The sequence below is a fragment of the Cupressus sempervirens genome, chromosome 10 (assembly GCF_028749045.1).
Source record: "Cupressus sempervirens isolate cs-2001-9-10 chromosome 10, ASM2874904v1, whole genome shotgun sequence".
Lineage (NCBI taxonomy): Eukaryota > Viridiplantae > Streptophyta > Pinopsida > Cupressales > Cupressaceae > Cupressus > Cupressus sempervirens.
In genome coordinates this window covers 230,953,722-231,097,900 of record NC_143127.1, presented here as the reverse complement: position 1 = coordinate 231,097,900, position 144,179 = coordinate 230,953,722, and the positions used below count along the sequence as shown (strand labels likewise).

Here is a 144,179-nt window from a genome sequence, read left to right as displayed (position 1 = left end):
TGATTTTGGATCATTGCTATTAGGATAATTATATTGGTGAAATCTGCGATTTTGATTAGTGATATTTCAGTACTTTCTAGTTGTTTGTTTAAGAATTGATGTGTGGTTTATGGTTGTATGAGATTTATTCTTTTGTTAAGCTTAGGGTAGGTTATATGTATGTCATATTGGGAAGTGGCTTGCAATGGAGGTCGGAGCCCTAAGTGGTTGCTTGGGTAACCCATTGTAGTTTATTTTAATAAGTGATAACATTTCATTAAATGGGTTTAAAATAAATTAATAAGATATATATGCCACATTAAGTCACTAGGGGTCAGAGTCCTAAGGGACTACCAAGGTAACCTTAGAGTTGACTTGTTAGTATGCCTTTTCTATATGAAAGGATATTGATGCCACATAGAGACACTAGGGGGTCAGAGTCTAGAGAGGCTTCTAGGGTAACCTTAAAGCTGACTCATGTGATGACACTTGCCCACTTACATAGTAGGTTTCCTATGTGTCTTGTTGCCTTTGGGATTAGATGATACTTGTGTCTTGGTACCCTTTGAGATAGTTTGATTTCAAGTGATTTTCCTTAAACCTAGATGTTGGTTATGAATTTTGTTTTGATATCTATATGAGACTTGAGTTTATCTCCTTAGCATAGTGGTAGTGGGCCATTTAAGTTCCATGAGGTTAGGTGGTAGTGCATTTTTCTTATACCATTGAGATCTAACAGTTGGATGTCATTGTTGGATGTTATTGTGCAATTGATCCTTTCCTTTTGATCTTGTATTTTTGTTGGATGGTTATTCTCTATTGTATTTTACTTGACTATCAAAGATCTTATGAGATGATGTGTTTATTAATGATGTATATTCTTTGAGCTTATCATATCCTGTGACTTGTACAGTGCATGATTAAGCATTTCTAATTATTGCCAAGTGGCATCTTATGTAATTATATATTTATTTAAATGGATTCATAGTTGTGATTATTCCATGATGTGGATTTTGGCGATGGGTTAGATAAATTATAAATTACACTTAAATGTGATTCAACATCATGGGACCCTTAAGAGATGTAATATGTTTATGTGTTGCTTATGTTTGTGTGTATGTTATTGCTTCCACTATATTATATCTGTTGCTATTAAGTTATTATCTTTCAAAAATAAGTTTGGCAAACTTAGTGAAACTTTAGATTAATTTCTTTTGGGTTCCTTGGTAGGGCGTTACAATAATTAACTTTAAATATCATAAGATGTTAAGATAGATATTACATAAGGCATAAACTATAGATGATTACTAAATGAGAAACATCAAAACCCAAGATATAAAAAGATATTTGCCATGCAAAAGACACATGATCCTACATGTAAAAAGCTCTTCATAACCAAAGATAATAATAAAATGTACCATAAAATAATACAATCTAAAGAGAAATAAGTGAAATGATAAAGAAGAAGCATGTTATATCTGTAATAAAAGATAACATGAAGAAAGAAGATAAGATGTCCTTCTAAGAGAGATCCTTATGATATGCATAATACAAAGATAAAGTTGCACATAAAAATGTAACACGACCATAACACGACCAATCAATGTAAGCATATTAAAAGAATAGACATCAAAAAAGGACCAAAAGACTAAGGGATAACATAAGAGGTTATATAAATACCAATTATGCACTTTTCAAGAAAGGATATCTAAATATAAAGTAGCCAAAATAGATCCCTAGAAAGGATAATCCTTTCTCCCGAGTGAAGGTGAACAAGGGGGAAAACCTATTGTACTACTCATAAACATATTATGCAAAATAATGGGGAGTGGTGACAATAGGGATTAGAAATGCTAAGTATTTTTATGAAGAAGAGAGTAAATATCTTGCCTATAAGAAAGTTTACCATTTTCAATTTTGTCTTGAATATAGACAATTAGTTCTATACAATCACAAAGAGAATGTTCATTAGTGTTGCAAAAAGGACATTTAAATGTAGCAACAACATTCAGAATTGATTGTTGATATTGTAAGATAGGAGCTTGTAAAAGGTGACAATAAACACATAAGGCCAAAGCTTCCCTAGTGTTAGTAGAAGAAAAATGTGGAATTGGAAGAACGTGTAAAGGAGATTGGTGTGGAGGAGAAGAAGAAGGATCATTATAAGGAGATAGACAACCAAAATATTAGGATTAACCTCAGACGAAAATAGCAGTTACATGCAAATATAACCAATATCAGAAAATAGTAAATCTCATAGAATAGAACACAATACACCAAGATTTAACATTGTTCACCCAATCTACAGGCTATGTCCACCAATAGCAAGTCTAATATTATTATTATCAAGTGATTACAATCCACAATCCCTTACAACTTAATGTTGTAGAAGAAGCTACAATATCACCATTACATTATGAAATCCCTAACCCTAAGTCTTTTTACACAATCTTTTGCCGCTTATAAAATTAGGGTTAGAATAAGTCATCTAATAGGAAAAATAGTGACTAACATTTTTTACAATATAAGGGCATTTTTAGCTTGGGGAGTGCTACCCCCAAAAAACCCCTCGACCCTACCTTGTACTACGATAGGGAGCACATCCAAACCCCCATAGAAATAATATGGGGAGAAAACCACACTGAATAAACCTCTGAGTCTAATTAGGGTCCACAACAACAATCTCCCACTTGGGGACTGGTCAAACTCCACAACAATAACCTCCCACTTGGAGACTAATCATAGCACTACTAAACCTATAGCTCCCATTGGAATATCAAACCAACCTCAATTCTATTGTACTTTTATTTTGTTCAATCTAGAAGACCAATAGAAGCTAAAGAGAAGTTCAGTTTCTCCCTTATTACTATGATGGTGAACATATCTATTGGATTATCATATGTATGTATCTTGTCTAGCTTTAACTGTCCATCATCTAGAACTAATTGAATGAAATGGAACTACAACTATATTTGTTTTGTCTTTGAATACAGAGTTGAATTCTTCACAAGATGAATAGCACTCTGACTATCTATAAACAAATAATTATCTTTTTGAGGGTGTCCCAATTCTTCCAATAAGAATTGAAGCCATATCATCTCCTTGTCTACATCTATATTAGAAACATACTCTACCTCTATAGTGGATAAAGTATTAACCTTCTCTAATCGAGAAACCTAGCTCATGGCTACCCCACCAATAGTAAATACATAACATGTAGTACTTTGTCTGGTATCAATATCCCCTACAAAATTTGAGTCAACATAGCCTTGTAAATCAGTAGTGGAGCCCCCAAAATGTAGACACTTACTAGATGTTCCTCTCAAATATCTAAGAATCCATTTAACTGCATTCCAATGCTCAATTCCCAGATGCCTCATATACCTACTAACAACTCCCACTACATGTGTAATATCTGGCCTTTATACATACCATAGCACACATCAAGCTTCTTACAATAGAAGCATAAGGTATCTTGGACATCTTATCCTCATCTTCTTGTGTCTTTGGACACATCTCCTTATTCAACTTCAAATGACTAGGTAAAGGTGTGCTGATAGCTTTAGCATTCTCCATAGAGAAACATTGAAACACCTTTGTGATATAATCAACCTGAGATAATGCCAATTTCTTGCTCATCCTATCTTTGCAATTATTCATACCAAGGATTTTTTTTTATGCCCCCAAATCCTTCATAGCAAATGCATGTGCTAACAGGCATTTTAGCCCCTTAATGTGATCCATGTTAGACCTAGCTACAAGCATATTGTCAACATATAAATATAAAATAATGTAGCTATCATCATCCAACCTTTTAAAATAAATCCAATTATTTGAATGGCACTTATTGTATCCATGCTCATGCATAAATTTGTCAAATTTTAGATACCATTTTTGAGGTTCTTGCTTCAAGCCATATAAACTAATCTTCAATCTACACACTAAGTTCTCCTTACCTTTGACCTCAAATCCTTGTGGCTATGCCATATATCTCTTCATCCAAATCACCATGGAGGAAGGTTGTTTTGACATCAAGCTGCTCCAAATACAAATCTTCAATAGCCACAATACTTAAAACAGTGTGAATAGAAGTGATTTTAACAACAGGAGAAAATATCTCATCAAAATCAATGCCCTTTTTCTATGCAAATCCTTTTACAGCTAAGGTGGCTTTAAATCATTTCTGACTTCAATCCTCTTCTTTCAACCTATAAACCCATTTGTTCTATAAATCCCTTTTACGTATAGGCAACTTACATAAATCCCATGTCTTATTTTTCAGCAAAGAGTCCATTTCTTCTTTCATTACAGACTTCCACTAAATCTGTGTATCCACTTACACAACTTCGTCATAATATTCAAGTTCACTAGCATCAGTAAGTAAAATAGAATACAAAGAGGGAGAAAATATTTTTGGAAGTCTACTTAACCTTGTTGACCATCTAACAGTCACTGGTGTGTGTGTTATTTTTTGTTGCAATTGTTGTAGATCATGAGGAATTGTTGGAACATCATCTTTTGGAGTATCATCCAATGCTACATAATCATCTTCTTTCTTCTCATGTTGCTACAACAGACCTTTGTACAACACTTTCTCATTGAATATGACATCCCTGCTTCTTACAATTTTATGATTCTCAAAATCCCAAAGCCTATTGCATGGATATTTTGCAACCAAAAATTTTGGATAAAAATCCAATCACAAAATAGGATGACCAGCCACAACGTGTGAGACAGAGTCTCTCCTACCTTAAAGGGAAGTTTCCCCCTTCTCACCGTTCCTTAGATCAACTCAAGATAAGCAAGAAGTCAAATTTTTTTATAAAATGGGTGTTACCAATATTCTTTCTTCTTATCTTTCAAGAGAGAATCCACTTACTCGTAAAGCAAGTAATGGGTAGGGTGAATCTCTAACTACACTTATATCAAGAGATGGAAACTATGATACTGCTAAACCTTCACTAACTCAAAGGCTAGCTAAAAATGTACCAATTTGGCTCCAATTCTAGTCGTATTTCTATATGGAAAAGTTTTAAAATTTGGGCAAAAAAACTCCTAAAAGTAAAAATAACTTAACTATTTTACAAATTTAAGAAAGAAGTTTAATCTACAAATAAAGCTTCTAGCTATATATTTCCACAACTACTCCTAGTCAAAGCTTTGCCTCTAATTGCTTCTTAAATCACTATGCTCTTTTATTGAACACATAATAATAACATGAATCAAGACAATAGGCACAAATTATAATAAAATCTTCTAATTTTCTCTATTAAAATTGCTTCCAATCAAAGATTTGAATCTAATTGCTTATTTTATTCACTTTTCTCCCAAATTTGTACTATACAATCAAAGTTATGCTTACACAAATGTGGTAGAGCTTTCTTGCATATAACAAAATATGATTTTTACAATGAGGGGGAACTCCTTTATATAGGCATGGGAGTTGAGAAAAAGGTAGAGGAAAAAATGGGAGCAACTCAACCAACTTTGACCTAGTCTAACTAGAAGAGAAAAAATAGGATTACATGCAAATGCACGTGCAACTTGCATTACATCTTTTACATACACATTGTAATACATTCTCTCCAACTAAAAATATGAAATAAAAACAAAAATACCAATCTTAAAGATTGTTTCTTAGTGCCTTGAATTTGACGATGATGTCACACACTATGGGAAGATTAGCAATTTTCATGGTCTTCGATGTGGCCTCTACTCTCACTGCAGTTACATATGTTGATTGTATAACTTTAGAATTTGTTGCCAAAGAATCCAACAAATGTTTTGTCAAGGATTTATAAAAGAAAAACTTGTTCATTATGTGTGAACCAAAGTCTTCAGAATCTACATCAACATTGATCCTAGTTGTATATTCTGAATTTACTCTTTGTACAGCAATGAGATTATCGGATTCATCAATAACATGGCAGCCCATCTAATCCAAATCACAAACAATACTTGCTTCAACTATTTGAAAATCTCCAAAGGCCAACTACAACTTTGTGATCAGCTTCCTCAATGTTTCCTCTTTGCAACCAATAACTCCTTGGAATCTAAAGAACATTTCACATGATGGAAGAATGTCACATGAGACCAAGGCATCTAGATCAAATTTTACCATTTCATCCCAATCATTAAGGATTTCTTTCAAATCATTTACTTCTTGATTCAAAGAAGATCAAGTTTCCCTCCATTTCATTCATCTCTTTTACACACCTAAGAACTAGAAATGTCTTTATTGTGGCTCGAACTCCTTCAAAAATGTTTTCATGTATCCAAGACTTGGTAGCTTCAATCATCTTTCTTTCCTTAGATGTTTGAGACATAACGACAACATTTTGAGAAGATTGTTGCTAAATGACCTCATTCAGAGGAGAGACCTCCTATTTCAGCTAGTTTTTATTTTCTCATAGCTCATGATTATTCTTTGATACATTAGCCAATGCATCTTGATCATCTTGTAAACACCTCAAATGTGATTTTTTTTCTGATTTCAACCTTAGTAAACTTGTAATTAGAACAAGTAAGTTCCTCAAAAAGTTTATCCACCAAGGGCTCAATAACTTCAATAAATTTGGTTTTATCTGAATCAACCAAAATTCTTGAAATAATCTTGTCTTTCAAATATTTGGATTTGTTTTTCTTAATAGGGAGAATGTCCAGAGGAACAACCACATTTCTCCTCTTCATTGTTAGTTTTCTCAAACATGCAGACAGGCTAAAACCTTCATCCATAGAAGTAGATATAGTGGAGACCATTGGCATTGATCCTAATTATATTTCTGTTGTAACAAAATAGTATTCAGCCTACAAAGCTGAAGGCATAGGAACATGCTAAGAAGACTCTATCATGAAAAGCTCAAATCTTGTCAAAGATGTATCAAGTTGGAAAATTTGACCACTTGCAAGAGTTGGAAAATCCTTAAACACATTTTCTAAATGCTCATATTATTCATTTGCAGGGATGCGAGGAGCAACAAAAGAAATAGGAAGAGCCATTGTGTTGAATTCCAAGACTAGAATGGAAGGAGTGAAAATAGTAGAGAAGGAATCCACATCATCATCAACTTCATGCAGAAAAGGCTCTTCATGTATAGAAGATGCACAAGATTGTGTAGGCTTTGGAGGAGATATAATCATAATTTCCCCTTCATCTGAATCTTCTTTATTAGATTATGTCTTTAGCTCTTCTTCTAATTCTTCCTTTGATTCTTGAATTGGTTCAAATATTTAAGATAATTTAGCTCATTTTCCACCCTTCAATTTGAATTTGAGGGAACCCTTAGCATTAGAAGATGAGGTGCCATCTTTCCCTATGATTTCCAGTTGTGACTTCCTGTCAGGAGGACCAAAACTTCCACGATTCGAGCCCATCTTAGGATTTACTCTTTTAAAGCCTTTACTTTTCAAATATTTGTTGATGTTTACCAAGATAGATTGAAATTTGTCCATGGTAGACATACCTTCCTTTTGTTGCCATTAGATAGGAAAAGGGCACTTCTTATCAAAACTAGCCTAATAAAATTTTGGATTAAGGATGTTGCCATCATCTTCAAGTTGGAAATCTGAAGAGATCTTCAACATGTTAAGATCAATTATCTATTGCAAGGTTAATCTACAATAATCAATCTTCATGATGTCAAGCTCTATCCTCGTATCAATCCAGATGTCCTCGATGTGATGAACATGATTGTAGGCTCTTTTCATTTGAGAATTCATCTCTTGATAATCAAAGTCAAATCTAGCTTTGAACTTCTTCAAGATGATCAACTACAACTTTGCTTCCATGTTCTTTTCTTTAGGTACAAAAATTGTTGAATAGTTTCCAAAAGCTAAAGGTTTAGCTGAGGTGATGCCAAAACTAGGCCTATGCATAGCACGTTGATCACTCTGCATGTCCTTAAGTTGTCTAGCTAGCTCCATCAAAATAATTTGATTTGTAGCATACCTAGGTAAGGTATATGGCTCACCTTTGAAATATCCAACTCTTAAGTATGTGAAAGTTGGAAACTAAATAAAAATGCAACCGTATTGGTTCACCTTCTCCCATGTTACATCAGATACTCTTCTAATAGATAAATGTTTATTGAGAAAACACCAAAAATTCCCAAAGAAGGCATCTTGGACTCTTCTGTAATAGAATTTACTTTTTTCCAAAGTGATTTGGTTATAGTAGTCCCAAATAGGAACTTGAAGATGATCTCTCTTGATTGAAAGACTAGAGAAATATCCCATGACGGTAGCAATGTAAACAAGGTAAGAGTTCATGTAAAAAGGTACTAAAGTTCCCACATTGAGTATCTATTGGCAAAGTGCAGTACTGATGAGCTCTCCCTAAAAGATGTGTTCTTTATTCTTCATGATTTGAAACATAAACTTATACATCCATGGCTCAAAATCAATAGAATCTTTAAGGCCACAAATTATGCTGAGAAGAATGATGAGATCTTTATATTCTTGTTTAAAGTTAGACTAATGAATGATCTTTGGCCATCTGGAGAATTTATTTCTTTTATTTTCTAACCAGTAAAGGTTGACATGCTTCTGATAATCATGCTTTTTCCCATTCTAGCATGCAAAAGATGATTCTTTGGTCAAATCTACACATTCTACTTTATGTGGAATGTTGAAGATTTGTTCAATGACATCAAGATCAAGGCTAATGATAATCTTGTCACTAGTGTTTTTGATAGTTTTCATCTTTGTAGTAAAATGTCGCACACATCCAAGAATGAAGTCAGGTTCTATAGCTACCATTGGAAATGTAAACTCCAAGTGAATGTTGCATCTCTTGATATGCTTCATTTCATGACCAACTGGAGTTTCAACTCTCTAAAGAAAATCAGCCATGTTCACATGACTAATCTTCATGTCCATAACGTTATCCAGGATAGATATGACTAATGAAGGAGCTGCATGAGCCAATTCTTTATCGTATCAATATTTCATTTTGCCTTTGGATTTTGATGGTGAGGACATTTCTTGCGCTTGTATTGCAACACAAAAATCCCAAAACATAAATACATCATCTAATGGAATCCCCATACAAGTTGATTTGTGATCAACAAAGATCTAGAAAAAAAAATGGAGACTTGGTAGATTCAACAAAATGATCTCAAAGAAATTATATGCATATGCAATGGATGAAAATGAAATGAATGGAATATGGAATGAATTTTTATGAAGTCTTAAGAATGGAAGGTGGAATGAAATAGAATAAAATGAGAATGCATGAAAGTGGAACACATGTGAATGTTTGCGAATGAAGATTGCTAATTTTCAAACGTGACTTTGGTTTTTCAAGGCATTATTGCATGAAAAGTAAATACATGTAAGTGCAACATGTATTGGGAGATGAAAGGTGAGATGAGATGCAAATGTAGATGGAGGATGAACTTCACATGTAAGCATAGATGAAAGATGATTTGGAAATTGAGGAAAGAAGTAATAATATGTATTTTCTCATGGAGGTGCAAATACATATGCAGGGATGGAAATGGAATATGGAAGAGGAATAATGAGTTTTATAGTCACTTTTGGTGAAAAAGGGAAGCCAAAGTACATGGAAGATGAGAATGACATCCTTTAAAATTTTCAAAAAATGACTTTTAATCAAAATCAGCCCTTTTGAATGCAATTACATGTAAGGTATTTCATGTGATTGTGTTATGCAAATGGATGCGAAAAGTGAGATGAGTGAAAATAGAAACAAAAAATGAGCTTACATGCATGTGTTGATGGCGAATGAGATGGAAAATATGTAATCACATTTGTCAAAAGATAGGTGAGGTGTTGTGACATGGAAATGGAATGTGGAACATGATGATGCTTTCACATGAAGTGAAGCAAAAACAAGTTCTTAGGAAAGAACTTCTTGTCACACCCTAAACTGTGCATGGAAAAACACAACCACAAATTTTTATTTTTAGTTTTATTTTTTTGAAAGGTGAACTAAAGAAAAGCATATATAGACCTACACTATGTTTGGAATATTTCATCGAACCATGGAGTATTTGAGGTATAACATTTCATGTATTCTTGAGAATGTTAAAATGATACAATTTTGGTCATTGGGGTAGAGATAATTAATTTTAGTTTACATGGAGGAATTTGTTTCCATATGAATTTTTGGACTTCAAATTCCAAGGAAAGGCAATAAGCTTCCCTAATACTCATTGAATAACTAAGGTATAGCATAAGAGTTAGATGATGATATCCTTTCTCATTCTATGTCCTATCCTAGTAATGGTACATTGTGCATAAAGATGTCAAGTATGGTCTTAGTTCAAGAACCTAACAAATCAAGGGTGTGCAGATATACCTATTTGTTCTAAATATTATAATTCGTTACTCAATATATATACATTTTCCTTTGCATCTTACAAAGTGATCTTAATTTATTCCATTTTATTTCGTCATTATACTAAGTATTAGTAATATATATATATATATATATATATATATATATATATATATATATATATATATATATATATATATATATATATATATATATATATATATATATAAGTTGAGGTGTATAATTTTAATGAATTCTTGCATAATGCCTTCTCATGTGACTCTAACTTATCAGCCTAACCATATACCATTATTTGACTATGGCAATGTATGAATATGTTTGTTAATTATATTAATTTTAAGTTCCACAAAACTGATGCAGGAGCATCCAGAGGTATAAGGGCAATCATGTGTCAGCCAAAAAAAATATACTTAGACTTAGTTTTTGTTTCATGTGTTTTCATTTTTGGATACCCATTTGGGTCAAATAAAGGTTTCAACTCTCACAGTTCCACTATCAGTGTTCATGTAAATCCTAAAAAAATAGGAGTATGTAATTCAGCCATCATTTTGGTGAACTAGGAGGTGTAAATTGGCTAGATGAATGTAATTTTAATTTAGAGCATTCCAGAAAAATAATCAGGTCAAAAGGCCCCACGGTTTGAAAGTTATTGCAATTTTTTGGGTTGTGGAGACCTCCTAAGAATGCTTCAAAGTCAAGTTAGGGAAATTAAATGACCTTGAAAAGGGCCAAAAAAAGGGGGATGAGTGAAGCTGTCCATTGGGCTATAGAGTGCTTCAAGATCTTTTCAAAAATGTAAACGGTTCATCAATCAAAGCTACGGTTCAAAAGTTATGCCTCTCGAAAGTTCGGTTACCGTTTCTAGATTCTTCTAAATTTGCGTTGACTTCTAATGCAGCTTTCAGAACCTTCTATTTGGTTGGTGGATGCCTACTAGCACTTTCTAGAATGTACTCCTAGTCCTTAACCCTTCGGGGTCTATTTAAGGAGATTTTTGGCATTGTAAAAGGCAGTTCGGAGTGGAGATTGAGAGGAGGTACTGAAAGGAGAAATTATCTCCACATTTATGCTATTGTAAGCCCTTAGGGCATGTTTTGAAGTTTATTTTCTTGTACTGTTTGTACTAGCTTACTTTCTCAGTTAATATAATTTCCCCTTTTTTGTTGTGTCCATTCTATGTGGGTTGTGTCCCCATCAAGTGGTATCAGAGTTGGTTTTCCTGAGTGTGTAGACAGAGCGCCGACTCTGAGGCAGTTTGCACTAGGACTGTGTGGTTGTGGGTTCGAGTTAGAAGATGCCTCCATGAAGAGAGTGTGGTAGAAGGGCCAGAGCTATTAATCCTAAGGAGGTCAGAGACCTCCAAAGGCAGGTACAGGCATTGCAAGAGGAGCTTCGTAGAGGAGCAAATGTTGCCGCAGGTGACGATAGTGAAGATGACAATGAAGAAGAAGAAATGGGACCAAAAGGGGAATTTGACGGGGAAGTTCTGAATCATGCAGAGGAAAGGCTTTTAAGGGCCATTACTAAGTTTGGGAAAAGACCTACGATTGAAGTGGGTGTATTTTCAGGAAATCTGAAACCAGATCAGTTGATCGATTGGATCAATGAACTAGAAGAATACTTTGAGTATGAGGATATCAGGGACCCAGATAGGGTTAAGTTTTCAAAGGCCAAACTGAAAGGCCATGCCAAAATCTAGTGGCAAGAGGTTCAATTGGAAAGAAATAGAAGAGGAAAGGAGAAGATCACAAGATTGGATCGCATGGTGGACAAATTGAAGAAGCAATTCATTCCTGTGGACTACGAGCTTGATTTCTTTAAGAAGATACATGGGATAAAGCAAGCAGGAAGATCAATCCAAGAATATACAGAGGAATTTTACCGACTCTTGATTAGAGTGGGGCATGTAGAAGCAAATAAGGAGAAGGTTTCTCATTATATCAGTGGGTTGTGACATAGCATCCAGGAGGAATTAAGTCTGGTAAGAATGACCAGCGTTGAAGAGGCATACCAATTTTCCCTACGAGTTGAAGAGAAGTGAATAAAAGGTTTGAAGGAAGAAAAATAGGGCATGGTCAAGGAGGAAGGGGAAGCGGTAGATCATCTAGAGGCCGCAATGAAACCCAAAAGAAAAATGAAGATGTGGGTACTAGCAAGAACCAGAGGAATGAGGGTTTCAACCGCTCCCATGATCAATACTTTGGAAATCAGAGAGGAAGAGGTAGAGGACATGGACAAGGAAGAGGAGGCTTCCATGGTACCTATTTCTATTGCAATGAAGAAGGTCATCATGCCTTTGAATGCTCTCAATGAAAAGGAAGGACAGATAGGAGAGCTGAGGGCCAAGCTAGGGTTGTTCATGTGGATGAGGATGCACAATCATCACATTCAAAGGATGCAGAAAGAATAGAGACCTTGGTAAATGAAAGAGTCCTACTAAGTGGTGAGATTGAACTAGGACAACGGAGGAGTTTGTTCCGTACTAGATGCAAGTGTGAGGATAAATATTTTGATGCGATCATTGATGGTGGTAGCACTGATAACTTGGTATCAGAAGAGATGGTCTCTAAGCTGAAGCTCAAGAGGGAGAAACATCCCTAGCCCTATCAGATTGCTTGGGTAAAAGATGATCATAAGGTCTTGGTAAGTGAACAAAGTTTAGTGAAATTCAAATTTGGGAGTTACCATGATGAAGTTCTTTGTGATGTTATTCTGATGGATGTTTTCCATCTATTGTTCGGTAGACCATGGTAGTTTGATAGACATGTAGTAAATGATGGACATGCAAACACATACTCTCTGACAAAGGATGGAGTTCGCCACAAATTGAAGCCCATGAAAAAGGAAGGTGAAAAGGTATGTAGTAGTGCTAGGATTTGTCTTGTTGATGGAAGGATGTTTTTAGATGGCATGAAACATCAACATATGTGCTATGCTTTGATTCCTAGGAAAGATAAAGAAGGTAGTAGTGAAATACCACTTGAAGTTTCAGATTTACTTGGTGAGTTTGGAGATATTATCTCTGATAATGTTCCAGATGGATTGCCACCAATAAGGCAAATCAGTCATCAGATAGATTTAATCCCAGGAGCTATTTTGCCTAACAAGGCTACTCACAGGATGACTCTTACTGAAATAGAGGAGCTAAATAGACAGGTTCAGGAGCTGTTGAGGAAGGGCTTGATTCGGGAGAGCCTAAGTCCATGTCCAGTACCTGTAGTACTCGTACCAAAGAAGGATGGAGAGTGGAGGATGTGTATAGATTCTCGAGCTATAAATAGGATAACCATCAAGTACTGATTTCCTTTACCAAGGATGGATGATCTTATGGACTGCTTGAGTGGAGCTTAGTACTTCACAAAGATAGATCTCAAGAGTGGCTATCATCAGATACGGATTCGAGAAGAAGTGATGTAGGAGCATCTAGAGGTATAAGGGCAATCCTGTGTCACCCAAAAAAATATACTTAGACTTAGTTTTTGTTTCATGTGTTTTCATTTTTGGATACCCATTTGGGTCAAATAAAGGGTCCAACTCTCACAGTTCCACTATCAGTGTTCGTGTAAATCCCAAAAAAATAGGAGTATGTAATTTAGCCATCATTTTGGTGAACTAGGAGGTGTAAATTGGCTAGATGAATGTAATTGTAATTTAGAGCATTCCAAAAAAAGAATTAGGTCAAAAGGCCCCACGGTTTGAAAGTTATTGCAATTTTTTGGGTTGTGGAGACCTCCTAAGAATGCTTCAAAGTCAGGTTAGGGGCATTAAATGACCTTGAAAAGGGCTAAAAAATGGGGGACGAGCACAGATGGTCCATTGGGCTATAGCGCGCTTTGAGAGCTTTTCGAAAATGTAAACGGTTCATCAATCAAAGCTACGGTTCAAAAGTTATGCTTCCCGAAAGTTTGATTACCGTTTCTAGATTCTTCTAGATTTGCATCGACTTCTAACGTAGCCTCTGGAACCTTCTATTTGGTTGGTGGATGCCTACTAGCACTTTCTAGAATGTACTCCTAGTCCTTAACCCTCCAAGGTCTATTTAAGGAGATTTCTGGCATTGTAAAAGGCAGTTCGGAGTGGTGTTTGACAGGAGGTACTAAAAGGAGAAATTATCTCCAGATTTATGCTATTGTAAGCCCTTAGGGCATGTTTTGAAGTTTATTTTCTCTGTACTGTTTGTACTAGCTTATTTTCTTAGTTAATATAATTTCCCATTTTCTATTGTGTCCATTCTGTTCTTGGGTTGTGTCCCCATCAAGTGGTATCAGAGTTGGTTTTCCTGAGTGTGTAGACAGAGCGCCGACTCTGAGGCAGTTTGCACAAAGACTCTGTGGTTGTGGGTTTGAGTTAGAAGATGCCTCCATGAAGAGAGCATGGTGGAAGGGCTAGAGCTATTAATCTTGAGGAGGTTAGAGCCCTCAAAAGGCAGGTACAGGCATTGCAAGAGGAGCTCCGTAGAGGAGCAAATGTAGCCGTAGGTGACGACAGTGAGGATGATAATGAAGAAGAAGAAATGGGACCAGAAGGGGAATTTGATAGGGAAGTTCTAAATCATGCAGAGGAAAGGCTTTTTAGCACCATTATTAAGTTTGGGAAAAGACCTACAATTGAAGTAGGTGTATTTTTAGGAAATCTAAAACCAGATGAGTTGATCAATTGGATCAATGAACTGGAAGAATACTTTGAGTATGAGGATATCAAGGACCTAGATAGGGTTAAGTTTGCAAAGGCCAAACTGAAAGGCCATGCCAAAATCTGGTGGCAAGAGGTTCAATTGGAAAGAAACAGAAGAGGAAAGGAGAAGATCACAAGATTGGATCGCATGGTGGAAAAATTGAATAAGCAGTTCATTCTTGTGGACTACGAGCTTGATTTGTTTAAGAAGATGCATGGGTTAAAGCAAGCAAGAAGATCAGTCCAACAATATACAGAGGAATTTTACCGACTCTTGATTAGTGTGGGGCATGTAGAAGCAAATAAGGAGAAGGTTGCTTATTATATCAGTGGGTTGCAGCCTAGCATCCAGGAGGAATTAAGTCTAGTAAGAATGACCAGTATTGAAGAGGCATATCAGTTTACCCTACGAGTTGAAGAGAAGTTGAATAAAAGGTTTGAAGGAAGACAAAGAGGGTGTGGTCAAGGAGGAAGGGGAAGCGGTAGGTCATCTGGAGGCCACAATGAAACCCAAAAAAAAAATGAAGATGAGGGTACTAGCAGGAATCAGAGGAATGAGGGTTTCAATCGCTCACATGACCAAGACTTTGGAAATCAGAGAGGAAGAGGTAGAGAACGTGGACAAGGAAGAGGAGGCTTTTGGGGTACCTATTTCCATTGCAATGAAGAAGGTCATCGTGCCTTTGTATGCCCTCAATGATAAGGAAGGATAGATAGGAGAGCTGAGGGCCAAGCTAGGGTTGCTCATGTGGATGAGGATGCACAATCATCACATTCAGAGGATGCAAAAAGAGGAGAGACCTTGGTAAATGAAAGAGTCCTACTAAGTGGTGAGATTGAACCAGGACAATGGAGGAGTTTGTTCTGTACCAGATGCAAGTGTGAGGATAAATGTTGTGACGTGATCATTGATGGTGGTAGCACTGATAACTTGGTATCAGAAGAGATGGTCTCTAAGCTAAAGCTCAAGAGGGAGAAACATTCCCAGTCCTATCGGATTGCTTGGGTAAAAGATGATCATAAGGTCCTGGTAAGTGAACAATGTTTAGTGAAATTCAAAACTGGGTGTTACCATGATGAAGTTCTCTGTGATGTTATTTTCATGGATGTTTGCCATCTATTGTTGGGTAGACCATGGCAATTTGATAGACATGCAGTACATGATGGACATGCAAACACATACTCTTTGACAAAGGATGGAGTTCACAACAAATTGAAGCCCATGAAAAAGGAAGGTGAAAAGGTATGTAGCAGTGCTAGGATTTGTCTTGTTGATGAAAGGAAGTTTATAGATGGCATGAAATATCAGCATATGTGCTATGCTTTGATTCCTAGGAAAGATAAAGAAGGTAGTAGTGAAATATCACTTGAAGTTTCAGATTTACAAGGTGAGTTTGGAGATATTATCTTTGATAATGTTTCAGATGGATTGCCACCAGTAAACCAAATTAGTCATCAAATAGATTTAATCCCAGGAGCTAGTTTGTCTAACAAGGCTGCTCACAGGATGACTCCTACTGAAATAAAGGAGCTAAACAGATAGGTTCAGGAGCTATTGAGGAAGGGCTTGATTCGAGAGAGCCTGAGTCCATGTGCAGTACCTTTAGTACTCACACAAAAGAAAGATGAAGATTGGAGGATGTGTACACATTCTTGAGCTATAATAGGATAACCATCAAGTACAAGTTTCCTTTGCTAAGGATGGATGATCTTGCGGACTGCTTGAGTGGAGCTCAGTACTTCACAAAGATAGATCTGAAGAGTGGTTATCACCAGATATGGATTTGAGAAGGAGATGAGTGGAAAATAGCCTTCAAGACCAAGAAGGGTCTTTATGAGTGGTTATTCATGCCCTTTGGATTGACAAACGCCCCAAGCACCTTCATGCGGCTCATGAATGAGGTACTTAAGAAGTTCTTGGGAAAATTTGTTATTGTTTATTTGGATGATATTTTAATTTTCAGCAAGACTTTGGAAGAACATTTATTTCATATTCGTAGTGTCCTTGAAAGGCTAAGGGAAGAAAAAATGTTAATTAATCTGAAGAAGTGTATCTTTGCAAAAAGGGAGTTAGTCTATTTGAGGTTTGTTATATCACCTAAAGGTCTCAAAATGGATCCAGAGAAGGTAAAAGCCATCTTGGAATGGCCTACTCCAAGGTCTGCTACTGAGGTAAGATCATTTCATGGTCTGGTTAGTTTTTATAGGAATTTTATTAAGAATTTCAGTGGCATATGTGCACCCCTAACTAATACAATAAGAGGGGATAGAAAAGAGTTCAAATGGACTGCAGCAACTGCAAGAAGTTTTGAATTGCTGAAGAAGAAGGTGATAGAACAGCCTGTGTTGGCACTTCCAAATTTCAGGAAAGTGTTCCAGGTGGATTGTGATGCTAGTGGCAGCACTATTGGGGCTGTATTAAGCCAAGAAGGTAAGCCTATTGCATATTTTAGTGAAAAATTGAATTATGCAAAGAAGAAGTATTATGTTTATGATCAAGAGTTCTATGCAATAGTTCAGGCCTTAAAGAAATGGAGGCATTATTTATTGCCAAAGGAATTTGTTTTGTATACTGATCATCAGGCATTAAAGTACCTAAATAGCCAAGGTAAATTGAATCAGAGGCATATGAAGTGGGTAGAGTTCTTGCAGAGCTATACATTTTTGTTGAAGCATAGAAGTGGAAAATCTAACAGGGTTGCAGATGCACTAAGTAGGAGATAGTTAATGCAGGTTGAAGTAGTTGGGTTTGATGAACTCAAGAATTTGTACCCTAAGGATCTTGATTTTGCTGAAGCATGGAAAGCTTGTAAAGAACCTGTTGTTGTAGATAGAACCAAGTGGTTAGACTATTTTATTCAGGATGGCATGTTGTTCAAGGGTAGTCAATTGTGCATTCCAAGGAGTTCCCTGAGGGAAAATTTGATTAAGGAGAAACACAGTGGAGGGATGGCAGGACATTTTGGTCGAGAGAAGACCATTGCCATTCTTAGAGAACATTATTTTTGGCCTCAAATTTCACAGGATGTGACAAAGTTTGTACAGAGTTGCCAGGTTTGTCAAGTTGCCAAGGGGTTTAGTCACAATACTGGCCTATATCAACCATTGCCTATTCCATCAAGGCCATGGGAGGACATAAGTATGGATTTTCTTCTTGGATTGCCAAGGACACAAAGGGGTAATGACTCAGTATTCGTGGTGGTTGATAGGTTCTCCAAAATGGCACATTTCATTTCATGTCACAAAACTCATGATGCTGTCCATATTGCAGACTTGTTTTTCAAAGAGGTGGTAAGACTACATGGTCTTCCAAGGAGTATAGTTTTTGATAGAGATACTAAATTTGTGGGGTATTTCTGGAGGACATTGTGAAAGAAGTTGAGAACAAACCTAAAATTCAGTTCCACTCATCACTCGCAGACTGACAGCCAAACAAAAGTGGTAAATAGAAGTCTAGGCAATTTGCTGAGATGTTTAGTTGGGGATAAGCCCAAGGGATGGGATTTGATTCTACCACAAGCAGATTTTTCTTACAATAACTCTTTAAATAGGAGTACTGGAAAATCACCATTCCAAATTGTATATGGGAATAGCCCAAGGACTGCACCAGAATTGAGGAAGATAGAACAAGGGGAGAGGACAAGTGTTGAAGCTAAGGAATTTTCTGAACATATCAAGCGTCTACATGAGGAGGTTCAAGCACACATTACCAAGATGAATCAAGAGTATAAAGCTAGGGCTGATCAAAGGAGAAGGCATAAGGAATTCCAAGTAGGGGATCTAGTCATAGTGCACTTACGAAAAGAAAGATTTCCAGCCGGTACTTACAACAAGCTGAAAATGAAGAAATTTGGCCCCTGCAAAATTTTGAAGAAACATGACTCAGGAAATGCATATGAGGTGGAGCTGCCAGATGGTATTCACATTTCTCCCATTTTCAACATTGTAGATTTAACAGAGTATCATGGTGATGGTGCAGATGAGGAGTTGGTGTTAGAGCCATGTCCAATTCCTGCTTCTAAGAAGGAGGAGATAGAAGACATTCTAGATCATCGTGTGGGTAGGAGTACCAGAAATAGGTAGTATGAAGAGTATTTGGTCAAATGGAAAGGATGATCGATTGAGGACTCAACTTGGATTTCAGCAGCTGAGGTTTCCCATTTGGGATTTCCTCTACCATTCATAAAGTGATAGGGCCAATTTTTCAATCTACCCTAGGTGTCTGATGCAGGAGCATCCAGAGGTATAAGGGCAATCCTATGTCACCCAAAAAAATATACTTAGACTTAGTTTCTGTTTCATGTGTTTTCATTTTTGGATACCCATTTGGGTCAAATAAAGGTTCCAACTCTCACAGTTCCACTATCAGTGTTCGTGTAAATCTAAAAAAAAGTAGGAGTATGTAATTGAGCCATCATTTTGGTGAACTAGGAGGTTTAAATTGGCTAGATGAATGTAATTGTAATTTAGAGCATTCTAGAAAAAGAATCAGGTCAAAAGGCCCCACCGTTTGAAAGTTATTGCAATTTTTTGGGTTGTGGAGACCTCCTAAGAATGCTACAAAGTCAGGTTAGGGGCATTAAATGACCTTGAAAAGGGCCAAAAAATGGGTGATGAGCGAAGCTGGTCCATAGGGCTATAGAGCACTTCGAGAGCTTTTCAAAAATGTAAACGGTTCGTCAATCGGAGCTACGGTTCAAAAGTTATGCCTCTCGGAAGTTCGATTACTGTTTTTGGATTCTTCTAGATTTGCGTCGACTTCTAACGCAACTTCTGGAACCTTCTATTTGGTCCGTGGATGCCTACTAGCACTTTCTAGAATGTACTCCTAGTCCTTAACCCTCCAAGGTCTATTTAAGGAGATTTCTGGCATTGTAAAAGGCAGTTTAGAGTGGAGTTTGAGAGGAGGTACTAAAAGGAGAAATTATCTCCAGATTTATGCTATTCTAAGCCCTTAGGGCATGTTTTGAAGTTTATTTTCTCTGTATTGTTTGTACTAGCTTATTTTCTCAGTTAATATAATTTCCCCTTTTCTGTTGTGTCCATTTTGTTCTTTGGTTGTGTCCCCATCAAGGAGATGAGTGGAAAACAACCTTCAAGACCAAGGAGGGTCTTTATGAGTGGTTAGTCATGCCCTTTGGATTGAGGAATACCCCAAGCACCTTTATGCGGCTCATGAATGAGGTACTTAAGAAGTTCTTGGGAAAATTTGTTATTGTCTATTTGGATGATATTTTAATTTTCAGCAAGACTTTGGATGAACATTTACTGCATATTCGTAGTGTCCTTAAAAGGCTAAGGGAAGAGAAAATGTTAATTAATCCAAAGAAGTGTATCTTTGCAAAAAGGGAGTTAGTCTATTTGGGGTTTGTTATATCACTTGAAGGTCTCAAAATGGATCCAAAGAAGGTAAAAGCCATCTTGGAATGGCCTACTCCAAGGTTTGCTACTGAGGTAAGATCATTTCATGGTCTGGTTAGTTTGTACAGGAAGTTTATTAAGAATTTTAGTGGCATATGTGCACCCCTAACTGATACAATAAGAGGGGATAGAAAAGAGTTCAAATGGATTGCAGCAGCTGTGAGAAGTTTTGAATTGCTGAAGAAGAAGGTGATAGAACAGCCTGTGTTGGCACTTCTAGATTTTAGAAAGGTTTTCCAGGTGGATTGTGATGCCAGTGGCAGTGCTATTGGGGCTGTATTAAGCCAAGAAGGTAAGCCTATTGCATATTTTAGTGAAAAATTAAATGATGCAAAGAAGAAGTATTTTGTTTATGATCAAGAGTTCTATGCAATAGTTCAGGCCTTAAAGAAATGGAGGCATTATTTATTGCCAAAGGAATTTGTTTTGTATACTGATCATCAGGCATTACAGTACCTAAATAGCCAAGGTAAATTGAATCAGAGGTATATGAAGTGGGTAGAGTTCTTGCAGAGTTATACATTTGTGTTGAAGCATAGAAGTGGAAAATCTAACAGGGTTGCAGATGCACTAAGTAGGAGATAGTTGTTGCTTACAGTAATGCAGGTTGAAGTAGTTGGGTTTGATGAACTCAAGAATTTGTACCCCGAGGATCCTGATTTTGCTGAACCATGGAAAGCTTGTAAAGAACCTGTTGTTGTAGATAGAACCAAGTGGTTAGACTATTTGATTCAGGATGGCATGTTGTTCAAGGGTAGTCAATTGTGCATTCCAAGGAGTTCCATGACGGAAAATTAGATTAAGGAGAAACACAGTGGAGGGATGGCAGGACATTTTGGTCAAGATAAGACCATTGCCATTCTTAGAGAACATTATTTTTGGCCTCAAATTTCACAGGATGTGAAGAAGTTTGTATAGAGTTGCCAGGTTGGTCAAGTTACCAAGGGGTTTAGTCACAATACTAGCCTATATCAGCCATTGCATGTTCCATCAAGGCCATGGGAGGACATAAGTATGGATTTTGTTCTTGGATTGCCAAGGACACAAAGGGGTAATGACTTAGTATTCATGGTGGTTGATAGGTTCTCCAAAATGGCACATTTCATTCCATGCCACAAAACTCATGATGTTGTCCATATTGCAAACTTGTTTTTCAAAGAGGTGGTAAGACTACATGGTCTTCCAAGGAGTATAGTTTTTGACAGAGATACTAAATTTGTGGGGTATTTCTGGAGGACATTGTGGAAGAAGTTGAGAACAGACCTAAAATTCAGTTCCACGCATCACCCGCAGACTGACGGCCAAACAGAAGTGGTAAATAAAAGTCTGGGCAATTTGTTGAGATGTTTAGTTGGGGAAAAGCCCAAGGGATGGGATTTTATTCTACCACAAATAGAGTTTGCTTACAATAACTCTATTAATAGGAGTACTGGAAAATCACCATTCCAAATTGTATATGAAATAGCCCAAGGACTGCACCAAAATTGAGGAAGATAGAACAAGGGGAGAGGACAAGTGTTGAAGCTAAGGAATTTGCTGAACATATCAAGCCTCTACATGAGGAGGTTCAAGAACACATTACCAAGATGAATCAAGAGTATAAAGCTAGGGCTGATCAAAGGAGAAGACATAAGGAATTTCAAGTAGGGGATCTAGTCATAGTGCACTTATGAAAAGAAAGATTTCCAGCCGATACTTACAACAAGCTGAAATTGAAGAAATTTGGCCCTTGCAAAATTTTGTAGAAACATGACTCAGGAAATGCATATGAAGTGGAGCTGCCAGATGGTATTCACATTTCTCCCATTTTCAACATTACAGATTTAATAGAGTATCATGATGATGGTGCATATGAGGAGCTGGTGCTAGAGCCATGTCCCATTCCTACTTCTAAGAAGGAGGAGATAGAAGACATTCTAGATCATCCTGTGGGAAGGAGTACCAGAAACAGGCAGTATGAAGAGTATTTGGTCAAATGGAAAGGACGACCGATCGAGGACTCAACTTGGATTTTAGCAGCTAAGGTTTCCCATTTGGGGTTTCCTCTACCATTCATAAAGTGATAGGGTCAGTTTTCAATCTACCCTAGGTGTCTGATGCAGGAGCATCCAAAGGTATAAGGGCAATCCTATGTCACCCAAAAAAAATATACTTAGACTTAGTTTCTGTTTCATGTGTTTTCATTTTTGGATACCCATTTGGGTCAAATAAAGGTTCCAACTCTCACAATTCCACTATCAGTGTTCGTGTAAATCCCAAAAAAATAGGAGTATGTAATTGATCCATCATTTTGGTGAACTAGGAGGTGTAAATTGGCTAGATGAATGTAATTGTAATTTAGAGCATTCCAGAAAAAGAATCAGGTCAAAAGGCCCCACAGTTTGAAAGTTATTTCTATTTTTCGGGTTGTGGAGACCTCTTAAGAATGCTTCAAATTCAAGTTTGGGGCATTAAATGACCTTGAAAATGGCCAAAAAATGGGGGACGAGTGAAGCTGATCCATATGGCTATAGAGAGCTTCGAGAGCTTTTCAAAAATGTAAACGGTTCGTCAATCGGAGCTACGGTTTAAAAGTTATGCCTCCCGAAAGTTCGGTTACCATTTCTGGATTCTTCTAGATTTGCGTCGACTTCTAACGTAACTTTTGGAACCTTCTATTTGGTCTATGGATTCCTACTAGCACTTTCTAGAATGTACTCCTAGTCCTTAACCCTCTGGGGTCTATTTAAGGAGATTTTTGGCATTGTAAAAGGCAGTTCAGAGTGGAGTTTGAGAGGAGGTACTGAAAGGAGAAATTATCTCCGCATTTATGCTATTGTAAGCCCTTAGGGAATGTTTTGAAGTTTATTTTCCTGTACTGTTTGTACTAGCTTATTTTCTCAATTAATATAATTTCCCCTTTTCTGTTGTGTCCATTCTGTGTGGGTTGTGTCCCCATCAAAAACTCTTATCATCAGTTATCAACCATTTAGTGATGCTTAACATCAAAGTTGGATTACTTCCAATACAATGATAATTTCGTTAAGTTTATTTAATAACTACAAATCATACCCTTATAAATTAGTGAAATTAAGTAAATAAAAGATTATAAGGTCTAAACAAATATTACAAATCTAATAACTAATATATTTAAATTCTTATCTATCTCTACACTATTCCACCATATTACCTTACCTCTCTTTATGACTAAGATAAAATAGAAAAATAAAACCATCATAAATAATTATAAGATTGCAACTTAAGTCATACTTTGTTGCTTATGTCCCATGATACTTAAGCCTTCTTCCTATTACTTTTCTTTAACATGTTAATTAATCATGTCTAAAACCCAATTCCATAATAAATTTTCACTTAATAAATTGACATTTATCTTAGCATTCTATTTCTCTGTGTCATGATTCCTATATCTACCTACCATCCTTTCTGGTCCTTATATTTATTCCTAATAAAATGATTTCCCAATTGCATATGACCTCCATTCTACCTACTAGCCACATTACTAACTCAAGATATTAACTAATACCAACTTTTAATTATTTCCTAATCACTAATCACAATAACACTAATTTAAACTAATACATCCCAAACCCCTAAATACTACATGTCACTCTTACTTTACTAACTTAACCATTACCCAACCACAAAAAAAAAAAATTTAAACTAAATACTAGACTATCTACCCTTTTTCCTAACACCCTTCCCCTTAATCACCTAACTTTTATCCTTTTTCAAAATGTGGCTTTCCTAGGCTCATGTGACTTTAATGAGGGGGCATATTATTTGTTCTCTAACTCCCTTTTTGAGCATTTCTTCCTAGATATCAAAGGGGGGTCTTTTTGCATTGGTAGGAGGAAGGGATGTTGACTTGTCCCACCTCCTTTTTCACCTTTTTCAAGGCTCTTTCCACCTTTCCCAAGGCCATTCAAATTTCCTTGAGTGATGGGGCATGTTCCCACGTGTGAGGGGAGAGAGGAAAGGGGTGGAAATCACGGCAACGTCTATACAGTCACGAAAATGCACTTCCTTACGAAGGAGAGGACTTGGAATTTTTTTTTAAAAGTTTGAAAAAGCAATGTAAAGGAAGTGCATTTTCGTGGCTGTATAGCCACGGGCGGAAATCACATATCATCCCTTTCTCTAAGGTAACTATGTATGCATAAAACTTTGCAAGTTTACGTTATGGAGTTAGTCCTGTTATGTTTTTTTTTTTTTTGGTTATATTCAAAGCACTCTCCTCCCAAGGTATGGGTCAGCTCAATAGTGAGCTAGTGAAGATTTTATTATTATTAAAATTTTATTATGGCATCTATACCATTACTTAGGCGTGGTCTAACATAACTTTTATTTTAGTTTCTCCCTCCATGTTGAGTATATGTTGATGGGACAAGGAGTATAATAGATTTTTTTGACATATTTATACATATTATATTTTGTATAGGGTGGGGTTAAGCAATATTGACTCTATGGGAACCTGGATAATTATATGCTATGATTTATTTTACCTAGGTAACCCTACTTTATTTTTTTTTCTTTCAATGAGCTCCAAGGAATATTCTTTTGAATATTATATTGGACTATAATACAGTTTGAGTTCATTTTATTTCTCCATACATAAGACAAAAAGTTGAGCATACTTCTACAACTTGCATTTATTATGGAAGTGCATACTATGTTATTTAATTGGCCACCTAATATTTTGTCCCAACTAGGATATTGTTAGACTTTACCATTGTCTACACATTTCCATGTTGAATTTTTGAATCATTTTTTTATTTTATTTTTAAAATTCCTTGATGGTAATAAATCTAACCTTATAATCCGGTGGATGATATGTCTCGGTTTGCGATTAACAAAGCTCTAGGTGAGGGAGTATTTGACTACAAATATACATGGAGAACAAATAGTGATATTATATGGTCGTTTATTGGTTGCCTAGTAAGAGCCAAAGTGCAAGCGGATGACATTGTAAGACTTTGTCCTGGCCTATTTGTCCCTACCTAGAGGAAGGGATTAGAACAAGTGGTATATAGTATAGACAACAAATTTTGGATTGCCTTTCCTGAAAAATACATGAATCTTCCTTTGGGCCATCCGAATTTAGTCATCACTCCTTGTCGCCAATCTCTGGTCATTCGAGAGAAAATAGCATTCTATCGTGAATGGCCTATAATGGGGGCCAGCCTCCATTTTCTTTTTCATTGGTAGGGAATCATAGCTAAAGATAATGTGGTATGGCTCACCAATTATCTTGGCCTCCTCAATGCCTACATTTAGCCAGGGTTGACATTTGATAATCTAGATGATCTCAATTTTTGTACCCCAAATGTAGAAAAGACGAGCATAGGGAAATTTGACTTTGAATTCCCTCCCAATTACCAAGTGGAGTGGTACAATGATAGCACAGATGTAATCATGGTCTACTGGAAGGAAGCCAAAGGTCCAACTTGAATTTGATAGTCTATTCGGGTCAAATTTAGTATCTTAGGGTTTCATGGTTTATACATGTATAGCAGTTTTGTTAGTATGCTTAATGATCCTCTAGTTTAGGCTCTTAGCTTGAGATATATGTATAATCTCTGTAAAGCTCTATTTTAAATCTCCAAGACTTATCCTTTTGATAATGTGAACAATTCAAAATATACTTATAATATATGGCAACCGACTATGATCTATTCAATTTATGGTATCCACTGGATAAAGCTTTTTTTTGAGGGTTTGTTGCTCTAATGTTCCTAATTAGGGTTGCTTGTTGTAGATAGTTCCTCTAGGGATGTGACCAGGCTTGGCTTTTAAGTATTTTTGGTTTTGTTTTATCTCTTAATATGGGATGTTATTTTGATTTGATCTGTAGAATTTGTTCTGATATGGCTATTGCATATGATCAATATATGTGATTTCCTTCAATATGTTGAAACCCTAAGACTTTAAGAAATATAGAAATTATTTTTTATGAATACTTGGTTTATTTATTGATAGGTTAATTTATCCCTGTTTGAGGATTTGGATGTTAGCATGGGGCTGGTTAAGCATTGATAATACCAATGGGGAGGATTTTACAATCTTCTGGAGGGTAGTTTAGTTTTTTTCTCTCAAGTATTATCTCAGCTTAATCAAATTCATTTATGGTTTTCTCTCTTTAGGAAACCGTCAGGTTTTTTAGATATTGACTTAGAAGGTATCATTAAGGTTTGGAAATGTTTGGAATGGATCTGCTTAATCGGATTGGTTATTTCTTTAGCTTGAAGGCTATTAATTATAGTTAATCCTACTAATCTGAGATCTTTTCTTATTTCCTATTTTATTCAATGTCTGCCCAATTTTATTCATATTGGTTGCATTCGATTCAGATGCATGGTGCATGGTATTATGTTAGGCCAACTTAGCTTTCTAGTATCTCTGGATTTTACTGTGTATCTACAAGATATTGATTCTTGGTGTGCCTTTCTAATTAGGATTGTATATGATCGGCATGGCTTTGCTAATTTTAATAATTCATGGGTTTGGTTTGGCTCCATGGCGTGGGCCTCTTATCTCAGTGCCATCTGTGAGCCTTTCCTCTGTGTTTATGTTATTGCAAAGTGTCAATCAATCCTTTCCTTATTAATAACTTCAACTGCATATTGGTTTTAGTGGTATTACTCATTAAGAAATATAGATTACTTTTTATTGACAGCTTCCATTGATCCTCTAAAGTAATTTCAAATCTGGATTACTCTATTCTAATAACATCTAGCTTTGTTAATATAAATTTGATATTATCTAGCTTTGTTAATAGAAACTTGATAGTATCTAGATTGATATTATCTAGATTGAAATTCTTATTAGTTAGAAATTAGTAAGTAAGAATAATTCCTTTTAATGTTCCTATCATTTATTATATGGTAGAGTAGGGTGTATATAATAGTATTTTTGTTCTTATTCTTTTCTTCTTAAAGTTATCTTGGTTTTCTTTCATCTCTAAGCAATTGTCATGGCTCCAATTAATTATTCACATGGAAACTAGTCAAGGATGCCATCAATCATTCTAATCCCTCAGATGGATAATCTTCTTTTTGTTTCTATGTTATCTAGCCTTTTTAAATGATCAGCTAGTTGGCAGTCTCTTCTATCTGACAAATTCTTCTCTCAGAAGGCTAAATTATCAAATTTTGGCCTGATATCATATGGTAGCAGTTTCAGATAATCAAATGAAAAGGTAATAATAAGGGGTATTCCCCTTTATTGACTGTATTTAAGTGGATAGAATATAGGTCATCAATTCACTAGGGTATGCCCCTTTTAAAATTGTAATAATATAGGGCATTTGTCCCGGGCAAGACTGGAGGTTTTCTTCTTCGTTCTTTCCTACCAGTGCCCGTTTGAATGGAGTAAGCTATTGTAACTTATCATTTTAATTAATAAAAATTATCATGGACTTGGTCGTTTACTGATGAAACAAAAAAAAAAATTTAAAATAAATCTAACCTTATAATTCCATTGAACAAGGTAATGAACTACTTGATTCATTATTCCTATTACCATTGGAACTTAAATGTGATTGCTCACAGAATTCATGCAAATGAAAGTTCTTTGTGTAAATCATTTTGAGATGCATCTTCTTGTATTGATTTATAAATCTAAAAATGAGTAAGATCCTATACTTGAATATTAATTCTGAATACTAATCAAAAATTTCATATGTAAGGAACTCTCTTATGTATTCAACCATAACTATCTTTCATTACATCTCATCTAATACATGGAATGAAATCTTACAACACAAATACATATGGTAGTATCTAAAATTTCCTTAGTTTAATTCATAGAACCATTCTTCACACATATAGGTCCTTGCAATACCAAGGACAACAATAGACATTTGCCTTTACAAATACAATACATCTAGAACATGAAGAGGATTTCATGATTTCAACCACATGGTATCAAGACATAATGCTTTTGCTTAGCATAACCAGGGTCCATCCTAGCTTCTTCTTGGATCCAAAAGCACAAAACCTACAACACAATACAAAACTTGGAACCATGGAGGCTCACCTCCCATCCTAGGTTTCTATGAAGCCACCCACCAAGCAGAGGAAACAAGATTCAAACCGGGTTTCATTCCAATCTTACAAATGCATAAACCACCACATTACAATAATTGAACAATCCCATCCCAAGGGTATTTCACAATAGTTCACCAATGGAACCTTAAACATAGGGTGAAGGTGTGCTTTCAATTAGGAGACTTTCCATATCATACTATATCTACAATAGACAATTTTCATGCCCTTCGGGGCATTCACAAATCAATAAATTCCATGCCCTTTCAAGGCTTTCATAAAAATCCTCCAAACATAATACCATCAACTATAGCATCCTTGAAATCCATACTCCATAAACTTCCTTTCTACACCATCATTTCCCTTATCACCCGCAAGCAAGATATGAATGAATATGGTATACAATGGAGCCCGTACTCTAAGGTTCTCAACTATATTTCAAGCCCAACTAAGCCCTTCACCTTGAACTTATCTTCCTTTCCCAAAGGGTGAGTGAAGCCTTCAAACCCATAACAACACTTGACATTCAAATCAAAACAAAAAGATCAAGAAATAAAGCCAAGAAAATTTACATGAACACAATACACATTCACACCATCTCAACACAATAACAAAATCTACAATACCAAGATTCACTATACAATGCATGATCCCACAACAATTACTCCATGCTTGCAGATTCATTATGCAATGCTAAAAGAAAGAGCATTGTCATGGTTTGAACACCAACCTTGGTCCAAGCTAAAGGCAATGATAGTTTTTGTAGAGCTCCCTTAGTCTTCCTGCAAAACCCTAATTGTATCTAAACTTAGAGAGTGGATGAAAACTCCACTAGTTTGCCCAAGACTTGTTAAAAAGCCTTCCCACTAACTTTTTTTTAGCAAAAACACCAAGCCACTTCCTCTTACAAACTTGTCTCCATCTAAGTTTTCTATATTTGACTTAGTGGAAACATGGGAGAGAACACATGTGAAAACTCCAAACTCAAATCGATGGAAGAATGCATGGGTAAAGGGGCCCCCTAGGCTGTCTAGTCACTATCATGGTCAAAATTAGGTCCCTAACAAGTTATACTATCATATGGGCAACTCATTTTCACATAAAAGACACTTTGGGACCACCTAATGACCCCTCAAAATCCTAGCCAAGTCCAAACTCGAATTTCCTTTAATTGTGACCCATCCTACCCCTTGTCATGTGAGTTTACTTATTCATTAATAAGGTAATTAGTTTTATGGTAAAATGCCACCATGACCAAAACCCTAAATGACATGTCAATTACACACAAAGTCCATAAGTGTTAAGTGACACATAAAAGTGCATTCCACATCACCATGACATGTCCATAATGCATCTTTATGATTAAACATTTCCAAATACAAGAAAACTTACATTTACAAAATAAAATACATCACAACGAGGCCTTTGAATCTTCCAAAGATTCCCCTTGGTTAAATTGTGTTCACATAGGTTTGCATCTTGTTTCCCCCAAAACCATGGTTCCACTTCCTACACATTAAACTCGAGCATCAGTAATTCAAGGAGGTCATATAAAATATATATCATAAATGCATATAATTTCAAATGTTACATAACCCGTATTAACATAATTCAATTAAGTTTTCTATCCTACTCATTCAAAATGTTAGAATGTCAAAATCTGCATCTCAAATTAACATTTATCTGCATATCACAAATCATCATGACCAATTAACATTTATCTACATATCATAAATTATCATAATCAAATTAACATTTCGCATCACATCATAATCTAATTCTATCATATCATAAAGTTGCATCCATATGTGTTCGACCATCTCATTCACAATATTAGGTTCTATTGCATAACAAAATATATCTTTTAACACTAACATTATAATTTGACCTTTATTGCCTTAGTTCCAAAAAAATTCAAATCCTCTGAACTTTCTTGACTTTAGACTATTATGTAATACTATTTATAAGATCTTTGCCAAGGTTTTAGTGAATAGATTAAAGCCTTTCTTGGAAAGAATCATTGGAAGTCCTCAAAAGGGATTTGTGCCAGGAAGATAGATATTGGATGCAGCTATAACCACCCATGAGGTTATCCATTCAATGGAAAAGAATAGGCAACATGGGATGGCATTCGAATTGGACATTTCTAAAGCGTATGATAAGGTCAATTGGGACTTCCTTCATGATGTGCTAGAAAGAATAATATTTAGTAATAGGATCATTAACCTAATCATGATGATGGTGGGCTTAGTACAGTATTTTTTTCTACTAAATGGTTCCCCCTAGGGTAACTTGAATGCAAAGAAAGGCTTAAGACAGGGTGACCCACTTTCTCCTTATCTTTTTGTTATGATAGTTGAAGTTTTAGGAAGGTCTTTCTTTAAATTAGTTAATACGAGCTATATTAAAGGTGTTAAACTAGCTGCTAATTTTGTAACTTAGGTTATACAATAGTTTATGGATGATACCTTCCTATTTGGGGAATCTTCACTTATGGAGGCAGAAGCTTGGAAGATGATTTTACACAATTATGAATAAATCTCAGGGAAGTGGGTGAATTACCATAAGAGTAAGATTTATTTCTTTAACACTAAAGCCTTGCTTCAAAGAAGGATTAGAAAAATCTTAGATTGCCAATCTGCTTGCTTCTCGGACACTTATCTAGGTCTTCCCCTTACTACTAAGGAAGTAACTAATGAATTCTGGAACACAATTGTGGAGAGAATTCAGAGGAAGCTTATAGGTTGGAAAGGGAAGATATTAAGTAATGCTGGAAAATTACAACTATTCACTACTGCTCTTCAAGGAATCCCTATCTACTTCTTATCCATTTTCAAAATCAACCAAAACATGGCAGAGAAAATTGAGAGAATTCAAAGGAATTTCCTTTGGTTAGGGACAGAGGAGAAAAATATTGAGTCTAGTCAACTGGGAGGAGGTGTGTAAACCAAAATTTTAGGGGGGGTTAGGGGCTAGAAGGCTGAAGGATCTTAATAAAGCTCTCCTCACAAAAATTGGCTGGAGATTGGCAGAAGGAAACACGAGATGGGAAAATATCATGAAGGCTAAATATTTGTCTAATACCTCCTTTAGGTGGAACCTATATAATAATGACCTCCCTGGAGGTTCAAAGATTTGGTAGAATATTGTTAGGAATAGAGGTTTGCTGAGAGAACGATTGAGGTGGATTGTGGGGAATGGCTTCAATATCATATTTTGGGAAGCCAGGTGGATGGATGGGAAATCGTTGGCCTTGAGTAAATATAGTGGTTTAATGGAACTTCTCAAAGAGGATATAGGGGGGAAATTTGAGGACTATATTGATCAGGGGAGGAGGTGGAAGAAGCTTCATAAGGAGGGCTACTCACATGAGGATGTTGTTCTCTTAAAGGAACTAGAAGAATTGATAAAAGAACAGAGACTCCCCTTACTGCCTCAGGAGGATATTATGGCTTGGGACTTAACCCTAAATGGGAACTTCACTATAAAATCTGCATATACTTTCATGTTCAATAAGGATCCTAGCCCAATTCTATGGCGTAAGGTATGGATTACTAACCTTATTCCTAAAATCAATTTCTTTTTGGTGGATGGCACAGCATGGAAAAATTTTAACACTTGACACTTTGAAAAAAGTGGGTTCTATATAACAAATTGTTGTTGTCTGTGTAAGGAAAAGGGAGAAAGTATTTCCCACCTTTTCATAGAATTTTAGTTTGCTTTAGGGATCTGGACTAAGGTTTGGGAAAGATTTGGTGTGGCTTGGGTTATGAAGGATAACTTGGACCAGTTTGTGGAGTGCTGGGATTGCCCCTATAACCACCCAAGATTAGTTTTTTTATGGAATATTATTCCATCATATGTTTGCTGGCACATATGGAAAGAAAGAAATAACAGGATATTTAGGGAGGAAAGTAAGATAGTGGAAGTGGTTTTTGGAATAATGAATAAATTGTTAAAGGAAAATTTAAGAGTGGCTAAATGTAAAGTGCCAAAGGAGGAGCCAGGTAGACTTGAAGGCCTAGTGGCTGAAAATTGGGGTTGTCAAGAGGATTTCTTCCTTTTTGATAACTTAGCTAGGAGGAGGAGACAACAGACAAAATGGAGACCTCCCATCATAACACAGTATAAACTAAACTTTGATGGTGCTGCAAAAGGAGGATTTGGAGTGGTTGGAGGTGTGTTACGGGACAAGAATGGTGATGTGTTTTTGGTTTATGCAGGTAAGGTGGGGAACTGTAGCAATAATGTGGCGGAGGCTATGGCATTATTATGGGGTCTTCAACTCTCTAGGGAAAGACAAATTATGGAGTTAACAATAGAAGGGGACTCCAAATTAGTGATTGATTTGGTTAAGGGGGATGCTAGATCGGGATGGAAGATTAGAAATATCATCTTGGATATTAAACAAATCTTGAATAAAATGAAAATGGCCCACCTACACCACATCTACAAGGAGGGAAATCAAGTGGCAAATGTGGTGGCTGCCATGGGGTTTAATGCAATGGAAATCACGTGTTGGGAGAATTTAGTTGATCTCAACGAAGATTTAAGGGTGTTGATATCCAAGGAAAATGTGAGAAAAATTCAAGATGAAGTCTATAAACTTTAAAAGTAAGGCCAAATTTGGCAAGACGGTGATTTTAGTTGCTAAATTAAACTATTGCATTTTGGAAGTAAAGGGCAGACGTGGCTATACAAATGATAAGTGGAGTGATTACAAATTAAGAAAAATGTCTTTTCATAATTATGGAAACCCATAGCGAGTTTCAAATTGCTCTCCAAAGGGAAGTATGAAAGATATTATTAATTAGGGTGTCAGAAATTGTCGAGGTGAGAAAAATATGATTTTTCACATCCATGAATCCCATAATAACTCGGTATGGGATTTTGGAGCTCATCAAACATGGGTTTGTACTTTTTATTTTCATCTTTTCAAAAGAGTTAAGGAGAGTAGTCATAGAAAGATTGAAGCCAAAAAAGTTCAAATGCGTATTTATAAAGAAGGGGAGTCAAAAATTGGAGAAATCGAAATGGGGGGGGGGACTTGAATCGGTTGGAGCCAACAAAAATATAGAACTTTAAGAACAGAATGGCTACCTAGTTTTTACTGAAGGATGGGGGTTTTTTTCCCTACATGATGTCGATGGTTGGATATGATGAGAATTGCGTGCACCAGTTTGTGAATAGCTAGAAAGATAGGAAGGCTACCATCAATGGTATCACCTTCCAAGTCATAGAGGAAGTAATCACCATGGTGACTGGCCTCTCCATGAAGGGAAAAAAAAGGAGTAAAGTTACCAAAATTACTGACGAGGCCAGCAAGAATAGCTTCTTCATGGAGGATGAGGAGCCGATTCGTTATAGAGGAGGGTTTAAAAGAGATAAGTTACCTACTCCCTGGGATGATGTGTGTCTGGTCCTTATGAGGTATCTAACACTGGAGAGTAGGTTTGGTGTATGCTATTACTACAATTTTCCTCTGTTGAATCATTTCAAAAATAGGGACTTCATTCTATTCCTTTTTTTCTTCTGCACTCTCTTGAAGACATGGTTGTTGATGTTAGGGAAAAAAAGAGTAAAGGTTTAAATTTTACCATAATTCATCAAGGCTTAATTTTTTGCCTTTATCAATTTCACCTCGCCTTGTGTCCCCCCAGAGAGGTGGTTGTGGAAAACCCACGCCATGGTTAGAACTCCCCCCTGAGCTCAAGTACGGGGACGAAAATGCACACCCCCAGGCCATCCCCTAGTAAGGAAACTACGAAAAAGAAAAAATCTGACATAGCCTTAGAAAAAAAGGGAAACAAGAAGATTAAAATTGAAAAATTAGTGGAGGTTGTTGGAGAGGATTCAGGGGAGGATAATGAGGCTAAACCTAGAAGGAGGTCTAGTAGGCTTGCCCAATCCTAGGCTAGGTGCAAACAGAAGTCCCTTAGATACCCAGTGGTGGAGGTTGAAGAAGATAGATCTGGCAACAACAGTGATAGAAGGGAGGAGGAAGATATTTTCAACTCCAAGAAGGATGATGGTAATGAGGAGGGGGAGAAAACTTTTACCTCTGGGAACAAGTCGGTGGATGATACTCAAACCCAAGCGTCTAATGGAAAAGTGGGGAAAATTGAGACCACCCATGTGTCTGCCAGCTTCTCCCTCAAACCTATTACCTTTTGTAAAGAGAATAGCAAGAGGAATAATTCCCCCATAACCATTTCATCCCCTATTAAGGATAATTTGAAGGTTTCCTCTAACCCACGAGTTTTGCAGGATAAATCACAGGTGCAAGAAATGGAGGTTGCTGCAAAGGGAGACGCAAGGCCTAAAGATAGGATTGAGGTGATGGACGAGTGATACATGCACTTGGAAAGAAGGGTCAAAGATTTGGAGGACAGGTTCTTCACCTTCTCCAAATTTGGCCTTAAAGTTACCCATGTTGCGGCAACAACCCTTCCATTGCTGGCACAGGAAAAGGAGGACATGAGCTTGGACATGGAGGACCATAAGTTGCTCTTCAAGTTTCTTGCTAATGACTGGTCCCAGATCCTACTACATGCAAAGGGGAAGGGGAAAAAGGAAAACTAAGTTTTTTTATGTTCTTATCAGTTACTGGGATCTTTAGATCCAAAGACTTTTAATACTTTACTGGCAATATTGGTTTTGATTGTTATCAGTTGTAATTAAGACTTGGGTTGGCTTGGGTACCTTTTTGGACAATGTGGAAATTTAGTAGTTAGTTTGTCTCCTTTTTGGTTTCAACTTAGTTGCTGGTCTTTGTTCGTGGTTGTAGACTTGGACCTTTGCTTAGTTTTTTTTTTGGCTGCTGGTGTTTCTGGCTGGTAATGTGCTGGTTACCAGCTTTTTGATTGTATTTGGGCCAACCCCCTTGCTTTTTGTCGCTTTCAATTTCAAAAACACTATAATTTGACATTTCAAGCATTTCTACAAATTTAATTTCTATTAAAGCAATTGAAATAATTTAGAACATGAAATGAAATTATTAATTATATCAATTAGGTCCTAATGTGTGGATCATCAAAATGTAGATATTAAAATGGCATAACCTTATAGTCTGAAAAGTGCATCAAAACATTAAATTAGAAGTATCATAATACAAATATGTCATCTATACTATGGCGGTGGCCTCACACTTGTGACTTCTTCAAAGTGGAGAAAACCGGCAAGCAAACACAAAAATACAAAGAAAAGTGTACCTTTGGAAAGTGACTCAAACATGCCAAGATGCAAAACACTTCAACACTCAAATTTGAAATTGGGACTTGGGAAAGAACCAAAAATATGAAAATAAACAAAATCTTCATTTTTAAAGGAAAAATGCACTTTTCATAGCATAGATTTCAACAAGTGGCAATCATCAAGAAATTACATGCATAAAATCAGCAAGATAAGCACAAATTAAATAGCAAGAAAGAAAGAGTCCACTTACTATTGAAGTATAGCATTAGTTGAAGTGATATACTCATTACATTGAGTATTTGTATTCATGATTTATATGAACATTGTTTTATGTCTCATATTACTGATAAGAATATATATATATATATATATATATATATATATATATATGTATGTATGTATGTATGTATGTATGTATGTATGTATGTATGTATGTGCGTATGTGTGTATGTGTGTATGTCTATGACTTACATAAGCTACGGGACATGACTTTGTTGTAGCCTTTGTTGGATTTATTTTATTTAAGCTACCTCATTGATGATAAATTGTCCTTAAGATAAGTATCTTATATATAATATATATAAGATATATATGTAATATAATATGTATTATATATTATGCATTATATATTATTATATAATAATATGATAATATAATATAATATTACATATATGGTTAATATCTTAATATTATGTGTGTGTGTGTGTGTGTTTTAAAGATCAGTTATACATATAGTTATTTATAAACTAAATGGTGATTAACTATAGAGACATGTCTCTTCATGTCTCTTGAAGATATATGTCTCCTCCTCTCATATATATATATAAGATCCAAATCTGCAATTTGAAAATCATCAATTACAATGGCAATGAAAATACATTTGCAAAAATGGTCTTAGTTACTTTAACATGGTATCAAAGCCATATTGCAAATGTAAGAAAGAATAATAAATAGATGGAGTACATAATCATATGTACCATTTTTCAGTACCATTTCATACACCAAGGATTCATTTCCAGCAGAAGAAGGGAGACAACCAATATTCCACAATCAAATTGTTGCAATCTAGTGTCTTGGTTGACAAGAAACCCTTTAGCCTGGATCTAGACATTTGAAAGATTGCAAGACATCAATGGTCGAAAACTTTAGGGAGAGACTTCCTTCGATAAGTGGTGGTCATAGACCATGATGACAATAGGTTGTCATCGGATAGATTTGCTCGCATTATTATTTGAAACCATGATGGAAACGATATATCTAATCTAAGAATGGGTTAGTCACCAAAGGAGTAATTCATTTCCATACATGCTTCAACCAACATCACATCCTCCATGTAGTGACAAAATAATTATAATCTATATACAGGAAACATCATTATCCACATCGGGTGTATATTGGCAGTTTGAAGCAAATAAGACAAGACATTCATAATCACTTTTCATATCGTAAGAAAATTTGGAGGTGCACATACCACATCCATTGTGAAAATCCAAAGTCATTGCATCAACATCAATCAAAGATAATGAATCAATAATGGTCCATGTAAAAGGAGATCAAACGTCTAGGAGTTACCTACTGGCAAAAATAAGAATCGATGTAGGGCATATGTTTGAGATCGATGGAGTGCAACATCATTTAGTGGCTATACATGATGATTTTCAATTCAATGGTGGCTCCAAGGCATAAATCTTTATAATTGAATTTGCTGAGTTATTGTGTTGTATGAGCCCGTGTTAAAATTTGGAATCAAGTGTGCTAGTCTATCTTCACAATGACACACTAGCTAATTATGATGGTTTATCATCTGATCCATATGGAGTCATCTATTGGGCGCTAAACTTCTTCATCGTAAATTGTAATAGATTGTATATTTGATAATATTTGTGCCTTGGTCAAAGGATTGGGGTTTTGAAAGGGGATATAGTCACACAATACAAAGGTCACAAACCCATTATTATTTTACAACATAATGAACCATGTTCAAATATTAAAGCTCAGGTCAAAACAAACATGTAGCAAGAACACTCTTCTGACGTATCACACTCTTCCAGCTAGACACTTTCTTCTGAATACCATCATTAACGTTGGATATCAAAAGAAGGGCATATTGAATTGATGGCATCCACGACAAATGGAAAGGCTAAAGGTTTGTGTTTTCCCAATATCGCCCACAATGCTATCAAGATTGCCTTATAAGAACACATGAAGGGAAAACTTGACACATACAAATTGAGAAATATAGTAAAAAATCAATAAGGTAAACATAGATAAATGAATGGCATCTGTCCAATGTGACATCCACATAATAGAGCTCTTCAAGAAGACATGGCAAGTAAGGAGCGATAACCTTTCTACATTCACCCTAAGTCAAACGATATATGTTGAAGGCATGGTAATGAAACAAGAGATTTACCTACATCAGATTATCATTGATGCCCCACAATGCCAAATAGGACAAGGTGTTATTCGAGTATGGAGACAAGATTGAAGATAAACATTGAGACATAAGGGATAACCCTTCAAATGAAGATAAAGGGAATTATGTGGATGAGGCCAGAAGTCTAAGTACTCGCACTCAGTGGAAAAGGTACAAGCATCAAACACAAACCCGATGAAGAAAAAGGGAAAAGGTATGATGTTCTAGTAAATGAAATAATTATGAAATATATATAGATATATTGATATAATTAATTTTATAGTTGGATTATAAACTCATATTAAATCCTAATACTAGAGATATTGATTAAGTAGAAGAGCATTAAGAGGTAAGTACCTTATGAAATTATTTTATTTATTTCTTAGTTGATAGAGTATTATGTTATTCTTACAAAATGAAGATTTGTAATATTATATATTTAATTATATAAATGCAAGCATATAAAATATTGTGAAATCAATAATATATTGATGTTGTTATGGTTATCAAATTTTTTTATAAGGATTATTATAATTTCTTATAATGGAAAGATCGATCCAAGTATAACTTGGTGCCATCTTGAATATAACCCAAGATAAGTTACATATGTCTAGAATAATATTAGGAAAAAAAAAATTCCTGACTTGCCACAGATGAAGGAATTTTATTAGTTATTTGATGCATATGAGATAAACATTTATTATTATTGAGTATTACATTTTTCTACTCATTATTTGTATTTATATACATAAGAGCTATTTTACCTTAATTTTTTCCTCTAAGAATGTTCTTGCAGGAAAAGGTATGGTTTTGTCAACCATCAATGCTCTCGATCATATTTATTTAGAGGGAGTAAACCATGTTGTGATAGAATCTTTAATGATCGATAAATTGTAATAGTTAAGAGGACTATAATTCATGCAACAATGTGATCTTAATGGGTCTATCCCTTATGTACATCATATGAAAGTGGTGATTTAAATTGAACCATCTACGATAAATGATAAATGATACTTGACATATAAGTTGTAGAGTCATTCAAATGGCACAATCATACTCATCAAGATATTGGCATATAATGGATGAGTTTGTGTTCACTTCTACTATTAAGCTTAATGAATTATTTGGAGCTTAAATAAATGGAAAGAGCAAGTGAAAATTTTACATTGTGGGGGGAATAATAGGCAATGTTTCATTCCCACTTGAACCATCTTTAGAAAAGGAGATATTCCATGACCCTCATGGGCAGATAAGTACTTGTATCTTTTACATTTATCTATTCATTTATTTGTAATTCTATGCATACTATAAGGGTCATTTACTTTAATCTTTCCTTTATGTTTGAGGATATTCTTATAGAAAAATAAGATTGGTACTTCATATTGTGCAAACTAAATCTAATGATAGTAATTCCAAAGACCCTAATGATTAAGATAGATAAAGTGAGGCTCTTGAAGAAAACATCTTTAATGATTAAGATTATGAGATTCTTCTACATTAAGAGGGAGTATGAAAATTCTTCAAAGGCAATGTTGAAGCTTAGAAGATTGGTGCTCAAAGGGAGTCTAAAAATACATGTAGGTGACTGCATGATGTTGATGGGACTACTCTTATGTATATTATGAGGGAGTGATGAGTTTGACAGGCATCCTTGGATAAAGAGAGTTTCTAAGAAAGTAACAAGAGGACCTGACTTCCTAGGATCGATGTTTAGAGGGAGAAATTTTTGAGATGCAATCCTTTGTGTATGATATCTTCTCTATGAAGAGAAGTTCTAAGAGAAATTCCTTATAATGTGCTCTCCTCTATGAGAGAAATATAAGGTGAAAACCCTTTTTACCACCCTATGACTAGGTTCATGGTAGTTACTATTTCACATATGATATGTAATGAAAGGTGACGGTCTTTCATTAACATATATAAATAGAAGGTAACCATTATAAGATGACAATCTTGTAAATGGTAAACCTGTTATCATGGTTCTTTGGGCCAGATTTTGTCGAACACCATGATAACAAACAAACAAAAGGTAATTGTTTGTAAGGTGACAATCTTGCAAATGATAGGCCCGTTATCATGGACATCTCTAGATATTGCTTTGGGCAATTAGAGATCATAGATAACAAACTTATTTGTTACCATGGACATCTCTAGATATTGTTTCAGACAATTAGAGATCATGAGTAACAAATTTTTATGTTATTACTATGGACATCTCTAGATATTGCTTCGGGTATTTAGAGATTGTACATAACATATTCATTATGATTACTCTATATATTGTTTTGGACAATTAGAGATCATGATGTATATTATGATAGTGTTCATAATATTACGATTGTAGTTATTTGCTAAGTCACTATTTCAGAGTGTTAAAGTCAAATAATATGTTGTGTTTGGATATCCTTGATTCTAATGTCTCATAAAATATTTTTGTTACTTCTCCCTTGCTAAGAGGGAGTGTTGAAGTATAGCATCAGTCAAAGTAATATACTCATTACATAGAGTATTTGTATTCATGTTTTATATAAACATTATTTTATGTCTCATATTACTAATAAGAATATATATGTATGTCTATGACTTACATAAGCTACGGGACATGACTTTGTTATAGCCTTTGTTGGTTTGATTTTATTTAAGCTACCTCATTGATGATAAATTGTCCTTAAAAAAAGTATCTTATATATATAATATATATTATATATGTAATATAATATATATTATGCATTTTATATATATATATATATATATATATATATATATATATATATATATATATATTATGCATTATATATTATAATATAATAATATTATATTATATTACATATATGGTTAATATATTAATATTATATATATGTTAAATATGAGTTATACATATATTTATTTATAAACTAAATGGTGATTAACTATAGAGACATGTCTCCTCCTCTCATATTTATATAAGATCAAAATCTGCATTTGAAAATTATCAATTACAATGGCAATGAAAATACATTTGCAGAAATGATCTTAGTTACTTTAACACTTACATGAAGATTAAGTGTCAAAAATGAAGGAGAAAGATGCTCAATTGTTTGAGAAATTCTCCAAAAATGTTTGAATCTTTCAACCTTTTAAAAATTTGAATGGGAAAGGGTAGCAAACAAGGAAAAATTGTTGAAAGATGTCAAAATGTGCCCTAAGATTGCTCCAAAATCCAACATTTTCAAGATGCATGTGCTTGGGACATTATTAACAAAAAACATTTTTCACCACAGTGCAGGAGCAAATCAATTTGGTGTTTAAACCTTAAATCATGCACCAAGATGCCATATAAACACCAAATAAAGCCAAATCGATTTGGATTGGAGAAAAAATATAGATCAAAAATAGAGTTATTTGTTGATTTCTTCAAAAACGTGCCCTAGATTGGAGCTTTCAAAAATGTGTTTTAGCTTGTTCAATCCTTTTTGAAAGAAAGAAAACTCATTGCCCATAAAAACACTTCAAATGGAAAAGATTTCATGTAAATCCATCAAGAAAATCTCCACTTATGATCAAAATTGGGTTCTTGGAAGGCAAAAACATATAGTTCTTCAAAATCAAACTTTTTGGAGATCAAAGCACATATTAAAACATGCCTTAGTATAAAATCAGACCTTTTGGAGTCAAAAGCATGTTTTAAAATGTGCATACAAGCAAAATTGCACTTTTTGGTGGAGGAAGCATGTTTAAGTTACATCTCACATTTTGGATGTAAAGACTTGAAAACTTAAGTTTTGATGCAGTGGCAACAAAAAGATCCACTTATGATAGCCTTTTGATGCAATGACATCAAAAAGGTCCACCAAAATGAACTTTTTTATGCACTGAAATATAAAATGTCCACTTTTCATAGATTTTACATGTAATTGCATATAAAATGTCCACTTTGGATAACTTAAAGTCATTTAATTCACTTAAATTTATAAAGATGTTACTAAATGGGTCATAAACAATATCTATCTATCATATTTAAAAATATAACATATAAACATTATTTAAAAAGTAACATTTAAATAAGCGTTTGATTTAAAAATCAAAAATTAAAACTAGAACTATATAGTTATATAGTTACTTTAAGTGAAAAATTACAAAGTAACTCAACTTAAAATTATAACATAAAGTGCGCTATAGTCACTTTAAGTTAAAAATTTAAAGTTAAAGTAACTTAGAAACATAACAAAAAGTGAATATAAGCAATATTTATCAAAAGTTAAAGTTAAATTAAAAATATAACATCATATTTTTAATTTGTGTTGTTGCACCAAAAAGGTCCACTTTTGAGGCACTAAAATGAGCATATCTCTTGACTGACAACTCTAATTGAGCTCTAGGTTAGACCGAATCGAAAGGAAAAGTGAAATGCGTGACATGAACAAAACCAAAAGACTAAATATCAACAAAAGCAAACTCAAAAGAAAAGAAAAGAAAGGATGATGAAGGCTTCAAAAATCAAGCAAAGGCTCAACAAAAAGCAAAACAAAAAAGACTTGACGAAAGCCTTTGGTAAAAAAATTTGATATATGAATTGAAATAGATTGATCAATCAACATTAAGCAATTGAATATCTAATTCAAGCTTAGAGAAACGAGAAACTAGCTTCCAAAAGTTTCATGTTGTTACCAACATTTTGTGGTGACAAAATGCAAGACAACAAAGCCTATAACCAAATTCATCAATGCCATATCAAACAAATACACATTTCTTTGACTTAGCTTCCATCTTGGTTCTATTTTTAGAATCTATCAAGTACTTCACAATCAAAGGTTTTAAGAAAAGAATAACTCACCTTCTTACCAATCCATGCTTCCTTTGAAATACCACAACCCAAAGGAGTAGAGGGATCTCTATTAATCAAATATACAGCAGTATGGACAGCCTCTACCCACATGTTTAAGGGCAACCCAACATGTAACTTCATGCTTCTTGCACACTCCATTATAGTCATGTTCATGTGTTCATCCACTCCATTTTCCTGTGGAGTCCTTGGAATAGTTTTCTATCTAGGAATACCATTAGTGGAGCAATAATCTTCAAATTCATGATTGTAATACTCACCACCATTATCAAATGTGAGACATTTTAATTTCTTCCATTTTCAACCAAGCATTCCATTTCTTAAAAGTTTGAAATACATCAAATTTATGTCTAAGGAAATAAATCCACACTTTTCTAGTTGTATCATCAATAAATCTAACATAATAATGAGAGCCACCAAGGGAAGATACTTGAGCTAGTCCCCATACATCTGTATGCACAAGCTCTAATCTCTCACTTTTATTTTTGTTCCTAGTCTTCACAAAACTCACTCTCTTTTGTTTTATATGCACACAACTTTCATAGGAATCCATATTAACACATTTCAGACCTGGTAAAACTTGTTTGGAATGAATTCATACCTTTCTCACTCATGTGCCCAAGTCTGTTGTGTCATAACGCTATATTAGAATCCACAGCAATTGTTTGTTCTCCCTACTCAATTGCAGCAACTATTCCTAAACATTAATTTTTCTCTTAAATAATTTGAGCAGAAGGAATAGTATGACCTGTACAAAGATATAAGGTGCCTATTTTCACACATTTTGCTACTAAAAGGGAACCTTTTGAAACCTTCCAATTTTTATCATTAAAAGTAACTACACAACCCTCATCATTGAGTTGCCCTACTGAAATTAAATTTCTAATTAGCCTTGGAACATGTCTTACCTCATGTAGTAGCCAATCATTCTCATTCTACAACTTAATCTTAACTTTTCCATTTCCAACAATCTGACAGGGTTCATTATCCTCGAAATAAACAAGCCCAAAATCCCCTTGGACGTAATCAATAAAATAACCTCTATGAGGTGTAGTATGAAATGAAGCACTAAAATCTAAAACCCATGAATCATCAACACTTTTTAAAGATAGAAGTAAAGCATCATCTTTGGATTTAGTACTTACTACGTTTGCCTCCTTGTTCCCTTTTGGTTTATCTCCTTCATTGTTCTTTTGAGTCCAACAATATTTCTTCTTGTACCCTAGTTTACCACAATACCAACAATATCTTGGTCTTCTATATTGATATCTCTTCCCCTTTGACTTTCCTCTTGATTTTCCATGATTTTCTGAATTATTTCCTCTCTCAGCCATTCTACCTCTACTTTGTGCGTTCAAAACACTTATTGATGTAAATCCACCTGAGATTTTCCTACAAGTTTCCTCACTCAGAATAACACCAATCACATCATTAAATTTTAGGGTATTATATCTAGAAGCAAAATTACTCATAGTCATTACCAAGCCATTCAAGCTTTCAGGAAAAGAGCACAAAATCAAGAGAGCCCTAATTTCTTCATCAAAATTAATACCCATAGAAGATAACTGACTAGCAACAGTATTAAACTCATTTAAATGATCTACAACAGATCCACCTTCTATCATTTTCATATTAAATAAACACTTCATGAGAAATACCGTATTTGAAACAGAGGGCTTTTCATACAGTTTCGCTAGAGTTTGCATCAACTCTTCTGTTGTCTTTGCTTTTGTAATATTAAATGTCATTGATGGTGCGAAGCATAATCGAATGCTTCTAATTGTTTTTCTATCTAAAATCTCTCAGTCCTCATTTGTCATAGTTCCATGTTTCTTGAATTTTTCTTCCAATGGCTTCCATAAATCTTTCTAATAAAGATAGTCCTCCATTTGCATCTTCCATAACTAAAAGTTATGCCCATTAAACTTCCCCACTTTTAGCTCACCCTTATCTTCCATTGCTCCCACTTAACCGTAAGACTCCCACTCAACCGTGAGATCGTCCTATAGAAGATTGCTATAAAAAAATGGCAACGGTCTTGCCAAAAAAAATGATGACAGTCTAAGCTATAAAAAATGACGACCAACCTACCTCTGATACCACTTGTTAGGATTAACCTCAGATAGAAATAACAGTTACATGCAAATATAACCAATTTCATAAAATAATAGATCACACAGAAGAGAACACAAGACACCCAATTTTAACATTGTTCATCCAATCCTTGGGCTATGTCCACCAACAACCAGTCCAATATTATTATTATCTAATGGTTACAATCCACAATCCCTTACAGCTCAATATCACCACAAGAAGCTAAAATATCACCATTACATTATGAAATCCCTAACCCTAAGCCTTTTTATAAAAACTTTTGCCACTTACAAAATTAGGGCTAGAATAAGTCATCCAATTGGAAACATAGTGGCCAAAACCTTTTATAATATAAGGGCATTTTTTGCCCTAGGACCCCGTAGGGGCGCTACCCCCAAACCCATGTAGAAATAATATCGAGAGAAAATTGTGCCGAATAAACCTCCAAGTATGATTAGGCTTCACATCACAACACAAGACCTCGTTTATGGTGTTGTGTAGGAGGGTTAACAGGATTCTTAATACCATGTTTATTAATACCAAGACCTAAACCCTTATAACCTTGTCAAGTGAAAATGTTGTATCCCATAGTATAACTACAACTAAGGGTAGAAGGAGAGAATATGGTTTCATAAGAGTTTGAACGAATGTAGTGTAAGGAGCAACAATAGGAGAGGTAGTATGAATAGAAAGTTGAAAGGTAGGGGGAGGTGACAAAGGAAGATGGGTCATTTAAGAATTGAAAAATATCGGGGGCATGAACCATAACTTGAAGTTACTAAAATGTAGAGGGGGTTTGATCATTAGGAAGACTAAGCATAGGATTAGATGGATAACTAACTAAACCTCTAATGCCATCTAAAAGATAAATGAGAAAGCCACATGAAAGTCTAATGAGTCTTAAAATATGCCATATTTGGAAACCTTGTGTTAGTTAACCATAAAAGAACATATCCAAGAAAAGCATCTAAACACATGGATAATATAAAGTGATATAAATGAAGGGTTTTTCTTGTTTAGTGGATGAGGGTTTGCCTTGGTAAAGCCCTATATTAAGTAATCCACCTTGAATTGAAATATAATTGATGAAGGAAATGTTCCTGTGTAGTAGGATTGAATACAATCAAGTAAAAGATACATTAACCCCCATAGATGCACTTGCATTCAATATGTGATCAAGTATGTAAGTGTAACAACCTTTACTTGAAGAAACCATAAAGAAATTAATTAAAGAAGTCAAAACCTTATGTATGGAAATGTATGTGGCATGTCATGATGAATAATAGAAGAGCTTGGATGGATTGGAAAGATAGACCTTCTTCGTAAAGCCAAACTCCACTACCACCTTGAAGGAGGATGTTTGATGCAAAAAGGAGGTGCCAACACTTGAATGCTTGAAGATGCTTGCTTCAAGAGCAATGCATTGATTGATTGCTCGCTTGTGGATGTTTTGTAAAGATGAGATGCTGATATGAAGCCCCAAAGCCTCCTTTTATACTATTTTTTTAACGGGGAAAAAAAATGTGGCTATAATTTCTACCCCTAGTTCACCTTTCATGTTTTATTGATGAATTCTTTTAGGCCAACTTTATAGCTATGTTTTTCAATTAGTGTTATTTTGTTACCTAATTTGATTGGACGTTATTTCATACTCAGTTGATATATGTGATGAGCTACTTGATACCCGATTATTTTATGTTTTCATAATTATTCTTTCGATGATGATGCTTAAAGTAAATTTAGTTATTTCATGATGATAGTTAGATGGATGATTATATGTAGTTTCTATGTATACTTACCCCATACGTGCATGTGTATGGTGTACATGTATGTTTTATTCTATGTTTGACATTTATGATGTGGTCAAGGAAGGGTGTCATAATCACCTGCTAGTTGGGATCTACATGATGTACCAGTCCCCACCGTTGTCTATTTAGTTTAGATTTATATGTATATGTACATGGTTGGCTTTTATGCAAATTGTAGGTACCGAGCATCGACTTCCCTGAATTGCCAGGATGATTGTGCCCTATCGTAGTATCTCAATGGTAAAGAGGGGAGATAGCTCTTGAGTCCAAATTCTAACCCTAAGCCAATTGTCCTAGAAAGTAGGACAAGTATCTGAAATTATTTACCCTTCCAAATTCGTCAAGTGATGTGAATTTGAGATTTTGGCACCTAAGTTTGATTTAGTACTTTGTCTTTAAAATGGGTTTTCTTGTTCAGATATGTGGGTCTGTTGTGATTTTCAGTAATAATTAAATCAAATTAAGAGAATATTAAATTATTTAATTTAATAAAAATTCTATAAAGAAAATTCAATTTTTAATTTAATTGATTAATTAAGAAATTAATTAATTAAAAGAATAAAATTTAAAAGATTTTATTAAAGTTCTAATTTTGACATAATTATATTAATTTAATTTAATAATAATTTTTTTAGGAGTTTCCTTTTAATAATAAACTCTAAAATATTATTATTAGTTAAATTAATAAATATATTATTAAAGACATCTTGTGATTTAATAAAAGAAAAATAATAAATTTAATAAAGTTTATTTTAATTAAAATGTAAAAAGTTCGTAAATGAAATTAAAATAAAATAAAATAATAAAGAAATTGGTTTGCGTGATTATAAAACCAAAACCCTAAAGGGAGAAAGCTCTTTATTAAGAAATTAGAGCTCATTTCTTCACACACATGTTTGGAGGAGTGAATGTCGAGAAAGAACATTTTTGAGAAGACATGAATTCTTGCGAGCTCCAAGCATTCATCTGGTTAGCATCAAATCGAGGTAGGAACTTGTTGAGTTTTTGCACAATAGGAGATTTCATTGTCTTCTCCATGTTTGTATGGATCTATTTTTCATAATTAATTCGGGTTGAAACCCTTGTTGTCAAAATTATTGCTCTTCGTTATTGAAAAATATATGTAAATTAAATCAATTTGAAACCCTTGTTTTGAGTAACTCATTTGGGAAAATGGGATGGATTTAAAAAATTATAATTCGAGTAGGGTTTGGAAAAGAAAATCAGAATTTTATATAAAGAATTTGATTGGTTGTACGTAATTTAATTTCATTTGTGTGTGTGTGTGTGTGTGTGTGTGTGTGTGTGTGTGTGTGTGTGTGTGTGTGTGTGTCTGTGTGTGTGTATATATATATATATATATATATATATATATATATATATATATATATGTATGTATGTATGTATGTATGTATGTATGTATGTATGTATGTACACACACACACACACACACACACACACACACACACACACACACACATATATATATATATAATTGCCACAACAATGAACAATTACTATAATAATTATATTATCATATAAAATGGTGATTTAATTTTGGAGAGCTTTGTATTTATTTGTTTTTAATTAAAAACAAATTTAAAATATATATTAATAATGGTTTGAAGGGGGCAGGGGCAAAGGCCACCAAATCCCCACCCACCCTATGGTTATGATTGTAGACTGCACGATAACCAGTTGTTGTTGTAATAATAGGTATTGTCGTAAGGCAATACGTTGTTGTTGTAGCAATGGCACTACCGTGACTTTACTTAGCTAGTCGGCAATCCTTAACCGCATGTTAAAATTTGCAATTTGGTTTTTTTAATTATATTAAATTTTAATAAATAAATTTTATAATATAATTTATTTTAATATTTATAATAACCAATATTACTAATAATAATATTAATAAGTAATTATTATATTATGAAATTTAATATTTATTATTATTAATAATTTAATAAAAATATATTATTTTATTAATAAGTTAATATTTATATTAAAATTAATAATTTATAATTATTATTAAATTATGATAATAATATTTAATTACATGAATTGTTTAATACTAGTATGTAATTGAATCTATTATTAATTACTTTATTATTAACATGTTTACTAGTATGTAATTGCAATTCAATTGGGGAAATCAATTATTTTTAATAAACTCAGGTTTTATTTAGATGGTTCAATTTTTTATGAAAATGATTTCTAGGACTAAGGAAATTTGGAATAATTGTGAACTCAAAAACCTTAGTAATTATGACACTTTGGAAATGGAAAATTAAAACCATGTTTGCTAATCAAACCTTTATGATTTTAAAACCAAATGAACTATGAAAACACTAGTTAAATTTCTTGATGAGATGTATGTTGTATTTTATGTTAGTGTTTGGGTTTGACTTAGCATGTTGACCAATCAGGATGTTTACCAAAGGCTTGGGGGATTTCAATATATGATGATGTTATATGAGAGGTCATGGTTTATGTTTTGATTTTTGAGATATGGATCAATGTTTATTATTTGGACACATTATGTTATACCTGACCATTGTGATATATTCATGTATTTCTATGATGAGTTGTGATCAGTTGTTTGTTAGTGCTTTTCAGTTGCTTGTATAAAATTGAGGTGAATGGTGTGATTTCTTAGTGTAACCTTTGAGTTTCGATCAATTATCTTTTGATGCTTTCCAATTGCTTGCATAGGATTGAGGTGAATATTGTGATTTATCAATAGGTGCTTTCCAGTTGCTTGCATAGGACTAAGGTGAATAATGTCATTTATTTTTAGGTGCTTTCCAGTTGCTCGTATAGGACTAAAGTGAAAACTATAATTTTATGAGTTGTACTTTTCATGAACTTAGGGTAGATAAACTATGTGTATGTTGGGAAGTGGCTTGCAATGGAGGTTGGAGTCCTAAAGAGGTTGCCTACATAACCCATTGTAAGTTGTTTTAATAAATGATAACATTTCAATAAATGGGTTTAAAATGTATTAATAAGAGTTAGTGTTTTTCTTTGCCCATGTCTCGAGTGCTAGTATAGGCTAGGATGGGAGTAGAGAGGATGTTTGGTTATAACCTTGCTTCGTTAGTATGTCTTGTCTATACAAAAGAATATCGATGCCACATAGAGACACTAGGAGGTTGGAATCCAAAGAGGTTGTCAGGGTAACCTTAGATCTGGCTCATGTGATGACACTTGCCCACTTGCATAGTAGATTTCCTACATGTCTTTGTTGCCTCTGGGTTTATATGTTACTTGTGTCTTGGTACCGTTGAGATCGATTGCTATCAGGTTTTCCTTGACTTAGATGTTGTTTATGACTTTTGGATTAATATACGTATGGGACTTGAGATTATCTCCTCACCGCGGTGGGAGTGGGCCATTTAGGTTCCACGAGATTGGATGGTAGTGTTTCTTATATCATTGAGATCTGACAGCTGGATGTCGTTGCTAGATGTACTTCTCCAGTTGTTCCTTTCATTTTGATCTTATGTTTCTGTTGGATGGTTATATTATGTTGTATTGTACTTGATTATCTGGAGATCTTTTGAGTTGATGTATTTATTTATGATGTATATTCTTTGATATTTTCATACCCTGTGACTTGTACAACAGATGATTATGCATTCTGGTTATGCCATGTGGCATCCTATGTAATTGTATATTATTTAATTAGTTTTGTACTTGTGGTTAATCTATGGTGTGGATTTTGTTATGTATCAAATTTGATCTTAATAAAACTTATATTTGTGATTCAACGTCATAGAACCCTTAAGAGATGTAATCTATATTGAATTGTTTGTATGTATGTGAATTATTGATTCCGCTATGTTGTCTCTTGTTATTATAATCTTTAAAAAAAATGTTTGGAAAACTTGGTGAAACTTTAGGTTAATTTATTTTGGGCTCCCTAGCAGGGCATTACAGTAGCTGACCAAGCAACAAAATAAATCAATTGGAAAACTCAAGGCCTTTCAAGCCTTGAACCTTGCAATCACTGAGGACAAGGTCAACATGGTCGATCTTGACTTGGACCAAGTCGATCTGGGTCAACCTTGAGCCAAAGGAGGAAAAAGGATGCCTTTGAAAGCCCCAAAAATATGTGCAGATGAAAGTGGAAAATACCAAGCCTACTAGGAGCTGTGATTGAAAAGGTGGAAAAGCAACAAGAAGACCATATTGAAAAGCAACTAATGATAAAGAAGTGTGACATGGAAGAAAGAAGGAGAAAAGAGGCAGAAACCACATTAAGGAGGGCTAAAATGTCTCAAAATAAAGTGTGTCCATTTTAAGATGGTACATTTTATATACCTTGAGGTTTATCAACAATCATCTTATCAACATCAACCATTATTTCTATAGTTTAAATCTTGGTATTTGTTGGTGTAAATAAGTATTTACTATTTACATTTTATTTAAGTTTATTTAGATTAATGAATTTTCATATTAGTTGTCATGTAGACACCTAGGAGTTTGCATATTCATATGAGTTGTCAAGTAGACAACACAGTAGTTTGCACTCCAATTGAGCAAATGTGGTCTACTACATCTCTTTATGAGATACACCTTTGTATTCTTATCATCTCATTATTTCACGTACATTTATGCACAATGGAAGACAATCTACTCTTGGTGGACATGTTCTTACTTGTTATGCTTATCTCTTGTATAACTCATAGACATATCAATTGCCTTTATATACAAGGCACTTCTATGATGTATCCATCCAATTATTTGATTAATCCATTCTCGTTTGATCATGTGCTATCTCTTGAGCTTCTAGATCTTGGCATTTCATTCTTCCCTTAGTCAAATTCTTATATGGTATGAAAACTTGAGGAAAATTCTTACATGGTATCAAAGCTATAGAAAATTCTTACATGGTATTAAAGCCAAAGGATCGTTCATTACATAGCCATTGAAGAGAAGAAAAAAAATTTAGATCAAGGTTGGAGCTTGTTGGTACAAATCAGATGTTGGCATCATATTCATAAGGTCCAAAAACCCTAAATTAGCTCATGTTTCATCCAAATCAGACATTTGAGGTGAAGTCTAGAGTTATTTGATTTTTGGAGGTGTGACGGCGACGATTCAAAAAAAATTGCAAAGGTGATTTTCAAACATTGATATCTCCCTCATCCAGAATCTCCTTTGTTCGAGCAATTTTTTTGTTTTCGAGTAGAATTTTGCAACCTACACATTGGGGTACGTTGTTTGTGATCTTTGTTGCTAAATTTTTCTAGAAATTGCAAATCCTAATTTTTACAAATTTGGAGGCTTCATTGGGGCTCATACAAACACATTTTCAAGTGTTACTTTTCTTGAAAGTGCATGATTTATTATCTACTTTTTGGATCTTGTGTCAGTATGGAGTAATATTACATGGACATATTACTTTCAACATTTGGTCATTTTTTGGCCTATTTTAGCACTTGTAATTGATTACATCTTTTAGAGATCTTGTGTACAAATTTTATCGAATCTTTTATTGCTTCATATTTGTTGTTGTAATAATCATAATCAGAAGTCCACTTTGGCCAAATTGAGCAAGTGGAAATTTTATTGGCACCACATATAAAATTCCAAAATCATATATATAGGGGGGTTTTCTTTTATTCATTGCATATTGGGGGGTACATTGATTGATACATCATGGATGGGGATGATTTAATTACCTTGACAACACAAAGCTATAAGCAATGTAGTAAATTAGTTCTCACTTATCTTAGTGAATATAATGCATTGCCATATGTTAAAGGACTTTCATACAATGATGACACTATTAAATCATTTGTCCAGCAAATTATCTACATATGGATATGGAGGTTATGGTTTCACTTGATGACATGAAGTCAATTGATCCTTACGATATTTGGATCTATCTTTGGGAGATTTATGGACATCCACATGTTCCTCCATTCCCAAAATATATTTTACCTCCAATTGTAGCTCCTTCCTCTCCAATTGAGATCACTACATCTACTGTTGTTTTTTATGATGCTTGTATTCATGTAGCCATGGATTTGGGTGATTTATTGCAATAGGATATTCATTCTCTTCCAAACTTAGTTCTATGGGATGACTACTTGATGGACATTTCCAGTTTGTTTGCGGAGTCCTACCTTGCAGATTTGGAAGATATTATTGACAACATTCATCTTCTCTTTGGTGAACATGATCCTCCTTCAATTGTTTCAAGGGAGCACTCTGACCCTCATGATTCTCCACTTGATCTTTTGACATGATTGCCATTGGAGATTGTCTACATGAATCTCAAACTTCATTTGAGAGTCATATTGTGTGGTTGATCATACTCATGTGCTAGAGATTCCTAATTAGTTTTCTGAGACATCATACCTTTTTAGGGTTCTTCGTACTAATTTGGGAGGATTCCTTGGTACACCTATGACACCATTTCTTCCTAATGGGAGGAACATCTTTCAGTTTTCATGGTGAAACTTATACTTTGATCCAAGAGCATCTTTTATGGGTGTACATTCTACATTGAGGGGGCGGGGGGGGTTTCTTTGCTTCTCTTCCTTCTTCTTTTGATGAGACATATTATTCTTTGGAGTTTGAACCAAATTATTTAATGGTGTAGTTACCATTGGTTCCTTGTTTATCACCTTCTACTGTTGCTCTTGATCTTGATTGTTTTGTGGCATCTTCATTATTCAAGGACATGGTGACACATCTTTAGACTTCAGAGACAATATACTTGATATAGATTCCCCTTCCATCTTCCTGTCCACAATGGGAAGCCTTCTTGCATTTGTATTTGGTGTATCTTCTTCCTAAGGGGAGAAATGTAATTTGTAGACATTGGATTATCTTTTGTCTTCAAGTACTTTCCATACATGCAAGATATCACTCACTATAGGGGGACTTTCATTTCTCCTTATTTCCTTCTTATGAAGTGATTCTCTATTGCATATGCATGATGTATGTCATAATAGAGGGGTCTTGATTACTCCATCCATACATGCATCTAGCTTTATTTTTCTTCTCTTTTCTTCATGTGGTTTTCCCTCTCTCTCCTTTATGAGAGATTGTATTGCATATCTTTTGTATTTGCATTTTGTACATGCATACCTAACATGGCCTAGTAGTCAAGACACATTTTGCATTATTATCTAGCTTTTGTGAGCTTAAGTGCATTCCGCTAAGTTGCACTTGAGGGGGGTTGTTGGTGTAAATAAGTATTTACTATTTACACTTAAGTTTACTTAGATTAATGCATTTTCATAATTAGTTGTCATGTAGATACCTAGGAGTTTGCATATTCATATGAGTTGTCATGTAGACAACACAATAGTTTGCACTCCAATTCAGCACATGTGGTCTACTACATCTCTTTATAAGATACACCTTTGTATCCTTATTCTCTCATTATTGCACGTACGTTTATGCACAATGGAGAATAATCCACTCTTGGTGCACGTGCTTAGTTGTTATGCTTATATCTTGTATGACTCCTACACATATCAGTTGTCTTTATATACAAGGCACTTCTATGATGTATTTATCCAATTATCTGATTAATCCATTCTCATTTGATCATATCTTGTCTCTCTTGTGCTATCTCTTGAGCATTTAGATCTCGGTTTCATTCTTGCCTTAGTCAAATTCTTACACGGTACAAAAGATTGAGGTAGATTCTTACATGGTATCAGAGCTATACCAAATTCTTACAATATCAAATCTTACAGCTAAAGATTTTATGAATAACTACATTGTCTTCAACCTTCTCTCCAAGGCTCTGGAGAGAGTTCACAACTTCATCTACCCTTAAAAAGTAAGTTGCAGCATTTATTTGTTTCCTTCGTTCTCAAACTTTCAAATTGTATCCTATCAATTTGAAGTTTGACATTCTTCACTTTTCATCTTCTTCATAAGCATTCTTGAACTTATCCCACATAACTTGAGCAATGTCATAGTGCATGATTTTTACAAGTTCATATTCTAACAATCAACACAATATAGCATTCATGTCCTAAGAATTTCTCCCAAAAGCTCTTTTTCCACTAGCATCGGTTGGAAGGGAAGACACAATTGAACTACAATTTACTATGCTCATCCAAATATCAAAACCAAGAGATATCAAACAGGTCTAAATATGTACACTCCAAAATACATAATTTGAGCCATCAAACAAAGGAGCTCTATCAACTGCGAGACCTTCAAGAGCATTCATCTTGTGTGCTAACAGGACCAACCTCCAAGCTTTCAAGTTTTATTAGAAGGTAATTGCTTTGATACCAATTGAACAGCTCATTCAAAATACTCTTTGAGGGGGTAATCAATATTTTAGATTTTTAAACTTTTAGAAGCATAGAACATTACAAAGCTTAAGAGAGTATTTAAAGAGATGAACACAATTTTCTCATCGAAAACCCTTTCAAGTAAAATACCACAACACATCAAAATATTCAAATAATAGTGAGCATCAACACAAATTACAAAAAGAGCATCAACTCTCATAAAGCATCTACCCTCTTTGAAGCACCAACTCATAAAATTGAAGCACTAATTCAAGTTTGAGCACAAACACAAAAATGCACAACTTAATGCAACTCTTCAAAATAAACACAAAAATTTCCACCAGTGTCGTGCATCTCCTTTAATCCCCTTTTTCTTGAAAACACATGCACAATATAAGCTCATCCACCAGTATCAATTCTGCAAGATACCAAAAACTCATACCCATCCTTATTTCACTCCTAGCAATCTAGCAATACATACTATTACTAAGTCGCTTCCTATAGATCATTTTCACACACACAACAATATCAATTTCCATAACTTTTCATCCAATCTACAACATAATATGATCGAAGAAAAGGACGACCAACTAGTTTTAGGAATATTGTACTTAGCATTGTTGAATGCACGACTCCATCAATTTTCAACACTCAATCACTCCCTAAGCAATTACTGCCCAACAACGAGTTATGACCAATTTCTTCAAAAAAAGATTCTACGTGTTCTTAATGCTATTTAAACACCCTTAAAACGATCAAGTCTAGACAGTTATAAAAAAAGGTCTAACACAAATGTTCACCTCACCATTTGTTATTGGTTGTTAAGAGTACACCTTTTAAAAAATCATTTCTTTCATCGCCCAGCTAATGAATGTTGACGCATTGATCCATTCCTTTTATCTCACACACTATCATATAATTCCACTTGAAGTAACACACGACAAAAGAAATAAACGTAAAGTTAATTCTGGGAGACACATTACATTAATCCTAAGTTCATATAGATATTTAAAGCCATCCCCACTCGTGTGCTTAAATTTTTTAACTTTAGGCCTCAAAAAAATCTGAAAGTTACCACATAATTATTAAACTATGAAGCCATCCATGATTTCTCATCACACCAAATATATATTTGTTTGATTCCTTAAAAACACACCTCTATTTTTTTTCATAAATACAAAAAAGAAGGGTTGTTTAATAGTTAGAGATTTTTCGACCATGTGTTTTTATTCATCACACACCTAGAATGAATATTTTGAATATGAGTGATGGCTGCATATATTCAACTAGTCGCCACACACCTGCACCCAAGCTTCAACCCATATGGTCAATGAATCAAATGTCCAAACATTATGATTATTTTATCAATATTGAAGTATTAGGCTTTACCTTCTCATTGTGTAAATAAGATTGTTCATCTTAAAAGTTACCTTTCAAAATACAATTAGTGACTTGGCATAATAATCTAATATAGCAAACAAGTAGACGCTTAACAACTTGTGTAGACACTCACCCTACTCAAACAGACACACATGCATCTTCTCAAGTAGGTAACCAAGCAATTTGATTTGCTCAACCAACTAAACAAGTAACAGATGCAAGTAAGGAGCTCCAGCAGCTCAATCAAGCAAGTAGACAGCTCAACCAAGAAGATAAACAACTCAATTAGAACATAATGCATAATCAATTTGAATAGCTCAATCAAAACTTGGACATCAATGACATGAATTTCAACAATAACATCATACCAACACCAAACAGAATTGGACAAAATATCAACAAAATATTTTATTTGTATAGAAAACAACTAATGGTATCAACCAATCATGTTACATGAAAATTGATCGATACACCTCCAAACAATAGGTCATTTTCAAGAGTTTCTAGTTATTCCATGGGAATATAAGAAACCTTTGTGGATTCACTTCACTTTGGATCTTCTACTAGTAATAAATTCAGTACCTGCATATAGATAGACTCAACTCCTACATACTTTTTAAGTATTATGCATCCCCGATTTTAGTTTTTACAAGATTAATGCCTCCCACTAATATGTCATTATGCATAATGCATTTTTAGGAATTAAATGTCCATCAGACAATTAATTAGTTTAATTGATTTGTTTTCAACTTCTCATAGATGACTTAAATAAAACTTTCACACTGCAAGTAGGAGATACGTCTCCATCCTTTGGAGATGCATCTTCGAGACTTTACGCATACCCACAGACCCCATAATTCAGTGGAGCCTTTATCTTGATGTCTCCCACCATACCCTAGTCCTATGCCAAGTTTTATGGCAACTCCCATGTGTCTCTGGGTGAAAAATACATGTTAAAAACAAATTTTAAAAAGTAACATCATTTTTCATTGTCGGAAGCCCACTTGTTGCCATTCAAAGCCCTAGTTGACTAGTATTGCTTTTGCAGCTCAATGTTATGATATTTCTTGGAAATTATTAAATTACGATTAAAAAATATTGTCATCTCCAAGTACTCCCATCTATTTTTGAAACCCTAACAATCTTGTTTAACTCTTGGTAGGAGTGAAGGAGATAACCCAAGGCATCCAGGGAGAACTGAAATAGTGGAAGGCAGTCAATCAAGCTCCCAATCGAGCCAAGAAGGGTATAAGCCTAGGTGAAACAACAATGGGGCCTGTCAATAAGGTTGAACCCGATGATCACCATAGAGGAGCAGTACACTAAGTAAGAATATTTGTTGCAGCCCTTTGAAGAGTCATCGAAGCCTTGTAACCACTAAATAAATCAAACCAGATCAAAGATGGTCTTCAACCTGAACGAATGAGAATCGAACTCGACCAAAATGATATTGTGGGGAGTGGATCTACGCCATTTGAGAATGTGTCTTAGTATGAGGATTTGGACTCTCTAACAGGGTCCAATCAGACTTGAAGAGAGAGGGCCCCCAAACAATGGAGCCATAGAGAACAATCGGCCTAACCAAAGAGTCCAAGAAGGACATCTTAGTCAAGGTGTCTTGGAAGTGGTGTCTAAAGCATCGGCACTCAAGCATAGCAAGTTCCTGTGGTTGCATGCCGGATCTTAGCTAAACCAAGGCCTATAAAACTTGATCCCCAAGTAAATATAAGAAGAGGTGATCTCAATCTCTTGCCTATGAAAAATAAAAGTGAAGGTGAGAGGTCTTCAAACCATAGTTGGAAAACTCGCCAAATGCAAAAACTCGCCAAACCCCCCAAAAGTTTAATCGGGAAAAACTCGGCGATTTAAAAAAAAACTCGGGAAAAACTCGGGAACCTAAAAAACCGCTGAAATTTAATTAAAAATACATTTATTTTGCAAAATTTAATGAGAAGATGCATCTAATAAGTTAATTAAAGACAATACAAAAGAAAGAAACAAAGTTTAGATATATATAAATGCATAATGCGTACAAAATTGCATTCTCATGCAGAATGCTCATGGTAGGAAGCAAAATAGTAAATTACTAAATAGTTTCAATCTGTCAAACTAGAAGTAAATACTAAAAGTCTAAATACATCAATATAATGTCAATCACATCTTCCTCTTTCCACTTGCACTAACAGGAAAGCGAGGGGGTCTAGTCCTAGAAGAAGTGCCCCACACTGGGATAGGGCGTGAGCTGCGTGACTGTGAACTCTGTAGCTGTGCCCCCTCGCTCGACGTCCCTACTGATTGGCTCGGCATCCTAGAAGAGGATGCATCTCCTCCTAATGGTAATGCCTGATCCTCGCCTGAATCATCATCATCCTCGTCCTCATCCTCAATGTCATCCATAGTGAACTGAAAATCACTGTCAGCCTCCCCCTCCATGGCCTGCCTCTCCAAATCAGCGATCTCATCTGGTGTAAACAATGGACTTGGCTCCTGTGCTGTCCAATCATAATAAGGATCTATCTCATCTAGATCAAGCAGACCAGGTAGTTCTAAGAGCTGTGACTTTTTTATGTGCAACTTAAGATTATAGTGCACATAAACAAGGTCATTAAGCCGTTTTTGAGTCATTCTGTTTCTTTTCTTTGTATGCATGGACTCAAATAAGCTCCAATTGCACTCACAATGGGATGAGCTACAAGGTTGGGATAGGACTCTGAGAGCAAATTTCCTTAAATTGGGGGTATTGCCACCCCAACTTGCCCACCAAGCATCTGCAAAACAAAATTTAAAAAGTTATAAAGCAATAAAAAACAAAATCAGAAGCACAACTTATCAATTAGCAAAAGTTTTAAAGTTTGACGCTTTACTTGGTGCTTGAGTAGATCTTGCTCTCTTTGCTAGCATAGAAGAGAACAAAGGACCCCTTGATTCCACATAGATTTGTTGTTCGGTCACAATAAGGTCTCTCTCCTCTTCACTTGATATCATTCTTTCAATGCATTTAGAGAGACCTTCCATGACCTCTCCATTAGGATCTGAGTAGGAATCATCAGCCCTAAAACAAATAGAAAATGATATCAAGTCTTACTACACAACCTTAAAAAGTAAAGTAAAATAAAGACTTATTAAAATCCCAACTTCAAGGACAATCAATTATCATAGTACCTGAATTTGGGATTGAGGAAGTAGCCTGCTGCATGAATAGGTTGGTGGAGCATATTGTTCCACCTCCTATCAATTATTTCCCAAATGGGGTCAAATCTGAGACTGTCCCCGTGATAGTAACTTCTAACAGCCTCTTTCGTTCTATCCATGGCCTCATAAAGACCTCCCATTAGGGATTGCTGCCCATCACATGTGTGCAAGACTAGAACCAGGGGCAGAGACATCTACATTTGAAATTTGAAAAATACAAATTAGTTAATAACATAGTAAGTTATGAATTGAAAATGAAACTTGAATAAACTAAAAATATAATGAAGTTACCTTCACAATCTCCTTAGCCTTTGCAAAAAAGCTATCATCAAAGACTATTCGTGCCAAAGCTTCTCCTTCGGGCTTCTTTGAGTAAGGTGAAGCAACCCAATCAGCACACACAATTATTTGCTTCAAAGCCAATATGTGGTCAAGAATGCTTTGCAACGTCAAGAAGACCGTTGCAAACCTTGTCATAGCAGGTCTCATCAAATCTTTGCCTTTAGTGGCTTTTCTCATCAAACTGAGAACCCATGGGTGATTATAGATATATTTTGTGACTCGCCTAGCATCTTCCACAACTGGACTCACTCAATCAAGTTTTCCTATGTCCTCCAAAAGAAGGTCAAGGACATGTGCTGCACAAGGTGACCAAAAAAGTGTGGGATGCCTCTCTTGGAGGATTCTACCTAAAAGATTAGCAAAAAATCAATAATCAGTAACAAACTTTCCATATTTAGTATTTACAAATTACATCAAATCTAAATTGAATAATACCATAGCATTACATTCATGATTCATATTGATTCAAATATAAAAAATTAAATCTACCTGCTGCCACATATGCTGTTGCATTATTTGTGATTATTTGCACCACATTCTCTATTCCCACCTCCATGATAACATTCTCCAACATTAAAGCCAATGTGGCTGCATTTTTCACTTTGTTGGAGGCATCGACAGATTTCCAAAACACCACATCATCTTTGCAAGCAATCAAGAAGTTAATAATGGTTCTACTTCTTCCATCTGTCCACCCATCAGATAAAATGGTGCAGCCATACTTCTTCCACTCTTTGTTTTGGTCTTTTATCAACAATCTTGCTCTACCAACCGCTTTGTCAAGCAACCTACAAAATTTAAGTGTAATATTAAATAAAGTGTAAGTGTTAGTAAAAAATTAGGAAATAAGTTATAACAATTAAGATTTAAAATATAACAATGAACTAAAGTGAATCTCAATTATTTACAATTACTAAATAGTAAAATACTAACCTTCCACTCATATCCTTGGGATTAGGCGACTTGTACCCTTTGCCTGATATTGTCATTGCATTCACCATATTGACCCAATAGGGACTATCAGCGGCATTCATTGAGATATTGTTGAAAAATCAAAAATCAGTTGCTGCAATATCAGTTTGCTCATGCACCTCCTTAAACCATGCAGTGCCCTCTAATGATGGTTGTGCTCTAGGTGTGTTCCTGGGCACATAATAACCACCTATCCCTGATGGGGATCTGGATGGTGATGATGAAGAAGTAGGAGATGTAGAAGAAGTGGAACCGGTAAAAGAGAAATTTTGTTTGCGGAGCCATGAAGAGATCCTGGTATGTTCTCAAGTGCTTCTTCTTCCTCTTGCATATCAAAAAGAGCTCCTTCAGATTCAGCTATGGCTGCCCTCATAGCTATTTTTGCCCTCTCCCTATTCAATTTTTTCTCTTCAGCAGCTGCAAGTAGGGCATGGATGAATCTTTTTTCTTCATCAGTTACCTTGAGACAAGGATTTGAGTCATGTTTCTTTATGCCTGCAAGGTGGTATTTGAGGCGGTTTATGCCTCCAGAAATAATTCTCTCACAGGGAATGCATATCACCTTCCCAATATCATTTGGATTTGGAGCTTCATAGGCATACCGTCATGCCTTATCTCTTGCATTTTTAGGCCGAGTGCCTATATATCCAGATGGGCATGGTGTTTGTGGCCACTTTTCTTGTGGGTTTGTCATTTTTTTAATGGTTGACCGCTGCCCTACACATAAATATATAGAGAAATGAATAAACAAAGTTAGAACTTAGAAGCTAGGGTTTCAAATGATTCAAACTTCAAACTTGAACCATATCCTTAGCAAACAACAAACTTCAACCATATCCTTAGAAGCTAGGGTTTCAAATGATTCAAAATGATTTTAAATGATTTGAAAACATTTACAAAAAACAACAAAAACAAAAGAACATTTGTTATAAAACTATAAAAAGTTTTCAAACTATGATAAGATGAACATACCTGGAAAGAAATTTGTCTTCTAAAATCGGTTAGAATCCTCTACAATCCACTCAAATCCACCTTGAATCACTTGCAATCAGCCAAGAATGCCTCCAAACCTTCTTCTCTTCACTCCTCAAGGTTCTAAACAATGCAAATACAAGAAAGAATGAGAAAAAACACACTCACTGCCGCTTAAATCCGTCACAGGCTGCGTTCACCAGTAAATCGCGAGTTTTTCCTAAAAACTCGCTGAGTTTTTCCTAAAAACTCGCTGAGTTTTTGCCGACTACTCGCCGATTACTCGGTGAGTTTTTACCAGATTGCCGAGTTTTTAAATCGGCGAGTTAACTGGTTAAAAACTCGCCGAGCTAGGAAACTCGGCGAGTTTTAAAAACTCGCCGAGTACTCGGCGAGTTTTCCATCTATGCTTCAAACAATTGAAGACCATCACTCAAGTCTTGCCCAAGTTCACAATTAACTGTTTGGCAGCACAAAAGGAGGCCAAACCATTAAGGGTCTATTGAACCCCTTAGGGGAAGAAGTCAAAGAACCACGTATCAACAAAGAGCAAGATGGATATCAGGACCTGGTGTGAGTAGCAGTTGTCCCTAGGAGGTAGGATGTCCTGAAGGAAGGAGTCCAAGTCATCAAAGTAAATACCAAAGAGAGTGGAGGAGAGAAGACAACCCTACTTCACCCCGGTGGTGTTGTAAATAGGACTCGAGAAACCCCGTCGAGTCCTATATCTGCCAACCACACAGTCATAAAGCTTCATGATAGCCATCAAAAGCGTCTCTAAAAGCTCAAAGTCTCTTAGTCTCTAGAAGAGAGTTGTCTAAGGGATAGAGTCAAAGGCTTTGTGAAACATCAATAGACCTTCATCAAGCAATGTCAAGCCTCCTTGATGATAGCCCTCAAAGTCAAAATATAGTCTGTGGTCTAGAAATCCACACAATCAACCTCCCTGGGAACAATAGTGTTCAATAATGTGGCATAGAGTTTGGCAAAAGTATGCCCAATCATGATAGTCATGTAATTGTTGGGGTTTGAAACCGACCCAGTCTTATGAATCAGATGGATGATGTGTCAAGACCAAGAGTTTAGAAAGCCAGTACAAACAACCATGTTACAGAGCATCATGAGAAAGAAGCCTAAAAGCGTGAAACCAAGTCTTAAGTGCTTTACCTCAAACCCTTCCTCATCCACACATCTGCTACTAATCATATATTTGACAACCCCACTGAGGTTAGAGAAGGTGAAGAGGTGGCAATTGGGAGGGGGGTAAGCTGGAGCTGGGGTTGGTCATGGATCTCATAGAGTGGTTGTATGGGAGGTAAGAGTGCTAGGATCTAGAGTGGAAGGGAGTGGATTGCGAGAGAAAAGGGTACGCCAGAAGCGTTGTGGGGACCAAAGAAGAGAGGCACAAAGAGACCTACACTACATAAAACAAAACACCACTTCTTATGGCAAAGAAGGTGGCAATAGTCGAGTTTCAGTTAGGTGAGCATGGGGGAGGAGCAAGACAAGGTCGAACGGATCGAGTGATGAAAGAACTTACATTCTTTGTCGAACCACTGATTGAGGGGACAAGTATTGTTGTGCTTACAATGATGGGAAAGGGGGGACGTGCGGCAAGGGATGGAGAGGAGGGTAGACTCCCACATCACAAAAAAAAGCGAGATAAATATAGAAGGTGAATCCACGAGATCAAAAAAAAAGTCAAGGGGGAGTGGTCATGTAAGGTGGTGGAGGAAGAGGTCATAGTTGCTCTCAACAAAACAAGACGTGTAGGTGGCAAAGGATGAGGGGATCCCCCCCAAAGGTGGAAGGGGGCGTGAGCAAGGAGAAGGTGCAGAAGGCTAAGAGGTGAGAGGTGGTGTAACACTGAAGAGTGAAGGTAAGGAGGGCATGGTTGACAAGGGGAAGGCAAAAGATAGTGAAGTGGTTAATGGAGGGCATAGAAAAGGCACAAGCGAGAGCATAATCAATGAAGCTTGCGCCAACACAATGGGACGTGTAGGTAGAATGTCCTGAGCTTGGATAGCAAGGAAGCTCGTTCAGATCACCAAGTCAGAGGACTTACATAACTAAAGAAGATGGTGGCCATATCTAGTAAATATACCCTGATTGTCTACAAAGATCCGTTGTAAGCCCATAGTTTCAGGATGCATCTCCACAAAGCAAGCAAAGTCATATCCAAGATCATGGAGGGGAGTTTGATGGTTTCTAGTCCATCCAATAAAATCACCCAGGATGAGAACATCACCCATGGCAGAGATCTTGGCAATGAGCTCATGAAGATCCTCAAAGGGATCCCCACCTTCAAGTTGTGAACAACATAGTAGAAGGATGGCAATGAATAAAAAACCATGATGATGTCTTTGAACAATGGTGTCCAACTGATACACATCCACATGAACCAGGCGGAGGAGTCGGAATGAGCAATGCAAGTCATGCTGAAAAGATAATCTCTAACCAAACATGCGACCCCACCAGATCATCTAACCTCATCCCAAAAAGAAGACAACCATCAATAGCCAAAAACACCAAGAAGAGGATAGCCAGGGCTCTCATGAGTCTCAGTAACAAAGAGAATGTTGATGGGAGCAAGGGCAGCCTAAAAAAGACAAGGGAAGGACCATAAGGAAGCATTGTTTGTCATTCCACTAGTGGACAAGAAAGGAATCACTGTAACGCACCTCACTATCCCCTGCCATTGAAAACGTCATTTGGCCTTAGCGGCTGGTCTAGCCTCCCAACCAGGAGGAGAGGAACCTCTAATAACAGCCCTAACGACCCACTTCCCCTCCTGCCTGGCATCGAACACAAGACCCCATACTCGCTTTAGCTTCACAACCTGTGATTTAGTGAGATCCTCATTCATGTAGATCTTCGAGGGAATGGGCTAAAGCTTTCTCCTAGCTCTAAGGACAGAAAGTCTATCTAAGAGGTTAAGGAAGTGAAGAAAAGGGGTGAAGTCGTATCTAATCCAAGCCATGCCTAGACAAATATCAAGGAACTTAAGATCGAGCTGAACTCTAAAGAACGCATATGCCATGTCAAGCAAATCTGAGGTGCCAATTGGTGGGAGACCACGAACTTTAAAGTTATGTTTGTGCGCTCTCTAGGTTTGTTCTTCCACAAGCTTGGGTGAAACAATGGCTTCTATGTTGACCGATGGAGGAGAAGAAAAAGTTGAAGGGTCATTCCCATTGCCATTGCAGATTGTAGCCCAGGATGTCAATGAAGATTCCATTTCAGACTTGAAGGAATTTTGTTTGTTGTCTAAAATTTGTTTCCTCTCTTTAACTCGTTCGATTTCAAAAACTTGCTCCACATGTGAATCAAGTTGTTTACATCTTGTAACCTATGCAATTCTTGTTTTAAGTTTTGCATTCTTCGCCTCTACGTCATCCATCTTCCTCTTGAGGATTAAGTTATTTATTTTCAACAAGTAAATACTGCAACAGCATAGCATCCAACAGCAGTTTCCTTTGGTAAGTTTGCAGAATAGGGAGGGGTCCTCCAAAGTGGAAACATCAGCGTCCAAGTTGGGAACAACATCAAGCTTGGCAGCATCATTGCAGATAGGCATCGTATCAGTCTATCAGACATCAGAGCAGGCCCAGGTATCAAATCTGGCATCATATCCAACTTGGTACGATAAGCACATGAGATCCGGTTGCAGGAAGGATGGCCAGAAAGCCAACAACAGAAGATATCCCCGTGAAGCACAAGGACAAAACAGACACAAGGAAAATTCATGAGCAAAAAGCCAACAGAAGATATGCCTGTGAAGCACAGGCAATGGGATAACAAGTCTGTCGCAGCAATATTCTCTTAAACCAATCGAAACCAAACACAAATCCAAACAAGCTGGAATACCAGTGCCTCCCTTCCGCCCCTGCCCACCACAAACTCCCCAAACCTTTGATTGTAATATGACATAGATGAAAGTTTTCAGTTGATCACCATCCAGTCTTGAACACCAAGGTCGCCCAAGAAAAGAAGAGAGAAACCAAACACATGCTGATTGTTTACACAGATTTGCAGAGAAGATTCATATTCATGCTTTCTTCACAAACCACCTAGATTTTGATCTCTAAATTCAGTAAAGCAAAATGAATTTAAATTGCAACTTTATTTATGTGGCCTGTTTGAGCCAAAAAAAATCTCATTCCACATTCAATAACTTTTGTGCAATTTTCTCCTTAATTGAAAAAAGGAAATTCAAATTCCAATGCTGCAACATGCAAAAATAAATGTATACATCCAAACTTCTTGTTAATAAGAAGGAAACAGTACAGCGTTAAGCTCATGGAAAGAATGCTAGTAATTGTAAGCTATAACCAGCTTAAAAGGGATGATGCAATCATGTCAAGCCAAATTTAATATTCTCCAAAAAATGTTCGGAAATTAAAACATACATGAAATAAGTTGTCTCTCACCACAAACTGGCACAATAGTCATTTATAAATTTCTATCGCAAAAAGATTGTGTCAACAAGAAGATTCAGCACATCAATTCAGAAAATAAGCTATTTATATAATCTTCCACGAAAACAAAGCTTTCAAGGTACACATCGCCCAAATAATGATACAGAGTGCATAAGGCAAAAATCTACGAACTTTGAGAAATACATCTGTTATGGAAATTAAAAAATAAATGGCAGACAATTGAACTTTGTTAAGCAAAAGAAAAGCCTTTCCATACAAATATTTAGCAGACTGCAGAGGACCACAAAAAAGATGAGTTCCGCTACCATACCTAGCATTAGAGACAATGCAATTCAATATAATATAAAACAGTCTTCACACAATATTTTCATATAAATGATATGTCACGTTAACTAATAAAGAAACCAAAGAAATAAAGCAGATTTCATTAGCATAACATCCAATTAAAATGGCTTCACATAGTGCGCATATAGCTCTGACAGAGAAAAATCCTCACTGTCTGATATAATTGTTTGCCAACTGTGCGTATATTTAAATCCTAAGAAAATTTTGATGAATATCACCAAATTGAGACCAGGCTAATCACCTAGACTTTCTCATCTCTTGAAAGGAAGTGTATGGTAAACAAAATCATTCAGATGAATTTAAAATTAACTTGTATTTCTAGGAAACCCAAAACTTGATATGTAAGTGTGAATGTAAACTATACAAAGCACAACAAAACCATTATTCTAAAACATTTCTTCCTTTTGCGTACAATTGTAATGAGGAGAGGACTATGCCTCTTCAGAACCTATCAAATACATCAAATACCAACAAGATATTTTATCCAAAGATAATGCTGCTTTTGGGGATGAAAAAAACTTTGTCAGGAACTCAATCAATTCACTATCATACCAGTCAATTAACTGGCAGACATATCTATCAAACGGCATTGAAAGCTGACTGCAGTGTCGATGATACATGTGAAGCAAATGTTCTAGAAGCAAAATTCTGTACCTGTTTCTTTGCATCTGCAATTATGCAAGAATGAAGGTCAACATCAGACATCCTATCTACATGCCAAAGATGTATACTTTAAGGAAAACCCAAACAAGTGTCATGAAGTCATAATCCATTCATCAATGTAAATTTAAAGTCTTCATTTCATATTGTCTTTACATAAAAATAAAAGAATATTCAACAACAAATATAATCACCTTTCCGGCATTTGGTAAATCCAACTATGTTTGCAATGCTAAGAGTCAAACAAACACCGACCACGAGAAGATAATCAATGTTAAACTTGATTAAGGAAACAATTCCCAGTGCCAGCCAAATAGCAGCCTGCAAAAATATAAATGTTAGCATCACACTTCAACAGAACAGCAACAATGATAGAAAGAAGGCACTACTGATACAGTATTTTCGAATTACCTGGGCCATGATACATGAATTGGAAAGATAAGTCAGGTTCCCAGTAATTGTGATTTTCCAACATTTGCAACTAAATTCAGATTTCTTGGAATCAAATAGCAAGTATGAAATAGCTTGTCACAGAAAATGATAATATCATACCCCAATATGGGATTGATCAAGCTGATAATGGAGAGGAAGGATCAAGTTTGGAAAGGCATATCTCTATCTCTTCCTCTATTGATGTTAACTCATACTGTAGTTCAATGCTTCCAAAAATCTTGGGTGGGGTGTAATGATAAGCTTGTTTCCTCTGTGTTTCCATCTTATCTACAAAACGATATCTATCTTCTAGGGTCATTGTTATCTGGTAAGTTTTTGGCAGCTGAAGACTGGTTGTATGGATCTTTTTCGGGAATTAATTTAAAAACTCCAGAGATAACATTATTTCAAATTTTAATATTAATCAGGTTTTGAGCAAGAAGAAAATGAACAATGGTTAGAGTCAGCAGAAGATAAAGGATTGGGAAACAGAATTACAAAATACCCCAGAGGGTCAGAAGTCTAGGTGGGAAATCCAAAAACAAAGCAGCAAAGCATGAACATTTCCCCATTAAATTGTCAAAAAAGCATCAAAATTGGTCGACTAATTAAATCACATTTTTCTTATCTTTTCAGAAGATAAAATTGGCAGGGCAATTTTATGGAAGGGCAATTTTATGGATACTTACATAGACCATTTCTTATTAACATGTCAATGCTGATTTCTCTCGTATACTAGGTAACATTTGCCCAATACAATCACCAAGAAAAGGTCAAAATTAAGTTGACTAAATCACATAATTGTGATTCTTCCCAACATTAAATAGGCAGAGTGATTGTATGGATGCTTACACAATCCATTTTTACTTGACATGTCAATGTCAATTCCTCTCATGTGTTTTAGTAATCTATTGGATCTTCAATTGCTCATCCATAATTGATATCAGTATCGTAGGGCCTATGGGGTATGTGTAATTACCCATTTTTGCAAGCGTCGGAATTTCAGAGATCAGCCTATTATTGTGATCCTCGTAGGCTAATTATTGTGGATAGAGGGTCTTCTGAGGCAGTGTCTTGGCTTGGGAGAGTCTTATCTTCTGCACAATTCAGTAAGCTACATGTTGATCTTCGTTTGGCTCGGATTGGACTTCATTTGGGCATAGAGTTGTGTACTTACTAATTGTCACAAAGTTGGGTAATGATTGAGATGGACCCTTTCTATTTTTGAAAAGAGCATTTGGTCACATGGAGAAATAATAGGTGTGACTCCTATTTCATAGGACATTTTTTTTTTTGATAAGCAAGAGGTCGAGGCCATATATTAAACCTTAGAAGAGTACAACCCAACTTGTAAGGCACTGAAAGGACGAAATTAGCCTAGAATATAAAATATATCCTTGTTCCACATCCGATGGTTATAATTTGCCATCTTCTCCATAGAGATCCACTCTTGTCTTAAATTACATGAAACGTCACAAAAACACTAACCAAATAGACAACTCCATAATTCTTTGTTAAAGATTAGAAACTTAAATAAAAATACTAATAAAAAGATAAAAAATAAGAAATTGCAAAAGGTCATCAACCAGAGATTTAGGAGTAGTAACCCATAAAGTCTTAAAGGAGCATTTAAACAGAAAAGCCAAACTTCAACACACCCAGAGCTGATTAATAACATCACAAAATATCGTTTTAAAATACTTCTACAAACCAATCAGTTGATACTTTTCAAATCCACTAAGACGGAAAGTAAGGATGGCAAGAAGTTTGAAAGAGGGGAGGCTTGTATCAATTACTTAAAGGGAGTAATGAAGGCCTCCCTTATGACCTTAGTTTTCGAACTTCACAAAGAATTAGAGCTTGTGAATATAATCATGATTCAGTAAGGAGACGAACGCAAAAACTAATGGTAACTCTCTTTTCCTACTATAAAAAACAGCTTGTTACTTACCAGTTTTTTTGAGCCTTGTAACTAATAATTAATAAGGAATATGAGGCAATAATTAAACAATCAATACTAGAAATGCATTAATCCCCATATTAGCTAATTCATTTGCTTGCTTATTACCTTCCCGATAGATATGATTGAAAATAATTTTGTCAAAATATTTGCAAGTTCTAAAGCTATAGCTAACTTAGCATCTATTCACCAGTTAGGATGGGAACCTTTTCTAAGGGCATTAATAATGATGGCAGAATCCCCTTCAACTTCTAAAAATTTAATATTTAAAGATTTACACAACCGAAGGCCCTCCACTAGAGCAGAAATCTCTGCCCAGTTGTTAAGGGCATTAATAATGATGGCGGAATCCCCTTCAACTTCTAAACATTTAATATTTAAAAATTTACACAACAAAAGGCCCTCCACTAGAGCAGAAATCTCTGCCCAGTTGCTAGTAGCTTCTCCTATGTATTGGACAAGTTAGCGACTTCAATCCCTTGTTCATTGTGAATGCAACACTCTATACCTGCTTGACCCAGATTTCCTCAAGAGGCTCCATCGAAATTGAGCTTGAACCAGCCGTCCTGTGGAGCCTACCAAACACATTCTAATCTCTTAAATTTATCTAGAGTCCCTCCATCATCCAGAATGGGAGGAATTTTCAGACCAATCCATCTACATCTCATCCTTTCATCCCAATGCGTCATCTTAGCATATTTGGGAAGAGAATTAAGCAATGTGTTGTTTGCTAATTCAATGATAGAGACTTCAATCTTTTGCTTCAATTCATCAATAGGCATCTGCTTATCCTAGAAGATTCTACGGTTCCTCTCCTTCCATAGTTCCCATATAATTATGGAAGGAGACGTAATCCAAAGGCTGTGACATATACTATCAGTTTTCAGCAGTGGCCAAGAAGTTAACATACTTCTGACTGAATTTGGAAAAGCCAACGTAACTCCCAGTTGTGAACATAGCCAATGCCAACATGAGCTTGAGTAAGGGCAATTAAGAAAGAGGTGGCTAGCAGATTCCTCGTCAGATTCACATAGTGGGCATCTACTAGGCCCCTGAATCCCAAACTTTTTAAGTCTTTCTGCTGTAATGGCCCTTTGATGAAGGATAATCCAAGAGAAAAATCCCACTTTGGGAAGGTAGAACTTATCCCAACATAGACAAAGAAGGAAAGGGGATGGAGAAAAATCCTTGAAGAGATTCAAGATACAAATAGCCCATTTGTGAGCTGTACTCTCCATTTTTGCTCTCATCCCATATAAGTTTATCATCCCCTCCCTTAAAGGAGATCCTTCTAGATCTTAGAATTTGACTGAAGAAGAAATTTCTCTTCTAAGGGAATATCTTCAACATCAAGATTTCTCCACTTCCAATGCAATCCATCTTCTCCAAAGAAATTTCTCTTCTAAGGGAATATCTTCAACATCAAGATTTCTCCACTTCCAATGCAATCCATCTTCTCCAAAAATCACATAGTCCTTCACCTTTGTTCCCCATCTCTCTACTAAATAAGATTTAGCTTTCAGCAGGGAAGGATAACGGACAAGGGGCTTATAGCCACCACAAGAGTCTGCCCAAAACAAAGCTTCTTTTCCATCCCCAAGATTCCATGAGAGCTTATTCTGAATAATATTTCTACATTTCACGAGGAAATTCCAGAATCTAGAGCCTTTGGGAGGGTTGATATCCCTAAAGATATTGACCGGATTAGGGGATGAAAAGTATTTGTGGGAAAGAATCCTAACCCATTTTAGGTTAGGGAACCTAACCATCCTCCATAATAACCTTGCTCCTAAGGCCATTCCTTGACGTCTGATATTTTTGATACCAGCTCCATCTAAACTTTTAGACCTACAGATTTGGTCCCATGAAAGAAGGGAAAACTTATGTCGATCTGCATTACCCTGCCAAAAAAAGGTTCTAAGTAGACCTTCAATTTCCATAACTTTGCTATTTCGGGGATCCAAACATGAAAGCTAGTAAATAGGTTGTGCTGACAAAATAGTAGAAACCATAGCCTTCCTTTCTGCTGAGGAAAGCCACTTACCTTTCCATTCAGCAATTTTTACTTTTAATTTTTCTACTAGGGGATCCCATAGTTTCGATACATTGTGACCCGAATTGAGAGTGAGACCCAAGTATCTATAAGGCAAGATACCTTTGTTAAAGTTTAAAATGGCACAAATTTGAGCTTCCAAATTGGTGGAGGTGTTGAAGAAAAAGATCTCTAATTTATCTCTATTAATTTCCTGACCTGATGCTTTGGAATAGTTATCCAGAATATCCTTCCAGGCATAGGCTTCTCTAGTCGATCCTTCTCCAAATAACATTGTATCATCTACAAAATGTTTGTGTGTAGATAGTTCCTCCCCATTGGTTATTGAGATACCTTTATGGCTCCTTCCATTCTTGCTTGCAAAATTGACCTTCCCAGTGCATCAGCCATAAGAATAAATAGAAAGGGAGAAATAGGGTCTCCTTGTCTTAGTCCTCGAGAAATACTAAAAAACCCCATCAGGGTACTATTTATTAAAACAAACATTTTTGAAGTAGATATGCATTCAAAGATTAACTCTATCCATTGTTTAGAGAAACCATAAGCTTCAAGACATTTGCATTAAAAGCATCGGTCTACCCTGTCATATGCTTTCATAATATCCAATTTGATGAGCATACTGGGTAACTTATTATTCTAAACTAAATGAATAGCCTCCTGGGCTAGAATGAAGCCATCATATATCGACCTTCTTGGGGCAAAACCTATTTGTTTCTCACTTAGAAGACTAGACAACATTTTTTGAAGTCTATTAGCCAAGATTTTAGTAAAGAGCTTGTAGAGAGTACTACATAAAGCTATGGGCCTGAAATCGTTGAAAGATTCTACCTTATTCTTTTTTGGAATAAGGGCTGTAAAAGTATTATTAACTTCACTCAATAGTTTGCTGAAGTTCCTGACTCCTTCCAAGGCTTTTGTTACATCTTCTCCTACAAATTCCCAACATTTCTAAAAGAAAAAGGTTGGAAAACCATTAGGACCTAGAGACTTGTCTAGATTCATTTTATTTAGGAATTCTTCAACCTCTAGTTTGGTGATCTTCTGCAACAAGATTTTGTTTTGTTCTATGGAGACTAATCTTGGGATGTTAGAGAGAACACTCCTCTGAGCTGTCAGACTAGAACTTAAACCATTATTATAAATACCTTCAAAGTAATAATTAGCTTCTAGTTGATATCCTCAGCTGATTTTTTTGGATTTCCATCCATTCCTTTAATGGAAGTAATTTGGTTAATAGCCCTTCTTTGCTTAGAGCTATTATGAAAATATTTTGTGTTATTATCCCTAGCTTCTAACCATGTTTCTCTCCACTTTTGCCTCCTGGAAAAGTTCTTCTTTAGCCAGAACTTCTTCATATTATTGCATAAGCTTTCTTTCTTCAAGGAATTGAGCCTCTCTCATTCCATTTTCCATAACCTCCTTGTTCAACGGTTCCAATTTATCTTCCAGAGTTATCTTATCCTCAAAGATATTTCCAAAGAATTTTGAGTTCCACTCTTTTAACTTGTGTTTGATTACTTTCAATTTACTAACTACCTGGAACATCTTGGATCTCGAGACTTTCGTTTCCTCCCACCATCTCCTAATTAGATCAATACAAATTTCATTTTTAAGCCACATTTGCTCGAATTTGAAAGGACAATTGCTAGGCCATTTATTTTCTAGAATTTTAAGCTCCACAGGATAGTGATCCGATCTTGATATTGGTTTAACTTCATATTGAAATGAAACTAGCATCGTTGACTTATCTCCATGACAAGAAAAACCTACCTAATCTTTCTGCAATATTACTAAACCCCTTTCGTCTATTGTTCCAAGTGAAGGTGTTGTCCGATCTAGCCAACTCCAAAAAACCTAACCTATTTATCCAATTAAAAATTCTTTTGATGCTAATGAAAGGGTGTTGTTGCCTCCTCTCTTTTCTAAAGATCAACGAATAGCATTAAGATCTCCTCCTAGAATAGATAGTCTTCATGTTCTAATGTTAGTATGTCTTCCAGTTCGTTCCATAACCTAACTTTATCTCCATTTTGAATTGGACCATAGACATTAAACAACCTATAGCGAAATTCAGATTTGATTCCTTTCACCATACCACTCATCTAATTTTTATGAATTTCTATAGATGAAATCGATACATTTCTAGGATCCCATATTATGGCAAGACCTCCAAAAGTCCCTTAGTAGGGGAGTCTTTTATCTCCCTTCAAACTAATGATCTTTTGAATTTATTCATTTCTTCACTATTAAGTTTCGTTTCCTGAAGAATAATTATGTCGTCTTTGGTGTTAGTAATGCAACGTTTAAGGAGTCACTTCTTGTTAGGGGAATTGAGGCCCCTAATATTCCAAGTTAAGGCATTCATGGCGCTTGGGGAAGGAACTTTCGCTTCCCAACATTAAGAATATCGATTAATTTAATCTAACCCTTAGCTCCCCCATCTTTTAAATGCAGTTCTTGCAAGAATTTTCACCCTCGCTTTTTTAATACTTTCACACAATCAAGACCTCCTCTACTTGGGAGGATGGCCCCTAGTCCTAAAGGACCAATCAAATCCTTAGCCAACTCTGCTAACCCTACTTCAACAGAAATGGGGCTTGTCTCCCTTTCAATGTCCTCTATTTCCTAGATTTTTGAGATCAAAATAGATTTTTGCAACTTGAGTTCCTCCTCGTCACAAATCTCATCAATGAACTGATTCATAAGATCTTCAACTACCATATTATTCAAAGCTTCTATCAAGATGTTAACTTATGCCTCTTTTCTTTCTGGGGTTTCATTACAGCCTTCCTAAGAGTGAATTGACTAAATAATTCTTTACTTTCAATAGTAACATGGTTGATCTAGTTGACTGGCAATTGGAGTGGAACCTCTAAAGGGTTGACTTCCTCATCTTGATTTGAATTGACAATGGTCAAGTTGAGGCAGGGTGGGCAATCCCTAATTTCCCCTTCCTCTACCTCATCCTCTTAGTGGATCAAGAATCTCTCATCTTCATTATTCTATACAATTTGAGTGTTTTCTACGTTTCTCTAATTTTCCCTAAGATGGAGATGATACAAAGCAGGATCCTGATAACTACTGAAGAGACTTTCAGCTAGTCGTGGTTTAATAGTAATAATTTTATTATGAATTCAAACGACATATTTAAATGATGAGTATTTTGGGGGTTATTATATATTTAGTGGCCAAATTATTATTAAATCATTAAATGGCTTATTATAAAGTTATAATTTCACTTAAGTTGAGGGTTGAGTCATTATTGGAAGGCACCATTTATTATATGCTTAAGCCAGGTATTAAATATTGAAAGTGATGTTGTGTTCGAAAATTTCAAGAGCTGAGGTCTTTTGGGAAACCTTCCCAATTTCTGAAGTTGAGTTCTTTTGGAAAGTTTTTTCAACAAAGCATTATAAATATGAGCTCATTTCATTGGAAAAAACTGTTAAAGTTGTAGCTTCAATCGGATTAATTCAATCTGAGACACAATGTTGTTATTGGTAATCATCATTTCCTATATATTCTTATCCATGTTAAAATATATATATAATATTATATATATAATATATTATATTATATATATGGTTATGTATATTACTAATATATTAATATGTTATCTAGTGATGATTAACTGCAGAGACATGTCTCTTCAAGAGACATGTCTCCTCTCTTATTTATAAGCCTTCATTTGCATATGGAACACAATAAATCACAATGGCAATTGTTAGTACATTTTGTAGCGATTCTAGAAATTAGCATGGTATCAGACCCAATTGCAAATATATTAAACTATTCAAATACATATGATAAAGAGCACCAATTTCAATTGACAACAAATGAACTATAATGCGAATGGTACAAACATCTCTATCATGTCGTGGCAATTACATATAGTCTAAGATCGGGCCATTGAAGATGGGTGATGAGTATGATTACTTTTCAAGGTGTTGCTTGTGGGGGATTCTGGTATGGGAACGTCATGTCTTCTTCTTAGATTAATAGAAGGATCGAGAAAAGGATTGGAGATATATTAAACAATATAGGCACATCCATCAAAAGACAGGGAGAGTTGACATAGACAATCAGAAAAGCGCACTCGAGTCCTTACATGTGGAGGATATGATATTCAGATAGGATTGTAGATCATCACTTTAAGGTCATACAATGAGGATGTGGTGAATGCCAACATCACATATCAAAGAGATATAAGAACCATCGATCAGGGGCATCGAATGACATTACAAGCTAATACAACGAAAGCGAGCAATATCTAATGGGAAGAATCAACATGGAAGTTTATACAGAAGTCTCATCAGAGTCAACTAAGGATGGAAAATATAGCCAAAGAAAGGCCATTAAAATGAATCAGAGGTTGTTCTAACAACACCCTACTCAAACAGTGGTAGAATGTGCCAAGTTAGCCAACTAAGATTTAGTGACTACATATACCACGAGAGGAAGGCAGAAATAAGGAAACTAGGGTGCGAATAGATTAGAAGATTGGTGTGAGCATAAGCAGATAAACCTGCCAGTGTCTACCAATTCATGGTACATCATCTATACAAATAAATATAAGTAAAGGAACTACAAACCTTTCAATCTGCAAGAAAGCCAGTTAAAGGTTAATTTGACTAGACCCATGATAAGAGGCATCATACTATTCAACGGGATAATATCCAATCACATCAAAGACAAAGATATGAAGTGAAATATAAATGGAAAGATTGGTGTTGATTCAACAAACATAGCTGAACATAATATGGAAGTTCCAACTTTGATCTGCATGAAGGGTTAATAGAAGTCCAATCTGATGCCAAAGTCACATAACAAAATGAAGAGGTCACATTAGCATGGTGATGCCAAAGATCAATAACGAGGGGCCACAATCATCCATAAACAAGTAGAACGAGTAAATTCAAACCTGTGTAGGAAATGAAGATGTTTGACAAGGAAATTAGAGGTGGTCAGGAATTATCGAAGTGGACATCTATATCAATTGTTGTATCCTCTAGTGAAGATTTTGAGTTGGCATCTATAAATGAGAGAATGAAGCTCTGTTTGTGGATGACTAAAATTATTTCTAAAGATGTCTGAGAATCCATTAAACTATCCAATATCGACCAAGGAGATAAAATGGACACTAAATTAGAAAATCATCCCAGGAATACAAAATGAAATGTATAACCTTTTCGAATAATTGCCGCTATCTATAAGGATGAGGAAATGATAGAAAATGACAACAATGACTTATACGGGATAGAAAAAGTTTAAAATCAAATTACAAGGAACATTAAATATAATGCCATGTGATTATCAACTATACACCATCATCAAAGAAGATCTAGAAATATATAAGTAAAAAAGACGAGACAATAACCGATGATGAACTAAAGGAAAGAATTTGGGATTTGTTCGATATGCAAATAGATCACATGCCTGAGTCTCTCAATTAAAATTAAGTGATAACATTTCTATTGATAATAATAAATCTTTCTTACAGATCCAAGTTTGGGAAGGAGTTCGAAGGGATCATACAAACTAAGTGTTGAATAGAAAAAAATACGATATGGATACATTACATTGGAACCATGTATGTAATAAGGTTTTGATGACACTTGAATAATATTGTAGTGAAATGCAACATCCATAATAGAATGTGGCGATAATGGGATTTGAGAAAGACAATATATTAGACATTTGTATCAAGGACAATACTATCATGTAATGATCGAATTATACATAGCTAAGTTACCTCCAAGAATTGAAGACTAATAATGGAATCGACTGTATACATGGAAAGAAATTTGGGAAAATCCATAGTACCAAGGATTGGCACTGGAAAAAAACTGTCCAATAGAGATAATATTTAAAAAATAGAAAGAGCCATTTATAATCAAGGACATCAATGATTAAATTAATAAAAAGGGAATGAAGAGAGAATTGAGGAATGGAATATTACAAAAATAGGCGGACATAGTACATTGAAAGACGATACGAAAGCAAATACACTATTACCAAAGGAAATACAACTTAGGATGCAACACTTGGAATTGATTTCTCACGAGTTTAAAAAACAGATAGTTATCATTATTATGGAAAGATATTATAACAAGGTGATGAGAATAAAGGGTACAAAACCATACCTTTGTATCGGTGTTGAGAAAGGACTTGAATCATCCAAGAACATTTGAGATTGCAAGATATCCATACATGTGGCACAATCATACTCAATAAAGATATTGGCATATTGTGGATGGGTTTGAGAAAATGGAAGGACATGTTCACTTCTATTGTTAAGCTAAATGAAAGTTAAGACCTTCAATGGACGAAAAAAGCAAGTTAGAACTTAGAAAGGAGTTGTCATATTTTAATAAGAATGAGTAGAAATTTTACATTGTAGGGGGAATAATAGTCAATGTTCAATTCCCACTTGAACCTTATTTAGAGGGGAGATGTTCCATTCTCAAATAATCTAAGAAGACAATTTTTGAATCCTCGTGTGCAGATAAGTATTCTTATCTTTTACATTTATCTCTCTTTTATTTGTAATTCTTACATACTATAAGGTTTATTTGCCTTGATCCTTTCCTTTATGTTTGAAGATGTTCTTACAAGAAAAGAAGTTGGTACTTTACACATGCTATCAAATATTGTGCAAGACTCAATCTAATGATAGTAGCTCCAAAGACCCTGATGATCAAGATGGATAAAGTGAGGCTCTTGAAACAAACATCTTTGATGATTGAGATTATGAGATCCGTCTACATTAAGAGGGAGTATGACACTTCTTCTAAAGAAACAGGAGCTTAGAAGATTGATACTCAGAGGGAGTCTAGAAATACACATGTGTGACTACATGATGTTGATGGGCCTACTCCTATGTATATCATGAGGAAGTGATGACTTATCACTAGAAAATCAGAAAATTGATATCAAATTCAAAGTGAGTCTAACAAGAATCCTTGGGGGTAGAGAACCTCTAAGGGAGTAACTACTGGACCTGACTTCCCCAAATCATTGTTCAGAGGGAGAATTTTTTAGGTGCAATCCTTTGTAAATGGTATCTTCTCTATGAGGAGAAGTTCTAAGTGAAACTCCTTGTAATGCATTCTTTTTTGTGAGACAAAATTAAGGTGAAAGCCTTTGAACCACCCTCTGACTAGGTTCATGGTGGTTACTATTTCACATATGATATGTAATGAAAGGTGACAATCTTTCATTGACATATATAAACAAAAGGTAACCACTGTAAGGTGATGATCTTGTAAATGGTAGACCTGTTATAATGACAGACTTCATTAAGTTGTCCCAGAGTGCTGGAAGTCATGATAACAACTGTAACCAAAAGGTAACCATTGTAAGATGACAACCTTATCAATGGTTGATCTATCCCCTAGATACGCTACATTAACTTGTAGCACCTAAATGTGTTGGATGCCTAGGAGCAACTGTTATCATGGTTCTTTGGGCCGGATTTTGTCGGACACCTTAATAACCAACTTATCATGTTTCTTCAACCCGAATTTTGGCAAACACCTTGATAATCAACTCATCATGGTTCTTCAGGCCAGATTTTGCCTAACACCATGAAAATCAATTGTTATGGTTCTTCGGGCCGGATCTTGTCAGACACCATAACCTAAATCTGTCATCAACCACACTTAAGGTGGTGTTCAAATCTTATATTATAATTGCTTTAAAAAAATTTTGCTAAAGAGGAAATGTTGAGAAATTTAGCCTTATAGTGAATTGAATATCATACTAAGATGATATCTCTACATATACTTGAGAGCACAATGTGTTCTACAAATCCTCCCTAGCTAAGAGGGAGTGTTAAAGTTGTAGCTTCAGTCGGATTAATTTGATTTGAGATACATTGTTGTTATTGGTAATCATCATTTCCCATATATACTTATCCATGTTAAATAATATATATTATTGTACATATTACACACACACACACACACACACACACATATATATATATAGTTATTTATATTACTAATATATTAATATCTTATCTACTGATGATTAATTGCGAAGGCATGTCTCTTCATGAGACATGTCTCCTCTCTTACTTATAAGCCTTCATTTACATATGGAACACAATAAATCACAATGGCAATTGTTAGTACATTTTGCAGCGATCCTACAAATTAACAAAAACATGCTAGGATAATTTATTTGCTTTTTTTGCCTTTGTGGCTTTTTCTGAGTTTTCTGAATTGTGTGCCCTTGCTGAAGTATAAGGGTCTATTCTGAAGATTTCTTATCCACTGCTGAAGTATAGTGGAAGATTGCCTAAAATTAGTGTTGCAAATTGCAACTTAAGTATAGCAATTTGATTTGTCTTCTCAACTGTAGTAACTGTGCAAGAGAAGCTGATGTTTGTGAGTGAATTAGTCTGATCCGAAAGGGTTTGGAAATAGAAATTTTAAGTTGCAGACCTGCGTTTTTTCTTTGAAATTTTGTTGACCATTTTGGTGCCCGCCAATCTTCTGTGCAGCGGAGTATGGTATTATTCCAGGCCTGCAGTCACAATTAGATACCTGGGATTATCTACAACAGGCCTGTGTACATTCCCTGCGGTCTGTGTTCAACTTGAGGAACCTACAGATTTGTTTGTGGGCCTACGTTGGCCAATTCAGTGGCCACGTTGATTGTCCAAGGGTAAGTGAAGGCTGTGTTTCATTAAGTGAAGGAAATAAGCTTGACGGTGCCATTTGGTGAGAAAGGGTGCTGAAACATCACAAATCAGGTGCCACTATCATTAACATTGAATATTTGTATCCCCCAGCTAAAGCAATTGGTTTGTGAAAGAATTAGTTGATCTGAACACTTACAGGCTCATCACTGTATGTGATCTTTTAATAATGTGGCAACAAGGATATCTGGAAAAGTTATTTGAACAATCAAATTAAGATCTGATTTGACATTGTAAGACTAATTGGCCTTGTTTCCAATATATTCATTCTTTAAGTTAAGCCTTTTAAGTTCAATTATTTATGTTTGGGCAAGGGTGAGTTTGAGTTGATTATTCCTTAATCTGTTATTGGAGGAAGTGTTGATATTAGAGCTGACCTGTGAAGTGTTTGATGAGATGGCAATTCTTTGATGATTGTTAAATGTTGGTATTTATCATAGTTATAGCCGAGTGGGGGTTATTACAGTATGGTAGTGTTTACACATGCTTTGCATGCTTCTAGTGGGATTTCTCCACTTTGAAAGTCAATATACTTTTGAGTCCCAGTGCACATTGTTTGACCCTTGTAACATAATTTCATTTCTTTTCCATAAAAAGAAAGGGCATGGCAATATTATGCCAAAGCAGAATATAATATCCAACAAAAATTTATCAACACCCCAAATAAATGCATCTTGATACATCCAAAATATACTTTTGAGTCCCAGTGCACATTGTTTGACCCTTGTAACATAATTTCATTTCTTTTCCATAAAAAGAAAGGACATGGCAATATTATGCCAAAGCAGAATATAATATCCAACAAAAAACTATCACCACCCCAAATAAATGCATCGAAAATACTTAATATTCTTTTTTTTGGCATACTTCTGCAACTTACATTGAGATAAAGAGTCCACCAAAACAGCCAAGAATCCTTCTTATTCATGCGAGCCAATGACTGCAAATGCGACAGGAGCAAAAGAGTGAAAAATGGAAACATTAACTTACAATTACTTTTAACAATAAAGTCTACAAACCCTGTGACTCTAACCAAACTCAAAATTAGAAATATTGATACTACTCTATATAGTAAATTTGTACCAGAGTCTTGTTACACTCACGTCCTGATCAAGAGACTCAAATCTCCAGATGCTTTCCCCTTGGTCATTGATTTCATTCCACCATCGCAGGCCAACTAATTTTCTTCCACTGACATTCTTGACCACCCAAAAATCAAAAGCAGCCAATAAGACAGTTACCACAAAAATAATCACAAAAGAATCCACAAACAGGGAGAACAGGATGTAAAACGCAATTGCTGCTCCCTGGACCAGACATACAGAAGAAAGATATCAGTATCATCTCAAGCAGATAGCCACACAACTATGCAGTGTAGAATATAGACATCAATGTATAAGTATGGAGCAAAATATAAAGGCATTTCAGGTTTCTGTATAGCACCGGCCAAAACTCAAATCTAGATCCCACCATGTGACACACTAAGAAGCCAATTGAAAGTGACACCAATTTAATCAATGAGATAATGCTAATAAAAGTGTATCGATTTTCATACTAGCAATTTAAGATCAGTTTTAATTTACCAAAGGCCAGTGGTTATGTGGTAAAGGATGTGACTCTCTCAATAATAAATATGTATTGTTGATCATTGCATGATAAGAAGAAATCAATCAATTGAGAATAACTATTATGTGACTTTGCAAGTAAATATTACAGCCAAAGAAGACAAGAAACCTTCGAGGAAATTAAGAAGCTTAAAAATGAATAATGAAAACCCTTACTTCTTCTATCAAGTTATTGAATGAAAAGCCATAACTTGTTTAGCAAGGAACAAACATTCAAGGAAAAATAGCAGCAAATATGAAAGAAAATTATAACAGAAAATCAAATTAAGTCTATTTTCAGAAATAGAGCAAAGTGATAAAAGAGAATATTATAATAAAATTCATAATTTTTTATTTAACTTATATTATAAATATAATATACAAGCATCATTTTACAGTTAGAGCCACTGTTTAAAGGCACAAATAAGAAATATCCCAGAACAGGGCATTACATATGATATCAAAGCCTCCTAGCATCATTTTATAGATAGAGCCACTCTTTAAAGGTAAAAATAAGAAATCTCCCAGAACAGGACATTACAAATGGTATTAAAACCTCCTGCCAGCCTCTAGGATGAAGCTAAAATGACAAATGCAATCTAGTCAAAGAGACTTTTAAGGATGAAAAAGGGAAGAAGATAAGGACCGTATTCAAGAGTTATTGTGCAAACTTGAGGCCCCAACAATTATTGACAAGTACCAAAAGTTGGAAGATTTCAAAATTAATGTTCCCCTTGAGTACTCTGGAACCATTATCCTGACAAAAGAGATCTATGTGTACATAAGAAAACTGGCTGAGAAAGAGATCAAGGAACAAGACCAAAGAGAACCATTAATTGAAGAAAAAGAAAAAATTAGAGTCCAAATCACAAGAAGTTGCTAAAACCAAAGAAGAGCCAATTTTCTGTGTTGAAGACATGTCAATAATTACAATGATGTCCAAGAAACATCCATCCACCTTTCAAATATGGAAATAACTGATCCATGTAAAAATGATTTGCGAAGTATTGAAACAATTGGACCATATGATAGTGATGTGCAAGATATTACTATGCTTTTGTAAGGAATGATTTGTCAAAGATTGACTCCCATGAGAAGGTTACAAATTTATCATGAAAACCCCATGATAAATAATATTGACTAGATGAAATTTGACCAATGGACATTTGAACTCCCTTGTTCTAAGATCACTGAACTTGTTGATAGGTTAGTTTGTCATTTGGTTTATCTCTTGGATAGACCAGCATGGACACTTAAGAACAATGGAAATATTCACCATGTTGTCATCCCATAACACTTGAAGTTAAAATGTATAAAATCACCCCAAGGAGCTTGATGCTAATGAAAGTAAACGATATTGCTTGTTGTGAGGTACACCTGGATCCCTTTACTTAAACACACAATCAGCTTTGCACAAAGAAGTGTGATCTCGGTACTCACACTACTTCTATTACTCATTGTGACAGAGGATGCAAAATTGTGTTATTATTTTGGATGTTAGCAATGACAATCAAGAGTTTGTATTAATTACCTGGGATTCATGGTAAAATTGAAATGAGGAAACTCTCTGATATTTCTGGAAACTCTCCAATTTGATTAGTTATGGCATGTGAGAACCTCAAAAATGGGCTAAAAGAATATAACATCATTTCAGAAAAGGACATCGCATTTTTTAGTCACAGATGTGTCATGCTTCTAACTCTCATCTTAATATATAGAAGCCCACCCTTTTACTGTGACTCAAAAAGATATCTATGACACTATACAAATGTTGGCCCAACCAAATTGGTTTTCTTTGCAAATACTATTGTCACCAAAAAGGGAACTGCTTTTTAGATGGAAGATTCCTCTACTTGGTTTCAAACTATTCTAGAGTTGCAAAATGTATTTGTGATTTTTCCTCCAAGGATGTAAGAGATTTAAATCATGGACCTTCCAATGTTCAACTCATGGTTTTCTCGTTGAGAGTTATTGGGAAAGACAAGTGCATGTGCCCAAAAAATACTTGATAACAGATTGTCCTCATACCTTGAGGAATTGTATCAACCTTACAACCTTAAAGAACTGTATGGACAGTTTGGTTGAGCCAAGCATAATAATCCTAACTTTCTAGAGACGTCACTGTAGTACAAAGTCGGATAAAACAGAAACAATGAGAGAAGACCTGACCAAAACAATGAGAGAACTATAACCAAAACAAAGACTTCAAATCCCAATTATATCGGAAGGTCAAAGCAAAAGCTAATTACATCCAATGGAGGATGAATTGCTAGAGATTAAATATCTGCAAGACTGATTTGGGATCTGGGTAACCCCAAAGCACCCTAGATTGTGATTGCTTGAGGACAAACAATCTTGGGAAGGGTCGACTCATGCCCACACCAAAATTAGAATCTAGATAACAGCATGCAACCCTCTAAGAAGTTCATGAAAAATGATGCCAATATCATCAATGAAATAATGCTAATAAAGTGGCATTAGCTTCATGCTAGCAATTTAAGATAAACATAGAAAAGTAAACTTTACTTTACCAAAGGGCAGAGGTTGTGTGAGAAAGGTCGTCTTTGAAAAAAAAAGATACATATGGGAGATCATTCCATGAGAAGAAGAAATCAAACTATTGGGAATAACTATTACCATTACGTGACTATGCAAAAAAATTAGTACAACTAAAGAAAATGAAAAACCTCCAAGGAAATCAGGAAATTTGAGGACAAAACTCTCCTATCAAGTTATTGGACAAAAAACAGCTGCAAGTAAGAAGGAGAATTGTAGAAGAAAACCAAGATAAGTCTATTTTACAGAATAACGTCAAAGTGGTAAAACTGAATATTATAATAGAATTCGTAATGTTTATGAAGGTATATTAATGAATATATATGCAAGCATCATTTTTAAGTTAGAATTGCAATTGAAGGCAAAAGTAAAAAATGTTCTAGAACTAGACATCACAGTTTGACCTAGGCAACAGAGCCTTCTCAATTAACTTCTATACAGTTGAATTTCTGTTACTCTTCAATTTCAATTTCAAAACCAAAATCAATAGCAGGGTCTTGCCAGTGCATCTAGATTTCAGGGCTTGGACTGATCTGGAGAACTTGTATTGTATATGAAGCTTTGACAAAGAGTCAAAACATCAAAACTTAAAGAAAAACAATCTTGAACAGCATAGATCAAGTAAAATGTAAAGCTCCATCATCTCATACGAAAGGTCTATGCAACAAACTAAAACACATGGCACACCAAAGAGACAGTTTAACTTTTTAAACTCTCCCTTTATATCACGTTTTTTAGTTGGCTGCATAGCCACAGATCATCTCATAGGCACATGCTGGCTAGGTTGTACACTGAACAAATACCTTATCTATATGTACAATGCAAAGATGCAAAAATACTCAAAAAAAATACAAAAAGACTCACCTTAAACAAAACATGGAAGAAGCACAGCAATGGATTTGCATAATTTTCTTCCTCTGCCTGCACATTCCATAAACTCTAGTTAATAAATTTAACACAATTAAACAAACCTATCCTAATTCATAATTAACCAAACCAGTACACAAATTACATAGAATTGACCAGCTCAAACCATTAATTGGGGAAATATATTAAAGGAAGAAATATGAAAGATTAAATTTGGTTACCTAGTTATTTCATCTGATTCAGATGTGAATATGTAAATAAAATTCATCACAGCTGAATCTATCGGGTAGTAAATGAAAACAAATGATGATTTGTTTATTTTTTCTGCAAAGGATTAAAAGGGGATATTTTAATCTCTTAAATCAGTATCTAAAAAAATCTGCAACAGAAAAGTCTTAACTAATTTTGTGAGATTGTGAGTGGAACCAGAAAGGAGTTGGCATGTCTGGCAAAGCAATTGAGAAGCATCTAAACATGAAACTAAAAAGTATGGCTTACCAAGGGCATACTTGTTTTTGGTACTCATGAGTTGTAATTACTAAATGTCCCCTACTAGGAGGCTGCTAATTTCCAATGATTAACATACATCATTATGCATTTAAATCAGATTAAATTAAGAAACGATGAATGTTCCACAATACATTTGACAGTTAAAAATACTTAAGCCCTCATTCCTTGCTTCTCTCCTATGCATCAACCTTGAGGAGGATGGGATTTACTTCTTGTAGGGAACTGGGAAACCATCTACAAGCAGGCTCCCTGAAGGCATTGGAATACATGTGCTCACCCATCTTGGGACTTTCCCTCATGTCATTGGAAATACATATTCTTAACCAGCTTGGAACTTAACCACCTTGTAAGGATTTACTCCGCCTCTTCCTAGACAACACCAACCTATTCTCTTAAGGGGCTATAACGAGTGATTAAAATATAGGTTATGAATATATTAACTTCAAATGGATTATGAATAAATAGGAGCGTATAACAGTATATATGTACAAACACAAGCACTGATATACAATCCTGATTCCACTGTGTTAAACTATTATTTCTGAAATAATCCAATGTCTCCTTATACCTTACAGATTGGGATAATAAATTGCATCTAAGGACACTCCCAACTTTGCCTCTCTTCATAAGCTAAATGCGCCACATTATCAGTTATTCATCTGATGTATACCAGTTAGTTCTTCTTTGTTAATTGATGTATAGTTAAATCATAATTATAGATTGCTGACCTTCATTAATTAAATTGTTTAAACATTGGTAGTGGCCAGCGGCTTGAACATAAACTAATTGTTTGATATGGATCCCTACTTATCCACAACTAATCATTTGTTGATAGTATCAATATATGTTCTCTTGTTGTTTAGCTACACAATAGACCATCTTCTTCGATATTACTCTGTATATATGATATTTCTGTTTCATGCTGCTTACATGGAACTTGTGTTTCATGTGTTTATTGTGTATGTGATTAAAGAGATATATTTTCAGATGACTAAACCATTGAGTTTGGAACCATAATCTCATGACTCCTGAGGTCATCTCCTTGTATCTGCTGCCTGTACTATCCTATCAGATATCCTTGTTGACCAACCATGGTAGATGTGAATTATTCAGAATTGGTATTCTTCTTTTGCATCGTTGACAGGTTATTACTCCATGTCATTATCAATACATATCCCTCTTAATTGTTGCCACCAATCATTGTATATGTTATTTTTATCTATGGCACTATATATCATCTTTATCCTTACTTATTGGGTGCTTATTGATTCCTTCTATGTCTTAAACTACAATTAAGGTTTAAACGATGTTCAAATGTTAATACTGTAACAATTGATTGAGTGCATTAAGCATATAGATGATACAAAAAGCATTCATGAAGGATACATATAATAGCAAGATTGTGATATCTCACTCTTCTTTGGTCAACACCATATTCTTCTGTAATTTTGTCCATACTAGTGAATTACACAAACTTGGGTTACTAGGTTGACAATGTGAAAAGGATGGGGATATCACAACTAGGGTTTCCAACATGAGACAAGACATGAGTTTTAGTTGGTTGGATAGACATGACAGGTAATTGAGCGTTGGTGCAGCTCTATATTTGGTATATCAATATGTCAAGTTCATATGTGAATTTCCCTTAAAATGGTTTTTTCTTATTTTTTTGAACACTTAATTGTAATAATGTGTGTTTATTTTCCTGTACTTTTGCTCCTTACAATAAGGTACAAATATCACATTTTTATTTCAAAATTTTACTACTTTTAGTTTTTTCTTTTGTTCACATTTCATACAATACTTATCCTCCTAAGAAAATGATAACTGTAAATCAGAGTAAAATTTATTAGTGCTACAAATGTCAGGACTGTTGAAAATTATAGCAGACATAATGTAATACAGAATTCAGATGACTCAAAAAATCAACACACATAAATTACCCTGGAAAAACCTTCCAACTTGAGGTAAAAACCCATCCACACCAAAAAGAATACTTTATTGAATAAAAATAATAGTCTCAATACAATCCTCACAAAATTCTGGGTCTGCACACACTTAAAGATTGATACACAGTTTCTCTTTATAACAATATTGAACATGCAACACAAATACTTCACATAGAATGCACCCGAAAATCAAAATACAGAATAACACTCAGTGTATACAACAATCACTGTCCAGTACACAAAGTGTATACAACAATCACTGTTCAGTACATTTATAATAATCGCCCCATTATCTCCTTAAATAACACCTCCCATTAAACAATGAATATGAACAACCCTCAATCTGACGATGATAACCGAAACAAGAAGACTTTGTTTACCGTACAGGGTAAACGGTTTATTAATACATTCAAACAGTAGACAAGAACATGTAACACAAAAGTATTCCTTTTATTATTCACATGTATGCAGAAGATACTACAATATTTGATATGATTGATTACAATCATGATTACAAAATCCATTCCGGATGGTGTACATATACCTTTCCGATGGGGTGACTCAACCGTCACGCACCCATTCAAATACTATTCTACCTATTGGCTACAATATAAATTTTACCAACAATATCATCCCCCCCAAAAAGAAAAGTCGTCTCCGGATGACAATTAACAAAACAAAATACATTAACTGACTAACTATAGATTTGTTTCCGTCACACCACTTTCACATTCGTCTCGTGCCTGCACCAAACTAGTCTCCAAAAACACATTGCATCTGTAGCCTCTACTAACACAATATTGTCACTTTAGCCAATCTGACCTTGATAGCCACCTGTGCCACCTTCTCTTATTCCAAATCCTGGGTACGCTGAGCCAAGTGTCACTCTACTGCCTCCAACTGGATGATTAGCTCCTCCCGAGCTCTCTATGCATCCACCAAGACAACCTCACATCAAACACCTACTCCGAGTGCCTCAAAGCGTAGCACCCCTCTCGAAAGGTTTCTCCAATGCCCTTTCCACCTCTGGCATACAAGCACTCCATGCCTACAGCAGCTCCAAGTCTCGTCAATTGGCCATGGGATTCCCATGACTGATAACTGCACTGACTAGGGATCTAGGGGGCATTGCCCCCAGCGGAGCCCGCCACCAAGACCAAAATAGCACTCTCAAACCCACACAAAACTCCATGGAACACAACATTTTTGTGATTTTCTTCCAATCCCACACTCTTTCTGCCAACGGCTTATGTTTTACTACCTTTTTATGTCTTTCCCTTCCCTTCGGTATCATACATTACTCATTCTAAACTATTTTGATTTGTCATTTTTTTTTTTTTTAAAACCTCCTGCTTCCTAAAGAGTAAGGCTCCTTCCTCTTTATTACTATACCTTTGTCCCTCTCTAATCCCTTTTATTATACCACCACTTAACCCCGTACGGCAGAGTATGTCACTGTCCTTGTGCAGTACAGTCCACTACTTTTGTGCTCCTTAAGCCCGTACTGTCCATACGCATGTGTTCTCTTTGTCCGTACAGGGCCATTCTTCCTCTTGTAGCCATACGGTGTCTATCTGTCGCCTCTATGTGATTTCCTATTGCCATATGGTCGTATGATAACTGCAGGGCCATACGGTGTGCTCCAAAGCTATCATACGATGTGCTCCAGCATTGTCGTACGGACCATTGTACGGTGCATGTTCTCTTCTTTCGTTCTTTGTCAACCATACTTTCCCTAGGTTGTACGGTCAGTGATTGTTCTCCTTAAGGCCATACGGTTCACTTTTCTCCCTATTGTACGGTGATTTCCCTTGCACCCAAGCCGTACAGACCACTGTATGCTGCTTACCTTCTTTTTCTGAGCCGTATGGACCGTCGTACGTTGCTGCCTTCTTTCTAAGCCATACAGAAGATGTTTCTTTGCTTTTCGTCACCATACGGTGTTCTAATTTCCCACAAGCTTTCCGTTGTACAGAAATGGACTGTACGGTGTTCCTTCTCTTCTCCACTCGGTCAAAGCTTTCTCTGGATTTTGGTACAATCTTTCCTAAACATGCAAATTGCCATACGATCTTTGTGATTTCCTTAAGGCCATACGGTGCATTAACTTGTGTTCTCCTTGAGTCCGTACGATCCAATTCACTAGTTGGTTATTACTCGTACGGTGATACTTATTCCCTTCTTGTCTAGTCGTACAATAGATCACCTGTGATTTCCTGTCATCTTTTGTCTAGTCGTATGACATCCTTCCTAGGTCGTACAGCGTTTTGTTTTTCTTTATCGGCTTCCTTTCTTGCTTATGCCCCTGATAGGCCATACGGCCCTATTTTATGGCGACTGTACTCCCTTCTACTCTCCTCCACACATACCCGTATGGCCAGAATTCCTTTTGACGCTTATCCATATGGTGCATTTGCTTTGCTCTCCTAAAAGGTTGTACTATTTTAAATGCAGCTGTTTTTAATACTAGATTCTAGTTATCTCCCACCAATGTGTTCTTTGGTTCGGTATCGTCTCCCAAATTCATGGTTTGTACTATGGCCTCTTCATATTTTATTTGCTTTTCCTTATTGAATACATGTGCAAGTGTTTCATCCAGTTGTTCGTTCCCTTCTTTTATTTCCCTAAATTCTTTTGGAAATCCGTCTTCGTTGCATTCTTCCTCTATCGTTAGTATGTTGCAGCTTTGGAAGAGTTCATAATCCTCCATCTGCCAGTGAAATAGTCCATTCACCGAATCCAGATCATTGTCCTTCAATCCACCTTCCAACCGTAGGACTTCTTCCTCATCTAGTTCCATCTACTTCTTCCCTTCGTCCTCTCCTTTTGAATTGGACGATCCAGCTTCTTCTCCCACCATTTGTGTGTATAAATCAATAATGAATCTCCATCCTCTACTCTCCATTGATAGTGTATTCTTCTTCCAATCGTGTTTAAATTTTGCTTGTATGAGCCATCCTCTTCCCAAAATGGCGTCATATCCCCTTCTTTTTAGTAGTATCACTACAAAGTCAAGCAGAAACAGTTGTGTTCCAATGGTCACTGACTTGGAACGTGGGTGGCCACAACGTCGGCTGTCCCAACTTCTTCCAAGTATCTTCTGGTAGGACATTTACCCCTAAACCTCCATCCACAATTGTGTTTGAGAGGATCGTTCACAATATACCCATTTCTACGACCGTTGGATGCCTTCCTGATGTGAGAGCTAACAGCATTGGGTCTACTACACTTGTTCCGCTTTCCTTCTCCTTCCTAGTTTCTTCTGGTAGTTTAGTAGCTAGAGCCATGTTTGTGAGTGTCGTTCATAGTTGGGGAATTGTGAGGATCAGATCATTTAATTTTACTGGCACTTCAGTTTGTAATATCCACCTTATGATGTTCTGTTCCACGCAGTTCCTCATTGAGGTACCCGCAGTGTCCCCCTTCTATGTTTGTGATTTCTCTGACTACATCCCTTTCTCAATTTCTGCCCGTGCTTCTTCCAGTCTCTTCTTTTCTTCTGTCAGGTTTGGGTACAACTTTGCATGTTTACGCATGATTGCTAGGACTTCCTCTTCATTCATTTCTGCTTCGATGCTGATCAAATTCACTCCTAATTTCGGGCACTTGGCATCTTCATGGTCTCCAGGACCACACCACCTACATAACAACTTTGGTGTGTTCGTCGTTGTACAGTTCCGTGCAAAGTGGCCCCACAAGTTGCATGCCCGACACTGAACCATCGTTGGTTGTTCGCATCATATTGCATCCAATTGCGGCCTCCATTATTATTGTTATTAGTTGTTGTTGGTGTTGTTGTTCTGTCCCCTTCTGTTGTTTGTATACCCACCCAAGGTGGCACAGTCGTTTGTGTTTCCATTTCCTCCCGACGTGGATGCTTCCTGTATCAGGAGCACTTGTTGATGCCCTCTTGTTTTCATATTGAACGGGCATTCCTTTGTGGAATGTCCCATGATTTGGCATATATCACAAAACTGATTCTTCGGACAGGATCCCTTAGTGTGACCTTCCGCCTTGCATTCTGTACACCATAGCTCATTTTCTTTAGTCTGGCTATTTCATTTCTGTATATTCTTAAATTCTTTCATCATCCTGATCATATCCTTCTAGAGAGCACGGACCTTCTTACTACCCTTTTCATCACCACTGCTATCTTCAGAAGAGGATTCATCGGAGTCAGATGATCTGCTTTTCTTCTTCTTCTTTGTTTTCTGTTCACTTTCTAAGTCCATTGCTCGATTGTATGCTTCAGTGTATGACGATGGCAATACAATCTTCATTTTCCTTTTTAACTCCGAGTGTAGTCCTTCTATGAACCATCTCTTTTTCAGCCCGTCTGTTGGCTTACTTTCCATCTTATTTACTAATTCCTTTAACTTTCTAGCATATATACGAATAGTTTCATTTTTCCCTTGCTTTGTGGTGTAGATTTCTGCTACTATCTCATTGTCGTCTCGTAGCAATTGAAACTCTGTAATAAATTCCTTCTTTATGTTTTCCCATGTGGTTAGCTTTGCCGGATCGATGTCTGAAAACCAATCGATTGCTACACCTCGCAAGGTGGCTAAAAATTGCCTTGCCCATTCGTCATGATTGTTTTCTCCATTCATTGTCGAAATTGTTTCGCAAGTTCTGCAGTGTTTGATTGGTTCAGTCATGCCATCCTCGTCGAACTTTGGTAACTTTTTCTTTGGACCAGCCATCGGTACCCTTTCTTTCTTTTGTTGTGCGTTGTTGTCTGTACCCGCGTTGTTCTATACTTTCGTGCCGCTCTGAACACCCGTGTTATGGATACCTACATTCTCAAGTGGCATGAAGGCTTCCTCCAAGACTTGGTTGTTTCAACCAAACTGTATTTGCTCGTCAAGTGTATCAGGGACGAAGAGCTCACCCCATGCTCGAGTTCCTTCGATACTTCGAGCCGCGCTGGTCCTTTCCCTTCCGTCTGGATTCCCCCTAGACGTATACCAGTTTGCCAATTCTTCCTTTGTTCCTTCAATCACCCCTCGCCTTTCTCAGGCTTCTTCTATCAAGTTTTCCCTTGATCGACTTGGTGACTGCACTTCATTTTTTAGTGCTCCCGTGGTACCGTGGTCACCTCCTGTGCCACCACTATCATACCCTTCGGCGAGTTGTTGGAGTTTGTGCCACCAATCGCTTTGTTATGTGTGGTTTAATACTTCCCGTGCCACCCTTATGCCATCATCTTCTAGATTCTTACTTCTATCTTTATTCAATGTGTTCGACATTCATAGCACCTAGTCCTTATAGGCAATGGTACCAAATGTTTACCGTATAGGGTAAACGGTTTATTAATACATTCAAATAGTAGACAAGAACATGTAGCACTGAAGTATTCCTTTTATTATTCGCATGTATGCAAAAGATACTACAATATTCAATATGATTGATTACAATCACGATTATAAAATCCATTTCAGAAGGTGTACATATACCTTTCCGAAGGGGTGCTCAACCGTCACGCGCCCATTCGGATACTATTCTACCCGTCGGCTACAATATAGATTTTACCGACAACAAACCTGTGATGAACCAAGAATATCCACTATAACGACAACCATAATGACCTCCATGTCATACACAGGACAGTGTCTTCCGGCTGTTTGTTGTGTTCAATGAACAGATAGTAATTACGCAAGGTTCTTTTCATTTATGATAACCAAAAGACTCTTCACAGTCTTCAATCATCTGACACCAAAGGGTAGAAGATTCATAGTCTTGAACCGTTAGCATATAAATGAAAGACTCTTTGTAGTCTTAAAACACCAGAACATAAATAAGGCTAACAGATGACGCAACAAAGTATAGACATCATCTTCACATAGCAAATATATCAAACAAAATATGATGCAATCATCACAGATACACAAATAGCTCCTAAAGCTACCAATCTTCAACACTCCCTCTTAGCAAAGGAGATATCCATTGTGTGGTTTTCACACCATCTCCCCATTGCAAATGGCGACCCCCTCTTTTTTCTTTAGCAAGTAGGAGTCATTTTCTTAGGTGGTTTTAGTTGGGGACAATTTTTCTAGTCTCTGAGTCTAAGGGTGAGGGTGAGAGTGAGTTTGGGCAATTTTGGCTCGTTGGAAAGCAATTTTGTCCAGGGTTTGTGTGAAAGTTTTGGTGTCCATCTAGGGTGTTTTCTTAGCCTAAGTACAAGTTGGTGGGTAGAATTTTCAGTCCGAGTTAGAAAGGTTTGCATATTTGAGAGATAGGAGAAGGATTATGGGCAAACCAAACTAGGGTGAAATTCCTGACGCTCAAGATTTTCCCCTCCTCATCAACCTAAAATGAGGGGCAAGTGCTTTGAAAGATCCTTGAGAAAATATATCAAACAAAATACAGTGCAATCATCATAGGTACATAGATAGCTCCTAAAGCTGCCAATCTTCAACATTCCCTCTTAGCAAAGGAGATAGCTCCTAAAGCTGCCAATCTTCAACATTCCCTCATATTTCTATCTCATTCAAAAATGTGCATTTCAAGGTCTTTCACCTCATATTTCTCTCTCACAGAGAAATAAGCATTACAAGGGTGTTCACCTCATATTTATCTCACAAAGAAATGTGCATTTTAGCACATAATAAGAGCAACTGATGCTAAAACTCCCTCTCAGCAAGGGCAGGATTATCACAATAAATTGCAGTTGGCTCCAATGTTTGACCAAACAATAAGCTTTTGAAGTCACGCTACTTCTTGGGCTTGTTGATCCTCTACAATGACTTAGCACTCCATCTGTCACTCAAGCTCACTTTGAATCTTCAACATTTGCATCAAGCTCCTGACCTCCTCATTCAAGATTGCCTGTAATGCTTTCATTAAAGGAACGGTTTTCAACACACACCTCCAAAACTTCTGACATGCTAGAGTCTAGGACTATCCTCCTCGACCTCACCCCAAATCACTCTGTACTGAATAAGTTTACAAAGCTATCAATGTCAATTCCTAATTGACTGAGCAATTTTGTTATCAGTGGCTTAAGATTTTTCCCATGGACTTCAACACCTGGCCTTGTACTGCTTGTACTACTGCAACCCACATAGCTGACATCTTCACTTCTTCACAGAACTCTCTCTTGATTCCTGCCTTAGAAAATGCAAAGAAAATCTCTGGAAGTGAACTCCCTTCTAATAATATTATAACCTTAATGCTCTCAACGCATGCCTTGAATTCTCGGAATTTAACTGCCTCTGAATGTCATAAACTCTGCTAGAAAGTAGCTGATTGCAATGATAGGTTCTTTGTTGCTTAGTGTCTTCGTTTTTCTCAATTTCCTTGGTGATGCAAACTCTTCATCCAAGGCTGACCCAAACAATGTGTCCTCGACTTAGACTCCTGACTGCAAGCTAAATCTTTGTGTATGTTTATTTCTCCAGCTGGCATAACTTCCTCACTAGATGTCTTAAGTTCTTTCTCCTTTAAATTCCTTATCTGATTTCCGATAATTAGTCCATCATCCTTTTGTTCCTTGATCCATCCTGCATTTTTAAGAGATTAATAATAGTTCAAAGAATCGAACTACCTTGAAGCAACATAAACAGACCAATGCTAAAAGAATACATGATTCACTATTCCCAATAACATTATTCAGAGGTATAAAATACTTCTCTTTATTGGTGATCAATTCTGCAATATCCTTTCAGATTTCAATCTTCATATCTGTCCCTGCTATCAGCACCATGATCTCTTTCACCATAACACCACTGTAATTATTCCCTTCAAGATGATCTCCACGACTCATTGAGAGTGGAACACAATGATCTAAACTGAAGTAGTACCTCTGATACAACAGCTCTCATAAACTGGCTGCTATGACAGAGATCAGGTCTACTATACACCTTTCAGCATGAAATAGGTCTATAGTTAGATTACACCCCCAATGCACCCTGCTCTTTCTCTATTCACAGTTTTTAACTATGCACTCATTCAATATTCTAGCAAAGTGCATCCTGCTCTTTTCCTGTAGCCTCGTTTCCCCCTCAAAAATAAGGTGTATCCAAATCACTATCATATATAACTTCCACCTCGCTCCACCTTTCCTTAGTGCTCGATTGTTTTACAATTTCCCAGAAACGATCTTCAACTTGACCATGACTGACACTGTTACACTTAACCCTTTCTGCAAAAGCAATTCCCCTGTGACACGTCCTTCAGTGGCGGTAATAGACAGCATCACTTTTACGTGCTGCCCACTCTTGCACTGCTTGCATATCTGATCTGTCGCCTTCACTTTTGCTTCCTTGACCACTACATCAATCTTTCTCTTCCAAAAGCGTGCTATTTCTCTGAAAAATGCAAGCAGGTTTTTTACTCCTCTTCACTTGGGTGGAATGTAGGAGCTTGCGGCAAGTTTAAATCGGCACCTTCTCTCCTCTATTCGGAGACTGATAGTCACTGGCAAAGCAATTAGCTGTGTGCAATGAATCTGTCATTAAGCATCAACGAATTATTCTTGTTTTCCACCATAGCTATGGCAGTTCAGCACCCTTGCAATCATCACTTGCCGCAAGGTATACACGATGCTCACATATGTGTTAAGCAGCTTCGAACTTCAAATAGCCGTCTTTCACCTTGTGGAATTTCACAGTTAGAAAGCACTGATATAACATTTCCAATCTGACAACCATTCACAACTAAGGATGCATTCAATTCGGTCAAAAAACAACTATAGATACATATATTTATTGCTGCAAATGAATTGCAAATACCCAGGTAGAAGTTTGTGTTCATCCCAAAAGTCCACCTCCATATATCTCAATTCATTCACAGACCAGAATTTATTTAATAGCGAAGCGTCAAGACCATTCAGAATCCCAGAAAATTGAACTCCTATTGCCTGTAGAGTGTCTCCTGCAATGAACAGAAAAGTTGAACCATACAAATTACTCAGATTTACTCAGATTTACTCTGAGTAGAACCCGTGGAAGCAAAGCCTCTTCTTCCTCCGAAAGAACTGCAAAATCCAGCTCCTCATGGATTTGCTTGATGGAGGTTTAATTCCTCGAGTCCAACAAGCTTTAATGCCAATCATCGGCCATTCCTAATAATACATGGCAAAATGATGAGTTCCTCAACTTCGCAGATTTTTCCAGCCTCCTCGACATCTCAGAATTATGAGACAGAATATCCTTGAAAGCCCCATCGATCAAATCAACCATTCATTGTACTCACGCTATCATATCCATGCATCATGGGTTGCAAGTCTATTTTGGTCGATGATCTTTTAGGTCTATAAACCAATTGATGTAAGGTCAGATTGATGGTCCCCATTTGAGCATGATAAAATGGAATCAAGTGCTTGCTGTAATTCCAAGCCTGGGTTTTTTCCTGAAAAATGGAAAACCATAAACTGACTGCAGAACCGAAATTGACCTGAGGTGTGACAGACCAGCACTATTACTCAACCCCGGTCAATCAAGAATCCCACTCTGAATCTGGTGTGAACATCCATAAGTGCATCAAAATAGTCAGAGAGTTTGTTTGTTTCCCCAGAAATCTTGTGAAAAATGCTCAAGTGAATACGCTGGACATCTTTATCTTTGCTATCTGCAGAAACTGATTCAGAGATTACAGAGAGCCCTTGCCAAGTGACTTAGAAAACAGAAGATGCAGAACTCTACCATTCACTCCCGCACATTCACGGTGGGTCAAAACCTACCGCTTCTCTGCAGTCCCCCCAATCTCGATGCCTGGGTCTCCAATATTTAAATCTTAAATCATCATCAAGTGTCAATTAACTTCCTCGTATATATTTCCATCAATGCCCAAAGACTTCAGGCAATTAAATAATATTACCATAATTTTCAGATTTCGAGGGAAATAAGCACAATAGCCAATAAATCATCTGAACATTTGAAAGACTAAATAGCTCAATGAGGCTTTATTATTATCTGCCTCCACTCTCATACCATGCTAATTTTTATAGCAGACATAATGCAATACAGAGTTCAGATGACTCAAAAAATCAAAACACAAAATTTACCCTGGGAAAACCCTCCAACTTGAGGGAAAAACCCAGCCACACCAGATAGAATACTTGATTGAATAGTCTGAGTACAATCCTCACAAACCTCTGAATAACTTAATGTTTGATAGACATCTGTCTCTTTATAACAATATTGAACCTGCAATACAAATACTTCGCATAGAATACAACCAAAAGTCACAGTACAGAATTCCTATACAATGATCACTACTCAGAGTGTACAACAATCACTGCCCAGTATACTTACAATAATTGCCCCAATTATCTACTTAAAGAACACCTCCCATAAAACATTGAATATGAACAACCCTCAATCTGAATGATGTGACCAAGACAAGAAGACATAACCATAACCTGCAATGAACCAGAAATACCCACCGTAACAGCAACCATAATGAACTCCACATCATACACAGGAAACTACCTTCCAGTTGTTGTCGTGATCAATGAACAGATAGGAGTTACGCAAGGTATCTTTTCATTTACGGGTACCAGAAGACTCTTCGTAGTCTTCAATCATCTGACATCAAAGGGTAGACAGTTCATAGTTTTGAACCATTAGTATACAAATGAAAGACTCTTCATATTCTGATAAATCTGATCATAAAGAAGGATAACAGATGATGCAACAGAGTATAGACATCATCTTCACATAGCAAATATCTCAAACAAAATACGATGCAATCATCACAGGTACACAGATAGCTCCTGCGGCTACCAATCTTCAACATGGACTGTGTTCTTAAAAGAAAGGATTTTGATTGCCCACATTCAAGTTTGGACAATTTTCTATTAGTTGCCTATTGCTGACCACAATATTCTAACTTTTGATTTTTACATTATTTCCGAGTCCCTCTACCTCCTTTTGGGTTTTCCATCACTCTTCGTGCAATATTTCATTTTTATGCCCAGTATGTTAAGGATTATGTTGCTTGTCTCATCAGGACCATACCTTGCCATTACTCTCTTGTCAACAAGTACAAATAACTTTGGCCTCGCTGCATAAATAAAGAGGATCAATATTTGTCAAGTGCTCCAATGCATCTTGTGAATCCAATGTCATCCATGAGACAAGTTGGGTGTACCATTTGAACACTGGATCATGGAATGCTATTATACCATATATGTTTGGGGTATTTTGTTGAACTTTTTTCTATCATGTTACATCTTATGTAAATGGCCAACCAATCTCCATGTTAATCTTCCAACTAATCAAGGAGTGCATATCCAGTGTGCACAAAGTTTCATGTCTACTGTTCTTACTGACACCTTATTTTGTATTGGGACGATCTTCACTAACCTTTTTATCATGCACTGTTTGATTATCCTGAAGATAAAGCAAACATACTTTGACGAGAAATATTTTACAATCAAATTTGCATCTTTGTAGTGGAAGCTTTCCACATGTTGGATTGACAATAATCTCCACAAGGGTATCTACTATCCTATCACTTAAAAATGACGGTATCATTTACACCACTCACCACACAATTATTATGTACATGGATGCGGTTTGGCACTTTAGGAGATAACATACCTCCACATGATCAGCTCATTCCATTTGTTGAGATAATGGTTTTTACTATCAAACAATTCATGTTTTTCACCTATGACATCGACTTTATGTGCCTGTGCACTGCATTTACTTTGATGTTTCTAAAATAGCTAGTAACAAACCTGTTTTTACACTATAATGCAAGCATTCCATTATTAAACATTGATGTAGCATCAAATTGGGGTATTTCACATCCCAAGTTGTTGCATGAAACTTTTGTGCAATGTCCAATTGAGATTCAATTCCCTATCAAACAATAGATTTGCAAAGTCAAGGCTAATAGAAGGCACTCAATAAGCAATGAGCGCAAGCCGTAAACTAATTCATGTGTCTTTTGTATGCTTCTACATTCTGCATTTAAGCCCATACTACGACAGTGTTGACAAAGGTTGTGGAGCTCAACTAGCACATAAAGGCAATATTTACCTTGTACCTTAGGTAGTCTTGTAATGAAGTCCATGGAATTGCATTCCCTCTTCTGATCGAGTATGGGTGGTGAAAAAGACAGGAAGGAGTGGTGAAAATAGTTTTTGCCCTTCTTCTAACTCAATAGAGTAAATTGAAGACTCTTTTTTATGGGACACCTGGAGGAGTATTACGGCACTTGGAGGAATATTGCTAAAGATCTTGTGTTTGTTCAATAGTGGTTGTATGTCTATATAGATTGATGTCCCTTTAGCATAAAATTTGTGTAGGATTAAACATTGGGAGGTCCATTCTATTTGTCAATGCTTAAGGGTTCTCCATCTTTTTGGATGAGATTACTCTCCAAGACCCATTGGATAGACCTTGTAAGGCTACCTTCTTCTCATTATATACAAAGCATATCTCTAATTTTGGGAAGTCTAGGATGTTCCTTAGGAGTGTAACCATGGGATACCCAAGACATTAGTATCCCCCACATGTATGATGTCAAATTTGTCTTTGACTAGGTGTTTACCCAAGGTGATGTTTAGCTAGGAAATTTTCTTTTTACATGGAGTAGTTGATTCATTAGCCAACACTTCCTTAAAATCTTTAAAGTATTCTAGTTAAAATCTTAATCTTGGAAACAAATTTTAATTAATAAAATTGTGGGTTGCTCCACAATCTACAAGGGCCGTCATATTTTGCCCCTTGGATTGTGAACTGATGATGCTTGGATAACTTTGAGATGCACGCCAAGGTCCCACATTCCTTATCCTCCTCATCATACTTTATTCTCTTTGCTTAGGTTTCCTTCTCCTTTATTACTTGCTTATTTGTTGAAGATTGCTTCTTTGTTGTGGGATTGGCTTCTTTTTCCACATATATGTCCAAACTCCTGATTCTCTTTGCACCTATAACATTAATTTTTCCTCCTAAGTTCCTCTAATTGCAATGATGTCCTTACTCCCATATGTCATTACATTTAGAACACAACGTTTTCTCTTGGTGTGTCAACATTCTCATTTCTTCTTGCAATCAAAACATAGCCATTTCTTTCGAAGTTCTTCTCTATCGTCATTAGAAAGGAATTCTCTCTTGTGCTTGTCCCTCCCATACAAATGCCTATCTCTCAATCTCATCTTATTGGATTGATCTTTTTCCTTCGCTTTGGCAAAATCAAGCCAAGTAGCTTTCAGGGATACTTCTTGGAATGTGGTAAGGTCCAAGGCACTTACTAGGCCATTTGTGGTTTTTAACAATCCATTAAATAGGCAAGCAAACCATTCCTTCAATATTTTGGGAACCGCGATAGCTAATATTTGGTACTCCATCATATAATCTCCAAGGGTTCCTTAAACCCTTATCATTGTTGATTATTTTTAATATCTTTGGGGATTTTTTGTGTTAACTTCTCAATGAGTATTTTTTTGAAGGCCTCTAAGTCTTTATGCTTCAATTACTTGGGTGATTAAGCATAGTGCCACCAATCATGACAACACCTTCTAGATGCAATATGGAGAGTGTAATAACATCTTCCTATAACATGGGGCTAAGGGTCATGTGGGTCTCTAGTTTTTGGATCCATGCACAGGTCGTGATTTTTTTGACCCATCAAAATTAGGAAAGGTCAACCTTCCTACATTGTGTTGCAAATCTTGATTAGTTTGAACCCTCTCTTTTCTATGATTCCTTCTTGCCTCAACCTCAAACTATACCATAAATGGGATGCTTTTCTTGACTTTAGTATCATGCCTTGCATATGCTTGGATAATTTCATTCATATTGGGATTGGGTGTGTTAATTTCCCTATTTCCTCTTGTTAGTCCTTCCCTTGTTAAGAAGGGAGGGCTAGTGGTCCTTGGGTTTGATCCTAAGGTGAATCCATTATCACTTTTAGATTTGCAAGGAGTGATATCTCTTTCATTACTCTAGTTACGTCTAAGAGTGCTTATGTTGGCAATTATATTTTGTAGGGTTTATGTTATTTATTCCACAAAGACATTAAATTCTTGTTTCATTTGTTCACCCTTTGTGTTGTCTTTGCCTACTGTAATTTTCTTCCTTTCCCTCTCTAAAGCCCTCGTCCCTCAAGTTGGTAGGATTGTTGCTTCAATACCACATGTAACCTCCTGTCTTGTAGATGCCCTTTTTTTCCTAAATCACAAATTCCAAGTAAAGCAAGAATTAAAATAGAATTAGTAACATCATATACCTAGTTGAGATCCTACAACATGTCAAAAAAACATTGAAATAGATCTTCCTTATTACAAACATTAAAAGCATATAGCATTTCAACTCGGGTTCGAAACATTAATTTAATCATATGATATATTTAATTTGTTAGAGTTCAACCATAAAAGAGCTAGGATAAGGGGCATATTAGGGTACCTTAATCAATCCTCTATCCTAGTCTCAAGACTGGATGGCATCCCTCTTGGCCTTACGTGGCCCTTTGACATTCACATGAGAGGGTATAACTAGCGAGGAAACCATAGTCATTCCACTCTTCTAAAGCCACCCTTATCGTCCTCCCAAAGATTAAAGTTCCTCACTCGCACTTTTGTTCATATTAATTAACTTACCCCTTGCCATCTTTTGGATAGTAATCACTAAACATTGTTAAGGAAATTTGGATCAAAGATAGAAATTTGATAACTTGAAATTACTTGACTTAATACTTTACTGTTTATACAGTTCTACAATTGTATTATTTGTTGGAGTTTGTAGCTATGTTAGAAATCTTTATCTCTAGGTGTTGATTCCGTTATAGTCACCTTCAACTAAAAAGGACGTTTATGATAATTGTAATATTAAATTATAATGACGTGTCATTCATCATGCGTTAAGGCATGCTAATATGAAGAGTTATGTTTGTAATAAAAGTTATATTTTTGGAAATTTCAAGAGACCCTTCATTGTAAAGTGAAGAGTCTCTCTTGAGTTATATATATCACATCTAGTGAAAGGCATTGTACACCTAAACTTTTATGATCAATAAAATGATACTTTTAATGCAATCAGATTTCCACAATCCATGATTTATAATGTTTATTTTCTGGATTAGATTGTGTAGAGATTTTTCATCAACGTTTCGAATCACACTACGTGATCCATCATCAGGAAGAGAGAGCAAGAGATGTCAAATTATGCCATCTCTTGACATCTCTTGCTCTCTCTTCCTGATGATGGATCACGTAGTGTGATTCGAAACGTTGATGAAAAATCTCTACACAATCTAATCCAGAAAATAAACATTATAAAATGATACTTTGTTGTGTGGTTGGGTTTACCCTTAATTCTACAAGGGTTTTCCCAAGGTATTTCTAGTGTTAATTGTATTTGGTTTAGCTCTTTTCTTTATTGTTGTTTATCTATTTTCCAGGCTAAAACCCAATAGGGTATCAAAGCCTAATTGATAACAGTAATTTAGGAAGTCCTCTTTTTTCTAGAACAATCTTGTCTTCGCTTCATAGTATTTTCTTTCGTCCTTATTCAAGCGATCCTTGTATGTTCATTTTATCTATATTAGATTTATGTTTGTGAACCAGATCATAGTATTCAATGCTTGAGTTATTCTATATATACATTTCCAATATGTACAATATGTGCTCTCAAATGATTCTGTGACTCTACTTTACCTCAGTTCGATGGACTCTGTGCTAATCCATGATAGTTTCTACATGGTCTCTAGTCTCATTTTTTTATAAGGGTCCACTAGTAATAGCAAAGGATGACCATTGAGGTCAAGATTCTTCTCTTCAATAATGAAGCTCCCATTTCTATCTACATTTTTTGATCATCATGTAAATTTTGGCCTTCCATTATACCACTACAAAGAGCATTAAGCGATTATAGTATGCATGATTTTCTTTCTTTCTTAAGTCGTCAATTATGGTAAGCTGTTGTCATTCATCTTCAGCATCAACCGGAGAGGAATAAGCAAGTTTCATAATGGTTGGGAATTTTCATAGAATGTTTGAAGAAGACCATGGAAGATATGTGGGAGTTTTTGGACATAGCTAGGTCCACTTGCATACAGAGATCATGCAGCTCTGAGAAGGATTTCAGCAGCACTCGAAGTCCTCTTGTTTTTCTTTATTGTTGTAAAAGAGTAGGAAAGAATTGGAAAATCTTTACTTTTGTTTCACTACCATGTTGAAATATCTAGGATTGTTTTCTGCAAATGTAATAACACTACCAATGTTATTGGTGTGTTCCAAATGCAAATTTGAAGACTTATAAATATGAGAAGAGACATGTCTCGTTTAGAGACATGTCTCGTTTAGAGACATGTCTCTATGGTTAATCATTATTAGATAATAATAATATATTGACAATAATATCAATAACCATATAATTATATATATAATATATTATATTATATATATATAAGAAAATTTGTCTAAATGATGATTTACCATCAACAATGTATCTCATGATCGAATCAATCTGACTAAAGCTACAAACTTAACACTCCCTCTTAGCTATGGAGGATTGTTACAAAACACATTATACTCTCAAGTATATGAAGAGATATCATCTTAGTATGATATTCCTGGAATGGCATATTTAAGGATATCAACATATATCCATCAACTTAGATGTTATCGTTCAATATAATCCAAAGTATGTTTCAACAAGAAATATCAATCATATGATATTCATCATATTTATATTCTTTTGGTATGTGCACTGGCATCAAATCCTTGATGACTACCAAAAGAATATGTTATATCCTAGTAGAATATGAGTTATCTGATTTATGGCACTCTGAGACAACAACGTAATGAAGTCAACTAGATAACTAGTAATCAACATGTCATGAACTCTATCATAACAAGTGTCATGATCTTTGGCACTTTGGGACAGCAAGTTAATGTAGTTTGATCATGATACATTCGTTATCATGACTACCGGTACTCTGGGACAGCAACTTAATGTAGTTTGTCATGATAACAGGTCAAACTATTGATAAGATCGTCACCTTAGAATAGCAACCCTCCAAATATATATTATATATCAACGAAAGATAATCACCTTTCATGACATAATCCACATATACAAAATAGTAACCACCATGAGCAAAGTCAAAGGGTAGAACAAGGGCTTTCACCTCAACTTCTCTCACAGAGAAGAATGTATTACAAGGAATTTCACTTAGAACTTCTCCCTCATAGAGAAGATATCATTCACAAGGGATTGCACCTCAAAATTCTCCCTCTGAACAATGATCCAGAGAAGTCAAGTCCTGTAGTTACTCCCTTGGAGGCCCTCTTCGCCCAAAGATGCCTATCGGACACCCTCTAAATCTCATATAAATCTTCCGATTTTTTGGTGATAAGTCATTACTTCCTCATGATGTACACAGGAGTAGGCCCATCAAAATCATGCAATCACACACATGTATTTCTAGGACTCCCTTTGAGTATCACTTCTAAGCTCCTGCGTTGCCTTTAAAGAAGGGTCATACTCCCTCTTATTGTACAAGGATACTTATAATCTCAATCATCAAAGATATTTGCTTCAAGAGCCTCACTTTATCTAGCATGATCACAACTTCTTTGAAGCTACTGTCATAAGCTGCCTAATGTACCATTCTTCTTTTCCTGCAAGATCAACTTCAAATACAAAGGAAAAGATCGAGAAAAATAACTCGTTTAGTACATATAAAAATGCACATGATAGAGAGACTATAATGAGTAGATAAATGTAATACTTACGAATAATTAATACTTATTTGTACATCAACATCCTGATAGTAATGAATCCAGAGAAGGCTCATCACATCAAAAAAATGCCTCCCATGGGGGATGAAACATTGGTTAAGGCTTATCCACCACCACCCCCCCCCCCCCCCCCCCACAATGTAAAATTCCCTCATCTTTTTGAGATGGCCAATAACTTATTTTCCTCTTAATGAAATCATCCCTTAATCAACTCACATATTGTTCCTTCACTTTTAAATATGATCTATAAAAGATGCATACACTTGCTCAAAGTGGTATATTCTAAACTAGGGTAGACTAGTATATAGTCTTATAAAATCATAGGGATAACATCTTTTGATAGCAAGTATCTCTCCTCCACCTCGACATGAGATAATAGAATATACACAAACTCATGCCTCTAACAATAAGAGCCCCAATCTTTCTGCTTTAATAAAACTTCCATCTTGCTTGATTGCTTGCATGGCTCACCTTCCATTTGTTTGCTTCTTTAGAGTGTCCACGTTGTGATCCCTAGTTGAGTGACGTGAACGCCCTCTTATGTCACATGTAAGAAATCATGTCTTATACCCTTTAGTAATCACTTCTTTTCATTATGGCTACTAATTAGATTGATTTATATACAATGTCCAACACATCTCATCATAATTATGAATTGTAGCATATTCTTTCCTTAATGCATGCTAAGAAATTACAAATACTCTAAATGCCATTTCCATCAATTATCGTGTCTCCTTGCTAGTTGATATTTGTAGATTGTCAATTCTGAGATATTCTTGGTATTACATTGGTTCTCTGATGAGTACAATTATCTATCTATGTCGTTGATTATCCATCTACTCAATGGTTTGACGAGTGATATAATTCCCATCTTACCAAACTGCCTTCATAACATATATCAATTTCAATATTTACTCAAAGGAGCCACATCATGGTTGAGGATTACAATTGATCAGCTATAGATATTAATTTCCCCCTATTCTTCATCACCACATTTCCAAACTGAATGTGTTTCAGCACACAAGCTTCAACACGAACCAGGACTTGAATAAAAGGAAGCCCAACTCTGAGGTTATTCCTATGCTTTGGCATATAGAAGGTAAAAATGCACGTTATGTAAAATATTTTATATGGTCAATATCTCTTGCACTAAACGATTGCCAAACTACTTTGCTAACTAAACAACCAAGTGGATGCCTACTATAAGAAACCAAAAATACAGCCAAACTTCAACCTTAATACTGATAATATATTATGTGCTCCTAATTTTAGAGGAATACTCCAGATAAAAATTGGATCCTACATCATTATGCGTATTAAACTTTGTGCTTGGTTACGTGTGCAAATAGAAGTCTTTAGGACATGTGTGGGCCAAGGCCTTCTCTATGAGCTACACCTAACTTGTTTAATACACCACAATGAAGTCATTCAAGGCATGCATGGTGGAGTCTTCGAAGGTGGGGTGGTGGCACGTAGAACTTGGCTAACAATAATAAAACATAATGAAATAACTTAGGATATGTTCCCTTTAGTAACACCAATATATGTTTCAATAATTTCCTTCAAGCAACAACTTCGATCCTTCTTACTTAGCCACATGGATATTTGTTCAATTTTCTTCTTTTAGTGCATGTGAATGTTGCTTCTTCTAAATATTTCTATTTGGCGCCTTTGCTCCCATATATTTTAGGTCCTTTATAGATGACACAATATTATCACCGCTATACTCAGTGCGCTAACCTTGGTCTTGTGCTACGATTTCTAATAATTCTCCCAACACAATGATATGTTTTCCCCTTCTAATGGCAATGTATATATCTTTCATTCCTTATTTCATCACAATATTTATATTTTCCTTTGATTCAGTATCACTCTTGAGTGATCTCAAATGTACACTTATAGCTCTACCCGTGTTATTCACTCCTTCTTGGATGCATTATCTTATCACTGGTGATTCCATGAGTAGGTGAATCTCATCCCCGATCGAAGCCTCCTTATTCAATGCCTTGGTTCTTCCTTACTTGCATAGGCTTGTTTATTATTTATACTTATTAAAAAAAACATTCTTCTTACATTGTATGTTCTATCCCTTCATTGTGATTCATCCTCTGCTATGGAAGATCTTATCTGGTGAGGAATAATGTTTATTTATGATTCCTTTGTGATATTAGAATGGACTCATCCTGACTTTGTAATTGTTGAATGGACTAATGTGAGCATGTAATGAGGGGTATATTATCCCTTTATTCACGATGACTAGAGGTAGAACTCCTTACTATTTGTCAACCAGATGTATATCACGTTCCTTGTTGATGGAATTGGTCAATTTGTTGATGGTACATATTATGAATGCTGAATCTGTGTTCCTTCGCTATGTTTGAATATTCCAATGCATATTTGTATTGAGCTAAATGATCGAACTTCTTTGAAGTATATCCAGGTACTCCACATTTGTCTATGAAATATATTTCATTGGTATATGAAATATCCTGGGCGTTGGTATCATAATATAATTAAAAATAATGATTTAATGGCTCAAGTAATCAATGTGATTAAGGTATGTTTTTCGAATGATTTCCCCTCATCTTCCCATGGCGTATGTATATCTCCAGGTTTGCTGAGTTGACATCTTCTTTTCCACCCATTTTGTTTTGTTTGTGGAGTATGTATTTCATTAACTCTTATTTGCTATTGAGTTTCCTCCTCATTATTATCAACTGTGCTGTCAATTTTCCATGTCTCACTGAGTGGTGTAAATATAATATTTGAATTATATTGTACTAATTATTCCTATGGTAATGTGTGAAAATCCTCGAGTTCAATACGGAGAGTGCATTCTTTTCTATCGATATTGTGCGATGGGGAGTCGACCCATTCCTCTTCACAAATTACCTCTGCTAAGCGATTTTGGCTGGATTGTCGACTGTATGATACCCGACATTTGTTGTTGAATGCTCAGTCCTTTCTTCTTTCTAGTCAATGTCTATCTTCCCATTATATTCCATTGGCAATGTTTGTTTTATCTATCCTTCAAAACTCTTATCTATCCTTTGTTTCGATTATATATTTATTTCATTACATATGCAACTAGGCTCTAATACCATGTTGAAATATCTAGGTTCGTTTTTCTACAAATGTAATAACATTGTCATTGTTATTGGTGTGTTCCAAAAACAAATTTGAAGACTTATAAATATGAGAGGAGACATGTCTCTATGGTTAATTATCATTAGATAATAATAATATATTAACAATAATATAAATAACCATATAATTATATATATTATATTATATATATAATATAATATATATGATATACATATATAATATATTATATATATAAGAATATTTGTCTAAATGATGATTTACCATTAACAATGTATCTCATGATCGAATCAATGCAACTAAAGCTACAAACTTAACATACCAAACACACATGTTAGCGATCATATCTGAAAACATGTCGTTGCTATGGCTTAGATATGTTTTCTTTAACCTTTCAATTATTTCTATATCGTGTGTTCTTAAAATATTCCTTGATTTATTCATCATTTATGATGTCTTTTTTGAGCAACAAATGTGCTCAAGCCGTTTAAGTTTTATATCCACTTGGGCATAAGTTAATAGTGCTCAATTTACTGTAGTGGTTTCGTCTCATATGTGTTTGTGTGGCCCACAATATCATTAATCTTACAATAATCGTTATTCTTGTTCAACTCCAATTGAAAAGTTGGGTGACTTCAAAAAGAAATGAGAAGACCGACATAGTGATTATCTTAGTCATTAAAGGACAATTGCAGATGTCATGGCATATGAAGTGGACGCATTTTAATTCTAGTTTATACTTTGCATTCATGTGTTCATTTGTGGTAAGAACTGACCACAATAGTCTAAAATATTTCCTTGATCAAAAAGAGCTCAATGATCATCAACAAATGTGAGTAAGCAAGGTTCAAGCCTATGATTTTGACATAGAATTTATTAAAGGGAAGAAAAATATTGTTGTTGATGCACCTTCTAGGAAACCATCACTTGTTGACTCTATGTTCATTGAGTGAGATTTCAGCAGATTGGAAGGCTCAACTTTTAGTTGAGTATTCCAAAAATCAGCATGCTTGTGAGATCATAAATGGATTGGTACAAGATAATAAATACAGGGTGATTGATGATGTCATCTACTACAAAAACAAAGTCTACTTTGTTCCTAAATCATAGTTAAAGGGACAGATTTTGCATGCCCTCCATGATACTCCTATAGTAGGGCACCCCAGTTATGGTAAGACATATAGAGCGGTACGAGAGAGATTCTCTTGGAAGGGTCTCAAGGATGATGTCTTGCGCCATGTTCGTGAATGCATGACTTGCCAGTAGAACAAGACAGAGCATACTTTCCCAACTGGTTTGCTGCAGCCCTTGCCTATACTGGAACAAAAGTGGACGAGACTCTCTATGGACTTCATTATAGGTCTTCCTCGAGTGCAACGGAAGGATTGTATTTACGTTGTGGTGGACAAGGTGACTAAATATGCTCACTTCTTTCTGATTGTAGTTGATTTCATAGCATCCCAGGTAGCTAAGCTATTCTTCAGGGAGGTGTTCAGACTCCATGGTCTCCCTGAGACCATAGTGAGTGACAAGGACACCAGATCCTTAAGTTCCTTTTGGTAGGAACTTTTTAGGCTCACGGGCACAAAGTTGACACCTAGTACCAACTACCACCCTCAGATGGATGGGCAAACAGAGATAGTTAATAGGTGGATTGAGGGGTCTCTGTGTAACTATGTGTCGGGGCAGCAAAAGGCATGGGTGTGTTGGTTGTATTTGGGCAAGTATTGCTATAATACTACGGACCACATGTCCATTGATATGTCTCCTTGTAGAGCTCTTTATGGCTACAATGCATTATCTTTTGTTGATCTGGCTTTGAGTGACAACAGAGTTTCTTGGCACAAGATTGATTACAGGAGAACCAGGATATCATGAGTTCTCTTAGGGAGAACTTACAGCATGCACAGGATCAGCAGAAGATGCACACTGACGGCATAGGACCGAGAGGGTATTTGAGGTGGATAACATGGTTTTCCTACGCTTACAGCCCTATCAACAGAGCACCTTTAAAGGGGGGGAGCTGAGAAGCTCAAACCTCTATTTACGGACCTTACAAAGTTCTCAAGCGAGTTGGAGAGGTTGCTTATAAGGTTGAGTTACCACGTGGTAATAAGATTGTTCTTTAATGTGCATTACTCATCCAGTTTTATTCAGTATGTCATGGAGAACACAATGTAATTAACAATTAGATTTAATCATAAAAAGCAAATCCTTGAAAATTAAATTGAGAGGAAAAAACAGATTTCAGTTTATTACAGCCTGATACAGTTCAACATTTTAAACAGTGTGGATTGCTACCTCCAACACTCCCCTGCAACGTGCATACTGCTTCAATTTCTCTGTCCTGTACAGACCCGCTAGGACTCAAAAGTGGGATGTCACAAACAAACCACCCGGCACTCTAAAACTTGGCTACAACCTACAGAATATTTCAAAGAAAATCGGAATGTTTATGGATTGATAACCCTGAATAATCAATTACATAAAAGTTGAAGGGATATTTAAAGTCTAAACAAATTCGTATGATTCAATTGCCAAGTAAGGACCATAGAACATTTTATGGCATTTACCGAAACTAAAGATCAAAGTTCCATGATTCAGATAACAATATAGGCATCATTCTAAATTTGTGGGGACTTTCTACTAATAAAGACCACAGCTCATTTACACGATAAAATGTAAAAACCTTTTCCCAAACTATCAAAAGCCGGCCAAAAGATTGCGAACACTCCAGTAAGTGATTATGATGGCTGATAAGACTTCCTAGACGAAATATAAAATCTCTGAGATTATAAGAAATCTGTTAATGGATCGAAGTTTAAGAGATTTACGGGCAACCCACATTAAATCTCTTATAAAACAAATTGAGTTATAATTCAACATCATTCCATCTCATTAAATCTGAAACCTGTTTCTATGATAATGAGGGGCAGCCAAATTATAATACACAGCGAGATTAATTACTCCCTTTGACATTTAAGACCATCTTATTTTTCAGCGGCTGTCATGAACTCCATATTTTTCAGCATCAAATAATTGATAATGTTCTGAATTTTGTGATGGTTATTGATTTTATCTCCCAAAAACAAGGGTTTACTAAGGAAACTGACCATTCGTTTTAGCTGCAACGGATCGCTGAGGCCTGCTGCTGTTTCCCTTGCTACAATAAACGCTCTGTTGCCTGCTTCTATTAGGATAGGAAATATCTACACCAGAAAATGAAAATGAATAGGGTATTTAAACGCCAACATAATCGCGATTTCCAATTTTTGTAACATACACGCTGAAATATATGTAAGAAATGTTCTTGGCTATTTCTAATAGCCAATGACCTTTTTCAAAGGTGTCGAGTTAAAACATTCATTAACAAGATTTGATATGCGTGAGTGCTTAATAAATCAAATAGATCTAATCAATATAATGGGATGGTTTGAAAATTTATATTATTTTTCAAAAATACATCTTGAAATATATATAGGTCTTAGCTAAATTCAATTTGTCTCTATATATACTCAACATAATAAAAAAATAAAAAATTCATTAATGGCATTACAAATTTAAATTTTTTGATTGGTAATGATTATATTTTATTAATAAAAATTTAGGTTATAATTATAGTTCTTTTTATCAAAAGTGTCAGTTGGACACAATGCCAATAACATCAACTACTCCTATCCTTCTAACAAAACTAGACCACCATAACAACCCTTGTATTTGCATATATGTTATAAACAAGAAATGCAAATGTCCAATACTCAAAGTTTGGACAAGCAACTATGGGCTACATACATCCTAAACTTTTAATAATTAACCCTTGCACCATCAAAAGACCAACATAAACCAAGTTGACAACACCTCATTCCAAGCCACCTTTTACAAAACAATGTTTTTTTGGTCTCCATCGTCAAGTCATCCTGAAATATCATCCCACCCTCGGCCTTGTGCTCCTCACTCCACTGCATCACAAGTTGACCTCCATATATAAATAATTAGATTGCATCCCCCAATCCAATCAATGGCCGCAACCCATCCTTGTCAACCAAGAAGCCAAGCCCTAGTTCAACATGTTCTAGTATGGGGGTTGTTGAGATAATGGGTGTTGCACACATTGCATAATATTGTTATTTTATTTTTTTTTTTTTTATTATGTAATGTTGTACCTAGATGGACGTGCAACATGTAAAGATTCTCATGAAATATTCTTGATGAGTTGTATTGTAACATTGTGAAAATATTTTATGTAATTATTTAATATTGGGGAAAAGAATTAAATGCCCAATATTAAATGTGGGGTCAGTGGGTTAGGTAGCACATGGTTTTAGCACATGGTTTATGTAATACCACTTGGTGGTTTTGTGGGACTTGCTACTATATAAGCAGCCACAAGGGTAGTTGTTGTAGAGAGAGAGTGACAAGAAGATAAAAGGCAAGAGTCGAGCGGGACAAGGCTTGACAAGTTAGCCAAGGGAGCATTTGTGAAGGTTGAAAGCATGGCATGGGATGTGTGGATTCATGTTTGTTCACATAGTTTGCTCAGTTGTGGCTATGGCCATGAAGGCTTCCATGGTTGTATGGCAATGGTATTTTTGCTGAATAATACATGATGATGGATGCTTTTGGAGGCTGGGTTTTTCCCTCAATAAGGGTTTCCCAAGGTATATCTTGTGTCACAATTTTGTGGGTATGTTGTCTATTCTCTTGCATGTGGATTTAATTTCCGTGTTTATTTCAGATCTATTATGGGTTATGTGGAAATTGTTATATTCTTTGTTGCCAAGTTTCCTTACAAGTGGTATCAAAGCTATGGTTTTATTATTGTAACCCTAGATTGAATCCATGGGAATGCATGAGAGGATAAAAAGGGTAAGATATATGAATGATTTATTGTAGATCCGAGGGTTTTGGATTTGTTGTTATGATGGGATGTTAAAATATTTTGGGCATGTGAAATTTTTTGGACAAAAGGATTTTTTCAGATGTTTCATTTAAAATAAGAGTTTTGGGAGGTAACATGCAGAAATGACCTCCTGGGTAAAAACAGACCTCACCATTGGATCCGGGTCAACGTTTCCATAAATTTTGATATATAATATGCCCTAGTTTGGCCATGTTCAGAGGAAATGAAAGAGTTTTTTGGTTTCAGCCCATGATGGCCGTCAAATTTAATCCCGTCAGAATTTTCGTCACTGAAAAAAAATTAAAAATGAAAAATCATGTTGAAAATGGTAAAAAGACTGTTTTAGTAAAACGGCCATAACTTTCTCTCAGAATATCGGATTTCAGAGTTCTTACAGGCGTTGGAAAGCTAATTCAGAGCACTACAAGATGGTGTAGGTTTGGTTCTATGATTTTGAAATTTTGTCAGGTTTTAAGAGCCCTAAAGTCAGATGTTATTTATGTTGAGCACAGATTAGGACATAACTTGGGCATACGGAGTCGGATTTTGGACTTCGAGTAGTCAACGGAAAGCTCTTGGAGAGCTCTACACATTGGTTCAGATTTGGTGTAAGTTTGGCATGATTTATTTGTTGATATATTGATCTGAACAGTTTATAGGTATATTTTGACTATGGTAACATTGTGAGTTTATGGCATTGGAGATTTAAGATTTGGTGTCATTGTATACTCAGTTCATATTTCAGATTGGTCTCATGATGATATGGTTATCAGTGTTTGGTTTGGATATGCATGATGACTTGTTGGGTCTACAAGTTGTGTAGTGTTGTAAGCAGTCTATACTTAAAGGTTGCATTTATGGCTTGGTTATGGGTTGTCTTTGCCCATTGATCTTTCATTATTGATGCATATTCAGATTGGTGGCTTGGTTTTGGGTTGTCTATGCCCTAAGTCACATGATTTACTATTTTCTTCATGTAAAAGGGATGAGATGTTGTTACCAGGTACAGTCATGGTGGAGGATTGTGGTTGACTATTTTATACTAACAGGTTGGACACTTTGAGAGCCAGATGCTCGGTTCATGGATGTGATCATGGTGTCATAGATTTTGGCATGACATGATTGGTTATACAGGTACATCCTTGATGTTCATTAGCTTGGATTTCTGATTTGGTTATGGTGGTATATCTTCTTGGTAGAGGATCATGGTTATTTAGTTTCTTTTGAGGAGCTCATGATGTGCACTTTGAGTTCTTTGATGGTTTAATGCCTTGGTTGATTCTCATGGTTAGAGGATGAATTTTTTCATCATTATGTCATGGATAGCTTGGATACATGGTTTAGTAGGAGCTTGTGACAGTGATGGGGTGACAATGCAAGATTAGTTCCTGGTTTAGTTGGGATCTTCATATAGGAGATGGATTTTATGATGCCATAGGTGACTTGGTACCACAATTGAGTGGGAGTTGTTGGCATTGATATATTTATTGAGTATTTGCAGATGTTGGAGGTTTGTCTTAGATCTTGTTGCTGCAGAAGCGTCTTTGACATTTGCATGGTGCACTTGTTATCTTCATGGTGTGTGAAGATGGTTAGATCTTGAGGACTCATGGAGTTCTTAGTTATCTTCATGGTGTATGGAGATGGTTCTTCCTGATATGTGCAGATGGTTTTCTTCATGGTGTATGGAGATGGTTGCATCTTGAGGACTCACAGGGTTCTTGGAAAAGGTGTGGTTTATGCTTTTATTTGGCATGTTATCCTTGGTATGAGGATGGTTTCATTATTATGTCATGGTATACTCTTGATACACGTTTAGAGTTGTGACATGTTATGGTGTGTTCATATGGAGCATGTTGTCTCTTTAGTTGAGATGGTAAGATCATGTTGTCATGTTTATGTTCCTAAGGCCATGGTTGGAACTTTGACATTGATCTTGGTTTAGTTTCTTGGTATTGAGTACACTGATCATAAGCTGGATACTTCATGATATTGTTATGTTACATTTGGAGTTGGCATAGATTGATTGGTTACAGGTGCTCATGGATACTTAGAGACGGTGGTGATGTTGATTTCTCTTGGATTAGAGAAGTATTTGTTGGGACGGTTGATGGTTTCAGCAGAAAGTTCGAGGGGCAGTCACCTGATATGGACTTGAGAGGAGATTGTTCTTAGATGAGTCTTGGTTGAACACTTGGGTATCTTGATGAGCATTCTCATTCCCCACTCTTGGTCTACTCGGCAGTTTGCTACTTGAGAGGTATAGCCCATTATTTCTCTCAGTTGCATTATATTTATGCTTGTCTTTCATGGATATAGATCTTGAGCTATGGTACATGAGTTAGTTCTAGAGGGTTCATTTGAGAGATGGTTAAGTATTGGTTATCTCCATGTGCATATGTTGTTATGATGGTTGAGTTTGGGAGATGGTTTTATATTGGGCATATTCCTTGGACTAGGAATGGTTTATTGAGTTTGATCTTCTTGTGAGAGGCTTACATCCATGATTAGTTATATGGTATGGTTTGGGTGTTGTTGAGGCTTCTTGTTGGGGTTTTATGGAGGAGATATACTTGTACAGTTTACATCTAGAGGTGTGTGTAGAAGGACATGATACAGGTTATGATTTGCATGGTTTCTTTGATCTTGGTTATCTTCCTGGATGTTCAGTTTTGCTTACATTGGATTTGAAATTGGTTAGAGATTGTGATCACTGGTTTGTGCTCATGTATGTCATGTGAGAGATGACATGGTTATTCCTTTATCTCTTTCCTCTGTTGGTTGTGGTGAACTTGGGAGAGCATTGGAGACTTGTTATGAGAGTTGTTCTTGCAGGATATTAATTTATGTATTGTGGATGTCCTTGATACTACATGGATTCACTTCTTTGAGATGTTGTGAGTAGATTGGTTATAGATTTGACATTATCTTTTGCAGTGGGAGCTTCTTGGTATATATGTGGCAGGTATTGCTCTTGAGGCTTGTGATTGCAGGTTGCAGATTGAATATGTCGGTGATATGAGATTCACTTGTTATACCTTTGAGGTATGGATAGTTGGATGGGTTTGGCACTTTGTTGTGGGTGTTATTTCAGCTATGGATGTTTTGACAACTACGGATACATGTGATTACCTTTGGATCAGGTTTTTTTTTGTGCTTGGAATTTCAGTTGGTACAAGATTTTATGATCTTCTAATGCGACAGCTTGGGTGGTTTTCTCTTTGGATGGCTTCTATGTATGTCCAGTGGGAGTGGCACAATAGGAGGTGAGATCATTCATGTTTGAGATGTTGGATACTTTGATTTTGTTCCAGGTACCAGGATGGAGCACTTGGTGTATTTTGATCCATGATGGTGGATGTGCTGGGAGGGATTGTTCCCTTGTTCATTTATGTGGCTACGGATTGACCCTATGCAATGCATACAACAAGTGGGAGATTGTTGAGATAATGGGTGTTGCACACATTGCATGATATTGTTATTTTATTATTTTATTTTTTATTATGTAATGTTGTACCTAGATGGACGTGCAACATGTAAAGATTCCAATGAAATATTCTTGATGAGTTGTATTGTAACATTGTAAAAATATTTTATGTAATTATTTAATATTGGAGAAAAGAATTAAATGCCCAATATTAAATGTGGGGTCAGTGGGTTAGGTAGCACATGGTTTTAGCACATGGTTTATGTAATACCACTTGGTGGTTTTGTGGGACTTGCTACTATATAAGCAGCCACAAGGATAGTTGTTGTAGAGAGAGAGTGACAAGAAGATAAAAGGCAAGAGTTGAGCGGGACAAGGCTTGACAGGTTAGCCAAGGGAGCATTTGTGAAGGTTGAAAGCATGGCATGGGATGTGTGGATTCATGCTTGTTCACATAGTTTGCTCAGTTGTGGCTATGGCCATGAAGGCTTCCATGGTTGTATGGCAATGATATTTTTGCTGAATAATACATGATGATGGATGCTTTTGGAGGCTGGGTTTTTCCCTCAATAAGGGTTTCCTAGGATATATCTTGTGTCACAATTTTGTGGGTATGTTGTCTATTCTCTTGCATGTGGATTTTAATTCCATGTTTATTTCAGATCTATTATGGGTTATGTGGAAATGGTTATATTCTCTGTTGCCAAGTTTCCTTACAGGGGTTATGCCTCCCAACCATTCTTCCTTCACTACCACCCTCATTACCACAATATCTCCTCTCTACTACCTAATTGCATAGCTCAGGGCATGAGCATAGATGATATGTCAACATTCACTTGGTATCTAGGTAGTTTGTCTAGATAAAATATGCCCCAAACAATGCCTCCATTATCTACAGAAACCTGATATTTTATGCCAAAAGATGCCCTTCAACCTTCTCCTTGATATTTCCTCATAGAAAGGATGTTGAGTTTGCAATGTCTTGAGGGGAAAAAATTCCTCCATCATGAATCCCTCCAGTCAACTATGTTTCTAAATTTAGTTGCATTACAAATGAGATTTCCAGCAAGGTTGCCTTATGAATTTAACCTTTACTTGAGCTTCCAGATCCTTCTACAATCCCCAATTTTATTATAAATGCCTTGATACTCTCACGTTCATGAAACCATCATGTTGGCATCACCTCTTCCCAGAGCATAAATGCATATCTCACTCCTCGATCATTCAATACGATGTGAATGATCACAAGACCAAATTGTATAAGTGTATAGGTGACCCCCCTTTATCTTATTCACTTAGTCGAAATCATATCTCCACTTAGATTAAACCAAAGCTAGTCCAACAAATTTTAATTTAATCATTTTCCAATCATCATCCTCAAGTGGGCAGGTGGACTAGAACCCCTATTTTTTCTAAATTGGGACCTACCCCTTAATTATGCCAACCCAATTACCTACGCAATTCATCAAAATCAATGAATCTCCAATCAAGCATCAAATCATCATTAGTTGATCATGAATCTTCATTAATTACATTGGCCTATTGAGTTAATTTAGAATAATTAAATACACTTGACTAAACTAATTAATTAAAAGGAATTAATGTATCCTCTAAAATGCATGCCATTGCAAAGGGGACAAGTAGACAAGGTGGTTATGAATGAACCAATGAGGGTTGATACACATGGATCACTTAAGGAGAAATCCTAGTCAGTCCTCAAATTTAAATCTACATTGCTCATTTCATCTCCAGTTCTATAAAAGGAATGGATTTGAAGCTCAAATGGCCCATTCACGTTGTATTTCATTGTTATGTTGTAGAATTTCAATAGCTTGATTGATTAACTGCATCTACTAATTAGCTCACACTTCATTTCATAATGGAAATTAATAATCAAAATTTCATTCTCTCATGTTAGAATTGCATCATTACTAACTTGAATAGCTCATTTTTATCTTGTGTTGTCACTAACTAGGATCTAAATTTGAGGGCAATCTAGATTTCTTAATCACACTCCTCTTAGATAGGGAGCAATAGGATGCTTTTGTTAGCTTCATTTTGATTATCTTTTGATTGAATTGATGTATATGGACTAACAAGCTAATAACGTATTGAAGTGTTGTGTTATTTCAAGGTACACTTAATCATGCACATTTCTAGTGCCCACCATGGAGCCCAACCCCTTCATCTTCATTTTTCACCTTTGTTTCAAGTGTTAACTGAAGGATTTGAGCAAATACGCAACATGTAGAAAACCTATCACAAAGAAGAAAAAGACAAGAAGAGGAAAGGGTTTTCTCTGAAAATATGCAAATATATTCTCAGATAAAGGAAAGATATGGATTATTACAAAAGATCAATCCTTATAAAAGAAGACCAAAACCCAAAAGGGTAACCTGAAAAGTTACAAAGGGTAACCTAAAAGGTAAAAGCTATTTAATAATTACTAATTAATTATTAATTAGAGAATGCAAAAGGTACATAAAGTGAAACTTTAAGAAGGGAGAAAATGTAATTTAATTAATTTAATTAAATTAATTAAATTAACCTTTTTCTCTAACACCCTAATGTAGAGATAAACTCAACGGAAGCAAAAACAAAAGGAACCAGCACCAGAAAGAGATAAATAATAATATTCTTCTTAATTAATTCATCAAATGAACAGTATATACACTTGCTCAAATTTCTTCTCCTCGTAATTTCATATCCAAAAACTTGACCTAAACCTAAACCTAAAAACTCTGTTTATACTTGATAGGATGGTCTACGAAACATTCTAGATTATTACAAAATAGGAAAAATGACCCTACGAGACCAAAACGGCTTACAGAAATATCTAGATCCTTATCTCTTGCCAAAATGGCTTATACAATGTTCCATAACAATATAGAATAGGATAAACTGAGCCCACAAGGACCTATACAAATCCCAAGATAAACTCCTCCAGTTGGCTCACGCAAAACTGACGCTCAATAGTGACTATTTGGCATATGTACATTCTTTATTTGGGTGCTTCTGCACCACACCCCCCCCTTAAGATAAGCAACAATGCAGTTACAAACAATGCAGAAAGAACAAGTAAACTACAATGCAAATTTGAAAGCAAACTTGGGTCCCAACAACAAGGCTTGATGAGGTACCCAATCACAACCAAATCTCTATGAAACAAAGAAATAGAGAAAACCCAGTGGGAAAAACTTTACTCCAAAAAGAGATAGTTGAAAACCTAGTGAAGGACTGCAAAAGCCTCCAACTAGAGGATTGTTCCAAAAAATAGGAACAAAGAACAATCATGAAAAAAATCACTAAAGCATGTAGAAGCTACAAAGCTCTGTCAAAAGTAATTGCTGATATGAGGAACCTCCATTGAACTATAACCTAACTAGGTAGAGAAGATTGTAATCTGCATCAAATCAAGAGGCATAGAAAGGCAAACAGCTGAACTCAAAGATACAAATGGCATGAACAAAGCCTGAAGAGCTAATCATACGAACATGGAAGGTTGCACCCAAAGTAGAAATGAAAAAAAGAGTGTCTATATGGTAAATGATCCATCTAACTGAAATGCGTAAGTACCTAGCCACTACATCCGCCTAGTACATAGGAATAGAAATTGAATACATAGCTCACTCCATTGAACCAAGGAAGCATGAGAAAAAATAGAAGAACCCCCCCAATGCAGACAAGGGTGAGGTGATAGGAAATTGGGAAAGTGGGCCAATAACTCCTACAAAACAGAAAGAACCAAGAACATCAAGAGTGAGGAAGAGGTATAAACACCTATTAAGGCACAGTCATCGACATTGTAACACCCCACCAAGGGATCCAAAAGAACTAACCTAAAGTTTTACTACATTTGCCAAACATTTTTTTTTAAAGATAACATTTAACAGTAAACATAAAATAGTGGAAGCAATAACATAAAATCATTCATAAGAAAACATAACAGATTACACTCCTTGAGGATCCCAAGATGTTGAGTAACATTTAAATTTAAATAATACTAAGTCTAATAAATACCACGTCCACATGAAAGAATAATTACAAGTCCAAGTCCATTTAAATAATATACATTTGTTTTGAATGCCACTTAGCAATAAATTCAAAATGCACAATCATCTACTGTACATGTCACAAGGTATGAAAGGTTGAAAGAATATACATTTATAAAAATAGATTACATCATCCCTTTCGGATCCATGAAGCAAAGTACAATACACTAAGTGAAATCATCCATCATAAAAATATAATCATTCATCATAATATACAAAGACAGAATGAAATGAAATGCTGACAAGGAACTCCAGCCACGACATCAATGAACGGATCTCAATGGTAAAAGTACAAAGCACTACCACCCGACCTCGTGGTAACCCAAAAAGGTGCACTCCCATTGCACTGAGGAGATAGTCTAAAGTCCCAAATAGGATATTAATCCCAAAATCAAAAGTAGTATCTAAGTCAAAGAAACCCTAAAAATAATCAAACTCAAAGGTTCCAAGATAAATCGACATCTAGACCTAGAGGCAAACACAAACACATAGGGAATCTACTATGCAAGCGAGCAAGTGTCATCACACGAATCAACACTAGAGTTACCCTAGCAGTCTAACTAGACCTTGACCCCCTAGTGATTCTATGTGGCACTAGTATCCCTGTGTACTGACAAGGCATAATAACGATGCATGGTCGCAACCAAGCATCCTCTCTACTCCCATCCTAGTCAGTACTAGCACTCGAGACATGGGCGAGCAAAGACAAAGACTCTTATTAGGTTCATTTTAATCCCCTTTAATGTAGTGTTTTCACTTATTAAACAACTTACAATGGGTTACCCTAGCAGCCACTTTAGGCCCTAGCCTCCATTGCAAGTCACTTCCCGACATTACATATAAATAACCAACCCTAAGCTCATAAAATCACAAATTAAAGAATAAAATCACAAATTAAAGAATCATAGTATTTCCCTTAGTCCTATACAAAGTGACTAGGAAACATCAAAAGATAATTCACAATAACCCATCAGTTCTTTACAAGCAACTGGAAAGCATCCCAAAAATAGTGATTGAAGACTCAAAGAGTTTAAGTCAAATACGTCATAACATTCATCTTGTTATCCCACAAGGACTAAAAGCAATAACAAACAATATAACCAAACTCATCATAGAGCATAACAAACACATTACCATGGTTGAGTTTAAAAGATCAGGATCAATTCATCATAATATCACAAACACAAAACTCCCAAGCCTCTGGTAGATGTCCTAAAACTAGTCAACACTCTAGTCAACCCAAACCCAAAACATAAACAACATACAGATAATAGTGCAATTCCATAGTTTGGTTTGATTTGAAAATACATAGTTGAGTTAACCGTAAGGTTTAAGTATTTGTTTCAATGTATGTTTCAAGTAGGTGAGATTCATAGTTTACCCATGCAAATTAACCCATTTCTTATATTTGAATAAAATGCACAATTACCCTTATTTGATTATAAGTCAAATATTCTAAAATATTTTAAAGGTAATTATTTATTAAATTATTAAAATAATAATTATCGATTTTCAAATAAATTCATTACAGTTTTACTAAAATCAATATTATTAATAATAAGAATAAAATAAATCTAAAACTTCATTAAATAATTTCCATTACTAATTAAACTTAATTAAACTAAATTTAATTAAATTAATTAATAATTATATAAAATCAACTATATTAACATTCGTTATTTATTTATTTATTAAATTAATAAATTTAATATTAAATGATAATTTAAAGTAATAATTAATAAACTCTTAATAATAAAATTAATAATAATTTTTTATTTTTTTTTAAAACTTTACAAAAAAAGACGAAACTTGCAAATGCATGGCCGCAGGTCCACTACCGCGGTAATAGGGCTGTTGTGCGGCCTTTAATGGTCATCGACAGCTTGTGCTATCGTGGCAAGGGTACAATGGGAGGTGGGGGGTTTGATGGCCACACCTCCCCATCAAATTATATTATATATATATATATATATATATATATATATATATATATATATATATATATATATAAGAATCAGAATAATAAGCCCCCCCCCCCCCCCCACCAAAAAAAAAAAAAGTTTTTAATAATATTTTTTAACAAAATTTCTATCCATACTCTGATAGGAAAATTACAACGAACCAATCAAATTTTCAATTTAGGATTTCCATTTCATTTCAAACCCTTCCTAATTTAAAACTAATTTTTTTCATCTCTAGAACGAGGGTTTCTAATAATTTCAATCCTCACATATACAGAGAGAAAATGTTATGATACCAGTACATTTAGATGGAAGATCAAAAGGTTCGTTACAAATGAGATCTAAAAAACAATTCAACAATCACGAAGAAGATAGGAAATTCAAAGAAACGTAAATCAATGGGTGAATAAACACGAGGATCTACCTAGTTCTGATGGTAATTCGTGAACACCCGAAGATTGTGAGAGAAATCTCTTCTCTCAAAACCTTCTCTCTAAAAATTTCCTTCTCCAAAATTCCCTGATCCCTGGAAAATGGACCCTCAAATGTTAATAAGGAGTTCTCTCCTAAATTTGGGCATTGATTATGCAATCACTCGAGAAGACTCCTTGATCACAACGTTTTAACTCTTTATTATCTTTTTCGAAACTTCATGCATACTTTATACAATTTTAAATATCTTTAGTAATTTAATTAACTTTCTCTTTCTAATTAATTTATTATATTCTAATCTCAAGCATAAGCTTGATGCAATTTAATTAAAATAAACTTTATTAAATAATTGCTTATTCTTTCTTAATAAATTTTGAAGCATTCTTAATATAATATTTATTAACTTAAGTAATAATATTATTTATCGTTTCCTTGTTCTTTCCTACCAATGCCCGTTTGAACGAAGGACATGTAAAAAATTATTTTATAATAAAATATATTAAAAAGGCTTCGGTCATTTACCAATTAAAAAATAAATTTATTTAGCATTTATTTAAAAATGATCTCCTAAATATATTATTATTAAATTAATTAAATATTATTACGCTCTCAAATTAGGACTATAATTTCCTCTTTAAACTGTAATTCTTTTATTTAATTAATTTTTCAATTAATTAAATATGATTAAATATTGAAAATATCATAATAATTTCCTTCAAATTAAATAATTAATTAATCTTTTAATTTGACTTAATTAATAGAAAAATCACCAAAGAACTATAAGACGAAATACAAAAACCCATCATAAAATACCACATACAAGATCAAACTCTAAGGTTATAATCACAAATTTATGTCATACAACACATTTGGAAAGGTAATCATCTCAGATACTTGTCTTAATTTTCTAGGACAATTGGTTTAAAGGTTTAGGATTTGGACTCAAGAATTAATCTCCCCTCTCTTACCATTGAGATATTGCGATAGGGTATGCTCATCCTAGTAATTTAGGGAAGTCGATATCCAGTACTTGCAATATACATAAAATTCATGCATGTACAAACACATATATTTTAAGCTAAACAAGCAATGGCAGGAACTGGTGCATCGTGTAGATCACGACTAGCAGGTGACTACGACTCCCTTCCTTAACCACATCACAAACGTTATACATAAAGAAAACATACACACACATCATACACATGTAGTATGGGGTAAGTATCCATAAGAAAATATGTATAATAATCCATCTAACTAACATCATCAAATAACTGAAATCACTGTAACTAACAACATCAAGGTATAATCATGCATACATGAAGTAAATAGTACTAAGTAGTCTCATCATAAAATCAACCAAGTGTGAAACAATATTTGATAAACTGAAAGATAATGGTACTAATCATCAAGCATAAATTGGCCTAAAAGAGTTCGACAATAATAACAAAATGTAAAACTAGGGGCAGACACTACAAACACATCATGATGCTAATGTCATAGAAGGGACACTCACTTGACAAAGGAAGAGGGAGCAAAGAGGAAAAAAATTATCCCCCCATGACACTTTATAATGTAGTGCAATTAATAAGTCATAATGATGAGAAAGATCTTGAAAATGCAAGGAGTGGCACTTTATCTCAATGTGTTTGCATAAACATGCTTACAAATGATATCAACAGTGATCAGAAAGGGCAAAGAGTTGTTACAACATATAGTACAACCCAAAAGAAGAAATCTTATGCCATGAAAATGATCCTCAAACCTAAAACACCCAAGATATCCACCATAGTGCAATAAAGAAAAAACCATAATAGAAAGAGCTTGGAGCAGAATCTAGAAGATAAACTAGCATTTTTGGAAAGAGAACTAAACCATCTTTCTAAAAATATAATGTTTTCAAAAAACAAAGTTGGGATGCTCAAGATATGCTCTCTAGAGTGAATAATAAAACATCTAGCTTTAACTGCCAAAACAGGAAACCAAACTACATCAAAACCCAAAAATTCCTATGCCATTGTCTCCATCTCATAACCAAGTTGTCAACACTTCTTTCAAATCAAAAAAAGACCTCCGTATACTCAATATACAACCAAAAAACCAATAGTATGTCAAAAGAGGACCTAAAGGGCAGGTAGGAGGGATGATGCAGTGTCGACATCATGCTAATGTCAGTATTACTGCTTTAAAATTGACGACCTACTAATCGTCGCAAAAACAAAAAGATTGCCCATGGCATCCATGTGGCATTGGACCCAAAAAAAGATGACTTGGTACTTAACACATGGTAGGTGTTGACATGACACCTAATATGTGGCAGGTGTTGGTGATGCCACGTGGGTAGAGGAGGCAAAGGAGCTTGAGAGTAGCAGAGCCATTAGCGGTGGAGTAGCGGTAGCCATAAGGGTGGCACAATAGTGGCTCAGCAACAGAGGTCCCAGCAGTGCGGTGGTCTCAGTGGCAACAGTAGTGGTCGTAAGCAACAGAGCGGAGGCAACAGCAGCGCGGCGGCCGCAGGTGAGCAGAAGCCTGGGAAAACAAAGATTAGCATTGTGAAACTCCACTGGGTGTCAAAAAAAGTTGAAGCAGGCCGGTAAAGAGGTTATCAATGTCATAAAATGGCTTGCAATGCCTGAAAATAGTGTTGCATTCATTTTTTATTTTTTAAATATTTTTTTGAAAAAATTGCCTCAGAGTGCATGCAGGGGGTCATACAACCTTTTGCGCAAAAAAAATTACCTCCCAGATCAACGTTGTCCAAAATGGACAAACTTTATATGGAAACAAGGGTTTTGACACCTTTTGAATCCATTTGTGAATTATGTTTGGCCTCAAGTTGCTCTGAAAATTAATGACTCCCTATTTTCTCAAGAAATACCCAAAAAAACTCCAGATCTGATCTATCAAACCCTTGTTCTCCTTTTTCTCCAAATACTAAACAAGCTATAGCAAATTTGGCTCTGATACCAAGAAGGATTTGAGTAAATACTCAAATCAAATCCATGAAGCCCTCGAATACCTACATATAGAAAACCTGTCGTAGAGAAGAAAAAGACAAGAAGAGGCAAGGATTTGCTCTAAAAATATGCAAATGTATTCTCAGATAAAGAAAAGATATGGATTATTACAAAAGATCAATCCTTATAAAAGGAAATCAAAACCCGAAAGGGTAACCTAAAAAGTTACAAGGGTAATCTAAAAGGTAAACGCTATTTAATAATTACTAATTAATTATTAAATAGAGAATGCAAAAGGGGCATAAAGTGAAATCTTAAGAAGGGAGAAAAGGTAATTTAATCAATGAAATTAAATTAACCTTTTTCGCTAACATTAACTACCAATTTTTTTTGGTGATTTTGGTTGTTTCTAGAAGAGTGGGGTTGTTTCTATAAGAGAAAAGTCATTTCTAGGATCTTTGGTCATTTTTGGGATAGCTCTCTTTTGGGAAAGGTCATCTTTGGGGTTTCTAGCTTGCCTTTAGGATCCTAAATAGCTTTTAGGTGACTATCTACTTATTTTTGGGAAGCCAGAACACTCTTTCCTCATTTTTGGTTGTTCAACTGATATATGTTGAGTTTTTGCTAACCCTAATAGCTATTTAGATGTATTTTGAATGATTTATCATAGCATAAATTGTTTTTGCAGAAAGATTGTTGAAGATTTCTTATCAAAGACTACTCTAAAAACAATATGACTACTAATGAGTGATTTGTAGGTTGCCTTTGAAGTAGATGCTAAAATATCATGCTTGTTTAAATGCTTTAGTAGGAACTTAGTAATTAGTATTGTTAGAACTCTTTGAATGGATTGATAGTTTGTAGGGGAGTATGCTCTTCTCTATTTGAATTCATCTTCTTGACTGAATTAGAAACCTAGACCAAGCTAAGAGAGAGATTTTCCTAGGGGCAATGAGAGCTTCATTGTGAAGGATATTGTTAGAAGTGAGAGGATTACACACTCTCTCTAAGAGAATTAGAATCCTAGAATCTTTTGACATTGTCATGATCATGATAGCTTTGGTAAATGAACTTTTCTTGGTGTCTTGGAAAGGTGAAGAGGCAGAGGAGTATGCTCTTCTCTCATTAATAGAATTTGAAACTTAGAACCTTGATCGAATCCACTTTATTTTGTTACCAATAGACGGCATGCCAGTTGAGGTAAAAAGCTCTCGAGAATGACCCAAGTGAGAAAAGATGGACACCAACTCTTCTATCTCACTATATTTAATATGCTCCATTGAAGATGAAAATCTTAGGAGACATATTCATTTTTTTATGCAGGAGCATCCTAGGTGTAAGGGCAATCTTACATCACCCAAAAAATATATTTACTTCTATTTTTCAATAAGGGTTATTTCAATGAAGAGTTTCTATTTGTGGAAAGTTACTATTTTTAGTGAGTGGGTCATACGAGCTTAGAATGTTCTAATGTCATAGGTGGAGGTTCATAGATATATCAGTCTACAATATGAGTTTCATTGTCATATCTTATGTATTGCTAAAGTTATTGAATATTTTCGATATGAATTTTTGGTATAAAAACTTTGAGCTCAATTTTGAAGGCCTTAGAGGTTCCAAAATGAGGTCAAACCTTGACTAATGGATATGTGTGCAATCAATTGTCATAGAACAACATTTATCATTTTTGAAAAGGGGTGATAATAGCCAATTGGGTCAACGGTCGAGAAGTTATGGTCTCCGAAAGCTGGTCTACCTGAAAAACATTGAAAATATAATTTGTAACAATTTTGGATTGATTCAATGTAATAAAATAACATAATTTTAGGTTTGGTCAACTTCAAAGGTTAGGGCTAAATATATAAAGCCTTCCTAAATGGTGGAAAATTTCCTATATAAGGAAGACCCGTAGGGTTGTCTAGGGCAAGTCTAGTAGTGGGTTATAACTCTTTCTTGCATAATATTGTAAGGAAAGCATCCTTTTGGCTTTGCATATTATATTTCTAAAGTTTTTAATTTCATAATTTTGGAGATCATAAGAATCCCATTTTCTATTCTTGCTTATTGTTGTTGTTTCTTTATTTGTGTTTTTTGTTTGTAGTATTAAGGGGAGCACCCTTCATTAATTGGTATCAGAGAAAGAGTTCCTAAGTGTGTAGATAGATCACAAATTTTGATGTGGTTTTTACTAGGGTTGTAGTTTAGGGTTTCAGCAATAAGCACACAAATGCCTCCACGAAGGGAACATGGTAGAAGAGTCAAAGTTGTGACACTTAAGGTTAGAACCCTCCATAAACAAGTGTGAGCATTACATGAAGAGATCATAGAGAAATGAATCTTACAATAAGAAATAAAAGGGATGATGAACTTGAAGAATAAGGAAATGTTGATTTGGAAGAAGAAGGTGAAATTCTAAACTAAGAGGAAGAAAGGCTTTTCAAAGTCATTTCCAAGATTGAGAAAAGACCTAAGATCGAGGTCCCCGCATTCTTGAGAAATCTTAACCCAAAATAATTGATCAATTGAGTAAATAAATTAGTTAGAATATTATGAGTATGAAGATATTGAAGATCTTGATAGGGTAAGTTTGCGAAGGCCAAACTAAAGGGTCATGTCAAGATCTGGTGTCAGGAGAATCAATTGGAGTGAAATAGAAGAGGAAAGTAGAAAATCACAATATGAGATCAAATGGTGGATAAATTGAGGTGATAATTCATTCCCATTGATTATGAGCTTGATTTCCTAAAGAAAATTCAAGGGTTAAATCAAGTAGGAAGAACTGCTCAGGAGTATACAGAGGAGTTATATTAAGACTTCATTTGAACAGAACATGCAAAAGATGACAAGGAGAAAGTTTTTCATTACCATAATGGGTTGAGGTTGAGCATTCAAGAGGAATTAAGTTTGGTCTAAATAAATAGTATTGAAGAGGTATACTAGTTTTCCCTAAGGGCCTGTTTGGCTCGTGGATTAGAGCTAGAATTAGAATATGAAATTCTCAAGATTCTCATATCCACTATTTGGGTCCGCCGAATGGGAATGACAATTAGAAAAAAGTGGGATCTGGTATCCTTATTTTCCCCCCAAAATAAGGATTCGGTCTTCCACCAAAATAGGTGGAATTGTCCACATTCCCATTTTAATTCCATTTTTACAAAATCGAGCATTACAAATTATTGCAAAAAAAATGTTTTGTAGGGTTCGCGATGGATATTTGGCTCTCGACCACATTTTTGGCCTTGCTCATTCTCGCCTTTGCACATCTCGCCTGGCCTGGTTCACGCCTTGCTCATTGCACATCTTTCCTGGTTCAAGCCTTTCTCATCCCGACCTCTACTCGTTCTCTACAGGTATGGACATTTCTTATCATCAATAGGCAAGATACTTTCAATCTGGGGTTTATCAGGTATGCTCGTTCTCGTTCTCTGCTCATTTTTGGAATCATCAATAGGCAAAATACTTTCAATCTAGGGTTTATCAGAACTAACGAATCTGGGGTTTATCAGGACTGGCCGAATGTGTATTTGCATTTTAGGGCCCCCACACAAAAGTAAAAAGAAATCTGCTTGTCTTTACTAATGAAAGGGAGCACCTGGCACTTACCCAAATCATCAACACATTCTCGTGGCTTGAAAAGTGCATCGTAACCCGTGAAAACCACACACACCCTCTTCATTTCCTCTTTGTATGAAATGAATGGCACATGATGTGTGCACCTAATAGTTTAAAAGATGCAAATCTCCATTGGCTAGCTGTCACAGTCCAAAAGAGCCGTTGGGAGGGATGTAAACAAATATAACACATCGTGAGCACAGTGGACTAAAAAAGAAGGCCCAGTTTATTTAATTAGACTGCCCAACTATTGGGAAAATGGCCATTAAAGGAACTCACCTTTCTTGTACTCCTCCTCAACTTCCTCTGACCTCCCCATTCTTATCCATTTGATGTGTGCCACTTAGCTAATTAGGGAAAAAATGGCTCATTCAGATCGATCCATGCATACATAAACTTCTGTGGGTCACAGATTGTAACATTCTCTTGCTCCACTTGCTCCAACTCCATGGCTTCACTCATTATTGCATTAAAAGCACCAGTATGTGTTCCTGGCTCCAAATATTTGATAATAGAATTTTACTGTTTTTGTACAATCATCATAAAGAGGGGAAAATGATTCTTCACTCGAATCTTGTAGTTTGCTAAAGCACAAATCGATCTCGTTGTATGTATAGTTAGGTTTTTGTATGAAATCATTCTCTAGATGATATATTGTCATCTAGTCTCCGAGATATAATGGCATATTTTCTTCACATGATGCTTGCTGGCCTCCATGTAGTTTTTAGGGGTTCCTTTGTTTTTTCGCATTTCAAGCTCAAAACTTCCCCATGTCTGATCACATAATAATCGTAAACTGTATTTTAAGCTTGAAATGCATTGATAAAGTGAAGATGGACTAATTTTTATTGTAATTTTGGTCAAGTCAAACAATACATGTTGATGTAATGTTAGCAGCATACCATTCTCTGCACTATTGTTCTTGGTATCTACCCGAATCACATCTTGCTTCTGCATTTCATTGTTTGAGGTTTTGCATGTATCTTCCTATTCCTGAGGTGAATCCACTTTAATAGGACTAGAATTTTGTAAGGTCTGATCTGATTTATCTTCAATTTGGTTGGAAGTAAGTTCACCGCTGGAGAGAGAATCTTTATACTCATTTAGCTTGTCAAACTCAAGTTCCACGATGTTTATTTCATCTTTTCCAATCATCCCATTGTAGATTATGGTTTCACATTCTTTTTCATAACCTCCACATTAGTTATGTCTACTTCCTGTTTCTCTGGTTTACTTTTCTCCGAAGGCACAACAATAGGATTTATAGGTTCTCCCAGCTTTGATGTAAATATTCCCATTGCTCACCTTATATCTATTTATTTTTGCATTTTTAGCACTGATATTTTCTTCCTTCATTTCATTTTTTTTTTTTTTTCAGAGGGGTAAATGCTTTGACCTAGAGCTATGAACTAGTGAGGCCACAAACGGGGGACCTCATCTCCATTAGATTTGAACCTTGATGGCAAGGATAACAACTCAACAACTTAACCATCACAACATGCCACTATTGGCTTCCTTCATTTCATTTAGCAGCATTGGCATTCATGGTTTTACTCAGTAAGAGCTATCAAATACTTTGATTGATCAATCAATCTATGATATTGCAATCAGTAGTTAGTTTTATGAGTAGTTGTTTATTATAATCTATTTTTAGTAGGAATGAATACAACACTTAACACTCATTGTATCTAAATAATGTTCATAGTGATGAAGCATTGGATCCTCTAGTTAATCATTAGGGTTAATAATATTTTCAACGTGAACAAAAACGAATGTGTATTGCAGAAACTACCTAACTATGCTCGCTTGCGGCTACAATTCAAACCCTGTTCATGATTGCAGAAGAATGCGATGTGCACTATCCTCTTACTTAAAAAAGAGATTTCCTCTTTTTTCCTCTCTATTATTCCCTGTGAATTAACAACCCATCTTATGAATCAAATGTCTCTTTTACTCTCAGTCCTCCATAACTTTAGAGATCTAACTGAACTAAATTCGAGGGCCAATCATGATTGGGCTGGTCTTCTAGTGGTTCCCTACTGTCCGGACTTGTGAAATGGTTTTCTTGTTCCAATATTTGCTAATTTGTTTCAACTTTACCAGTACGTCATGTTGTCCTTCCATCTAAGGATCTCTTTTTCTGAAAAAATAGTTGTCTTGTTCCTTCTCTTTTCTCTATTAAAACTCCATTGTCCTCTTTATTTGTTTTATTATTTGATCATGTTTTTTGGTGGGTTGGAATTGTTTCTTGTCTAATTGGCACTACCACATTTCTCTTTTTCTTTGATTTTGGTTTGATGGGCATTCCTCTTCTTTTGTGTTGTTATTGTTGGGAAAAATTTGTGTCTCTACCACATACAACCACTAGTTGCTTACATCTATATCATGACAATCTCCACCACTTGAATATTCCCTTCTAATTGGTTTCTCTAGCTCTACAAACCCTGATCTATGGCATTCTAGCAGACGATGATGAGTCTTTTATTATGCATGGCAGTTGAATTAACTTGAGAATCGTGTTTTGTGAAGGATATATTATATTCTTGTGAACTATTTATGCCTTAAAATCTTCATCATTTTTTTCAACAAGTTCATTCTATGTAAATGACAATGATCAATGTTCATGGAATCCCTTATTTTGCATATCCTATAAGTATCACTACCCCATAATGATTTATTCACATTCGAAGCATAGCTTTAGTCCATTGGAAGATATTGCACATAATTTTTCATTCTCATTGTAGTCTGAACATAATCTGATTCCTTATGTTCTTGATTTCGATGACCTAGCCAAACCTGGGGACACTATGAAGCTCTGAAGCCTAACGCTGGTAAAATTGATGCTTGGAATGGCCAAGCATTGTATCCTCACTTTCCTACTCGTAACTTCAGTCCACTATTGGACTTTGAATCTAAGTATGTGGTGAGCATACCTTGTATGAGGCTTCTTGCTCATATTGTTGTTAATGATATTTATCGCAATGCTTGGAATGAGTTTTGAACAAACCTGAATGTTGTCAATGCACCTGCAAAAAAATGGGGAACAAAATTGCCAGTCGAAAACTCTAGCCTTACTATTAATAGAGCCCACAGGCTGCACCAGAAGTTACTGCTAGCCCTCCAAAAACTAGGTTCTTGAAGATCAGTTGGCTGTTCACCATTAATAATTTCATATTTAAACTTTAAAAAAAAAATCATCTCATACTTGTCAACTTTAACTTACATTACATATCATTATCTTGTCTTCTATACTATAATCGGTATCTTTTGTTATCATCGTTACATAACTTACCAATGAAGCATCATATAGCACATACTACACCCAAACCATTATATTCTACAATAAAAAATTAAGTTAATGATTTGTAACTACTCCCTCAGCCCTCCAAATATAACATGATTAATACAAATTGTGATTTAATTAATGATTTGTAATTGCTCCCTCAGCCCTCCAAATATAACATGATTAATACAAATTGTGATTTAATAAAAGCATCCATTAAAGGCAAAATCTTTGAGTCTGAATTCCACAAAACTTGTCTTTATAAACACAATATTTTAATTCCATTGCACTTGTTTAAAAGCCAAATCTTTATCATACGATCAGCCAAATCTTTATCATACAGACCTGTATAAAATCATCCAACACTCATAAGATGCATTTGAACAAGAGGCCGAGGTGTTTAAATGAAACAAACTAGGGTGAGGGTGTTTTGATGAAATTTTATTAAAGTTAATTAAATAAAAGTGCAAAAGTTAATTAATTTGAGGAGAGCTCCTGACATGTTTTCATCATATTTTGATCTCAAGAGTAATTAATATGTAGAGAAATAATCAGCATAAATAAAAATAAAGTAGACAACAAAGATAGAATAATAGTACAGTAGATAAAAGGTATAATAGTAATAGGGAAAAAATAAATTTATATAGAAGAAAAATATATAGGAGGAATCATTAGATAGTATAAGTAAAAATAATATTAAAAATAATCAGCATACAAGACTCATGAATGTGATAGAGTGATAGAGTTGCATTGTAATCAAATTGGTTAGCGCAAATGTATAGGTAAAAATAAAAAAGGTTAACTAAAAAAAAAAGGAGATGGAGAATGATAAGAGATAATAATAGATGAAGTAGTAGCATTTGCCTTGGGAGACATGCTTGCAAAATGAAAGAAAAGATAAGTCATGTGAATTGTTTGACAGGATGTGTCATGTCCCCTTTTCAAATAATTAAAAAATAATAATATTTTCTAAGGCAGGCAGGCCCAAAAAGGCGAAGTTTCAGCAAAAGGGGATAATCTTTGGAAGCGAATGGACTAATAAATAAAAATTATTATTAAAATACATTTTATTAACCCCTCTTGGACGTGAGTTAGGGTTATGCCCTCTTTTAAGGGGTTTGGAGGCATTCTGGGCTCATTCCAGAACTTGATTTTTGCTCATTTCTTTGTTATTCTTCAGAGGCTGCCAAACCTGTGGAGAAGGAGACCCAAGAACGGGAGTTTGCAGGTTTCCAGGGAGACCCAAGAATGGGAGTTTGTAGGTTTCCAGGAAGGCTAAAGATGGGAGTTTGAAGCCATTCCATGTGCATGCTCATGCAGAGTTTGCCTTTGTGCTAAACAGTGCAGATTTGTGAGTTTTCGGGTGTATTTTTTGTAAGAGTTTGGTGTTTCCGGTTGAGTATTTCATATCAGTTTGGGTTGCTGCTATATATCAGACTTTTAAATGTTAAAATAGAGCTAAAAATATGTATTTGGATATGATTATACTTCTGTGATAGATTATTAAGTTTTTGTGGTGATTCCGGGCTATTTTGTGCTATTTTCGGGAGCCCGATGAGCATTGTTTTTGTCCTCCATTTGGGAGCTATTGTGTACATGTTATAGAGATCTGGAAATGTCATTTTATAGGCTTTTATGCTACTCAAATTTCTATAAAAATGTCCACTTTCAGATTTATTAATAATAGGTGAAGCTGTGAAGCTTTTGGCACTATTTTCGGCATACCCGATTTGGGGTTTCTTGAGAAAATTGGTGGATCTTTGTAATATTGGTTGTTTGATTTTGAAAATCTGATTAGAGGTTGGAAATATCATAAAAAACCAGTAAAGGGACATTTCAATGGTATCAGAGCCATGATCTTGCCAGCCTGAGGGTTTGTAGAAGCTTGCATGTTAGTTTTGACAACTATCCAAATCTTGCATGTCAGTTTTGACAACTACCCAGATCTTGCATGTCATAATTTATGGTTGCATGTTACTTCTAATCAGTTGCATGTCAAAATTTATGGTCGCATGCAACTAAGTGAAAGAGAAAAAAGATATTTGCAGCGAGAAAAGAATAAAGAAATTTTGATCAAACCTCCAGTTGAAAGTAAAAGTACAAAATCCAAGGAAGGGAAAAGTATGGCTGATCTAGATGAGATGGCAAAGAAATTCTTCCAAGACACCCAAAATACTCAGAAGCAAACAGTGGATAGTTTGGCAGAAACTAGAGAGGCTTTGCGAATATTGACAGAAAAACTACAAGGAGTTGCATCTATTAATGAGAAAGGGAGCACTTCAGAGGAGCCAAGAAATCTGAAATCCACACCATCTAAATCAACCAAAACTATTTTCTTGCCTGTAGATGATCCACTAGTACCAAATCTAGCCATTAATCCTGTAGAAGAGGTTACAGGTAACTTGATTACATTAATAGCTACTTACAATGGCTTAGATGATGACTTTCGTAGTTCAGTTCCTTTTAGAGAATATGTGGATATGATGAACACTTTGATGCCCAAGAAAGAGTACAGAAGGGAGCATGACATAAGTGGAAGAGAGCTCAAAAGTAAAATAAGCAAGTTTATAGCACCTACTTTTGATGGAACAAATAAAATTTCAGCTAGAGCATGGCTACAAAAATTACAGACCTTCCTCACACTTAATCCCATGAAGGAGAGTGATGTTGTTCAAATTGCAAGTCTACACTTGGAAGATGTAGCCTATGATTGGTGGTATCATGAAATGACTACTCAAGGTCATGATCAGGTAACTACATTTGATGATTTTAGTCAAAGAGTGATAGATAGATTTGACCTCAAGGATGATGATTATGAGGATGATGTTGTGCATGATGGTGAGATACCTAGTGGAGATGAGCAGACATTGAGCATTCATGAATTTTCTAAGAGAGAGCACCAGGCATAGTTAGATGCTTCGTCACATGAGGTTGAGGCTAGTAGTACTTCACATGATTTATCCCGCCAGCTGAAGGTGAGTGAAGACAGTATTGTGACTACATTATCTCATCATGACAGGTATGTGGAGTTAGTTGGTATTGGTCATATTACTCAAGTGAGGATTTTGCTTGAGTTACCAGCTGATTCTAGTTTACAGATATGGACTCGAGATTGTTATATTGGCATTTGGGATTTAGTTGACTGTAAATCTTTAACACTTTTTGGTAGCAATGATTGTTTGGGTGCTATCATGGATTTGATTAGCAGATTGCATGGTGTTGTCTTTTCTTGTGCCAGGAGCTTATCCGATGTTGGTATTAGTTTTTATACACTAGTGTTGGGCTTTGTTCATATATCCAGTTGACCATACTTGCTGGAATGTGTCGATGATCTTTCATATTTGGCAGTGTGTACAGATGAGTCCCAGGATCATATTGGCATTGATGACATCCAGGAGGATGCAGTGGGCAGTTTTGAAGACTTAGTTTCCTTGGGTACAAAGGAGTTGGACAGTAGTGCTATAGTTTTTGATACTCTGTATGTTGATATGAGCTTTAGAGTTGATTCACATGATATGGATGGTAATACTCTAGAGACTAGTAACTTTGAGGATACTTCTTTAGACAGTGCATCAGAGGAGGTTTGTAGGAGATAGTCAAGCCAGTGCCATCATGTGTCTAATCAGTTGAGAGTTAGTGACCGAGACATTGCTATCACTTGCCAGCATTTCGATGATGCTCGTCAGTTGTTATCAGTTTATGGATGGGGTTCTCTTACTAGTGGGCAGGGAGGCAATTATCTTTCCTTGACAGAGTTCCACTCTTTATGGGAGGCTATCCAGATTTTGAGACAGGATTATATGCAGTTGGTAGCTGATAGAGATTATCTTATGGAGTGGGGCAGTACAGCATACGATGCATTGTTGGCCAAGGAAGATGAGGTGAGTGAGCTTACTCAGCAGCTTGAGGTGACTTCTGAGATTCTTGAGAGTACATAGTTGGCTTTCAAGGAGTCACAATTTCATTTGGCTAAGGTGACCATGGAGTTAGAGCAACTACAGTCTTTACCAGATTCTGTATAGTCACAAGCGGTGGTGTCTGATGATTCGAGGATGTCCATGGTCGAGTTTGTCAAAGATAGTGGAGATGGGGATGCATCCATCCTTGATACTAACATTGGCATATCAAGTTCATCCCCACTAGAGTCAGGTTTAGTTGAGTTGGGTGCTGCAGCAGATTATTGTGGTATGCCTGACATGGTGGTGACCTCTAGTACTAATGGCACGAAGACTAGAGATGTTGTATCAAAGACCATGTGTGATGTTGGTGAGCTGATAGTTGGCATGGTTCTTGCTAGTAATACTACTCCCTTGGCGATGTCTTCAGAGGTAGTAGTCAATTCCAACTTGGTTAGTGATCAACTGCAGTTAGTTACATTTGGATTGCAGTCTGAGCCACTGACTGAGATTGGTGCATTCTATCAGCATTACACTGTGAGGTATGCTCATCAATCTACCTTTGATGACCATGTTGATGAGATGATGATACAGAGATGTACTTTGGTTCCTAGTGCTTATCATTAGTTATGGGACAGTTTGATGCCTCAAGATGAGAGTTGTGATGGGCATGACATGGTGATAGGTTCTGCAGTTGACAACTTGATAATATGTGACTTAGAGCAGGAGTTTGGGAGTGATGCTTTAGTAGGTGTTGTTATTAATTCTACTCCTTTGGCTATGACATCTCTTGACTTAGCTAGTGATCAGTCACAATGGGTTGTATCACTTGTTCATGGTGAGCTGTTGACTGAGGTTGGTTTTTTTAATCAACATTATATTGCAGGGTATGTACATCAGTTAGCATTTGATCCTTGTGTTGAGGAGTTGATGGCAGGAAAATTTGGTTTGGGTTCCATTTCTTGTTGTTTATCTTGTGATGGCTTTTCACCATCAGGGGTGCATGGGAGTTATGGTTATGAGACAGTGGCCGATGATCTATAGAGTTGTGTTGACTGCAGGAGTTGTACAGTGTGTGGATTATCCATACTTGGTATAGTTTCATTTGAGAGCATTCACCATTGTTGCAGAGTTGGATTGTACATTCTGTATAGGCCAGTGGGATGCGTTGATGGTATTTATTGTGTTGGCAGTTTGATTTGTCCACTTTACTTGGGTTCTGATGTTCTAAGAGTTTGTGTCTCGTGGGTTTTTGATTGTGGTAGTGGTGATTTTGGAGTTTGGTTGAGCTGTAATTGTCAATTTGATTATGGATTCCTCTTGGTCATATTGTAGAGGGTATTGCAGGAGCCTATGTTATTTGGCAGTAGTATAGTTCATGACTACATTTGGGATCCAGGTGGATTGATTGGTTTATTGTTCAGCCATTGCTTGAGGACAAGAAATATTTGGGAGGGGAGGACTTGTCATGTCCCCGTTTCAAATAATTAAAAAATAATAATATTTTCTAAGGCAGGCAGGCCCAAAAAGGCAAAGTTTCAGCAAAAGGGGATAATCTTTGGAAGCGAATGGACTAATAAATAAAAATTATTATTAAAATATGTTTTATTAACCCCTCTTGGATGTGAGTTAGGGTTAAGCCCTCTTTTAAGGGGTTTGGAGGCATTCTGGGCTCATTCCAGAACTTGATTTTTGCTCATTTCTTTGTTATTCTTCAAAGGCTGCCAAACCTGTGGAGAAGGAGACCCAAGAACGGGAGTTTGCAGGTTTCCAGGGAGACCCAAGAATGGGAGTTTGCAAGTTTCTAGCAAGGCTAAGGATGGGAGTTTGAAGCCATTCCATGTGCATGCTCATGCAGAGTTTGCCTTTGTGCTGAACAGTGCAGATTTGTGAGTTTTCGGGTGTATTTTTTGTAAGAGTTTGGTGTTTCTGGTTGAGTATTTCATATCAGTTTTGGTTGCTACTGTATATCAGACTTTTAAATGTTAAAATAGAGCTGAAAATATGTATTTGGATATGATTATACTTTTGTGGTAGATTATTAAGTTTTTGTGGTGATTCCGGGCTATTTTGTGCTATTTTTGGGAGCCAGATGAGCATTATTTTTGTCCTCCGTTTGGGAGCTATTGTGTGCATGTTATACAGATCTAGAAATTTCATTTTATAGGCTGTTATTCTGCTCAAATTTTTATAAAAATGTCCACTTTCAGATTTATTAATAATAGGTGAAGCTGTGAAGCTTTTGGCACTATTTTCGGCATTACCCGATTTGGGGTTTCTTGAGAAAATTGGTGGATCTTTGTAATATTGGTTGTTTGATTTTGAAAATCTGATTAGAGGTTGGAAATATCATACAAAACCAGTAAAGGAACATTTCAAGATGCCTGATCGTAATGTGGTATAGCAGGCTGTGTTTCCTACAGCCAACCAGAATGCTACACTTGTCACATTGTCATGACTGTTGTTACTGTAATCTTATAGAGCATTTTGGCGTATTGTATTGTATTGCTGCAATATATTTTATATGCTTGAAGAATAGTAGATTTATTTCTTGAAAAGTTATTAGGTGCAATATATTTTAATCCCAGTTCTACTAAAATGTGCAATTGATATTTTCTTCTGCCATTAATCATTTCTTAACATAGGATTAGTTGTATTTTAGTAATTCCACGGATCTAATAAAAAGTTTCTCTACATTGGTTTTAGGGTGTTGATGGATGTACTCAAAGACAAACATATTCTAGGGCACGTTGCTAAGAAGAGATGAGTCATTTGTGCTCTTGTAGTTAGTCTTGCAACCTTTGCCGCATCAATAGTAGTAGTTGCACAAGAAAGTAGAAGATCAATATGCAAGCACAAAAGAGGTGAGATTCCATTTTATAAACATATTGTCTATTCAAATCAGACTAATTGTCATGATCAAATTCGAATGAGTAGATAAGCCTTCTTTCGTCTAGCAGATATTCTTAGGCAAAAAGGAAGGATCACAAATACCATGCACTTAACTCTAGAAGAATAGCTGGTGATGTTTCTCCATACTCTTGGCCATAATCTAAGGAATCGTAAGATTGCTCACAACTTTGGTCACTCAGGAGAGACAATCAGTCAATATCTCCACAAGGTTTTGATGGCAATGTTGGCACTCCATGAGAATTATCTTTTGCCACCTGGTCCACACACTCCTCCAGAAATTAGCGAGAAAGATCGTTCTAATCCGTACTTCAAGGTACATACCCTATTGGTACACTTTTGTTTCCTTGACTCTAAATTCTATTATTGCATGTCCTTTTGATTATAAATTTTCCTAATGTAGGATTGTGTGGGAGCAATCGATGGAACTCATATTCCAATCACTGTTGATGTCAACATGCAAGCTCCATATCGCGATAGAAAAGGAAACTTGTCACAAAATGTTATGGGTGTGTCTTCATTCGATTATAAGTTTTAGTACGTCCTTGCTAGATGGGAAAGGTCGACTGTAGATAGTCGTGTTCTAGCTTTGACCTTGTCAAGATCTGATCCATTGGTAGTCCCCCTTGGTGTGTCAAATATATTTATATACTGATGCATATGACATTTTTTAATAAAATATATTAATATACCTCATTTTATGTAGGAAAATATTATTTAGTGGGTGCTGGATATCCCAATGTACCTAGGTTTCTGGCGCCTTATCGTTGCACACGTTACCACCTAAAAGAATTCTCAAGGGAAAACTCGATAAACACTCCACAAGAGTTGTTTAACCACAGGCACTCATTGCTCAGGAATGCAATAGAGCGCACATTTGGCATTTTGAAGCAGCACTTTCCTATCCTAGGACATGCGACGTCATATCAAATTAGGACCCAAACAAAGATTGTTTTGGCGTGTTGCATACTGCACAACTTCATAACTATAGAAGATGGCATTACTTTTGAAGTTGACATTGAAGAGGAAGATGATTGTGAGAGGATAGATATACCAATACTTGAGACATATGGGATGACTCAATGTGATAGAGATGATTGGGAAAGGTTTTGAGATGAAATAGCAAAAAGGATGTGGGATGATTATAGAGCTCCATCTTAGTTGTGAAAGCGTAGTATTTAGTACTAGTTGTAAACTCCTTTTTTTGTTCATGCATCTTGTTACAACAATAAAGACAATCTTATTGTAGCTCTAAATCTGAAAAATCATTTTGAATCATATTTTGAATCATTCCTTCTTTTTTCACAAATTACATGTGCTAGTAATCAGCAAATTGAAAGAGAAATTCTTGTGTTGAGGATTTTGATACTTTCTCATCGAATTAAAACATGATAAAATTGCACTACATTTATCTTTAGACACTTCTATTTCACTCTCCAAATCAGATGAACTAACAAGTGTATGAGAAGTCAAATACATATGAGGTGGGGGAACCACACATATCAATGTTTTTCCATATCTCAGTTTAGTACTCAATACCCTGCTCAGTTAGTATAAAGATAGGAGCAAGATAGAAGTTTAATATACAAATTACCTTGCAAAGGAATTAAAGTTTTTTAGAAGACTGAATGAAACATTGTATTTGACAGCATAGTTCAAGTAGTTTTTCATGCAGCTGTAAGTTTTATTAGTTGTGGAGGTTTCCTTGTAAGTTTCTCAAGGGAATGAAATAGAGATGTCGAGGTGCAATTGTCTATTTATGTTTTCGTATCTTTTAAGTATTGATTTTTGTGGGAATTATGCAATGTTATTTAGCATTCGAACATAATCACCTATTATTTTGAAAATTCTTCCCTGAATCTCACTTTTTATTGTAGAATCCAAGCGAGTCTGATTCTGGTTGCTAAGCTGGTCAATTCAATTGCTACTTTTCATTCTAATTTTTGACTCACATGTTATTGAAATAGAAATAAGTTATGTACTTTCACTTTCAAAAGCATGAGTGATATTTGAAATTTAAAAAGTGGAAAACTAAAAACCTTTCTAATGCTTGACTTCTCTGGTGCATTAATGATTTTGTTTATGCCAAATATTATCTTGCAGCTACATGCACTCAAAAGAACAATTCTTAAGATTCACCTGACAATTCACAAAAATATATAACATTTATTAAAATGTGGGCTTATAACTGCTAGATGAGAAACATTCGTATTCTTCGAAACATTTCATCACTCCCATATGTGATCAGTAAATAATCATACCTTCAGGAAATGTGTTGAACTTGGAAACTTGTAGTGGACCATAATTTATATGTTCTCATGCTATTCAGTTGACAAATTGGTCCTCCTTTACTTTGGATAATACAGTTACCAGTTGGATTGACATGATCAATGAACCCTGTAATTTAAAGTTTAGGTCCTACTCATTTTTCGTAAAATGCACAGCCCATTTACCACAATGCATTACTGTTTGTTTTACTCTCTTATGACCAGAGATGCACATAGAGATGCCTTGTTTGTTGCTTGATAGTTGATGGGTTATTAGTTGTCCATTTTCGGGTGTGTGAAGGGTAAATTTGCCTGCTCTTTGCCTTTATGTTGTCTGTACATGCCTAATATCTTGGGTCAGTTTATGAAAAATATTGTATCATCACCAGAGCAATTGGCACTGAAATGGAGACAAAAACTAAAGCCATAAGCCAATTGGCTCTTAAACCCCCTGCGTTAATGATTTAACGTTAGTTCTTGCAAATTACCACCCATGCAAAAGTTCTCAAGGCAATATCATTGAAGATCATACACTGTCTAAAAATTTTCTTCATTGTCTACACTGCATCTCTGCAGCAATTAACAAAATTTCAGCAGAAACTCACTGCCAAAGGCAATATAACAGACACACCTAAATCTGTCTAGCATCATATGATTTTGCTACATTCGAGTCTGATGAAGGTTCTACGGACATAGATGAAGGCATGAAAGCCTGTATGTTAGTAGAACACCTTGTAGGCATAACAATTGTAGTCTTTCTGAATCCATGTATGCTCTTGAATAACGTGGGGAGCAAAATTAATAGCAAAACATAGATGCTAAATACTAAAGAAAATGAGATCCATCTGTTTTTCATTTTAGCTTAAGAAATTTCATTGAGGTAGGGATTTTTATTATGAATATTGCTGGGCACTTAGTATCAAATACAACAAGAACAACATATTTAAAAGATAAAAATGCAAGATGCACATACACAAAAAGAAACCAGAAAGAATGGACACTTTCTATAATAGGCTACAAAATGCAACGGATTTAGCATCATTTCTCAGCCACCAACCATTTCCATCAAATATAAGAGGTTTTTTACAAAGATTCATATAGGAATTGGTTTAACTCACAAACATCATTTATGTTATAGGGCATTTCTCTTGAGTTAAAAAAGGATTACATTGCTAGGAGATGGTTGGTGGCTCAAACCTCCAAAACATGGAGGTTCAAATATTTGAGATATTTCAAGTTTCAACTTTGCAATTAGATAGAGGTTTCTAAAAGGTACATACTAGAATAGCCCTTGCTAATCCATTTCATAATTAGCAATTACAAAACAAAAAATTAAAAAAACCAAAATGTGTAATCTTCTAATTTAAACTAGACTATACTATTTTGGGGAGAAAACTACAAGCGGCTGCTAGACAGGGGTATTGATGGTATGCAATAGAAGCTTAGGGGTATTGATGGTATTGATAGTATTTAGTACTATCTTTATACTAACTAAGCTAAAAATCTAACTGAGCAGAATCTCTGTGATTAAATTAGTCAGATGAAGAAGGAAAATGATAAGCATGATAATATTTAATGAAATGGGTACTCTTAATTTTTGTAGAGATAATGAGCATGGATAATGATGACGTTCAAGTTGATGAAACACCACCTTCTACGAAAAAGGTATTTTGGAAACCGTGTATGGAACGTAAGCTTTTG

General features: G+C 35.6%; 3 protein-coding genes across 4 annotated transcripts; all 3 read right to left on the bottom strand.

The window, feature by feature from the left end:
• Positions 1-58,414: 58,414 nt before the first annotated feature.
• On the bottom strand, positions 58,415-60,135 carry LOC149533476 (uncharacterized). Its single transcript, XM_089802951.1, has 4 exons — positions 59,908-60,135; positions 59,587-59,810; positions 59,289-59,476; positions 58,415-59,192 (listed from the first exon to the last, which is right to left on the bottom strand). The coding sequence occupies exons 1-4, from the start codon at positions 60,133-60,135 to the stop codon at positions 58,579-58,581; spliced, it is 1,254 nt and encodes a 417-aa protein (XP_089659077.1). The 3' UTR covers positions 58,415-58,578.
• Positions 60,136-60,170: 35 nt separating this feature from the next.
• Positions 60,171-61,880, bottom strand: LOC149533475 (uncharacterized). Its single transcript, XM_089802955.1, has 3 exons — positions 60,892-61,880; positions 60,448-60,746; positions 60,171-60,305 (listed from the first exon to the last, which is right to left on the bottom strand). The coding sequence occupies exons 1-3, from the start codon at positions 60,990-60,992 to the stop codon at positions 60,208-60,210; spliced, it is 498 nt and encodes a 165-aa protein (XP_089659081.1). The 5' UTR covers positions 60,993-61,880; the 3' UTR covers positions 60,171-60,207.
• Positions 61,881-66,743: 4,863 nt separating this feature from the next.
• On the bottom strand, positions 66,744-112,123 carry LOC149533474 (Golgi apparatus membrane protein-like protein ECHIDNA). Of its 2 annotated transcripts, none has more exons than XM_089802954.1 (6): positions 111,898-112,123; positions 85,520-85,576; positions 81,599-81,694; positions 81,376-81,435; positions 67,541-67,667; positions 66,744-67,354 (listed from the first exon to the last, which is right to left on the bottom strand). In XM_089802954.1, exons 1-6 carry the CDS (start codon positions 111,898-111,900, stop codon positions 67,266-67,268), a joined length of 432 nt encoding a protein of 143 aa, XP_089659080.1. In that variant the 5' UTR covers positions 111,901-112,123; the 3' UTR covers positions 66,744-67,265. The 2 variants fall into 2 exon arrangements, with proteins under 2 accessions (XP_089659080.1, XP_089659078.1); XM_089802952.1 differs by having other exon boundaries at positions 81,599-81,802; positions 111,898-112,112.
• Between the last annotated feature and the right edge of the window lie 32,056 nt (positions 112,124-144,179).

Bases quoted from the DNA above. Each gene is read 5' to 3' on its own strand.
- LOC149533476 (XM_089802951.1), bottom strand. From the start codon at position 60,135: ATGAGAAAAGCCACTAAAGGCAAAGATTTGATGAGACCTGCTATGACA. The intron at 59,811-59,907 runs GTAACTTCATTA...TTTCAAATGTAG, and splicing joins AGGCTAAGGAGATTGTGAAG to ATGTCTCTGCCCCTGGTTCT. The intron at 59,193-59,288 runs GTAAAGCGTCAA...TTTGTTTTGCAG, and splicing joins AAGATCTACTCAAGCACCAA to ATGCTTGGTGGGCAAGTTGG.
- LOC149533475 (XM_089802955.1), bottom strand. From the start codon at position 60,992: ATGAATGCCGCTGATAGTCCCTATTGGGTCAATATGGTGAATGCAATG. The intron at 60,747-60,891 runs GTTAGTATTTTA...TAAATTTTGTAG, and splicing joins CCCAAGGATATGAGTGGAAG to GTTGCTTGACAAAGCGGTTG. The intron at 60,306-60,447 runs GTAGATTTAATT...CTAATCTTTTAG, and splicing joins AACAGCATATGTGGCAGCAG to GTAGAATCCTCCAAGAGAGG.
- LOC149533474 (XM_089802952.1), bottom strand. The intron at 81,436-81,598 runs GTGAGTGTAACA...TCGCATTTGCAG, and splicing joins TTGAGTCTCTTGATCAGGAC to TCATTGGCTCGCATGAATAA. The intron at 67,668-81,375 runs GTAAGTTGCAGA...ATATTTTTGCAG, and splicing joins GGTGGACTCTTTATCTCAAT to GCTGCTATTTGGCTGGCACT.